Consider the following 103,269-nt stretch of genomic DNA (forward strand, 5'->3'; position numbering starts at 1 on the left):
AAAATGTCCTTTTGGCTATGTGATAGAATGGTGCACACTAAGTGCGCTGGTTTTAACGGCCGAACAAGTGATGACCTAGCTAAAGGCCCTAATCTAAAATACTGTTGTGATACTTGCCTAGGAGTTGCGAATGAAATGCAGCTTTTTATGCGCCAAACTAAAGGTGGCTTAAAAGGACTGATCAGCAGTTTTGGCGTGGCTAGAGATAGTTTTCGTCGAGCTGATGATCTTCTTTCTGCGCTTGATTCACAATTTAATAGCCTCAAACTATTAGAAGAATCTCCAAAGCGCAAGAAAGCCGCTGGTGGAAGACTGCCTAAGGGGAATGCCCGGCAACCTTCGGCAAGTGGTCAACAGGACTCTACAACTGATCAGTTGACGATTGCAGCAAACCCTCAAATGTTGCTTAGAACGGCAGCTAAAAAAGATTCGGAGCAATCCGATCAATCCGTTGTGGAGGGAGTCCAGCCTGGGATTGCTACAGATTCCGTTTTGTCCGCACTGGTTTCTCAACCGGTGATTCCACCCGTCTCGAATTGTTTACCACCACAAAGAAATATTGAGTCCGGACTACCGGCTCAAGTTGGCACTTCAGAAATACAACCTGCAGTGCCAAAACCCCTCTCGGTGGTTCCACTAAAGAAACAAATTTTTGTTTCTCGGCTTTCCCCAGATCAAACATCATCTGATGTACTGTCTTATATACAAGACAAAACAAAAGCCGACAACATAAAAGTGGAAAAATTTAACTTTTCTTATGCTTGGGACATAACTGTCCCAAATGAGCTGTTCTGGTGATTTTTGGCCGGAAAGTATGATTGTGAAAGAGTTAAGCTAAGATTAAAAATAGAAAAAAAGGGCCCGTGGGAATTAAACTTCCCACAAGTGGCCAGATCACTGCCCCATCCTCCTCTACTACTTTTACTTCTTTATCTTCAAAAAACTAAAATCTAGTCTCACTATTTGTTATCAAAATGTAAGAGGCTTGTGTAGTAAGCTAACTATTTTGTATTCTAATAGCCTTTCCTTTGCATCCCATATTATTGTGTTTACAGAGACTTGGTTAAAACCGGAGATACTTAACTCCAAAGTTTTCCCAGGTATGTATACAGTATACAGGCATGATCGTCCCTCCAGGCGGGGAGGGGGAGTCCTAATTGCTGTTAGGTCTACCCTCACGTCAGAGGAGGTACTTTTTGATGAGTTCCGTAACTTAGAATTCTTATGCGTAAAGCTGTAATTTTCTGATAGCTATGTTTTTATTACGTGCTCGTACATTCCGCCGTCTTCTGAATTTCCTGAATATGTTAACCATTTGTCCGCTATCCAATCCGTTTCAAACAGACTGTCCGATAGGGACCAACTAGTTGTTCTAGGTGACTTTAATATACCAGGCACTAAGTGGTCCACTGAAGACAAGTCGAATATTCTCCTGCCTATAGCACAGCATGACTTTATTGACGGCTTGCTTGACATATCGTTGTCGCAAGTTAATTATATTCGAAATTCTCTTGGTCGTTTATTGGATCTATGTTTTGTTACAAGTCCTGAAAGTGTGTTTCTGACTAGAGTAGCACCTCTTAGTCAACCAGAAGATCCATACCATCCAACTTTCGAGGTGACAATCGACACAAGTACCGTAATAAAAGAGAGGCCAGATAAGTCAACCAAACGAATTCATTGTTTTCGTAAGACGTTTGCCTTTGGAGGCTAAATCTTTTTATATCTGGCTTTAATTGGTCCGATCTATATTCTTGCAGCATAATGGCCGATGCCATAGATATTTTTTATACTGCAATTAAATCATTTTTCAACTCTTGTGTTCCGATGTACTATCCGTCTACCTCTAACAAACCTCCTTGGTTTAATAAAGAGTTGACACATCTAAGAAATGTTAGGTCCAGACTTTATATAAAATTTAAAAATACCGGTTCTCAATCTATATTTTCTAAATATGTAAGTGCTCGGTTAAATTTTACCGTGCTTAACGCTCAGTGTTATAAGAATTATTTAAACCGTTGTAAGTTCCAGTTCGCACAGGATCCCAAACAGTTTTATAATTTCGTTAACACTAAGCGCAAAACAACCTGTTACCCTTCCTCGCTATTTTTTGAAAATAGTTCGGTAACATCGGATCAGGCAATAGCCGATCTATTTCAAACCACATATTCTACGTTACCTCATTCTGAACGGCCTTACTCTTACGCGGTATCAAAGTCATATTAAATATTCTATCCCACTTTAAACGATCACTGCTTTATGATCTTCAGCGAGTTAAGCCTGTCTATTCGCCAGGTCCCGACGGAATTCCTGGCTGTGTCCTTAGATTCTGTGCGGAAGCCTTGTGCAAGCCTCTACTAAAACTGTTTAACTTATCTCTAGAATCTACACAGTTCCTCCAAATATGGAAGGAGTCCTTTGTGATCCCTCTCCATAAAAAAGGTAGCAAATCGGATGCAAGCAATTACATAGGAATCTCCAAATTGTCTGCTATCCCTAAGCTTTTTGAAAACGTTATCACTCCTCATTTGCAGCACCTTTGTAGGTCAATTATTTCACCATGTCAGGTTTCATGAAACGCAGATCAACAACTACTAACCTTCTGGAGCTAACTTCTTTCGTAGTACAGGGTTTCAAAAATAATCTTCAAACAGATGTCATTTATACGGATTTTAGTAAAGCATTCGACTCTGTTAATCATTCACTTTTAATAAAAAAAACTTGATTTATTAGGTTTCCCTGTTGATCTAAATTGGATTCTAAGTTATCTGAATGGCAGGACGCGACGGGTCCTCTTTAAAAATTCTCTTTCTTGTATTCTCCGAGTCACATCCGGCGTCCCACAAGGGAGCCACCTAGGTCCGCTCCTTTTTACCTTATTTATCAACGACCTTCCCTTAATAATAAATCATTCGCGTGTACTAATGTACGCTGATGATGTAAAACTATGCTTGCAATATAAGGACATTTCTCGCCATTTGGACTTACAATCCGATCTAGATTGCTTTCAAACATGGTGCCGTGATAACGTATTAAACTTAAATGGCTCTAAGTGTAAAGTTATGACCTTTTGTCGTGCCAACTCAATGCACGCAACTTACACTTTAAGTGGGTGCTCTTTGGACAGAATAACACATGTTGATGATCTTGGTGTTCTTCTGGACCCTAAACTTAAATTTTCAGACCATATTTCGTCTATTGTCAATAAGGCCAGGGGTGTGCTTGGTTTTATAAAACGGTGGTCAAAGGAATTTGATGATCCTTACATGACCAAACCTTATTTATTTCTCTAGTCCATCCTCGAGTATGGATCACCTGTTTGGAGTCCACAATATGAAGTTTACTCGGACCGCATCGAATCGGTTCAAAAGAACTTCTTACTTTTTGCCTTACGGCGCCTTTATTGGGATGAAAACCTTAGATTACCTCCTTATTCAATAAGTTAAATGTTAATTAACTTACCCTCCTTAGCTAACCGTAGAACGATGCTTGGAACAGTTTTTATTTTTAACCTTATACGTGGTGAAGTGGACTTGGTTAGTCGGCTAAGCTTCACTGTTCCGAGCAGATTTACTAGAAATTACGTACCTCTAATTATAAATCATTGTAGATCTAATTATGAGTTGCATGATCCCTACAGAGTATTATGTTCTGACTATAATAGATTGTATCCTATTATCTCTAATTCTGACTCTCTGCCGTTTTTAAAGCGATCAATACTAACATAACGAATTCTTAGATCTTACTTCTATATACATATATTTCCTCGTCCTTTACTGTCTTCCATATCGCGTCTATCTTCCCGCTATTCGAGCCGTACGATACACGGCAGCGCCCCTCGGTCGGTTGGGCTGGAGGTGTGGCCGTGGGACTCGCGCGTAAAAAAAAAATAGTCGGGGAACACGACTATAGCCTTCTCTCTTGTTTTTTATATTATAATAATAGAACTTATTTTCAAAACGTAATTTAAAATTCTGAAGCCAATTCCACATTGCAGATAAAAGTTAAATACGATCAATAGCATCACAAAAGGGAATAGTAGACTCGCTGAAATGTAACAGGTTTTTGAATATTATTATATAAAAATATAATAAATAAAATAATATTATATATATGTTATTGATAAAAAATACTCCGTTTTTTCGTCCGCTTTGGGTGTTAGATGTTAGAAGCTACATTAGCTACATAGATAGTTTAGATTTAATATGTATGTTTTAATAATGCCTACGCACAAACGGCCATTAAGATTTTCTATATTGTAAATTTGCTCAGTTTTAAATTTGTTGACCTCATGTGCTTCTGGCCTAGTTACTCAGATAGCTATGGTCAAATAACATATTAACGACAGGTTGTCGGAGTTAATGGTTAATGAGCTTGTGCTCTTTATTATATGAGTGTCCAAAACGAACTGACTTAAAAGCTAACATAAAAAAGCTTCATAGCGGTCAGCTATGTGTATAATACACCTCCAATAAAAAGCAGACTTTTAAAAAAAGATCCAAAGAACTAAAGGAGCAAGAGATTTGAGATTAAGCCAGAGACATGGACGCAGCTAAAGTTTGTTAATGTTTCCACGCCCACAAACCGCCCAAAACTGCACTTTTCAAAATTTTGTTGTTTAGATTCTTTATTTTATTATGTCTTGTAAGTTTCTATCGATTTGCAGAAATACTTTTTGCCACGCCCACTCTAACGCCCACAAGCCGGTAAAGCTGCCATGCCCACACTTTTGAAAAATGTTTTGATTATTTTTTAATTTTATTCCTTGTTTCGTCGATTTGTACCGATGTGCCGAAAACATACCCACTCTAACTTCTACAAACCCAAAGCTGTTGCGACCTCAATTGTGAAAAATTTGTTCAATCCTATTTATTTATTGCAATTTGTAAAACTAAGCTACAGGATTAAGCTACCCGTTACTTGTAGAATAAATAGGTCTACTATATTTGTTAAAAAGTAGGTAACAGCATTTCTGACCCTATTTTATTTTTTTAATTCCCTCTTATTCCTCTCGGGACTTAGGGCTTCTACGAGACCCTAACTCTCTCGTATTTGTTTCGGTAATCGATTAAGTTTTTCGACCGATCTGGTGATTGGCCAGATGCGGCTTATCCCAGTGGTGGGGCTTGCCACCTAACGTCATCGGGAAGTGGCGTCTATGGAGATGTTGCTAGTCGTAGAAAAGCGAACGGTCTGGTAACGCGCGTCATGCGCAACCCTGCTGGGTCACCCTGCTGGGTGTTGTTGCTGTTCGCAGAACACAGGGTGCACTTGGTAACTATGTGGGGGACCCCGTTTTACTCCATATAGCGTGGAGAGGGGGTGAAGCGGTTGGGCAACAGTAAGCTGCCGAAGATTGTTGCATTAGGCATTATAGATGGAAGAATACTTTTTAAAAGCTAGAAAAGTATTTTTTTGAGAGGAAAGTTTTGTGTGGCCATGCTCTCGTCATGGGTGGTGTTTGAGCCCAAGACCTCGTGCTTAACAGGTAGTTGCGCTATTCACTACACTATGAACCCTATATAGTATGATTATTCTTGATTAGGATCCCTGGCCGAGTGCATCTGGCCATATCAGTCTGTCAGTCAGTCCGTATATCCGTATAATCGACGCATACACTAACGCCCACACACCGCACAAAACTGTCACTTCCACTGTATTTAAAATGTTGGTTTTAATTTAATTTTATTGTTTTTTTTTGCCAATTTTTATCGTTATTTTAAAAAACTTTGGAAATATTTTGTTTAGTTTCCCTCTTTCTGAGTAACGGGTATCTAAAAGTCCTCGACTATAGCGTTCTCTCTTGCTTACATTATTATTTGTTTGGCTAATTTTTAACCAAGCGTCCCGCAAATGAAAATTACAAAAAAATGTAACCCCTCGGGTCCCGCGCTTCAGCGGTTGATATGAAAATAACGTAAACCTTTCACGTATAAACGTCCGAAAGAAAACTGCAAAGTAAACACAACTGTTGTCATAGGGGAAAACAGGTAAAAAACAAGAGAGAACGCTATAGTCGAGTTCCCCGACTATCTGATACCCGTTACTCAGCTAGTGGATGTGCGAAGAAGAAATTTTAACACTGACAGTTTTTGGCGGTTTGTGGGCGTTAGAGTGGGCGTGGCAAAAAGTTTTTTGGAAAATTGATAGAAATTTACAAGACTAATACAAAAATGAAAAAATATCACAACCTTTTTCAAAAGTGTGGGCGTGGCAGTTTTGGGCGGTTTGTGGGCGTTAGAGTGGGCGTGGCAACATGAATCGACAAACTTGGGCTGCTTCTATGTCTCTGGAGTCTGTATGCTTAATCTCAACTTTCTAGCTTTTGTAGTTCCTGAGATCTCAGCGTTCATACGGACGGACAGACGGACGGACAGACGGACGGACAGACGGACGGACAGACGGACATGGCCAGATCGACTCGGCTATTGATCCTGATCAAGAATATATATACTTTATATGGTCGGAAACGTTTCCTTCTGCCTGTTACATACTTTTCAACGAATCTAGTATACCCTTTTACTCTACGAGTAACGCGTATAATAAAGGGATACGCAAGGTAAAAGAGCCACCAATCATGGTAGTATACATATAAATTTTAATATAATTAATGCAATCTTATTTAAAATAATTTGAACAATAAGCCCACGCAAAATGTGAAATAATGGTAGTTTGCTTTATTTATATGGGGTTGAGTAATACAGTCAAATAAACCTTCAAGAAAACAGAATAGGAATGAATCGAAAATTTCAAAAATAGAAAACAATGCATTTTAAAATGTTTAAGGAAATTATAAAAAATCAACTTATCTCCGTTTTACCCAAACGAACCCAATTGAACAGAAGATTTTAGTTCACCACCTATTCTAATAAAAAATAGTAAAATGGTTAATTTTAAACTAGCTTGTCAGAACGATGTATTAAATTCTATTTTTAATTAAAAATATATATAATTTAATAAAAAATTTATTTTTTATAAATAAATTAATAAAATATAATTAATTAACTTATTACATTATATTTTTAAATTTAATACTGTAACAATTTTTAATTTTAAAAATTAATTTTTATGGCTTTATATCACAATATCTTATGAAATATTCAAGGAAGATTTGTATCCGCATAAGTCAACACTGTATGTTCTCATGGTACTTAAAAATAATAAAGTATGTATCAGAGTATTAGCGCGAAAAAATGTGAAATAGAAAGTTAACATTTTAGCAAATAGGAATACAACTATTAAAATGGATTTAAATGTATGAATTTGTTACAAAATAAAGTTGATTTATAACAAAAAACTTTTTTAATTTTACTTTTGTGTTGATGTGTTGTTCTGTCATTAAGGTAAGTAAAATTAATATTTTCTAAAATTATTTTTAATAAATTCCATTACTGTTTTATAAATTCATTTAAAAATATTAAATTTGTATCTTTGTATGTGCACGGATTTTTTATAGCGGAACAAAAATGACTATATATCGCCTGCGTTCTAAAGCTTAAAGTCTTCAATCTAGTAACTGATCAAGGTGGTGAATCGCTTAACTGTAGATTCCAGATCTGGTCTCAACAACAGCGACGTGCACCTTGTCTGTTTCACTAGGAGGGCGATTTCGACTGCTTTGATCAAAAGGCCTTGTATCGAAAGCACAGGGTTAATCCACGAGCATTTACAAGCAGCAGCCATAATGTGAGGCTTCCGACGATTGTTATTTATATGATAAATCGATAACTACTGGAGTTCCAGCTCTACAACTTGTGTCAAGGATAAAAGCATAATATTTCCTAACGCAAGATCGTCCGAAATACAAACTTGGTGCTGTAGAAGCTTACCGTTAGTATTGTCTTTTTAATAACAATCGTGGAGAAGAACATCGTGGACCCCTTACATCAGGGCTTAGCAAAACATATTAAAACCACGTGTGTAGTTTTCGGTATTAGCTTTCTAATTGATGTTGCCTTCATATACAGGGCAGTGATAGCGGCAATTCTGCAAAACTGGTCAAAATGTAAAGTTGGCAATTTCTGCAGCTGATAAAACAGCTGACAGCGCTGTCAACTAATATCAGAGGGCAATCGCGTTGTAAGACCAACGGTTAGATCGGTGAGAATTTTTCATTTAATTTAATACTGCTTACTTGTGAGCGTACCATTCTTTTAAAAAGGGAAATGGTCACGGACAGACTAATAATCAACCTCTTACCGTGCTGATGCCTTAGCAGATGCTCTTTTGTCCGAACTTTGGCGGAACAAACCTCCATCGGTAAAACGCCAGGGGAAAATCCGTGGCCCATGTGGCAACCCTTTATAGAGTTGGTGTTCCCCATAGGTAACCGCAGGAATTCAGTATAGTAGATAGATAGCGCAGAGGCGGGAATGACGGTTTTGGCGGTGGCGAGGGGTGAGCAAGCCGGCCCCCAGCCGGCTGTTTCTGTAGGTTTCCCTACTTTAATCTGGAGCGATGAGATCTCGACGCGTTGTATCCAAAACCTTATATATACTGATGGAATTATACTTAAATATACATTCGTGCACCATTAATTTGTAAACCGAACAGTAATATAATACACACAAACAAATAAAAAGAATATACTCTAAATTAAGATCGCCTATCTAGATATGTATATATATATGTACGTTTGTATGAACGTTTTCCGTGGTACGCTTCTGTCGCTTGTCACTTGTTTGGGAAAGTCACAGCTGTTATTTTGTCTTGGTTGATATCCACATAAAAAAAAACACCGGTTTACTTATTCTTTGTTTATTTGTTTGGCCGGCTTTTATATTATGTTGGGTAGTAGGCAAGTTAGTTTTCATTAACGGATTGTTTTGCCCGATACACTGCTCATATCTGTTGAGCGGACTCCGTTTCCGCGCTATGTACTATTGGTGTTGCAGAATATTGGATACGATCCTTTCCAGGGTATGGTGATAATCCCGGCGCCGCTGCCCTGATCGTTTGTAGATCCTTACTAGTTTCAATGGTGCCAGCAACACTCACTAAGTGAATGTTGCACATCTAATATCTCATCTTTGTGGTCGATGACCTCCACAGTGTTGATCACGTTGGCTGTGTTGTCGGATGCCTTGGACGCCTTACTGCCCACCTTGAGACTTCTTTCCTCTCCTTTCGGTCGATAGGATTGTAGTTCTTCTTCAAAAGTATTCCTTATGTTGGTCCTTGATCCTTCCAGTCTAAGTTCTGGTATCATGGGGGTTGGTTTAGGATTGAGTCCTCGCTCCTCCTGACCGAAGTTCTTGGCGATTTAGATAGTCTTAACTTGACGATGATACCGCCCGACGATAGATTTCCCGAGAATTGAATCATAAGGATGGAATCTCGAGAAGGGAATCTAGAGAATTGAATCTCGAGTATTGAGTTTCGACTACTGACTCCCGTGTATTGTTGTCTTTTAAAAGCTCTACAAACTCATCCAATTTAAAGTACAAGTTGTGCATGCGGTCCTTAAACAGGGCACTGTAACCGTTGGATGGTCAAGGTGTCGCATCACCCAGGACGACCGGCCCACGAGATGCTACAAGTGCCTGGGCTACGGACATCGTGCAGCGACCTGCAAAGCGACCGATCGGGCAGATCGATTTGTCCTCTTCACGATTTGTGCCTCTGGAGTTTTACGCAGTCGCATTTCCACTAATTGCCACCTTTTTCCTCCGTTGATACCAACCATAGGGTTGCTCGGCTTAGGCATTTGAATTTTGGGCACTTGCCCCTTTGGCACCTGCGCATTCTGAGTATCCTACCCGTCTGGGTAGCAATGGACGTCATACTGTGCTCGTTCCGTCAGCACCTAAACAGCAGCGCATGCATGTCTTTTATATATCTCTTTGTCCTTGCTGTGGCAACTTTTTTTTTTGGGTTAACCACGCCCCTGATTGAGGTTTGTTACCCAGTAAAAAATGGGAGAGTAGTCCCGTGCAATGAAACGCTGGATGCAGTAAAATGTCTGTCCGAAATTACGGGAGCACAGGAGACATACGTTTCCTTCCGGGATGACGCCTTGCGCGTTTTCGTCTCAGGACTCAAGCGCAGCCTTAAGGATATGCTATTTGCGGCAAAGTCGGAAGATATGGCGGCAGCTCTTGCCTTGGCACAACAAGTGGAGTCCAACCACGAACTTTACACCTTCGCAACTTAATTTGCAAGAATCAAGGATGATAGGAACCGTAAACAATACCCCAAAATGCAGGAGCGCCAACAGGCCCCTCCGCAATCAAACTTACAGGTAAGTGCCGGGAAGAACCCGCACTAGTCAGCACAGGGCACAGGTACACTCTGCCCCACGTAGCAATAGTGGGAATCGCCCTACAATATCCCAATATGGGTCAAAGATGGTGGTGTGCAACTCCAATCTGATAACGTATTAATCAAACACACAACCAATCACAGGTTGCTACCAACGCTTCTACTTAATTTCCTGGCCGTGACATCGGCACATGTCACTGATTATATCCAAGCGAATTATATTCTCATCGTCGACGGTACAGTCTTGTTATGGGAAGATTTCACGGAGAATAGGCGAGTGGTGGATGAAACCGACAACATGGCACCAATTCCGCATGAAAAAGCTTCTAAGCATTGATATCGCTCATCTACGTGATATGCTCGACTCGTTGAGTGTCCATCACACATCACAGGGTAGCCAGGGGCCTGGACTTCTTGGGATCTGCGTTAAAGGTTGTCGCAGGGACACCTGACGCTGAGGATTTGGAGAAAATTAAATTTACTGAAGCACGACTAGTTGATGCACAGAATAGGCACATCGAAATCAACACCAAAAAACAGATTAGAATTAACGAACTCACCAATATGGTCAATCAAAATTTTAAAGTTTCTAAAAGTACACAAATAGATTAAGGACACTTGTACGAGATGTTGTTAACTCGTAACAGGATTATTATCATGAAATTGCAAAATCTCATTTTGGCTATTACACTCGCAAAAATTAATATAATTATACCTAGTATTTTGTACCATGCAGATCAGGAGAGTGTTTTGGTTGAGGAGCTCACCGGTATTTGGTCTGTTGCGTCTGTAAAAGTCTTACAATCCCCCAACATGCTGCACTTTGTAGTAAAATTCCAAGACTAAAAAAGCCTGTAACAAGATCACCATCCTTCCGGTGGTACACCATGATACGGTGTTAAGGTTAGAGGATAATGTGGTGGCGGAGTGTAACGGAGAAGTCCGCCACGTCAAGAACTGCTTAACTGCCAAAAGATCCGAGTCCCAGTTAAAGGAAGTTATTTCCCAAATAGGGTCGGCCGAGGGCGGCCTTAATCTTGAGGGGGTATAGTTAACTAAGTTAACCGGACTGATCGTCCTTTCAAATTGCTGACCAAGCAGTTGACCTGAAGCTCTCACATAGCCGAAAAAGCTCTGCATGTTGTCAGAGGCCGCTATGAAGCCTTTTATGTTGGACATTCATATAATAAAGAGCACAAGCTTATGTACCAACAACTCTTACAACCTGTCGTTAATATTTTATTTGACCATAGCTATCTAAGTCCCTAGGCAAGAAGCCCAAAGGAAGACAGTCATCTTCCCAACTTAATCGTCCTAAATAATTGAAGATTCATCCACCGGCCAACCGTCTAAACTACCAGTGAATGTTAGCACTCTCCCCCCCTATGCGCGGAAGAATACGAGAGACATCTGGAGATTCATCCGCCGTCCAACCGGCAAACCTACCAGTGACTACAGCGAGTTCCAACTACCGAAACTATAACGACAATCTTATAGGAATATTCCCATAAATCAAAAAATTTAAAACTGAGCAAATTTACAATATAGGAAATCTTAATCTTAAAACATACATATTAAATCTACACTATCTATGTAGCTAAACTTTTTAACTAACCCAAAGCGGTCAAACAAACGGAAATGCCTAGTATTTTTGAACAATAATATATATATTTATATTTTAGGGTGGAAAGCCTGTTACATTTCAGCGAGTCTACTATTCTCTTTTGCGATGCCTTAGATCTTATTTTTATATTCTTTGTTTTTTTTTTTAAATTTATTTTGTTCCCAATTCCCATCGATAAGCTAGGTAAATGAAAAGTAACGGTAATAAGTTTATGGCTTAAAAAAAAGAACACTCGAATGCTAAAATGTAGGCGTCTACACTGCCTACACAACATTTTCGAAACCATTAAGTTATATAAGGAATGTATTGTGTCCCAACATTTAAAATTAAAAACGTTTTAATTAATTTCATTACTAAAAAAGTCAAAATATATTTAATAAAAATGCTTAAAAGAAATAAAAAAAACACATATTAAAGTCTGTTGTGACTGAGCCGTTAAATCGGAAGTCAAAGAAAAGCAAATTCCTGCTTTTAAGGACTTTCTGCAGCGATAATGACAAAACCAGTTTTAATTCACTATTTAATTACGGATCTTTATTTGCACTGAACAGTGAGGCAAAATAATGGTTGGGGATGTTAGTATGAACAGTTTTAAACGCGGCCAGCAAGTATAGATCAATTGCACCCACTGTTAACTGCATCGGGTAAAGGGTACTCCAAAAACGCCTATACATGCCGCTCCCAATGCTGGGTCCAGTATTAAGCCATTGTTCTCGGTACCTGAAAAGAGGAAGTGCTTGCATTGGGATATATGTGAGACCATAGTGCGAGTTTAATTTTCAGCTTCTTCTTAAAGCCACTCTGAGCTCCATCGTTTCCAAAACTGTCGTAAAATACGTTCTCCCTCCATAAACTGTGCGTTGATCGACGTATCCTTGGGATTGGGAGTAGGAGGCGCCAACACTGAATCTCCAATAAGAAAATGTGCCGGAGTTAAGGTTTGCAGATCATTAATATCAGCCGTTAACGGACATAATGGTCGGGAATTCAGGCAAGCTTCTATCTGAACCAGGATGGTTGACAGATGCTCGTATGTCATTGTGTTTCTGTTAAAAGCGCGATGAAGATGGGTTTTAACGGCTTTGACGTTTGCTTCCCATAATCCTTCGAAATTCGGATTGTGTGGTGGGTTGAAGTGCCACTGAATCATACGTTTGGTGAGCTCTGGGATGACCGTCTCGGTAATGTCCTGGCGGAACTTCTTGCTCCAAAACTGTAACGATTTGTCCGCTGCAATAAAATTAGTGCCGTAGTCGCTGTAGATGTGCGTTACCAGCCTACGTCGACCGATAAAGCGTTGGAGTGCTCACAGAAAATGTTGTGCTGTGAGTTCTGTCATCAGTTCCAAATGAATAGCTTTACTCGCGAGGCAGATATTTACCGCAATGTAGGCCTTGTAGGTGGTGTGATTTCGAAACCTGGAGGCCTTGACTTCGATGGCTCCTGTGTAATCCACACCTGTGGCTTCGAAAGCTCGTTTCGTCGGGTTGACCCGACGATCCCATTAGTTGTCGATGCCGGAAGCAGGACACACACTGGCGAAGCACTCTTTTGACTGCTTGCTTGCCGTTGACTATCCAGAACTGCTGCTGAGTGACCGCCCAAGTGAGTTGTGTTCCTCCATGCAGTGCGTTCCTAAGCCAGCCCCGCTCTCTTGATACCGTCGTCGTAAGTAAAGGGAGACAATTTACTGAGCTTATTGTTGTTGGAGAGTGCTTTCAAAGCTTGTAATTTCGCCAATTCATCAGCAAAAGCGTCGCGTTGCACTAAACAAACTATAGTAGATAATGCCTGCGCTAACTCGGTTACACGTGGCGGTCCAATTTGGCGTAGAGTTCCCTTGCATCGAGTATTATGAGCGAATCTGTGAAAGCGATGCAAAATACGAGTCGGTTGTATGAAGAAAACGACTCTATTAGTGATTTTGAAGTAGAGCAGGTGAGCGCCCTGATGATTTTTGTTGCCTGTTCTGCTAATACGTTGCCCGGTTCTGGAGACATGAGTTTAAGAGTGGGCTATTGGTTTTCAGCTTTTTGTAGCCAGTCTGGTCCGTTCCACCATAGCTTATGTTGCGCATGCTGTGCTGGTGCTAAGCCGCGAGTTGCACAATCTGCTGGATTTTCCTGGGTAGGCATATGGTGCCACTGGGAGGAAGAGCTGGCTTCTTGAATGATTCCAATTCGATTTGCCACAAACGTCTTCATCGGCACGGGTCTCCGTGTATCCAGTAGAATCAATCATGGCATCCGACCAGAAGTGTACTGAAACGAGAATCGTTGGAACATGGTGCTGTTTCTGAATCCATACTGCCAGTTTAGTGGAAAGGACGGCACCAGAGACTCTCGTTATTGTGAGCGGTTTGGTTGGAGTGACTCGATTAAGGATGTGGTCGCGGTACCATCCAGGCACACCGCTCTGTTGTACGCACACGATGCATATGCAGATGATGATCCATCGCGGATCATATGCAATTGAAGAGAAACAAATTGTCTTCCCAATCAAGTATACCTTGTGTACCATCGCCTTGTTGTAGGCGAAAGATCCATACATCCTTTAGTAGAATTTTCGACACGACGATAACGGGTGCTAAAAAACCTAATGGGTCGAAAAGACGTGCCACGGTGGATAAAAGCGATCTTTTATTCATTGTAGGATTGATTGCGAAGTTTATTATGAATCTGTAGTCGTTGTGCTGGGTTGCCAGTACAATCCCAATGTTTTAATGGCGTCGTTGTTGTTTATTTCAAAGATAGAGTTGTTGCATAAATCTGCTTCGGGAATATCACGAAGTAGATCTGGGTGGTTGGATGCCCATTTCCGGAGCTCCATGCCAGCAGAACTGAGGGCTGATCTGACATCATTCCGTTTTTGCAGAGCATCGGCAATAGTTTCATGGCCGTTTTGCACGTCATCCACGTAAATCTCCCGTTGCAATACCTTTTCCGCGAGAGGATAGTTGTGGCGTTTGTTTTTGGCGATCTGGTGGATTACACGAATGTATGCTGATGCGGTTCCGAAGGTGACTGTTGTGAGGCAAAATAACTTTAACTCCCCATTGGAATCGCGCCACCAAATCCGCTGATATAGAAAATCATTTGGATGCATTCCAATGCATCTATACATCTTTTGAATATCAGCCAAAAACACGTACCGATAAAAGCGCCAATTGAGAATTACTCCTCCCAAGACGTTCTGCAAGGCTGTACCGATGCATAAGATATCGTTCAGTGACTTTCCATTGGAGCTTCTGCAGGAAGCGTCGAACACTACTCGGAGTTTAGTGGTTAGGTTTTCTTCCTTCAGGACTGCATGATGTGGGATTGTGCTGCAGGAGACAAGTAGTTGTCCATTCGCATTACATTGAGTGTGATATTCTTCACTTAAAGTGATATCCTGTACTTGGCGCAGTTTAAAATAATCTTCGATTGCGCGATTCCGTTACAAGGCGTGGAAACTATTCAACGCCACCTGTCTGGATCGACTCAAAACTTGTGAAGCGTCTAACAATGTTTTGAGAAGCAATCGAACCATGTACTTTCCTGTACAAAATGTTCATCGCACCATTGTTCTTCAGAAGTGAACTGGCTGTTTGTGACACAGGAGACATCACATGCCCGAAGACAATCCAACCTAAGAGGGTATTCTGTGCGATTGGTTCCTCGTGCGTGCCTCAACGAATCTCCGGAAGCATTACCTGTGGAGCATATGTCTATACGTCCGCAACGGGTGAAATTGGGGTCAGCGAGCTGCAATCCTTGCAGGTGTCGATACAAGTTGATGTTGATGTCCCGCTTCGGAAGATGTCCTATCAGGATACGAAGAATAAAAGCGTTGGACACGAAAGTCGTGAAATGCAACCCGGAGCACGAACTTATCATAAATTCTGCGCTGTGTCGACACTTGGTTTGAGAAGAGCCACCGATTCCTGTTATTTCTCCTGACGTAAGGCCCAGACTCTGTACAATATGCTCGGTAATGAGCGTTGCTTCAGAGCTATGATCAATTAATGCCCTCGCCAAGATTGATTGTCCCGTGTTGATGTTGACAATTCGGACTAGAGCGGTAGCAAGAATCGTTGCGGAGGGACTAAGTTGTGTGACAACTGCGCTGAGGAGTTGCGTTTCTGTTGGCGTAGATGAGCCGTAAGCTGCGCTCTGCAGGTTAGATGAAGCAGATGAGGCGTAAGCTGAGCTCTGCAGGTGAGAGGGTGCTTATGAGCCGTAAGCTGCGCTCTGTTGGATGCCCTGCATCGTACGGAGACCGTTGGCAGTTGGTTGTCGTGGGCCGAGCTGAGACAGTTAAGACATGCCTTAATGCGATCGACGATCGTCTTACGAGCAAAACAGTCCTTGGCGAGAAATTCTGGGCATCGTCTCAAGATATGATTCCTTTGGCAAAGCGTACACCGTGTGGTCCCAGAGTCGGAAACTGTGAAAACTGTGGTTTCTGTGAGTGGCGCTGTTAAATGGTCTGCCGGCTGCCCTTGGGAATGATGCCGGTGTCGTGGTAAATCGATTTGAGATTGGCTGAGAGCGACTCTCGATTAAGTCAATGCTGATTAGACGCTCCAGCAAAAATTTCTCTAGCATTGAGAAGGTGGGAATCGCGACGGAGCTTCCCATAGAGTGCTCCCATGCCTGCGTTGTAGTTGTAGGGAGATTTGTGAGTAGGTGGTGCACTAACCAGTGTTCGCAGAAATCAATGTTTATTTTTAAACGGCGAAAATCGCTGATACAGACGTTTGCCAGGTTGAGAACTCGCCGCAGTCCTTCGGCAACCTCCTTATGAACAGGATCGAGGCCGTAAAGTGAAGACATAGGGTGCATGAATTGGTGTCTAGGATTGTCATAGCGCTTGACGACGACATCCCAGGCAACAACATATCCATTTTCTGTCAACGCCATGTGGCTGACATCCTGATCCCGTCCTTCTGGCAAGGCTTGCTTCTGAAAATGGAATTTCTGGATGTTGGAAAGTGATGCATTTTCATGCACCAGCTGAGAGAAACTGTCGAAGAAAAACGGCCAGTCAGTAAAACTGCCTGTGAAACGAGGGACGGGAAGTTTTGACATCGGAATGTTTGGCGCAACGCTGACTGCGGTGTTGAATCCTTGACCTTGAAGCCTTGTTGGACCTTGAAGGAGATGTTGGAAATTTGTTCTCGCAGTCTTCAAGGACACTGCAATAAATCATTGTGTACTCTTCGCCAAACTGGTTGTTAAGTTGTGTCGAAAAATATGGGTGTAGCTGTGGGCAAAACTGTTTCACTAATTTGCTGTGGTTGTATCGACCTGTTTTGAGAAGTCCCCATATAGCTTCGATTTTCTACTTTGGCTATCCTTCTTCATATTGCGCTCGAGCTGCGTTAACCTCTCCATCAAATCCAGTTGCCTCGCATAAAGGCCACCGAAGACATCGGAAACGGAATCCGAAACACCAACTTTATCTTCTTTGTCTGTTGATCTGTTGTTGGACTTCTCAACGCACATGGACTTACATATATAACCTCACAAGCACTCACCCTTTGGCAGAATCGGTAAATAATCCGTGTTCCTTCTGTCAGTCGTTTGCAGAACCGTTGCTCCGTTGTAGAATATGAACGTATCAAAGAGAGGATACGTGGTGTTGCGGTCCACCGAGACCGATCGTTTGCCTCCAGTGCAGTTATAAATAGATTTTATTAAATCGCAGCAGTTCCTCTCATGGGACACCAAAATGTTGTGAGCAAAGCAAATTTCTGCTTTTGGGGCCTTGCTGCAGCGATAATGACAAAACCAGGTTTAATTCACTATTTAAATACTGATCTTTATTTGCACTGAACAGTGAGACAAAACAATGGTTGAGGATGTTATTATGAACAGTTTTGAACGCGGTCAGCAAGTATAATAGTAAATCGTCGCAATCGAGAGATGTCCAAATTCAGATTAACCGTTCAATGTTAATTCTCGAGTCTACTTCAGAGGTGGTCAAAGGCAGAGCGGCTGGGCAATCGATAGATCGATTGCACCCACTGTTAACTGCATTGGGTAAAGGGTACTCTAAAAACGCCTGTACAAATTCTGATATGGGCAACACGAAGTTTCAAAGGCAATTAAAGAAGTTAAGAAAGGTTTAACCTAAAACGTACTCCTCAATCACACGCATCGAGAAAGACATAATTTTTTGATAAAAATATTTTCACGTGTGTTATATACGTTTCCAGTTTTTTGTCAAACATTATAATCATAGTCAAAAGATGGTAAATTGATCAAATACCTTTCCGTTAAAAACAACAACCCGCAAGGTCTTGTCCCCGACATGTCATCCCATATTTAATCGCCTAAAATTTCCTAATTGCCATTATCTGCCAAGAAAAATTAAATTAAATTATTTAGAAACAATCATATGACATCCAAAAATAAATTTAAATATTAAAGCATGATAGTAACATACAAATGACAAAAGCTCAATCAGCATTATTCACCAATTAAAATCAATCCTTATAAAAAATTAAATTTTGAATCTTGCGAAACAAGCAAAATTAAAGCTGGCTCCTCTTCAGTCTTTTCTAAAGTTATAATAATAATAAACGATGCACTTAAAACTGCATTAAAACGATGAAACATGCTATCAACGCCCTAAAATCTCCTTACGAACCACTACACAACATATTAAACTTATCTAGAACTCCCCAATCACATTAGCATATAGGGCAACGAAAACGACGAACAGAGTTCGATAAACGATAAACAGAGTTTATCCATGACACCTTTCAATTGGACACCCCAATTAATGTAGTTTCTTACCCAACAAACGAAAATATCAAGAAAATAATCACCTTTTTCCAAAAATGAAAATCAATACATAATCCATCACCCCAAACGAGTGAAGGGCCTATGTTGCTATTGCTCCTACTTCTTAGTTTTCTTAAAATGTTATACATTAAATAAGCTTAAATTGCTACAGTAAATACCCGACTATCAATTACCCGTTACGCAGCTAGTAAAAGAGCAAACGAGAAATTTAAACATTTCCTGAAATTTCGGTAGAAATTGGGAGAAAAATAATAAACTGAAATCAAAAAAATGACAGTTTTGGGTGGATTGTGGGCAAATAGTGGGCGAAAATATATTCTGAAAATAGATAGAAATTTACAAGTCTAATAGAAAACAAGAGAGAACGCTATAGTCGAGATCGGCGGTTTGTGGGCGTAAGAGTGGGCGTGACAAAAAGTGTTTTGGCAAATCAATATAAATTTACAAGACTACTACAAAAAGGAAAAGATATCTAAACATTTCTCAAAAGTGTGGGCGTGGCAGCTTCGGGTGGTTTGTGGGCGTTAGAGTGGGTGTGGCAGCATGAATCGACAAACTTGCGCTGCGTCTATGTCTCTGGAGTTTGTATGCCTAATCTCAACTTTCTAGCTTTTGTTCCTGAGATCTCAGTGTTCATACGGACGGACAGACGGACAGACGGACAGACAGACAGACGGACAAACAGACGGACGGACAGACGGACATGGCCAGATCGACTCGACTATTGATCCTGATCAAGAATATATATACTTTATATGGTCGGAAACGCTTCCTTCTGCCTGTTACATACTTTTCAACGAATCTAGTATACACTTTTACTCTACGAGTGAGTAACGGGTATAAATAGGGAACACGTATCGAAATGTTAACAAAGATTTTCAAAAGTTGAAAATTAAATGGTGATTACAAAAATGATGTAGATCATTGTTTATTTATTTTAAGGTCACCTGAGAAGGGAACGGTGTTCACAAATGGCGAGAGCAAGACGGAATTAAACATATTTCTAGGAGGGCGTGTGTACACCGGAATAAACCACCATCTAACGCTACAACTACTTTCTGAGCTACCTCATTTCCTAACTACAACTAAAACTTCCTTTTCCGCTCCTTATATTTGTTTGTTTTTATTCGTCTACGTATTATGGGACGACTGTGTCCCAGCCTAGTGTCCCAGCAAGTTAGTTAGACACAGAAGAGTAACGAGCGTAGATTTACAGTTGTGTTCTTTACAATACACAGCGTAATGTTCACCCCAGTCGGGCGGCTGTCTTGTTAACTCAAAAACATGGCGGCCGACGTCTCTTCGGTTTCGAAACGCTCAAGAAAATAATTCCTGGAACTCTTACCAACTCGCACCACTGTGTAAGCCACTGGGATGCGCTTCCCTTCATGCAGTTGCTCAGTTACAGTGGCCGTGATCAATTTACATCCTTGAATGTGGTGCTTCAATAAAATTATATCACTATTTGCACACCACTTTGCTCCCTCTACGCATGCAGCGTCAGGGTTGAATTTTGATAGGATATCATCATGACTGGGCTGCTGACCACGTGCTGGCGTCACTTCCACATCCGTACTAGTTCCGCCAACATTCCGATTCTGCACGCCGTTGCTCCTCAGAAAACGCACATAGAAAATGGGACATAGATCCCACTTTTGATGCTTAGTGGTAAAGGTTTGGATGGTCTTTGGATTTGTCCATATTACCATATTTCATAACTTCTATCTACACTATTATAAGAACGGATGACATAGTAATCAATTTTTCTTATTTCAATGGAATTGGCTGAGTGAGGGTAAAGTCATCTCAGTTCGCTTACATAAATAATTAATCCACTGCAGTGCACGCCCAAGCCTAAGGAGTTGATAGAGGCTCATAAATCCAGCGGACTTGTGCGAAAGGTGAAGTTGTAAAGGGTCAAAGTATGTTGACCTACATATACTAGTGAGTTCAGTCTTTGACAAGCTCTTGTCGTAAACGGTTATCTCAATAACTAATTCGGTAACAACAATTCGATAATTCGGTATTAAACAAAACACTAAAGAAATTCATACAATTATGTCTACCATTGGAATTGAAAAGTATTTTTTACAAACAATTTCCATTGGTATTAAAATATTTGTGGAAAGCATGGACAATTTCGTGCAGCTTTCAACAAAACTCAAGAAACATAAGTTAAAGTTCTTTACCTATGATACAAAAGCCATGAAACCTTACAAGGCCGTCCTATCTGGATTGAAAAGGCTTCCAACAGACAGTGTGAAGACCTTGCTAACTGATCTGGGACTGCAATGCATTAATGTCAAAATAGTTGAAAAGAAAACTAAATCGGATTACGATCTGTAACTCTACATTGTTTGTTTTGTAAATAAAAGTGTAACAGTACAACTACGTAACAACTACAAATATATTAACCATATGAAAGTACTATGGGATCACAAGGTATAATATGAAAATAAAATTACTCAATGCTACAACTGTCAATTATTTGGTCATGGATAAAACAATTGTTCTATTAAAACTTCTTGTGCCCACTGTGCCTGAGCCCACACAACCTTTACATGTACAAACATGAGCAACAAAAAATGTGCGAACTGTAAGGGAGAGCACGCGTCTACACATAAGACTTGTCCATGCCGTTCCATGCCTCAACATGATCTCAAAGCGCTCGGCTATGCGAATGAAGAGAAGCAACATCGAATTACTCAAAACTGTACAGAGCAATAGCAAAGCTCTTAATGATGCGAGCCCCAGAAGCGCGCTCTCTTCACCTACTGAAAGTAAGAGAGTCTTACAATCAATATATGACAGCTTTAGAAATGCACTTGTAAAATCATCTACACCACCAAGCGATTTATCAAATAAACCAGAGCTTTTTTCACCAGACGAAATTAATTCACTATTAATAGATTTAATAAATAACCTTAGTACATGCTCCAATAAAGGAAAACAATTTCAAGTTATCTCAAACTTAGCAATCAAATATGTATATGCTAACAAATAATACTAATAATAATATTTTGAATGTTATGGCATGGAATGCCCGTGCCGTTAAACATAAGCGAGTAGAATTTATAAACTTTTTGGATGATAATAATATTGACGTGGCTGCATTAAGTGTGTTCACACTATAAACTAATGCGTACACTTAATGAGTTCAATTCGGGTGTTTGAATCTAACTGACTCGCTACTGCGAGGGCATCGCCTTTTATTCATTCTTACATAGGTTCTTATCATCTAATTATATAATGCAGCGCTTGTAAGACGCTGCAGTCTGCGTTGGTCAATGCAGCTGAGATTTAATCTTAAATCTATGTTTGAGGCCTATGATCGCGCTAATCTCCTCCGCGTGGTCATATCTCTTGACACTTCGGCAATAGACCACTGCAATCGTACTTAAATGTAGTTGCCACTTATGTTGTCCCGTGACATATTTATTGCAGCCCATAAATAGAACATATTTATAGTTTGTCTACTTATCATGTCTAAACACATGTTTAGACATTCTCCGGGGCTAAAAAATGCACGGTCAGTAGTTGTCTCTCATTTATGCGTTGCCTCCGGATATAAATGACCATTATAATTATGATAATCGTTGTCAACCCTAGAGCTTAGTGCCCGCTATGGAAAATCAAGTCATCAATGTGTACTTTGTTATTTTTCAGAGTCTTGATGCGCATTTCAAGATTTTGCAGTTCATTAGTGTTGTTGACAATCAAGTGCTTCAGCGGGACCGCGTTCCATGTCTCCTTGTCATCTATAATTCGTAAACTGGGGAAGATAGACATTTCAGACGCTGTCGAAATTACTTTTTGAGGAATAATTATTGTTGTATCCCCTAATATTGCTCTGCATCCTGCAAGTAGTTGTATAATGCCTTGATTGGGCAGTCTTATAACTTGATGCTGTTCGTTGCATCTTATATTAGCTGTTGTATTCCGAAACAGTCTAAATAGCCAACGGTTGGATCCACTTATCTCTTTGATGAACGAATTGCCTTGGTATTCCATCATTTCGCATGAGTGTGACTTGCTTGGTTTCAATGGAGATATTTCACAAGAGTGATCATCCGCGTTTTTCCATGCCCAATTACTTTCGCAAAGCCATGTTGTCGAAACCTTTTGTCTGCATTGGTTAATTTCCATTTCAGACATTAGGTAATATGCGTTTATGTCTGTATTGAACGCAAAATATTTAGAATTCAATTTCGGAATAAGCTTTGTTCCGTTTGTCCACAGTGGTATTGGGATTACTTCAAAGAGATCCGTTTCCTGATTGTTGCATATCGGCAATTTTGCTTCAATGAATAGGACAATATCTTTCAACATAGCTTGTGCCTTCATAAATTATAGATCAGTGGTAATTGTATAACTGAATTTCCACCCGGTAGCATTTGTTTTTGTCCTAATTTTTGCTTAACTTTTTCGAGCTCCTCCAGCATTTTGTTAGGCGCAATTAGTGTAGGATGAATTCTTCCTTCACTAATGTCCGTTACCATTGAGATCGCTGTTGCTTGTAGGCTTTCTGCCTCTTCAATCCAGTTTCGCACTTGATTTGATAACATAAGGAATTTAATTGACTCCTTATATACCATAAAGTGCCTTCATGGTTTCTGCAATAATATTGACTTATTGGGTCAGTTTTCCAAAATTCCGGTTTGCTTCTATCGTAGTTGCTCTTACTAATTCCTCCGTGGCATTGATGACCGTAGTCTGATTGCCAACATATTCCATTAGATGTTTTTCGTTTTTTATGATCGTTTGCATATTTTCCTGTATTCTATTTGCATTGCCGATATCAATGAACAGTATAAACCTTTTCTTTCGGTTGGTACGGTGCCGTAGTATTTTGTCTTTTGTCAATTTTTGTCCGTATTGTCGTGCCGAAGAAATCGCAGTAGTCCTTGAAGTCTCCCAATTTTATTGCAAGCCGGCGGGATTTTTTCAGGAAGTCCTCTGATTGTTTTATGACATCAAAATAGGATTGCATGTCATAATAAAACAATAATTGCCAACTGGATGTAGCGACTTCAATTTTACAAATTTTGTTCACCATAACTGCAGCTTTTGCGTCGATATCCTAAATTTTCCCAAGTTCTTTGGGAATTACTTCCAAATTTTTTGGCGCAGTTGTAGCTTGCAACATCAATAAACAGCATAGCACAGTAGCTATGCTTCCAGTGCCATTCCTTTTGGAACTCGCTGCCTAAGCTTCTTGTCCTTACGTAGCTCCATTGACTCCGTTATAGATGGCCTTGCAGCCCCAGCTGGTTTTGCTTCGCTAACAGAAAGTTGACAGATCTTGTTTAGCGATCTTTTTACTTCCCCATCGCTTGTTTTAACCGTTACTACCCGGACTTTATCATCATGTCCTTTAGTCGTACTAATGATTCTTCCCATTGGCCATCTCACGTTTTATAAGAACCAGCTGTCCCTCCTTCAGATTTGGCTTTACTTGGCGCCATTTGGTTCTCTGTTGCAATGACACCAGATACTCCTCTTTCCATTTCTTCCAAAAATCACTTCTGATGCGTTGAATAAGCTTCCATCTATCCAAAGAGCTGATTGTCTTACTTTCGATAAAATGTTCAGAAGCTCCAATTAGAGGTCTTCCCACCAGATAATGGCCCCGCGTTAGTATGTACTCACCATCGTTTTTGATCCTTACAGTGACTAATGGACGCGAGTTTATCATTGCTTGGATTTGACATAGCAGCGATGCAAATTTTTCATATGTAAAGCTGTTTTCACCAATAACTTGTTTAAGGTGATGCTTCACTGATTTTACACCGGCTTTCCATAAACCTCCCATGTGGGGGCTTCCCGGGGGAATGAAGTGCCACTTGATGCCTTCGTTTTTTAGTGTAGGTGCTAACTCATTATTGTTTTTAATGGCAGCTGCAAATTCTTTGTCCAGTACTCTTGAAGCTCCCACGAAGTTTGTTCCATTATCTGAGTATAGGTTCTCAGTCTTGCCTCAGGAATTTGTCTGACGAAAGGTTGCTCCAGATGTATCGCTTTTGTTGCCATAGTAACAAATACACAAATGTGTCCTTTATACGTTTTTTGACCTCTTCCCTTTGAGCAGCGAATCTGGAACGGTACAGCGTAGTCGATTCCAGTATTTTGAAACAAGTAATCAGCCGTTACTCGATAAACTGGTAAATTTCCCATCAGTTGACTGGACATCTCTAGCTTGTATCGTATTCATACAATACATTCCCTTAAATATTTATTTAAGGAATTTTGTATGCCAAATATCCAGAACTCCCTCTGAATATAAGTTTCTTTATGATTATCCTTTGCAATTAAGCAAGTCAAACGTGACTTATCCAGTATAATTGGATGTTTTACATTATAGGGTATCATTGCGTTTTGTAGTCGTTCACCAACTCGAAGTACGCCATCACTATCCAAAAACGGATTAAGCGCCTGTAACTTACTCTTTGGGTCTAATGGTCTTTTGTTTTAGAGCAGTCTGACTTCGTGTCCAAAATCCATCTGTTTTGTATCCTTACCACGGCAATCTTCGCTAGCTTTAATTCCTCCACCGTAAGATGTGACGGCTGTTGCGATTTTCCTCTCAGCTTTGTTATGAAGCGTAATACATACGCCATTACTCTAAGAAGTTTGTCGATCGATGAATACTTTGATAAAAGATGGTTTTGCAGATATTCGGATTTTATCAATGTGGATACCACAACAATTTCCGATTCCTTTTGAGAGGGCCAGTGTTGTGCATCTATAGATAGCCAAGTTCTAGTTCTGACAAATTTATCTTTGCTGCGGTTGTTCTGTATCCAAGCAATAGTAATTTGCGAATCACTCCATGCATGCGTTGTAATCCTGTTGCTCCATATAGCCTGCACTTTCGCTAATAACTTTGCTGGAATAAGCATAAATTCCAACTTGGGAATTGTTTTTCTTTTTTTTATAGGATTTACTATGCTTTTTGCTGCTAGCAAAGTAACTCTGCCGCCTACTTTTGTATACACAGCCGCTGCATATGCCTTCTCTGATGCATCGCAGAATCCATGTAGCTCCATAATACCTTTGGAGCATCCAGTCCAGCGTGAAATGCTAATGTCTTCTAAATATGGTAGACCTTAAGCATATTCCATCCACCAGTTAGCTAAGTTGGATTCCAATACAACGTCCCAAGTCATCGGTAACTTCCACAGTTCCTGAATGAAACATTTGCCTTGAATCGTTACAGGTGCCAACCATCCTAGTGGGTCAAAAATTCTGGACAACTGAGTTAGCATTGGATTTTCCGCCGAAAATGTGAATGTATCCTTCTTCGGATCCCATTGAAGTCCTAAGGTTTTGATCGATTCATTCTCCTCAATGCAGATTTTATCCGTAGCACCGTCGTCCTGAATGTCGGCTAAAATACATTTGTCATTTGCAATCCATTTTCGCAGATGCATGCCGGCCTTCTCCACCACTGGTCTCAATTTCCTTTGAAGTTCATAGCACTCGTTGACTGTGTCTCCACCAGTTATGAGGTCATCCATATAAAAGTCGTCTCTAATTGTCTCTGCTAAGACGCTATCCTCTTGGCAAAAGCGATCTGGCAACTCTCGTAGACATCGGACTGCTAAGAAAGGTGCTGCCGATATGCCATAAGTTACGGTTCTTAACTTAAACACTGATCGGCAATTTTGGATCATCTCTCCATAGGATATATTTGTATTCTTGGTCTTTCTCAGCAACCTTTATTTGGCGATACATTTTTTCAATTTCATCTACCATAACATATTGCCACTTGCGCCATTTAATTAGAATATCGAATATATCCTTTTGAATCTTAGAACAATCTATAAAAACGTCATTTAGGCTTAGTCCATTTGTCGTCTTTGCGGATGCGTCAAATACTACTCGTAGCTTCGTAGTTAAGCTTCCAGGCCTAATGATTGCTTGATGGGGTAAATAGTATTTACCCTGACCCGTTGTCTTTACAGATTCCATATGTCCCATCTTAAGGTATTCTTTCATGAATTCATTGTATGCAGCCCAGTTCTTCGGGTTTCTTTGAAACTTCTTTTCCAATTGCATAAGCCTTGCTACTGCCAGTTTGCGAGAGTCTCCCAGCTTTGCCTCTTTGTGGAATGGAATTGAAACCACAAATCTGCCTTCCTCGTTGATGACAGTTATTTCTTGGAATTTTCTTTCGCATTCTGCATTGTTTCATGAATTCATTGTATGCAGCCCAGTTCTTCGGGTTTCTTTGAAACTTCTTTTCCAATTGCATAAGCCTTGCTACTGCCAGTTTGCGAGAGTCTCCCAGCTTTGCCTCTTTGTGGAATGGAATTGAAACCACAAATCTGCCTTCCTCGTTGATGACAGTTATTTCTTGGAATTTTCTTTCGCATTCTGCATTGTCTGTAATCGTCTCATCGGCTTCATCTTCCAATTCCCAAAAGTGTTCCAGGCCCTTAGATTTATTGTTGTAGTGGCACTTATAATTTTTTGCTTTGCTGCTCGAGTTATATTTCCGGACACAATCCATCCAAATCTGGTTTTTTGTCCCAAGATTCCATTCACGGTTTTTATTTTCTCCATCATAATCAGGGGAAATAGATCCACACCTATCACCATGTCAATTCTGCTTGGTTCGTTGAATCGTGGATCTGCTAGCCTGTAGCCCTTCCACTCTTTGTTGATATCAATATCAAACTTTTTCCTGGGAAGGGCTCTATGGAGCGTTGATGTTTTGAAGCTGCTTGGAATTTTTGGTTTGATCGTCAGGTGGACACTATTTTTTGATAATTGAGTAGTCTGGGAGATACCTTCGACCTCTATAGTACTCCTTACTCTGGGAATCCTTAATATTTGTGCTGCTTCCTCTAAAATCAGCGTCTTCTGGTATCCGTTGTAACCTTCAGCTTTGTTTTTCACTAAAACAACAGCTGTAGCCAATAGTGTGTCTTGGCCTTGTTTGAGGCTATTGCTGTTAATACTGGGTTTTGTGTCTTCATGAAGAAGGCTGTTGTGTCCTTTGGAGCATCGATTGCATCTAATTTTCTTTCTGCAGTCGATACCATTATGCTTTCCAAAGCATCTAAAGCACATGCTGTTCTTTTGAACGATTTCTTTTCTTTTTTCGATTGATTGTGCTCTGAATTTGAGACACTTTATCATATCGTGGCCATCCTTAGAACAAAAGGCACACGATCTAACTTGCACTTTTCTTGTAGCTGAGCGGTATTTTTGGTAAGGGCGTTTACTGAGTTGTATTGTTGCTCAATAAACTCCAGTACATCTTGTAAGGACTGTATATCTCTTGCCTTTTTTACATGTTGTTCATACAGCTGCGAAAATTTCCGCTAAAATTACGTCAGCAGAGCTTCCTATTCAACTTCCTCTGAAGTACCATCTCTAGTGCGGCAACTTAAGATTTCAGAATGTCTGCCTCATCTTGATCAAAGGCAGTTCTGTCATACTTGTTTTCAGCAGTTTCAGTGAGTCCGTCACGTTGGACCAATGACTTTTCATCATTGCCAGCTGCTGGACTAGTTCAATCTCACTTGAACTATCCAGGGCTTCGTATATTAGGCTTATCTGTTGCCTCACCCGCACTGGAGCTCCGAGCTGATGTGGTATCAGATAATTTTGATCCACTTGGTATATTTATCTCTTCAAGTGTTTCTACCTTTAATTGCGACTCCTTGTAGGCCTTGACAGCATCCATAGTTTTAATAAATATTTTATCATTAAAATATTGATGATCGCCAACTCCCAATTTTACCAGCGCATTGTTGCTAGTAGTAAATCGGACTACCAATGCTTCTATTGCTGGTATAAATGGCTTGCAGTACTTTGTTCTGCAGCTCTCCTTGGTCTTGCGTCAATTTCACAGATCTTTCCGACAACATCTTGGGAAAACAATCACTGTGACTTTTTTGTGCTTTCTGCTTGTATTCTTTGGCGTGATCCATTGGAGGATTTTTTGATTGGTCACCCAGTTGACCTAGCTGTGCCTCGACTCACAGCTGATTGATCAGCCAAGGAAAAGCAAGAACACAATGTTTCACCTTATCGTCCTAGTACTTTAAGGCGTGGTCTTATATTCTGTGTTTCTTACCACTGGTGGGGGAAAACAACAGAATTTCTCGAAGGACCTAAATGTTCACACTATAAACTAATGCGTACACTTAATGAGTTCAATTCGGGTGTTTGAATCTAACTGACTCGCTACTGCGAGGGCATCGCCTTTAATCCATTCTTACATAGGTTCTTATCATCTAATTATATAATGCAGCGCTTGTAAGACGCTGCAGTCTGCGTTGGTCAATGCAGCTGAGATTTATTCTTAAATCTATGTTTGAGGCCTATGATCGCGCTAATCTCCTCCGCGTGGTTATATCTCTTGACACTTCGCCAATAGACCACTGCAATCGTACTTAAATGTAGTTGCCACTTATGTTGTCCCGTGACATATTTATTGCAGCCCATAAATAGAACATATTTATAGTTTGTCTACTTATCATGTCTAAACACATGTTTAGACATTCTCCGGGGCTAAAAAATGTACGGTCAGTAGTTGTCTCTCATTTATGCGTTGCCTATGATAATCGTTGTCAACCCTAGAGCTTAGTGCCCGCTTGCCGTATGGAAAATCAAGTCATCAATGTGTACTTTGTTATTTTTCAGAGTCTTGATGCGCATTTCAAGATTTTGCAGTTCATTAGTGTTGTTGACAATCAAGTGCTTCAGCGGGACCGCGTTCCATGTCTCCTTGTCATCTATAATTCGTAAACTGGGGAAGATAGACATTTCAGACGCTGTCGAAATTACTTTTTGAGGAATAATTATTGTTGTATCCCCTAATATTGCTCTGCATCCTGCAAGTAGTTGTATAATGCCTTGATTGGGCAGTCTTATAACTTATAACAGTCTAAATAGCCAACGGTTGGATCCACTTATCTCTTTGATGAACGAATTGCCTTGGTATTCCATCATTTCGCATGAGTGTGACTTGCTTGGTTTCAATGGAGATATTTCGCAAGAGTGATCATCCGCGTTTTTCCATGCCCAATTACTTTCGCAAAGCCATGTTGTCGAAACCTTTTGTCTGCATTGGTTAATTTCCATTTCAGACATTAGGTAATATGCGTTTATGTCTGTATTGAACGCAAAATATTTAGAATTCAATTTCGGAATAAGCTTTGTTCCGTTTGTCCACAGTGGTATTGGGATTACTTCAAAGAGATCCGTATCCTGATTGTTGTATATCGGCAATTTTGCTTCAATGAATAGGACATTATCTTTCAACATAGCTTGTGCCTTCATAAATTATAGATCAGTGGTAATTGTATAACTGAATTTCCACCCGGTAGCATTTGTTTTTGTCCTAATTTTTGCTTAACTTTTTCGAGCTCCTCCAGCATTTTGTTAGGCGCAATTAGTGTAGGATGAATTCTTCCTTCACTAATGTCCGTTACCATTGAGATCGCTGTTGCTTGTAGGCTTTCTGCCTCTTCAATCCAGTTTCGCACTTGATTTGATAACATAAGGAATTTAATTGACTCCTTATATACCATAAAGTGTGCCTTCATGGTTTCTGCAATAATATTGACTTGTTGGGTCAGTTTTCCAAAATTCCGGTTTGCTTCTATCGTAGTTGCTCTTACTAATTCCTCCGTGGCATTGATGACCGTAGTCTGATTGTCAACATATTCCATTAGATGTTTTTCGTTTTTTATGATCGTTTGCATATTTTCCTGTATTCTATTGCCGATATCAATGAACAGTATAAACCTTTTCTTTCGGTTGGTACGGTGCCGTAGTATTTTGTCTTTTGTCTATTTTTGTCCGTATTGTCGTGCCGAAGAAATCGCAGTAGTCCTTGAAGTCTCCCAATTTTATTGCAAGCCAGGCGGGATTTTTCCAGGAAGTCCTCTGATTGTTTTATGACATCAAAATAGGATTGCATGTCATAATAAAACAATAATTGCTAACTGGATGTAGCGACTTCAATTTTACAAATTTTGTTCACCATAACTGCAGCTTTTGCGTCGATATCGTAAATTTTCCCAAGTTCTTTGGGAATTACTTCCAAACTTTTTGTCGCAGTTGTAGCTTGCAACATCAATAAACAGCATAGCACAGTAGCTATGCTTCCAGTGCCATTCCTTTTTCCTTTTGGAACTCGCTGCCTAAGCTTCTTGTCCTTACGTAGCTCCATTGACTCCGTTATAGATGGCCTTGCAGCCCCAGCTGGTTTTGCTTCGCTAACAGAAAGTTGACAGATCTTGTTTAGCGATCTTTTTACTTCCCTATCGCTTGTTTTAACCGTTACTACCCGGACTTTATCATCATGTCCTTTAGTCGTACTAATGATTCTTCCCATTGGCCATCTCACGTTTTATAAGAACCAGCTGTCCCTCCTTCAGATTTGGGTTTACTTGGCGCTATTTGGTTCTCTGTTGCAATGACACCAGATACTCCTCTTTCCATTTCTTCCAAAAATCACTTCTGATGCGTTGAATAAGCTTCCATCTATCCAAAGAGCTGATTGTCTTACTTTCGTTAAAATGTTCAGAAGCTCCAATTAGAGGTCTTCCCACCAGATAATGGCCCCGCGTTAGTATGTCCTCACCATCGTTTTTGATCCTTACAGTAACTAATGGACGCGAGTTTATCATTGCTTGGATTTGACATAGCAGCGATTCAAATTCTTCATATGTAAAGCGGTTTTCACCAATAACTTGTTTAAGGTGATGCTTCACTGATTTTACACCGGCTTTCCATAAACCTCCCATGTGGGGGCTTCCCGGGGGAATGAAGTGCCACTTGATGCCTTCGTTTTTTAGTGTAGGTGCTAACTCATTATTGTTTTTAATGGCAGCTGCAAATTCTTTGTCCAGTACTCTTGAAGCTCCCACGAAGTTTGTTCCATTATCTGAGTATAGGTTCTCAGTCTTGCCTCAGGAATTTGTCTGATGAAAGGTTGCTCCAGATGTATCGCTTTGGTTGCCATAGTAACAAATACACAAATGTGTCCTTTATACGTTTTTTGACCTCTTCCCTTTGAGCAGCGAATCTGGAACGGTACAGCGTAGTCGATTCCAGTATTTTGAAACAAGTAATCAGCCGTTACTCGATAAACTGGTAAATTTCCCATCAGTTGACTGGACATCTCTAGCTTGTATCGTATTCATTTTGCCATTCCTTTTTCCTTTTGGAACTCGCTGCCTAAGCTTCTTGTCCTTACGTAGCTCCATTGACTCCGTTATAGATGGCCTTGCAGCCCCAGCTGGTTTTGCTTCGCTAACAGAAAGTTGACAGATCTTGTTTAGCGATCTTTTTACTTCCCTATCGCTTGTTTTAACCGTTACTACCCGGACTTTATCATCATGTCCTTTAGTCGTACTAATGATTCTTCCCATTGGCCATCTCACGTTTTATAAGAACCAGCTGTCCCTCCTTCAGATTTGGGTTTACTTGGCGCTATTTGGTTCTCTGTTGCAATGACACCAGATACTCCTCTTTCCATTTCTTCCAAAAATCACTTCTGATGCGTTGAATAAGCTTCCATCTATCCAAAGAGCTGATTGTCTTACTTTCGTTAAAATGTTCAGAAGCTCCAATTAGAGGTCTTCCCACCAGATAATGGCCCCGCGTTAGTATGTCCTCACCATCGTTTTTGATCCTTACAGTAACTAATGGACGCGAGTTTATCATTGCTTGGATTTGACATAGCAGCGATTCAAATTCTTCATATGTAAAGCGGTTTTCACCAATAACTTGTTTAAGGTGATGCTTCACTGATTTTACACCGGCTTTCCATAAACCTCCCATGTGGGGGCTTCCCGGGGGAATGAAGTGCCACTTGATGCCTTCGTTTTTTAGTGTAGGTGCTAACTCATTATTGTTTTTAATGGCAGCTGCAAATTCTTTGTCCAGTACTCTTGAAGCTCCCACGAAGTTTGTTCCATTATCTGAGTATAGGTTCTCAGTCTTGCCTCAGGAATTTGTCTGATGAAAGGTTGCTCCAGATGTATCGCTTTGGTTGCCATAGTAACAAATACACAAATGTGTCCTTTATACGTTTTTTGACCTCTTCCCTTTGAGCAGCGAATCTGGAACGGTACAGCGTAGTCGATTCCAGTATTTTGAAACAAGTAATCAGCCGTTACTCGATAAACTGGTAAATTTCCCATCAGTTGACTGGACATCTCTAGCTTGTATCGTATTCATACAATACATTCCCTTAAATATTTATTTAAGGAATTTTGTATGCCAAATATCCAGAACTCCCTCTGAATATAAGTTTCTTTATGATTATCCTTTGCAATTAAGCAAGTCAAACGTGACTTATCCAGTATAATTGGATGTTTTACATTATAGGGTATCATTGCGTTTTGTAGTCGTTCACCAACTCGAAGTACGCCATCACTATCCAAAAACGGATTAAGCGCCTGTAACTTACTCTTTGGGTCTAATGGTCTTTTGTTTTTGAGCAGTCTGACTTCGTGTCCAAAATCCAGCTGTTTTGTATCTTTACCACGGCAATCTTCGCTAGCTTTAATTCCTCCACCGTAAGATGTGACGGCTGTTGCGATTTTCCTCTCAGCTTTGTTATGAAGCGTAATACATACGCCATTACTCTAAGAAGTTTGTCGATCGATGAATACTTCGATAAAAGATGGTTTTGCAGATATTCGGATTTTATCAATGTGGATACCACAACAATTTCCGATTCCTTTTGAGAGGGCCAGTGTTGTGCATCTATAGATACCCAAGTTCTAGTTCTGACAAATTTATCTTTGCTGCGGTTGTTCTGTATCCAAGCAATAGTAATTTGCGCTAATAACTTTGCTGGAATAAGCATAAATTCCAACTTGGGAATTGTTTTTCTTTTTTTTATAGGATTTACTATGCTTTTTGCTGCTAGCAAAGTAACTCTGCCGCCTACTTTTGTATACACAGCCGCTGCATATGCCTTCTCTGATGCATCTCAAAATCCATGTAGCTCCATAATACCTTTGGAGCATCCAGTCCAGTGTGAAATGCTAATGTCTTCTAAATATGGTAGACCTTAAGCATATTCCATCCACCAGTTAGCTAAGTTGGATTCCAATACAACGTCCCAAGTCATCGGTAACTTCCACAGTTCCTGAATGAAACATTTGCCTTGAATCGTTACAGGTGCCAACCATCCTAGTGGGTCAAAAATTCTGGACAACTGAGTTAGCATTGGATTTTCCGCCGAAAATGTGAATGTTTCCTTCTTCGGATCCCATTGAAGTCCTAAGGTTTTGATCGATTCATTCTCCTCAATGCAGATTTTATCCGTAGCACCGTCGTCCTGAATGTCGGCTAAAATACATTTGACATTTGCAATCCATTTTCGCAGATGCATGCCGGCCTTCTCCATCACTTGTCTCAATTTCCTTTGAAGTTCATAGCACTCGTTGACTGTGTCTCCACCAGTTATGAGGTCATCCATATAAAAGTCGTCTCTAATTGTCTCTGCTAAGACGCTATCCTCTTGGCAAAAGCGATCTGGCAATTCTCGTAGACATCGGACTGCTAAGAAAGGTGCTGCCGATATGCCATAAGTTACGGTTCTTAACTTAAACACTGATCGGCAATTTCGGATCATCTCTCCATAGGATATATTTGTATTCTTGGTCTTTCTCAGCAACCTTTATTTGGCGATACATTTTTTCAATTTCATCTACCATAACATATTGCCACTTGCGCCATTTAATTAGAATATCGAATATATCCTTTTGAATCTTAGGACCATCTATAAAAACGTCATTTAGGCTTAGTCCATTTGTCGTCTTTGCGGATGCGTCAAATACTACTCGTAGCTTAAGCTTCCAGGCCTAATGATTGCTTGATGGGGTAAATAGTATTTACCCTGACCCGTTGTCTTTACAGAATCCATATGTCCCATCTTAAGGTATTCTTTCATGAATTCATTGTATGCAGCCCAGTTCTTCGGGTTTCTTTGAAACTTCTTTTCCAATTGCATAAGCCTTGCTACTGCCAGTTTGCGAGAGTCTCCCAGCTTTGCCTCTTTGTGGAATGGAATTGAAACCACAAATCTGCCTTCCTCGTTGATGACAGTTATTTCTTGGAATTTTCTTTCGCATTCTGCATTGTCTGTAATCGTCTCATCGGCTTCATCTTCCAATTCCCAAAAGTGTTCCAGGCCCTTAGATTTATTGTTGTAGTGGCACTTATAATTTTTTGCTTTGCTGCTCGAGTTATATTTCCGGACACAATCCATCCAAATCTGGTTTTTTGTCCCAAGATTCCATTCACGGTTTTTATTTTCTCCATCATAATCAGGGGAAATAGATCCACACCTATCACCATGTCAATTCTGCTTGGTTCGTTGAATCGTGGATCTGCTAGCCTGTAGCCCTTCCACTCTTTGTTGATATCAATATCAAACTTTTTCCTGGGAAGGGCTCTATGGAGCGTTGATGTTTTGAAGCTGCTTGGAATTTTTGGTTTGATCGTCAGGTGGACACTATTTTTTGATAATTGAGTAGTCTGGGAGATACCTTCGACCTCTATAGTACTCCTTACTCTGGGAATCCTTAATATTTGTGCTGCTTCCTCTAAAATCAGCGTCTTCTGGTATCCGTTGTAACCTTCAGATTTGTTTTTCACTAAAACAACAGCTGTAGCCAATAGTGTGTCTTGGCCTTGTTTGAGGCTATTGCTGTTAATACTGGGTTTTGTGTCTTCATGAAGAAGGCTGTTGTGTCCTTTGGAGCATCGATTGCATCTAATTTTCTTTCTGCAGTCGATACCATTATGCTTTCCAAAGCATCTAAAGCACATGCTGTTCTTTTGAACGAATTCTTTTCTTTTTTCGATTGATTGTGCTCTGAATTTGAGACACTTTATCATATCGTGGCCATCCTTAGAACAAAAGGCACACGATCTAACTTGCACTTTTCTTGTAGCTGAGCGGTATTTTTGGTAATGGCGTTTACTGAGTTGTATTGTTGCTCAATAAACTCCAGTACATCTTGTAAGGACTGTATATCTCTTGCCTTTTTTACATGTTGTTCATACAGCTGCGAAAATTTCCGCTAAAATTACGTCAGCAGAGCTTCCTATTCAACTTCCTCTGAAGTACCATCTCTAGTGCGGCAACTTAAGATTTCAGAATGTCTGCCTCATCTTGATCAAAGGCAGTTCTGTCATACTTGTTTTCCAGCAGTTTCAGTGAGTCCGTCACGTTGGACCAATGACTTTTCATCATTGCCAGCTGCTGGACTAGTTCAATCTCACTTGAACTATCCAGGGCTTCGTATATTAGGCTTATCTGTTGCCTCACCCGCACTGGAGCTCCGAGCTGATGTGGTATCAGATAATTTTGATCCACTTTGTATATTTATCTCTTCAAGTGTTTCTACCTTTAATTGCGACTCCTTGTAGGCCTTGACAGCATCCATAGTTTTAAAAAATATTTTATCATTAAAATATTGATGATCGCCAACTCCCAATTTTACCAGCGCATTGTTGCTAGTAGTAAATCGGACTACCAATGCTTCTATTGCTGGTATAGATGGCTTGCAGTATTTTGTTCTGCAGCTCTCCTTGGTCTTGCGTCAATTTCACAGATCTTTCCGACAACACCTTGGGAAAACAATCACTGTGACTTTTTTGTGCTTTCTGCTTGTATTCTTTGGCGTGATCCATTGGAGGATTTTTTGATTGGTCACCCAGTTGACCTAGCTGTGCCTCGACTCACAGCTGATTGATCAGCCAAGGAAAAGCAAGAACACAATGTTTCACCTTATCATCCTAGTACTTTAAGGCGTGGTCTTATATTCTGTGTTTCTTACCACTGGTGGGGGAAAACAACAGAATTTCTCGAAGGACCAAAATGTTCACACTATAAACTAATGCGTACACTTAATGAGTTCAATTCGGGTGTTTGAATCTAACTGACTCGCTACTGCGAGGGCATCGCCTTTTATCCATTCTTACATAGGTTCTTATCATCTAATTATATAATGCAGCGCTTGTAAGACGCTGCAGTCTGCGTTGGTCAATGCAGCTGAGATTTATTATACCCGTTACTCGTAGAGTAAAAGGCTATACTAGATTCGTTGAAAAGTATGTAACAGGCAGAAGGAAGCGTTTCCGACCATATAAAGTATATATATTCTTGATCAGGATCAGTAGCCGAGTCGATCTGGCCATGTCCGTCTGTCCGTCCGCCTGTCTGTCCGTCTGTCCGTATGAACGTCGAGATCTCAGGAACTACAAAAGCTAGAAAGTTGAGATTAGGAATACAGACTCCAGGGACATAGACGCAGCGCAAATTTGTCGAATCATGTTGCCACGCCCACTTTAACGCCCACAAACCGCCCAAAACTGACACGCCCACACTTTTGAAAAATGTTTTGATATTTTTTCATTTTTGTATTGGTCTTGTAAATTTCTATCAATTTGCAAAAAAACTTTTTGCCACGCCCACTCTAACGCCCACAAACCGCCCAAAGCTGCTACGCCCACACTTTTGAAAAATGTTTTGAAATTTTTTCATTTTTGTATTGGTCTTGTAAATTTCTATCGATTTGCCAAAAAACTTTCTGCCACGCCCACTATAACGCCTACAAACCGCCAAAAACTGTGTTTAAGACTCTCCTTCTCCCTTCCACTAGCTGAGTAACGGGTATCAGATAGTCGGGGAACTCGACTATAGCGTTCTCTCTTGTTTTTATATTTTTTCATTTTTGCATAAGTGTAGTAAATTTCTATCGATTTGCCAAAAAACTTTTTGCCACGACCACAAACCGCCCAAAACTGTTACGCCCACACTTTTGAAAAATGTTTTGATATTTTCTCATTGTTTTATTAGTCTTATTGATTTCTATCGATTTGACACGCCCACTGTAACGCCCACAAACCGCCAAAAACTGTCAGTATGAAAATTTCTCCTTTGGACTTCCACCAGCTGAGTAATGGGTATCTGATAGTCGGGGAACTCGACTATAGCGTTCTCTCTTGTTTTTGAATAAATTCCGGATCCATTTCAATTTGATGGAATAATTTAGCTAGATCTAATGTTATAAAATATTGACATAATCCTAACTTGTATAATATTTCGTTCATCTTTGGAATGTGAAATTTATCATTTATAGATATTTCGTTAAATCCTCTGTAATCGATAGGCATACGAAATTAGGGTATGCCCGATGCATCCTGTTTCTTGGGTACCATTACAATTGTACTGCAATAAAGAAATTTGGATTTTATTATGATTCCTGGTTCTAACATCTTTTTATACCCGTTACTCGTAGAGTAAAAGGGTATACTAGATTCGTTGAAAAGTATGTAACAGGCAGAAGGAAGGGTTTCCGACCATTTAAAGTATATATATTCTTGATCAGGATCAATAGCCGAGTCGATTTGGCCATGTCCGTCTGTCCGTCCGTCTGTCCGTCCGTCTGTCCGTCTGTCTGTCCGTATGAACGTCGAGATCTCAGGAACTACAAAAGCTAGAAAGTTGAGATTAAGCATACAGACTCCAGAGACATAGACGCAGCGCAAGTTTGTCGATTCATGTTGCCACGCCCACTCTAACGCCCACAAACCGCCCAAAACTGCCACGCCCACACTTTTGAAAAATGGTTTAATATTTTTTCATTTTTGTATTAGTGTTGTAAATTTGTATCGATTTGTCAAAAAACTTTTTGCCACGCCCACTCTAACGCCCACAAACCGCCCAAGGCTGCAACGCCCACACTTTTGAAAAATGTTTTGAAATTTTTTCATTTTTGTATTGGTCTTGTAAATTTCTATCGATTTGCCAAAAAACTTTTTGCCACGCTCACTCTAACGCCCACAAACCGCCCAAAGCTGCTACTTCCACACTTTTGAAAAATGTTTTGATATGTTTTCATTTTTTTATTAGTCTTGTAAAATTCTATCGGTTTGCCAAAAAACTTTCTGGCACGCCCACTATAACGCCTACAAACCGCCAAAAACTGTGTTTAAGACTCTCCTTCTCCCTTCCACTAGCTGAGTAACGGGTATTAGATAGTCGGGAAACTCGACTATAGCGTTCTCTCTTGTTCTTAAATCTATGTTTGAGGCCTATGATCGCGGTAATCTCCTCCGCGTGGTCATATCTCTTGACACTTCGGCAAAAGACCACTGCAATCGTACTTAAATGTAGTTGCCACTTATGCTGTCCCGTGACATATTTATTGCAGCCCATAAATAGAACATATTTATAGTTTGTCTACTTATCATGTCTAAACACGTGTTTACTCAAGATGATCGATTCAATATACCTAACTATACCGTGTATAGAAATGAAAGAACAAAAAGTAGAGGCGGTGGCGTTGCCATAATCGTGAGTAATAAAATTAAACACGACCAAATTCCAAACTTAAAAACACATCTTATTAAAAATGTGGTATTAAAATTACATCTAACTCTTATAACAATAGCTTAAAAATATACGCTATGTACTTTCCTGGTAACACAGCAAAATGCTTATTAAATTCATGCAATAATTCTAATGATCGAAAACATTTTAAAAGTCAATATAAGTCTGACTTACTAAAAATTTCAAGAATAGAGAGTAGTTTTATAACCTGTGGTGATTTTAATTCTCGTCATAGGGCCTGGAACGGCACTCGAGCTAACTGCTGGGGTAACATTCTTAATGACATATCAGACCAAGTAAAATTAAATATATTATTCCCAAACCAAGCCACATACCTTCCGTTTTGCCACAAAGTAAAAGCCTCTATGATAGACCTTTGTCTCACAAAATCTCCCGAACGGATTACCAAATGTGTTAAAATATTCCATTAATTTCTTGCTTATTGAGAAATCTACACCAATTATCAGCAAAACAAATTGGAGAATGTTTTAAGAAACAGTTAGTGACACATTCCTGGACATAGATTTTTATACCCGATACTTGTAGAGTAAAAGGGTAAACTAGATTCGTTGAAAAGTATGTAACAGGCAGAAGGAAGCGTTTCCGACCATATAAAGTATATATATTCTTGATCAGGATCAATAGCCGAGTCGATTTGGCCATGTCCGTCTGTCCGTCCGTCTGTCCGTCCGTCCGTCTGTCTGTCCGTCTCTCTGTCCGTATGAACGTCGAGATCTCAGGAACTACAAAAGCTAGAAAGTTGAGACTAAGCATACAGACTCCAGGGATATAGACGCAGCGCAAGTTTGTCGAATCATGCTGCCACGCCCACTCTAACGCCCACAAACCGCCCAAAACTGCCACGCCCACACTTTTGAAAAATGGTTTAATATTTTTTCATTTTTGTATTAGTGTTGTAAATTTGTATCGATTTGTCAAAAAACTTTTTGCCACGCCCACTCTAACGCCCACAAACCGCCGAAAACTGTCAGTGTTGAAGACCTCCTTCGCACTTCCACTAGCTAAGTAACGGGTATCATATATCTTGTTTTATATTGATATTAATAGTGCCCATTCCACTCAACGACATATTTTGGCTGGAGTTCCGCAGGGTTCAGTCTTGCCAAATTTTTTATATACACTCGAAAAATATTATTATAAATGGAAAATTAAAATTAACCCTAACAAAACCAGCGCCATCTTTTTCACCAAACGAAGAAAATCTTGTTATATTCCAAATAGTTGTTTGCATATATGTAATACTCCCATTGAATGGGCAAATAATATTAGATATTTAGGGATACACTTTGATAAAATGCTCACTTTTCAATTTCATGTTGGTCATGCAATTGATAAAATAAATAAAACAATTCGCTTATTGTACCCTATTATAAATCGTCTCTCATGTATGGAAGTTCCATCTGGGGTAAATCTGCTCCGGCACACATTAAGAAAATTCAAATATGTCAAAACAAATTACTTAAATTACTATTGAATTTGCCATATTATACAGGCACCTTATATCTACACAGTATAGCTAATGTTCCAACTGTAAAACAACATTTAACTTTATACTCAAATTAGTTTTTAAGTTAGTTTGTTAAGAAAATTCAAATCAAGGGTTTTCTTCCCACCTTTCCTTGAAAATTTAAAATGTAAAAAAATTCCAGGACAATAAATTGTTAAAAAAAAAACATTCAGTTGAAAACCGCATAAATGCTAGGCTCCGAAAATATGTAATATTAGTGACTAAAATAAATTTTAAGGGAATATAAAGCACAATAAATAAAAAAAAAAAAAAAAATTCTAGTGAGTTCGTGGAAATGGATAACTTGTCTGGAACCGGAAAAGAGCTAAACGAGGAGCTTCGAACGGTAGTATTGCTGTCGCATTGCTAAAGAAAAAAACGTGAGTTAAGGAATTGAGTAGAAAGAATTGACAGAACAAAGTCAGGAAACTAATAGACATTGTACGTTTCAATTATAGTAAAAAGACGCATAAAATCACAGTATTCGAGTGATGTCAAAAATATGGCAAGAATATGTTTAAAAACACGCGGTTAATCGTCAAAGGAGCCTGCTGAAGGAGATCAATGTGGTGATTCGACATCACAACGACTCATGATTTGTAAAAAGGAGCTTTTGAACAAAAATGGGAAAACAGACAACACATCGGAATGGCCAATGATGTATTTCTTGGTTTTGAAAACTTGTACGCAGCTTTGTGTACAGCTTTCAAAAATGTTCGGTTCGTACCTAACACGACAGATGCAAAGTAATTTGTTATATATGAAACAAAAGATGGAGAATTCATCGTGAGAGCCATTACGGTTGGAAACCTGTACTTGTTTGAAATTCGGCTTAGTAAGTGTTTGGAGATGACAACTGTAGATTCGGTCACTCAAATTTCTTTGTGATGAAAGGATTGTATTAAATGGAATTATATTTATGTACCAACAAATATTAGCTGCATGACGTGTATGGGCAACAAAATGCATCTTCAGCATTTCCCATATGCGACAAATAACCGCGCTATAGAAATAATTCATGCAGACGTGTGGGAGGTTCCATCTATATTCTGACCTTCTGTCCAATCCAGGAGTTTTTGTATACTTTCTGAGTGGAACAAACGAAGTGCTGTCCAAGCTAATCGATTTTAAGAGGCTGGTTGAGCAAACAGGCTCAAACATTTACATAGTGATGACGGGGGAGAATTTGTCAGTAAGCTGTTCGCCGAATATCTTAAGTATCACGGGATTTCGCGGCCGCTAAAAATACCAAAACGGAGTTTCCGATAGGTCTAATCGGTGGAGCTGATGGAGATCTCTAGGTGCTTTGAGACCACGTGGGAATAGGTAATGCGTTTTGGGGAGAAGCAGTAAACTCTTCGGTTTATTTGTGAAAAAGATCACCTTCCAGCACAGTACAGGTCATGACTCCCATGGCAGCATGAACGGATAGGAAACATTGTGTTTGTCAACGCTATTACCAAAATTGGATACTTTCCTCAAAAGGGGAAGAAATCAGTTATAGTTATGATCCCTAAGCCTGGGAAAGACAAAACACATCCATCATCATACAGGCCAATAAGCCTACTTACTTGTCTCTCCAAGTTATTTGAAAAAGTACTGCTGCTACGAATCAGTCCCCACCTTAAAACACACGACACACTCCCCTCGCACCAATTTGGTTTTCGGGCAAAACATGGAACTATTGAGCAGGTTAACCGCATCACAACGGAAATTCGCACTGCTTTTGAGCATCGGGAATATTGTACAGCTTTATTCTTAAACGTTGCACAAGCATTCGATAGAGTATGGTTGGATGGACTTATGTTTAAAATAACCAAACTGCTGCCTCAAAACTTACATAAGCTTCTAAAGTCTTACTTATACAAAAGAGTGTTCGCGGTTAGATGGAGTTCAAGTACTTCAAGCGATTGTACTATAGAAGCTGGAGTGCCCCAAGGAAGTGTATTAGGTCCAATTCTATACACCCTATACACGGCGGACATCCCAACAGACTACCAATTAACAATATCCACATTCGCTGATGACACTGCAATACTGAGTCGATCCAGATGCCCAGTAAAAGCTTCGATGGAACTAGCACGCTATTTAACATGTGTAGAGAAGTGGCTTGCAAATTGGCGCATACGAGTAAACGAACAAAAATGCAAACAAGTTACGTTTACCCTTAACAAACAAAGCTGCCCGCCCTTGGTTATGAACCACACGCGCATCCCACAAGCCGATGACGTAACATACTTAGGTATTCATCTGGACAAGCGGCTCACCTGGCGGAAACACATAGAGGCCAAGACGACGCACCTGAGACTAAAAGCAAAGGATCTACACTGGCTTATAAACGTTCGGTCTCCCCTAAGCCTGGAGTACAAAGTCCTTTTGTATAACTTCGTTCTTAAAGCCATATGGACCTATGGCTCCGAGCTATGGGGCAATGCATCGAGAAGCAACACCGACATCATGCAGCGAGCACAGTCTAGGATTCTGAGAATCATAACTAGAGCTCCATGGTATCTTCGGAACGAGAATATACACAAAGACCTAGAAATAAAACTTGTCATTGAGACAATAACAGAGAGAAAAGTAAAGTACAAGGAAAAACTAGGCTCACATCCAAATCCCCTTGCAAGAAAACTTCTTCGAGTATGCAGCCAAAGTCGACTGCACCGCAACGATCAACCAGCCCAGCGTTGAATTTGTTAGGCCACATAGCACAAATCATCTCATAAAATGATAATTAGCTAGCTTAGAATAAGATTTGAAAACTTATTGTTAGTTTCTTAAGTAAAAGGGAAGATTCAATAAATAAGAAGATTAAAAAAAAAAAAAAAATATATGAGACACTGCTGCCTACAAATAGAATACTAATGATGGAGTTACAAAATTTTAATATTGGCGAAAAACAATATTGTCAGTCCAAATATCCTAGATCATGCAGACTTAAAATGAGTTTGGCTGGAAGAACACACAGATACCCCCATAAGCGATCTTATGTCCGCATTGTCGGTAAAAATACTACAATCCTCTAACATGATAAACTTCATTATCAAATTCACCAAAATAAAATTATCTTGTAAGAAGGTCACTATTTTCACGGTGGGCAACGGAACAGAAGTCTATCTACGTGGCACACATCACCTTTTTAAATCACGACAAGGCTCCAGGGGTAGCCACCGCCAACAGATTTATTCTGAGTCTCCCCTATCTTTACCAGCTGAGTGAACGTAACTTGGAGTTCATCAAAGAGTTGGGGAGAGAAATTGATACTGATAATTCACATCGCATAATATTTATCGCAGCAGCGATTTGTTGTGCATTGATTTGTATCGGCATCACCTGTCTACGGTTCATCGGAGCGCGGAGATCTGCAATCCAATTAAAGGGGATGATTGCCGAATTAGGACCGGCCGAGGACGGCCGTAATCTTGAAGGGGAGTATTTAACACAAGCCAACAAACTAGAACAGTTGGCTCAGTGTATGAAACATAATATCAAAGTGCTGACCCAATATTCGGCCGAAAACCCGTGCGAAGTCGGCAAACACAGCATATTTGCGTGGCCGCTGCGAGTCTTTGTTAGGTTTAAGAATCATTTTAAGTTTCAGTTTGAATTTGTATTTACCAGAATAATGAGCGGCAGCTCGTCAACTCCGTCTAAACGTCGTAAAACACATTTTTATTAATTACGCTACCAGACCATAAGGCTGGCAGTTAAAAGAGGAAAGTTTCTCTCAACGTAAATAATAAATTTCACCTGTTCCCCGGACCCCCCGGAGCAGCCGGCGAAGGAAGCCCTTTACCTCTGGAGGAAACCTGACGGGTGACAATATCGCAAGACGGTGCGATCCAAGTAATTTGTACACGTAAAAAGATGATGCAATGGTAATATATAGGTTGCGTCAGAAAGCTGTTTTCAGGGAATTCTTGTGTGAATGGATGATGCAAAATTTTGTAGAAATAACAATACATATCATAATAGCTTCTTGTTATTTTTTTAATTATTCTTATTATAATTTTTAGTGTTTGGAAGGTTTCAGGGGCTGATCTCCATCTTGTTTAATTATGTTGCTATCCATTGTTATGTTTCTTATAAAGTTGTAGGAAGGTTTACATAAACTTTTAATTATCTTAATAAGTTTTGGAAGGATTACTAAACGCTCAACTAAAAGGTTTTTCATTGGAGCGCTTGATCTTTGAAACGAAAAAAAAAGCATAAATGTAGAAGAGATATTTGCGAAATATTTTATTTAAAAGGTCCATCGACCCCATTACATATAGAAAATGACATCACTCAAATGACCGCCACGGCTTCGGTTGGTGACACGTAATGTTGGCATGGGCCATTTTCGTGTGCCCAAGACATAATCTTAAAATTTTTGGTTTGTTGGATTCGCGGTAATTTCGAGAACTTTGAGGTATTTATATAATCAGCGATACTAAGTCCGTTTTTATTTGTTTTTTGGTACCAGCTGGAAGCTAAGTTGATCAGTTTAGGGGTAATGTTGTAACGAACTGATTTTGTTCGTCTGCTCGTTACGAGTTACGTGCGGCTAGCACAAAAGATTTTGTGTGTTCGTCCCACTAAATGTATATTAAACGTGATTCCCGTCGGGTTAGTGATTGCTCATCAAGGTACTGCCACGGCCACGCGTGATTGGAGGCGAGGAGGTGGGCTGTAGGCTTAGGGAAGCGTTACTGTTCCCAGACTAGAGTGCTCTTTCCCAGCCGGTCCCGCCAGATGCCTGTTTAGTTCATATAAGTTCAGTTCATCAGTGCAATTGAACGATTTACGCGGCAGACCTTGTAACAAGACGCCTAGTGAAAATCTTTGCCAAAAATCTTTTTGCCACACCCAATGCAAAGCCCTAACTTAAAAATAAATTTAAAACCATTTTTTATATGAATTTTGTCCAATTTCTACCGATATTTCAGAAAATGTTCAAATTTCTGCTTCGCACTTCCACTAGCTGCTTATCGGGTATCTGATAGTCGCGGAACCCGACTAAAGCATTCGCTCTTGGTTTTTATTCAATTCGTATTCTGTGTGTAGATATCTGCAATTTCTAAGGCTGTGTTTAATTTCCTAAAATTCTTTTAGAAGACTTTTCTTGGTAATGTCAATTTTCGGTAGTTGGTTAGTTGCGTATATATTGCTTTGGCTTTGAGATCCCATGGAGGCTTATACTAACATAGTTTTTTAATTTTTTTGTCAATCCTAAGTAAGCGCTGACTTTAATACTTTGAATATTTTCACTTGTTTTTTATTATACCCGTTACTCGTAGAGTAAAAGGGTATACTAGATTCGTTGAAAAGTATGTAACACGCATAAGAAAGCGTTTCCGACAATATAAAGTATATATATTTTTGATCAGGACCAATAACCGAGTCGATATGACCATGTCCGTCTGTCCGTCCGTATGGACGCTGTGATCTCAGGAACTACAAAAGCTAGAAAGTTTAGGTTAAGCATACAGACTCCAGAGACAGACGCAGCGCAAGTTTGTCGATTCATGTTGCAACGCCCACTCTTACGCCCACAAACCGCCCAAAACTGCCACGCCCACACTTTTGAAAAATGTTTTGATATATTTTCATTTTTGTATTAGTCTTGTAATTTTCTATCAATTTACCAAAACACTTTTTGCCACGCCCACAAACCGCCCAAAGCTGCTACGCCCACACTTTTGAAAAATGTTTTGATATTTTTTCATTTTTGTATTAATCTTGTAAATTTCTATCGATTTGCCAAAAAACTTTCTGCCACGCCCACTATAACGCCTACAAACCGCCAAAAACTGTGTTTAAGACTCTCCTTCTCCCTTCCACTAGCTGAGTAACGGGTATCAGATAGTCGGGGAACTCGACTATAGCGTTCTCTCTTGTTAATATTTTCTTTCATGTGGGTTGTCGGAAGAGTGTGTAATTATGTGGTACACTTGGGCTTTTGTGTATTGAATTTGTTCTTCTAATGATAAAAAGTTAGTAGTTTGTGTATTGGCATTGCTTTGTCCTCACTGACTCACTGACTGACTGATATATCACAGCCATGGCCACACCACATGTCTTAGAGACTTAAAGTTTTTTTTTAAAAATTTCGTATGGGTATTTTAATTTTCTAATTCTACCTGCAACCTATTTTAAAAAATAAAAAACATAAATTTAAATTGCATTAAATACAAGCTCGCTAAGCAAGCATTGAAAACGTTCAATGCGTGTGTACGCATACATACACAATTTTAGCGTGGGCAACTGAAAGAGAGCCAGAAAAAAACAGTTAGACTCGACTGCAAAGAGAGCCATGGCATTTATTTTTGTGTTCGCTCCCGTGCGAGCAAAGTCGCGAATGTTGTTGTTGTTTTCTTCCCGTGAACGAAGCAGTAATTTATATTGCGTTCTTTGTCATACATACATACATAATAACGCTCCTTCAATTTACTCAACTCATATTCGTGTTGATACTGAATTGAATGTGTTGGCAACGCGCACATCTGTGCATAAAAGATCTGAATAGAAACCCTTTTTTAAATTTTCATCTTTTATTATTCTTCGATCAATAGCGGGCCCTCTAGTAGTTAAATAAACATTTAACAAATTTAATAACTTGAACAAAGAGTAATTAATAATAATACATGGAATTTATGGAAAGACCAAGCCATTATATATCTCTTGTATTTTTTAGAGGGTGCCGAATGAGTACATTTTAGATAATGAATTTCATTTTCAATTTATTATTTTTCACAAGTAAATGGTATCTGATAGTCAAGGAACTCGACTTTAGTGTTCTCTCCAGTTTCTTTTAATTTTAAAAGAGATAATAACAAACATAAAAGTATTTAAATTTGCATTATTTTCCTAAATGTTGTTCCTCTGTTAGCAACGCTTAACATGCTTGATAGAGCATGCTGATTGTGCGCACTGGGTTGAAAGAAAAAAAATATGTTTTGATTCTTTGATTCCCGGAAATCATTTTATATCTAGAAGTGTGTGCTTGGAGTATGGCGCAGCGTTTTAATATAATAATTTTGGTAATGCAATTAATTGCGTTTTGGCATAGTTCTGTTTGAGAAATAAATACCGAAACACATGTTTATGACATACTAGAAACCCATTTAATGCCCATCGATCTCTTTACGTTATGTGCAAAATGCCGGCTTAGGAACAAAATTTCGTATGAATTTACATTCGTTTTTCAATTAATGGCATATCACAGGTAAATAGTTATCATATAACTTTATATTATGCTGTATGTGTTTGATATGGTGATATGCTTTCAGGAAAATAAATCAGAGCTTTATGATATCTAATTATCTTTCAAAGGAGATTTTGAATTCAATGAACGTAAAAAAAACGCATTGATCAAAAGTGGAATTGAAAGGAGTCGAAGAGATATACATTTCGAAGGGAAATCGGATTTAAAATCCTCTGATGTGTTTATGAAAATGTTCGTATATAACGGATCTTTAAAAAGGTAATGAAATTCTAATATATGTACATATATGCAGCCAAAGTCGACTGCACCGCAACGATCAACCAGCCCAGCGTTGAATTTGTTAGGCCACATAGCACAAATCATCTCATAAAATGATAATTAGCTAGCTTAGAATAAGATTTGAAAACTTATTGTTAGTCTCTTAAGTAAAAGCGAAGATTCAATAAAAAAGAGAAATTAAAAAAAAAAAAAATCTAAAGGTGGTCGGAACTGATGCAGTTGCTCTGGACAAGATTCAATCCAAAACAAGGAAAACATGGTTTTCATAGGCTGCAGAGGGTGCTTGCCAGCAGGACAAACCTTATAGTTCGGTTAAAGTTTTTTAACAGAACAGTCCTTGACAGTATTTCTAGTGCGGGTTTCGAACAGTACAAGAGTGCTAAAGACAAGGATTGCGAAGTGCCGTATTTACGGAGGTGAAGGAAGTTGATGATCTATACAGGGTGGTACAAAGAAACAATTTAATATCCTGAGCGCTCTGGCTAAAAAACAAAAGCGAATGATAACAACGAAGTTCTCCCAGCAGTTTGGCGTTACTTAACTAGAAACTTTTAAGCTTGTTTGTAGACTATAGTGTGCACTTTTGAACGTATGAAGGTCGAGATCACAGAAACTATAAAAGCTCGAAGGTTGAGATTACCAGAGTTGACCAATGTTGCCATGCCTACTCTAACGCTCACAAACCGGAACGCCCAAAACTGCTACGCACACACTTTTGAAAAATGTTTTAATATTTTTTCAATTTTATTTCAGTTTTGTAAATTTCTATCGATTTACAGCAAATCTTTTTGCCACGCCCACTATACCGCCCGCAAAACGCCAAAAACTGTCAGTTATGAATTTGTTTTAATATTTGTAAGCGTGCATGCATTAAGGAAGGGTGTAGAAAATATGAAGTCCTTATCTATCCTCTAGAAGCAATGCACGCTTGTCAATGTACAGTACAGATATCGTCAGCCTATATAGATATACAGGCTATAGGTTTAGAAAATATTCCCTTCCCCTTCACTCACACACGTCGTATTTATTCTTGTCTTGTAATACTTTCTACATAAGTCTACCTGTTACATACTTATCAACGAATCTACAATACCCGTTTACTAGGTATAACTAGACAATTTAAAATTTTCAAATATGTCAAAAGTCCAGTATGTTTATAAATTAAACTTCCTTAAATTAACTTCTCTATTTTTTAAACTACACGAGGTCAAACAAGAGAGAACGCTATAGTCGAGTTCCCCGACTATCTAATACCCGTTACTCAGCTAGTGGAAGGGAGAAGGAGAGTCTTAAACACAGTTTTTGGCGGTTTGTAGGCGTTATAGTGGGCGTGGCAGAAAGTTTTTTGGCAAATCGATAGAATTTTACAAGACTAATAAAAAAAATGAAAACATATCAAAACATTTTTCAAAAGTGTGGGAGTAGCAGCTTTGGGCGGTTTGTGGGCGTTAGAGTGGGCGTGGCAAAAAGTTTTTTGGCAAATCGATAGAAATTTACAAGACCAATACAAAAATGAAAAAATTTCAAAACATTTTTCAAAAGTGTGGGCGTAGCAGCTTTGGGCGGTTTGTGGGCGTTAGAGTGGGCGTGGCAAAAAGTTTTTTGGCAATTCGATAGAAATTCAGAAAACCAATACAAAAATGAAAAAATATCAAAACATTTTTCAAAAGTGTGGGCGTGGCAGTTTTGGGCGGTTTGTGAGCGTTAGAATGGGCGTGGCAACATGAATCGACAAACTTGCGCTGCGTCTATGTCTCTGGAGTCTATGCTTAATCTCAACTTTCTAGCTTTTGTAGTTCCTGAGATCACAGCGTTCATACGGACAGACAGACAGACGGACAGACGGACATGGTCATAACGACTCGGCTATTGGTCCTGATCAAGAATATATATACTTTATATGGTCGGAAACCCTTCCTTCTGCCTGTTACATACTTTTCAACGAATCTAGTATACCCTTTTACTCTACGAGTAACGGGTATAAAAATAACAGATGATCAGAAACGGTTTTTATATGTATTTTTTATTATATTTTATAGGGTCGATTATTGTAATATAAGAATGTAATTGAATAGATTGCAGCATTTAAATACGAGGGCTGCTATATATTTCTGGCCTAGACAATACTAAGGGTTTCCAGGTGCAATCTGAAATTTCCATTGAAGAGTTTGACATTTTGTAGCATAACATCACTCAGAACGTTTTGTTATTTAATTGTGAATTGTTTTATTTACAGGGAATTAAAAAATTCATTTGGGCCAAAAAATGAAATGAACTCGTGAACATTTTCGTGCGATCATTTTTCACAACTTTCGAAGTGGATTATCACGACAAGAGTGTATCGATGAACTAAAATCTTTGTATGGCCGTAAAAAAGGTTTGTTCTCGTTGAATCCCGCACAATCTAACAATCGCTCAAAGAAAGGCTCGTGTGGAGTGGTGTAAAGAAACGCTGAAAAAATACGATCGCGGTGCTTTAAATGACCTTTATAAGATCGTCACAGGAGACGAATCATTGATCTATCCGTATGAGCCCGAAACAAAAAAACAATCGACCGTGTGGGTCTTCCAAGACGAGCCAAATCCAACGAAAGTGGTTCGTGGAAGAAGCACTTCGAAGCAAATGGTCGCCTGTTTTTTTGGCAAAACTGGTCATGTGTGATACTGTTCCGCTTGAGCAAACACCATTTGTTTGCCTGAAGTCTTCGGAGAAATGGGAAAAACGACCATGAGAAGACGAATCATTGTGCACCATAACAATGCGAGCTCTTACACAGCTGCTCAAACCAGCGCCTTTTTGACCGGCCAAAACGTCGAATTGATGGGTCATCCGCCGTACAACCCTGACTTGGCACTCAATGACTTTTTTTATTCCCACAGATTAAGAAAATAATGCGTGGTCAACAATTTTCCTCGCCAGAAGATGCTGTTAAAGCATTCAAGAATGTTTTGGAGGTGCCTCAATCGGAGTGGAAAAAGTGCTTCGAAAATTGGTTTGAGCGCATACAAAATCGTATAGATCTTGATGGAGAATATTTTGAAAAACATTAAAACTATTTTCGTTGATAAATATTCGTATTTCCATTATAAGGCCAGAATTATATATAGCAGCCCTCGTAACCATAGATATGCGCAATGATTTTAATACTACATTGTTTATGGTAATTAATAACTATTGATAGAAAATCAATTTTTAAACAGCGTCAGCAGGACTTTGGAACTCAGATAATGCATGGATAGGGTTTGGAATCTTCTTTTGAGATCCCTTGCGAACTTTGGCTCGTACTTCTTCTGGTTTTTCCGGCCTGACCAAAGGTTTTTTTTCTGGTGCTTTTATTTTCCATACTACAATTGGGGACTATAAAAAAATTTAAACAGTTTAATGCCGTCGATTTTTTTATTAATGAAGAGACTTACAGACACAGTTCCTTGCCTTGTATATTTTGTTGATGCCACATATGAGTACTTTACCGTTAATACAACGGCGTTCATTATATTTTTAGCCGCTTGAATTAACGATGTAGCACTATCCAGCTATAAAAAAAATCTTAAAATGTCAGTTTTCATCAACTTTCAGTCATATAGTCAGTATCATATCTGACCCCGGAAACAATAAGTTCACCGCTTATATTTTGAACATCTGCTTTTACTTTTGAAGTTATTTTAATTTGATGACAATATAGGACAATGCGTTGCAAATACGCCAAGAGGCCCTTTTTTGTACTGCTTTCTGGGCATTGCTCTGCTATTTCCCTGGTTAGTTTATCCAGCTTAGTTTGTGAGCGTTAGGGTGGGCGTGGCAAAAAGTTTTTTGGCAAATCGACAGAAATTTACAAGACCAATAGAAAAATGAAAAAATATCATACTCTTTAACAAATCAAGTAGGCCTATTTACTCTTCGAGTAACGGGTATAAAAAACAGTATTTCCGTTCTTCGTCTGATAAATTTAACCTTACTCTGGCCATTCTTGATCCATGCTAAAGTAATATTGGAATTACTTCAAGCATAAATTTCTACCTTACTGGTTAATGACTCTCTTATTCTTTGGATCAGTAAACTTAACAATGAGCGGCGCACAGTTCTAGTTTAGGGATAGTTTTTCTATTTTTTACAGGATTGACTCTACTTTTGCTAGCTATTATAGTTACAGCATCTCCTACTTTAGCATACACTACTGCAGCATATGCTTTTTCTGAGGCATCAGCAAATCCATGTAGTTGAATACTTATGTCATTTCTAGAATTAATCCATCTTTGGATTCAAATATTTTCTAAATATAATATATTTTCCTTATATGCTTCCCAGTACTTAAAATCTTCTGCTGCTAATTCCTGATCCCATTTACTTTTGCTTATCCAAAGTTTTTGAATAAAAAGCTTTCCTAAAATAGTCACGGGAGCCAACCATCCTAAGGGATCATATATTTAAGATAATAACGATAGTACTTTCCTTTTGTGTGTAAATTTGGATGTCCCGCAGCTTACTTTAAACTTGAATAAATCCTTTTGTGGTTCCCATTGAAGTCCAAGTGTTTCAACATTCTCATTTTCAATAATACTAAGAACCTTGTTATCCCCAGTATCCTCTACTGTTGATATTATTTCTGAATTATTAGACATCCATTTTCTTAATTTTGTCCTACTTTTTGTAATTCGTTTGAAACTAGTTGGACAACATTTTTGGCGTCTTCTACATAAGCGGCTCCAGTCATTAGGACGTCCATGTAAAAATCGTTTCTTATTATTTTACTTACATTTTTATTTTGACATTTATCTGCTATATCCACCAGAACCCTAGTAGCTAAGTATGGTGCAGATGCCGTACCATAAGTGACTGTTGTTAGTTTATAATTTTTAATTTTTTCTTCTGGAGAATTTCTCCATAAAATATATTGATATTTTTGGTCATTTTCATTTATCTTAATCTGACGGTACATTTTTTCAATGTCCGCAGAAACAACAAATTCCCATTTTCTCCATTTAACAATAATGTCAAAAATATCCTTTTGAACTCGTGGTCCAACCCACATTATGTCGTTCAAACTTTTGTTATTAATGGTTTTTGCTGAAGCATCAAAAACTACTCTTAATTTGGTCGTGAGGCTTGAATCTCTAATTACAGCCTGGTGCGACAAGAAATATTTGCCTTCATTATTCACCTCAACCATGTGTCCTAAATCCATGTATTCTTTCATAAATTTAGTGTAGTCAACCTTAAGTTTTTTATTTCTTTGTAGTTTTTTCTCCAGATTCGTGTAACGAGCTATGGCTTGTTTTTTTGAATCTCCTAAGGTGACATCCTCCTTGAATGGAATTGACACAATGAATTGAATGGAATCGCCCATCTGAATCCTTTTTTGTAGTTTTAATAAATTTATTTTCACAGATTTCAGACTCGATATCATTTTGTTCCTTTTCTTCAACTTCCCAGTAGCGATCTAAATCTTTTAATTCTATTGTTGTAGCTGCAATGGTTTCTTTTCCTTTGGATTTTTTACATCCAGTAACTATCCACCCGAAATCAGTTTTTTGTCCAAGGGCTATTTTTTTAACTCCATTTTGCAAAATGTTAGTATATACGTCTGCTCCAATGATTAGATCAATACGACCTGGTTTATTAAATTCGGGGTCGGCTAATTTAAAGCCATTTTTTCTGATCAACATTTGTAACGTATCACATCCAAGAATATCGTCAGGCAGGGTGTTTGATGGGTATCGAGCGCACGCGAGCGATGGTCCGGCTGCTGCTTGTCGGTGGGGGGGTGGTCTTGCTGCGATCCCATATTTGCCTATATCTGATTATAAAACTTATTTTCGCGTGCTAGACAAGCTAACCTGATCCGGAAGTAGGAGAACTCACAATACAAAACATCTAGAAGAGGAAAATATGTTTGAATGGTTTACGCCAAACCGATCTCGGCCAGCCTCCGGTGTTGTTGGAGGCCTTCGCTGACCCGCCCTACCAATGGCCATCTTATCATCATAATGTTCCCTGATGGCCCCTTTGGAAACCTAATCTATTCGCAAGGGCCTCATGCTAGCTGCGGCGAAAACTTAGGGAATTACCACATTATAAATTGGATTTTATTACTAATATATGTAAACATTCTTAAGTCTAGGCAATATGATAAATAGGAATGAAAGTGTAAAAAGATAAATTTTTGCATATAATTAAACTTTTGTTTTTGGAGTTTACGAAAAGTGAGGACTAACAATATATAAAAAAAATTGACAAAAAAAAAATTACAAGACAATAATATGCGTCAATTTAAATAGCGATTGTTTCGGATTTCTCTCAGTGTGATTATGTTTAGTTCTCTTTCATTTCCTTTATGATCTTTACGTTGTTATATATTTGAACGTTTCAAGGGAAATAACATAGGGACATCTACGTTAATGCTTTTAGTGCTGAACTCATTTTAATTTGGTCAATATACATAATCAACGTGGTTTTCTTTGGTGACTCACCCTTTTCTTTTGTAACTTCCATCGGAGAAAGCGCTTTCGGCGACGGCAGCTATTTCATTGGGAGTAAAGTTTTTTTTGGATGTAAAAAATATAAAAATACTGATTATTTCGCACACATTCTTTGGAGGTATCCCTGTTATTTTTTTTTTTCCTCCTTTTAAAGTTGGGACATTTTTTTTTCCGTGTGGCTTACAAATTTAACACCAACATAAAACACAAAACAAAGAAATCGGACACTTCTCCTCACATTAATTTGCACATTATTTTTCCACAATAATAAAAAAAAAATCTTAACCTAATTTACTAAAACATTATTTATCTTTTCTTTTTTCGAAGTTAGGGTTTTTCTCCCCCTTTTTTTTTGGATTTTTTTTCTTTCTTTAAATTTGCCCTAAATGCGGGTCTTATAACAATTATTAGTTTTAAATCGCGTTCAGCGCATTCGCGAGCGGATCGGACTTTTCTTTCGATTTTCAATCTCTATGCATGATGCTGGCGAAGCGCGCGAGTCAACTGATAAAAATCCACTAATCGGCGGCTACTTCTTCCGCGGTCCGTAGGCCTTCCTTGGTCGCAGAAGCTGCAGCCGAAGATTTATTGTCCGCTTTGCCTTTTAATTCCCTTTTTGTGGCCTGACAAAAAAACTGTAATTGCTGGCGCTGCCTGTCTGTAGCACTTCTTCCTTCCGGATCAGTAAGCTGGCTATACTTTGTTCTTTTAAAACCCTGCACGAGAGTTAGGCGATAAAATTCTGGGTCTCTTAGCCCTTTTCTAGCCACTTACCCCAGCTCTCCGCCGGTTCAAACTATTCGCCAATCTGGTTCGCCTGTAGCACTTGTACTTATTTGGCCTAAACTGCCCACAATCACCAAACGAACTTTCTCCGCCGATCTTTAACTTGAGAATGGCTGCTGATGACGCCAGAATACGGCGGCAACCTAGCATCTGCCAGATTTGTAGAAATTTTACTCTCTCTGGGAAATCTGACAATTGGCCCTGTAAGACCCGTGACCCTGCCGCTAACCCCTTCACGCGTTATGCAGGTGGCGCACGCCTCGCAATATGACACCTAGATGGCGTTGCAGTTTTAGCTCTGCCGCAAGTGCCACACATTAATTGTGTTGACTGGAAGTGCTTTCATTAGCTTTGGAAGAACAAGTGCTTCAATTTCTAAATTTTTTGGAGAACTTTTGATCGAAATAATTGCCTTGTGCCTGGAAATGCACGTTCCTGTGGAAGCTACTCCACTTATTTCTGTCTGTGAACGAACTTTTTTCAATTTATGAATCTGTGCAGATTATTCTGAAATGATTGTGATTTAAGAACCACTATCAATCAAAGCTCTTAGTTTTTCAAAACCTCCATTCCTCGACTTCACTTAAACCAAAGCCGTGGCTAACGAGGCTTGACCTGCTGTTCTACACGTATTCACTTTTATGACCTGCAAGGTGAAGCAGCGTGTGATGAGGTCTTTGACAAGTCGAACAAAGCTGTTCGCTTGTACATTTTTTATTAAAAGGATGCCTTAGACAGCTTAGGCAAAACAGATTTTTTCTTACCCAGTCAGACCGTTATGCTGGATTCATTATTTTAAATTTATGGGATTGAATAAAATAATGCCCTGGTAGTCTGCAATATGCACAATTATAATTTTTATTCATGCTAGTGTTACTTATTTTCTTTACAGGTTTAACTTCCTGTGAAAATGACGAAATAGAATTGAGCCTTTGCTCTAACAAGTCCATGACATCAGAAAGTGCCTGGATTTCTTTAGTTTTTTTTACATGGCTTTCAAATAAACTGAGCGACTCTTTGTTAAATTTTCGAAGAATTATGTGAGCAAAAATTGCATCCACTTCTTCTGGCAACTGTGCCTTTAATCTGACAATGTAAATTGACTCGTTAATTGTGTCAAAAAATGTCTTAATTGGTTTATTCGATTCCAAATTTAAGCTTGGCATATCGATTAGCCTACTCATGTGCTCTGAGAAAGTTTTCCTTTTATTTTCAAACCGCTTGGTCAAAAACTCCCAAGTGGCTTCGTAATTCTCTCCAGAGCCAAGCAATAAATGAGTCCCCATATTCCTGGCGGACTAAGATCCTCCCTCGTATGAATGAGCTTTGTGAAGAGCTCATTAAAAAGATCCCATTCTTTGGAATCACCAAAGAAAGTGGGTATCTGGATTTTGGCAGGGTTGGTAACTCCTCTGCCTTTACAACCGTCGACATTTTAGCTTTGTTGTTTGCTCCACTGAGTGGACTATTTATGGCTGTCAAAACATTCTGCCTGTCAAATTCAAGTTCGCTAATTTCTTCATCAAATAGCGAACTTTCAAAATAAGTATTAACCTGTTCTATCAGGTTATATATTTTGTTCCAAAGGAACTCTATTTTGTTTTTCCTTATTTGAAGGAAATCTGGACTACTGTCTATCATTTTTGACGTATCTTCTAGGTATACCCTAAATTGACCAACATTAGTACGGAACGCCTGCTCTATTTTTAACTTGGCTCTTTTGTGATACCCTTTGTTCTTGGAATACCCTTCTTCTCCGGGTTTGAAATGGTGACTGGGAGCTCAACGGAACTACTACTTTTTTTACTTTTTTCATTAGGTCATACTGCTTTGAATTAAATTATTTATGATCGACAACGCCGATCTTTATCAAATTGCTATGATTAGCAATAAAGCATTTTTGAAGCTCCTCTAAGCTTACTAAATCGGAATCTGACAATGTTGGTTTTGCTTCCAACTTCCTAATTTCCAAAATAACTTCGGACTGCTTCTTTAAAAATTGTATGCTTTTTTCCGACATCATTATGAATTTTTAAAAAGATTTTTTTTTTTTTTAATAAGAAAAAAAATTTTTAGAAATAATACAATAAAAAAGAAAGTAATGTTGAGCTTATCTTTTTGCGTCCTTTTCGATGTTGGTGCGTTGCTCTGTTGCTGGTGCTGCTGTCTTAACTGCTGCTGTTGTTGTTGCTGCTGCTGTTGTTGGCGATGATCTTCTCACAGGCTCCGGGTCTTCCTTCTTGTCGATGTTTATCGATGATTTTGTTTTTGGCACTTTTTATACCCGTTACTCAGTGAGAAAAGTATGTAACAGGCAGAAGGAAGCGTTTCCGACCATATAAAGTATATATATTCTTGATCAGGATCAATAGCCGAGTCGATTTGGCCATGTCCGTCTGTCCGTCCATATTAACGTCGAGATCTCAGGAAGTACAAAAGTTACAAAGTTGAGATTAAGCATACAGACTCCGGAGACGTAGAAGCAGCGCAAGTTTATTGATTCAGGTTGCCACGCCCACTCTAACGCCCACAAACCGCCCAAAACTGCCATGCCCACACTTTTGAAAAATGTTTTGATATTTTTTCATTTTTGTATTAGTTTTGTAAATCTCTATCGATTTACAAAAAAATTGTTTGCCCCGCCCACTCTAACGCCCACAAACCGCCCAAAGCTGCTACGACCACACTTTTGAAAAATGTTTTGATAATTTCTCATTTTTGTATTGGTCTTGTAAATTTCTATCGATTTGCCAAAAAACTTTCTGCCACGCCTATTCTAACGCCTACAAACCGCCAAAAACGGTGTTTAAGACTCTCCTTCTCCCTTCCACTAGCTGAGTAACGGGTATCAGATAGTCGGGGAACTCGACTATAGCGTTCTCTCTTGTTTTTTATGCACTTTTTATTTTCACAGTTGCTGATGTATGGCCTCAAGCACGCCTTACCACAAATTATTATGGTAAACACAACAACCTTTAGATATTAAAACACTATAAGGTGTTTCTTTTAATTTAAGACATAAAAGATTCTTTTGTATCTTTTTGCTTTTTTTTTATACTCTGTCCCTTACCATATAGGGGGAAACAAGAGTTAATTATTTTCGCTACCTTTAGCTGCAAGATAAATTTAGCAATGCTTAAAGGAGCTGGCCTTTCTCTGAGTCCCTTACCATATAGGGGGAAACTGAAGAGTTTTACGAAGTTCAATTTCTTCGAAGGCTCGATTGACCAAATGTAAAGGTTCCAAATAAGAAGACTTTACTTGTGAGTTGATAATTTCAAACTGAGTCTTTATATTCAAAGTCCTAGCTGTATCAAGTGCAGGAATTTTCCACTGCAAGATATCCCTTACCTTCAAGGAAATGCTACGTAATCGCTTGCATCTTTATTTAAGGGATGAAACCCACGCAGGAGTTCGTTGCTTATCCCAGATATATATATCCTAACGCTCAGGCGTTGTTTATTTTTAGATAAGGCATTGCTGCAGCGTTTCACTAGCTATACATACATTTCTTATGTAAATCCTTTTATATATTCATGTTCGTCTGAACAATGGGCAACGCGAAGTTTCAAAGGCGATTAAAGAATTAAAAAAAGGCTTAACCTAAAACTTACTCCTCAATCGCAACGCATCGAGAAAGATATTATATAGTATATTAAGTAGTATATTAAACGTCTTTTCGGTCTTTAGTCCATCAATTGTATACATGCAAGTTAACACGAGCCAGCGAGCTAGACCAGTTGGCTCAGTGCACGAAATATAATATCATAACGTAATGCTGACCCAGCATCGGGCCGGAAACCCGTGCGCAGCCGGCAAACACAGCATATTTGCGTGGCCGCTGCGAGTCTTTTGTTAGCTGTAAGATTCATTTTTAAGTTCAGTTTATTTTTGACATTAATAAAGAGCGGCTGCTCGACCTTATTACTCCGACTGAACGTCGTAAAATATATTTGTATTAATTACTCTGCCAGACCACAAGGCTGGCAGTTAAAAGAGGAAAGTTCCTCTCTACATAAAATCTGTGACTGCAGCGAGGGATCCCCCCTGCCACCCCCAACTTTAATTACTGGCGCCCAACCAGTGGTAAAAACCACCACCATCACCAACACCGCCCACACAGCTACTAAAAGCAAAAGACAGCGGCGCAGGAAAAGTGAAGGGAATTAGTGACAAAATAACACACAGACACCAAAAACAAAAAATTATGTGAGTGGAAACCGATGCTAAACGCATTTTAAGTCTGTGAATATTTAAAAAAAACAAGAGAGAACGCTATAGTCGAGTTCCCCGACTATCTGATACCCGTTACTCAGCTAGTGGAAGGGAGAAGGAGAGTCTTAAACACAGTTTTTGGCGGTTTGTAGGCGTGGCGTGGGCGTGGCAGAACGTTTTTTGGCATATCGATAGAAATTTACAAGACCAATATAAAAATGAAAAAATGTCAAAACATTTTTTAAAAGTGTGGGCGTATCAGCTTTGGGCGGTTTGAGGGCGTTAAAGGGGGCGTGGCAAAAAGTTTTTTGGTAAATCGATAGAAAATTACAAGACTAATACAAACATGAAATTTCAAAACATTTTTTAAAAATGTGGGCGTGGCAGTTTTGGGCGGTTTGTGGGCGTTAGAGTGGGCGTGGCAACATGAATCGACAAACTTGCGCTGCTTCTATGTCCCTGGAGTTTGTATGCTTAATCTCAACTTTCTAGCTTTAGTAGTTCCTGAGATCTCGACGTTCATACGGACGGACAGACGGACGGACAGACGGACGGACAGACGGTCATGGCCAGATCGACTCGGCTATTGATCCTGATCAAGAATATATATACTTTATATGGTCGGAAACTCTTCCTTCTGCCTGTTACATACTTTTCAACGAATCTAGTATACCCTTTTACTCTACTAGTAACGGGTATAAATATATAATGATAAAAGAATTATTAATCCGGCAGATACGCTAAAACATGGTCTCGCATCAATGTAAATGAAAACAGAAATCATATAATTGTTTTTTATAACAGCGCATACGTTCGCTTTTCATTTATTGTTGTTGTTTTGTGTTTCCATTCGATTCAAGCGCGACATTCGATGCCGCAGCCTTTGTCTTTAGTTGTTGTTTGTTTGGCTTTGGTCAACTGCTGCCCACACGGACAGCTTTTTCGGACCTAAGCGAATTGGACTGCTCATGCAGCCCAGTTTCTCACAGTATAGAAATAGTACACCATACTCCACGGACTCAGAGTCCGATTGTGAAAATCAACCTTCCCCTCTAAAACGTACAACCGCGAATTCCCCTGCAATGGCGATAGACCCAGAACAACTCAGAGCTGTAATACAGGCAGTGGTGGCCAATACTCGCACAAAATGAAATGTGTCAGAAAATTCAGGAGCTGGCCAGCCAGTTGGCAGCAACACAGGTCGCGCCCACCTCAGCAGTGGCCCCCGCAATTAGAGCTTACGAACCCATAGACATAACTAGTGGTGTACCATGTAACATGACTTTAGACGCCGTTAAATATTTGCCTGAATTCTCGGGGTCACAGGAATCAAGCGGCGGTTGCTGCGTATCGCATATTTAAAGATTACAACGGCACCTCTCGCCATTACGAGGCGGTGATAATTATTAGGAACAAAATTAGGGGCGCGGCCAATAACGTCTTATCCTCGTTTGGCACTGTACTGAATTTCGATGCCATTATAAATCGGCTCGATTTCACTTACAGCGACAAACGCCCAATGCATGTCATTGAGCAGGACATGAGCACTTTAAGACAGGGAAGCAACATGACCCTGTTGGAGTATTATGATGAGGTCGAGAAAAAACTCACCTTACTCACAAATAAAGCCCATATGTCTTACGAGCCATCGGCGGCAAATATATTGTGCGAAAAATTCCGAGAGGACGCCTTGCGTATTTTCATCTCGGGACTTCAACGCAACCTCACTGACGTGCTTTTCGCGGCAAAGCCGAAAGACATGCTGTCAGCCTTGGCCTTAGCGCAAGAAGTAGAATCTAACCATGAGAGGTACGTTTTTGCAGCTAGTTTTGCAAGAAGTCAAGAAGACAAAGATCGCAAACCTACTGTAAAAGCGCAGGGTCGTCAACTTGATAAGTACGACCGCCATGACCCACAGCCTAGTAATACCAAAAACCCGTATTTTAATAGGCAGCAAAGTAACAAAAATTACAAAGACGACGGCCCACCAGAGCCTATGGAGGTCGATCCCTCAGTTTCTAAATTGATGCAGCCGACCCAGGCAAATGCCTACCGGAACAGAAGACCAGCCACCTCCGAGCGCACAGGCGCCGTGAGGAAACAACAAAAAGTTAACTTCATTACGCACAATGCGGAAGAAAAGACATCCTGTATGCGTATGCCGCCGCCGCCTCCAAAGCGGAATCGAAAATAGACGACGATGCCGTTACCGGATATGATTCTGACTACCTAAATTTTTTAGGGGAAAATCCCTGTTACCCGTCATCAGACGAAGAGTAGCAGGGGTACCAATGAAATTCCTTTTAGACACCGGCGCGTCAAAAAATTTCATCCGGCCTCGCAAAGAGCTAAAGGGTGTCCGCCCGGTGGACTCTCCTTTCGAAATTCATTCAATTCACGGCACCACCATCGTTACAAAAAAGTGCTTCGTCTCGATTTTTAATTTGAAAGCGAATTTTTTCATTCTACCAGATTTTACAATATTCGACGGTATAATCGGGGCCGATCTGTTAACACAGGCCGGTGCATCACTTTGCCTCGCTTCCACCCAACTCAAATGGGGTCAGGAAGTTGAGAACATTTCATTCCATAAATGCACTGACGTCAACTTCACTAACGTGGAGTGCGCAGATGCACCACCTTTGGTGAAGAAGGCATTTCTAGGGATGATAAGGAGCCGAAAAAACGCCTTCGCAGATCCCAACAAGGCCCTGCCATATCGGTAGTGGCCACGATTAGGACTACTAGCGAAGAGCCCATTTACGCTAAATTATATCCATACCCCATGGGGGCAGCAGATTTCGTCAACAACGAAATCCAAGACCTGCCTAAAAATGGTATAATTCAAAAGTCGGTGTCACCTTATAACAACCCAATATGGGTGGTTGATAAAAAAGGAACCGACGAGGCCGGCAATCAAAATAGACGATTAGTCATAGACTTTCGTAAGCTAAACGAAAGAACTATCCCAGACAAATACCCTATGCCAGATATCTCCATGATACTGGGCAACTTGGGCACACGCTAGCAACGGTGCAGGACGACTTAGTCCGGAGATTGTGAAGCAGGTTCTCACAGAATACTACATCCCAAAAATGGCCAAACTGGCCAATGAAATTGTCCAAAACTGCAAAACATGCGCTAAGGCCAAATATGATAGGCATCCTAAGAAGCAAGAAATTGGCGAGTCTCCGATTCCCTCTCATGTAGGAGAAATGCTACACGTAGACATTTTCTCAACAGACAAAAAATATTTTCTCACTTGCATCGACAAGTTTTCGAAATTCGCCGTCGTACAGCATGTACCGTCAAGAACAATTGAGGAATTGAAACCGGCCTTGTTACAGGTCATGAATTTCTTCCCAAAGGCCAAAGTGATTTACTGCGATAACGAGCCATCGTTAAAATCGCACACGATCACGGCCATGCTAGACAACCATTTTGGCGTCAGCATCACGAATGCGCCGCCTCTTCACAGTGTCTCAAACGGGCAAGTAAAACGTTTTCACAGAACCCTACTAGAGCTCGCCAGGTGCCTAAAAATTGACAAGGGCATGAGCGATACCGTGGAGATAATCTTGTTAGCCACGACCATATATAACAAAACAATCCATTCGGTCATCGATAAGAGGCGAGTCGACGCAATACAAGAATGCACGGACGACACACAAAAACGGATTGCTGACAAAATTAAGAGTGCCCAAGACGCGCTAAGGTCTAGAGAGAATGCTTCTCGGCAAAATAGACTCTTCGAAGTGGGCGAAAATCTTTTGGTCAAAACTAATAGAAGACTTGGCAATAAACTCACTCCCTTGTGTGAGGAAAAAGCCATACAAGCAGACCTGGGGACCACGGTCCTCATTGAAGGGAGGGTGGTCCACAAAGACAATTTAAAACAAGAGAGAACGCTATAGTCGAGTTCCCCGACTATCTGATTCCCGTTACTCAGCTAGTGGAAGTGTGAAGGAGAGTCTTCAACACTGACAGTTTTTGGCAGTTTGTGGGCGTGAGAGTGGGCGTGGCAAAAAGTTTTTTGGCAAATCGATAGAAATTTACAAGACCAATTCAAAAATGAAAAAATATCAAAACATTTTTCAAAAGTGTGGGCGTGGCAGCTTTGCGCGGTTTGTAGGCGTTAGAGTGGGCGTGGCAACATGAATCGACAAACTTGCGCTGCGTCTATGTCTCTGGAGTCTGTATCCCTAATCTAAATTTCTAGCTTTTGTAGTTCCTGAGATCTCGACGTTCATACGGACAGACAGACGGACAGACGGACATGGCCAAATCGACTCGGCTATTGATCCTGATCAAGAATATATATACTTTATATGGTCGGAAACGCTTCCTTCTGCCTGTTACATACTTTTCAACGAATCTAGTATACCCTATTACTCTACGAGTAACGGGTATAATGACTCTCTCCCTTAATTTTTAATTTTTTATTATCACTACCTATCATCAGCCGTTTGGCAAACTTCCATTTAATGGACATTAAGTACGTTGCAAAAGGCGTGATGTTTTAGTTTTAATTGGTATTAATTTAGTATTAATTGGTGATGGGATAAACCTCAGCGAACAAGAAAAAGCGACTAAAAAATACATTTCCACAGGTGCAGAATTTTCATCCTCCCCTCACTGGCATTAGTGTCAGCGCACGTCACTAACTATTCGCAAACAAAGTATATCCCCATCATAGATGGAGAGATCCTGGTATGGGAGGAGCTCGCATATGTGACCCACTCGGCAAATCTCTCGGAATACATGCGCGTAATAGAAGAAACAAGCAGCATGAACGAGATGTTTCCGCAGTCTCATATGAGGAAATTGCTAGAAGTGGATACCTTGCACCTTCGAGACACGCTAGATTCGTTAAAAGTCCACCACAGAATAGCAAGGAGTTTAGATTTTCTAGGCTCAGTGCTAAAGGTAGTAGCGGGGACGACGGATGCCGGCGATCTAGAAAGAATTAGGTTCACAGAGTGGCAGTTGATACAATCAAACAATAGGCAAATCAAAATTAATACTAGGATACAAAGTCGAATCAACCAATTAACAACAACAGTAAATCAAATCCTGCAAACACATAAAAATACCCAAATTGACACCGGCCATTTATACGAGACACTGCTGGCTAGGAATAGAATACTAATGATGGAGTTACAGAATTTAATGTTGGCTGTAACGCTGGCAAAAAACAATATTGTCAGTCCAAATATCCTAGATCATGCAGACTTAAAATCAGTTTGGCTGAAAGAACCCACCGATACCCCCATAGGGGATCTTATGTCCGCATCGTCTATAAAAATACTGCAATCCTCTAACATGATGCACTTTATTATCAAATTTCCCAAAATAAAATTATCTTGTAAGAAGGTCACTATTTTCCCAGTCGCTTGCAAAGGAGTTATGCTGCGGATAATCGACAACATGGTAGCAAAGTGTGGTGAAGTAGTCCACACAATCAAAAATTGCATCCCAACACCGGGGGCTACCTGTTGCTATCAACGGAAAGCTCATGCGCCAGGGAACTACACGCAGGCGTCCTAGCGCATTGCGAGTCGCAACCAAGCGACCTACACCCGCTCACCCGCGTGGATGAGGGTATCATCATCATCAATGACCGGCCAGCCAGGGTCACGGTAGACAACGAAACAGAAGTCTACCTACGCGGCACACATCTCATCACCTTCAGCGATCGCGTCGTGATAAATGTCACCACCTTTGTAAATCATGACAAGGCCCAAACAAGAGCTCCAGGGGTAGCGAATTCCCCATCATTGAATATCACCGCCAACAGAGATATTCTGAGCCTCCCCTACCTTCACCAGCTAAGTGAACGTAACTTGGAGTTCATAAAAGAGTTCGGGAGAGAAATTGATACTAATCATTCTCATCGCATAATATTTGTCGCAGCAGCGATTTGTTGTGCATTGGTTTGTATCGGCATCACCTGTCTACGGTTCATCGGAGCGCGGAGATCTGCAATCCAGTTAAACGGGATGATCGCCAAATAGGACCAACCGAGGACGGCCGCAATCTTGAAGGGGGAGTAGTTAACACGAGCCAACGAGCTAGACCAGTTGGCTCAGTGCATAAAATATAATATCATAACGTTAAAGTGCTGACCCAGCATCGGGCCGGAAACCCGTGCGCAGCCGGCAAACACAGCATATTTGCGTGGCCGCTGCGAGTCTTTTGTTAGCTGTAAGATTCATTTTTAAGTTCAGTTTATTTTTGACATTAATAAAGAGCGGCTGCTCGACCTTATTACTCCGACTGAACGTCGTAAAATATATTTGTATTAATTACTCTGCCAGACCACAAGGCTGGCAGTTAAAAGAGGAAAGTTCCTCTCAACATAAAATCTGTGACTGCAGCGAGGGATCCCCCCTGCCACCCCCAACTTTAATTACTTGCATACATAACCCCCTTACCTAAAAAAGTACCACATACCCATCTGAAATACCTAACACATTCCGTGCTGACGAGAACAATTTTAACAGTAACTTCAGAACCAACAATATTTTTAGCAACAACACACCACAAGGTCTTGTTCCCTACATGTCATCCCATATTTAATCGCCTAAAATTTCCTAATCGCCATAACCTGCCTCCCAAGAAAAATTAAATAAATTTATTTAGAAACAATCATATGACATCCAAAAAGAAATTTAAATATTAAAGCATGATAGTAACATACAAATGACAAAAGCTCAATCAGCATTATTCACCAATTAAAATCAATCCTTATAAAAAATTAAATTTTGAATCTTGCGAAACAAGCAAAATAAAAGCTGGCTACTCTTCAGTCTTTTCTAAAGTTATAATAATAATAAACGATGCACTTAAAACTGCATTAAAACGGTGGAACATGCTATCAACGCCCTAAAAGGAGAAAAATAATAAAATGAAATCAAAAAAATTAAATTAAATTAAAATCAAAAGTGTGGGCGTGACAGTTTTGGGTGGATTGTGGGCGTTAGAGTAGGCGAAAATCTATTCTGAAAATAGATAGAAATTTACAAGTCTAATAGAAAAAAATCAAAACATTCGACGTTCATACGGAGAGACGGACATGGCCAGATCGACTAGGCTATTGATCCTGATCAAGAATATATATATTCTTTATATGGTGGGAAACGCTTTCTTCTGCCTGTTACATACTCTTCAACAAATCAAGTAGACCTATTTATTCTTCGAGTAACGGGTATAAAAAACAAATAGGAAATTCATTGTACTTACTGGAGGACCTAAACGGGAGAGAGCTTGCCACCTTTCTATACCATGGATATTTCGGAATGCAGAAACTTATCACCCGTATATCAGTGCCTAGCGAAATATCTATAGGCTGCGTGTAAGTCAATATCACTTGGAAATCGTGATTGCGGCTTCCGCCTCAGCAGGAGCCCCGATTTAGCTAGAGTCTGGTGATACTTAGTTTCAAGTTATTTTGGTATATGGATCCTGTGGTATTACAGGATACCACATGGTTTTGGGTATCAGCCTTGTAATTGAAGTTACCCTCAGACACAGGCCGCCATACCGGAAACCAGTCACGCACGCTTCCTAACGCGGCCTAACCAAGTCATGCCTTTTAATTTATTCTATCTCCTTCGGATTAGAGTTAGAATAAGTATAAGTAACTTATGACATTAACGTGTAATCTACCTATGTCTTGTCTGAAATTGAGTGTGTAGGATGACCAGGTTTATAGTGTATTTTTCCATGAATTTTTTAAGATTACCTCGGATTAAGTCATCAAGCCTTTAGACTAAGTGAGAATCTCAGTAAGTACAGCATTGCCGCTCGCTCTAAGCATTATTGTTTATGTTGCCCCAAGAAGCTCTCGTCCCAATAAGAAATAAGTTCAAGATTTGTAGTTTGAAGTTAGAAATAAGAGTTGTGCAGTGATTATTCAGAGATAATAGGATGATATTGGGAGTTAGATTGTAGGGGAATAGATACATGTAGCTTGAATTTAAATCGAAATTTTAATGAAGAACATATAATGAAACAAAAAAAAAATAGGAAACACGTATCGAAATGTTAACAGGGATTTTCAAAAGTTTATAATTAAATCACAAAAATGATGTAGATCACTGTTGATTTATTTTAAGGTCACCTGAGGATGGAACGGTGTTCACAAATGGCGAAAGCAAGACGGAATTAAACATTTTTCTAGGAGGGCGTGTATAGACCGGAAGAAACCACCATCTAATGCTACAACTGCTTTCTGAGCTACCTTCATTTCCTAACTACAACTAAAACTTCCTTTTCCGCTCCTTTTATTTGTTTTATCGCTATTTGCACACCACTTTGCTCCCTCTACGCATGCAGCGTCAAAGTTGAATTTTGGTACAATATCATTATGACTGGGCTGCTAACCACGTGCTGGCGTCACTTCCACATCCATACTAGTTCCGCCAAAATTCCGACTCTGCACGCCGTTGCTCCTCAGAAAACGCATGATGCGACATAGATCCCACTTTTGATGCTTAGTGGTCACGGTTTGGATGGTCGTTGTGTGCCGATTTTTCCATATTATCATAACTCATAACTTCTATCGACACTATTATAAGAACGGATGACGTAGTAATCAATTTTTCTTATTTCAATGGAATTGGCTGAGTGACTGAGTGAGTGTAAAGTCATCTCAGTTCGCTTACATAAATAATTAATCCACTGCAGTGCACGCCCAAGCCTAAGGAGTTAATAGTGTTTTATCAATCCAACGGACTTGTACGAAAGGTGAAGTTGTAAAGGGTCAAAAAATGTTGACCTATACTAGTGAGTTCGTGGAAATGGATCACTTGTCTGGTACCGGAAAAGAGCTAAACGAGGAGCTTCGAACCGTAGTATTGCTGTCGAACTTTCCAGGACAGGTTAGAAGTTGTCTTCTTTCGATGTTCTCACCGTATTTTTAAAGGAAAAAAGCGATAGTAAAGGAATTGAGTAGAGAGAATTGACAAAACAAAGTCAGGAAACTAAAAGACATTGTACGTTTCAATTATGGTAAAAAGACGCATAAAATCACAGTATTCGAGTGATGCCAAAAATATGGCAAGAATATGTTTAAAAAAACGCGGTTAATCGTCAAAGGAGCCTGCTAAAGGAGGTCAGTGTTATGATTAGACATCACAACGACTCATAATTTGTAAAGAGGAGCTTTTGAAAAAAAATGGGGAAAACAGACAACACATCGGATGGCCAATGATGCATTTCTTGATTTTAAAAGGACGTCAAGATATAATCAGCTTTGTGTACAGCTTGCAAAAATGTTCTGTTCGTACCTAACACGACAAGAATCTAATCTAATTTCTCCCAGCAGTTTGGCGTTACTTAACTAAAAACTTTTTTGCGTGTTTGTAGACTATAGTGTGCACTTTTGAACGTATGAAGGTCGAGATCACAGGAACTATAAAAGCTCAAAGGTTGAGATTACCAGAGTTGACCAATGTTGCCATGCCTACTGTAACGCTTACAAACCGGAACGCCCATAACTGCTACGCCCACACTTTTGAAAAATGTTTTAACAGTTTTGTAAATTTCTATCGATTTGCAGAAAATCTTTTTGCCACGCCCACAAACCGCCAAAAACTTTCAGTTATGAATTTGTTTTAATATTTGTAGGCGTGCATGCATTAAGGAAGGGTGTAGAAAATATGAAGTCCGTATCTATCTATCCTCTAAAAGCAATTATTTTAGTTTTGTAAATTTCTATCGATTTGCAGAAAATCTTTTTGCCACGCCCACTATAACGCTCACAAGACGCCAAAAACTGTCAGTTATGAATTTGTTTTAATATTTGTAAGCGTGCATGCATTAAGGAAGGGTGTAGAAAATATGAAGTCCTTATCTATCCTCTAAAAGCAATGCACGCTTGTCAAGCTATAGGTTTAGAAAATATTTCCTTCCCCTTTACTCACACACGGTGTATTTATTCTTGTCTTGTAATACTTTCTACATAAGTCTACCTGTTACATACTTATCAACGAATCTACAATACCCGTTTACTAGGTATAACTAGACAATTTAAAATTTTCAAATATGTCAAAAGTCCAGTATGTTTATAAATTAAACTTCCTTAAATTAACTTCTCTATTTTTTAAACTACACGAGGTCAAAAAATAACAGATGATCAGAAACGGTTTTTATATGTATTTTTTATTATATTTTATAGGGTCGATTATTGTAATATAAGAATGTAATTGAATAGATTGCAGCATTTAAATACGAGGGCTGCTATATATTTCTGGCCTAGACAATACTAAGGGTTGCCAGGTGCAATCTGAAATTTCCATTGGAAAGTTTGACATTTTGTAGCATAACATCACCCAGAACGTTTTGTTATTTAATTGTGAATTGTTTTATTTACAGGGAATTAAAAAATTCATTTGGGCCAAAAAATGAAATGAACTCGTGAACATTTTCGTGCGATCATTTTTCACAACTTTCGACGTGGATTATCACGACAAGAGTGTATCGATGAACTAAAATCTTTGTATGGCCGTAAAAAAGGTTTGTTCTCGTTGAATCCCGCACAATCTAACAATCGCTCAAAGAAAGGCTCGTGTGGATTGGTGTAAAGAAACGCTGAAAAAATACGATCGCGGTGCTTTAAATGATCTTTATAAGATCGTCACAGGTGACGAATCATTGATCTATCCGTATGAGCCCGAAACAAAAAAACAATCGACCGTGTGGGTCTTCCAAGACGAGCCAAATCCAACGAAAGTTGTTCGTGGAAGAAGCACTTCGAGGCAAATGGTCGCCTGTTTTTTTGGCAAAACTGGTCATGTGTGATACTGTTCCGCTTGAGCAAACACCATTTGTTTGCCTGAAGTCTTCGGAGAAATGGGAAAAACGACCATGAGAAGACGAATCATTGTGCACCATAACAATGCGAGCTCTTACACAGCTGCTCAAACCAGCGCCTTCTTGACCGGCCAAAACGTCGAGTTGATGGGTCATCCGCCGTACAACCCTGACTTGGCACTCAATGACTTTTTTTATTCCCACAGATTAAGAAAATAATGCGTGGTCAACAATTTTCCTCGCCAGAAGATGCTGTTGAAGCATTCAAAAATGTTTTGGAGGTGCCTCAATCGGAGTGGAAAAAGTGCTTCGAAAATTGGTTTGAGCGCATACAAAATCGTATAGATCTTGATGGAGAATATTTTGAAAAACATTAAAACTATTTTCGTTGATAAATATTCGTATTTCCATTATAAGGCCAGAATTATATATAGCAGCCCTCGTAACCATAGATAAGCGCAATGATTTAAATACTACTTTGTTTATGGTAATTAATAGATATTGATAGAAAATCATTTTTTAAACAGCGTCAGCAGGACTTTGGAACTCTGATAATGCATGGATAGGGTTTTGAATCTTCTTTTGAGATCCCTTGCGAACTTTGGCTCGTACTTCTTCTGGTTTTTCCGGCCTGACCAAAGGTTTTTTTTCTGGTGCTTTCATTTTCCATACTACAATTGGGGACTATAAAAAAATTTAAACAGTTTAATGCCGTCGATTTTTTTTTTAATGAAGAGACTTACAGACACAGTTCCTTGCCTTGTATATTTTGTTGATGCCACATATGAGTACTTTACCGTTAATACAACGGCGTTCATTAAATTTTTAGCCGCTTGAATTAACGATGTAGCACTATCCAGCTATAAAAAAAATCTTAAAATGTCAGTTTTCATCAACTTTAATATGATACTGACCCCGGAAACAATAAGTTCACCGCTTATATTTTGAACATCTGCTTTTACTTTCGAAGTTATTTGAATTTGATGACAATATAGGGCAATGCGTTGCAAATATGCCAAGAGGTCCTTTTTTGTACTGCTTTCTGGGCATTGCTCTGCTATTTCCCTGGTTAGTTTATCCAGCTTAGTACCAGCTTCAGAAATTTTTTTAGCTGCGTTAATAACATCCATGGTAGTTTTTAAAGGACCTCGTCCTCTGAAATAAAAAGTTCTCAATTAGATAAAATCAAATACAATTTTAGAAAGTCTTCCCTTAGTGTCTTCCCGAGAGATCTCGGGAACATTTCATTTTTGGCCTGCACGTTGTCACACCCACAAGCCACCGACAAATGCCACGTTATTTGCTATGCTTAATGTTACATAAAAATTCCTTCCAAAATCTTTGGGAAAGTTTCAAGCGGATATATGTATAACCCACACAAATTTCTATCGGTATGCCCAAAAATTTGATTGCCACGCAAACTTTAACGCCCACAAACCGCCCAAAGCTGCCGCGCTCAGTTTAAATAAATGTGTTGAAGTTGGTTCTTTTCATTAGGTCTTGTAAATTTCTATCGATTTGCCAAACAACTTTTTGCCACGCCTACTCTTACACAAAGCTGCAAAAAAAATCATTTGTTAGGGCTGGCCGCAAACGAATTGCGTATAATGGAAAAAACACCAAGGCACTACGGTCCAGATTTCGATTTTTTTGGCATAAAGTCGAGTTTTTGATCTAAATATATAGTTGTTTTCTTATTTTAAATTTAAAGTAAATACATCATACATTAAAAAATGTTAATTTAAAGCTTTAAAAGCGGCACCTAAACTTTAGTTACATTCATAAATATCTTCTCAAATGTAACTACATGCTTGAACGGTTCATGTCTGTATGGCTGGCGTCTTACACTTGATGAAACCTGCTAGACACTACAGCAAATGGGACGTCCAAACTTATCGTATACAAATGCGGGTACAAGATTAAAAAGGAAATTGGCATCTGAGCTTGCAAATGAAAATAATTGTGACGAAAATCTTCTTGCACATGCTGCAGCACTCTCTGCAAAGAATCAAAGCAAATGGGCCATGGCTTTTAAACCATAACAACACCCGAATACTCAACTGAATCGAGAAAGCAATTTGATTTACAAAAACCCATTCCACTTACACCCGAACCCGATGAAGCTTTGGCTTTTCTTCTAGAAAATTATTTTACAAACAAAGTCGGCATAGTAACATTTATCAAACCAATAGTGTGGATAATGGAATCTAAATTACAATGCCGTCCTGTAAATATAATATAAACGTAACGGAAACCTCTGCCCAAGTATCATTACAAATCCTTTTGGATTATACTGAAATGAAACTAATATGCAGCTATGGATTTGATGGTTAAACGGGTCCTTTAATACACATGCAGAAGTTCACTACCGAAACACCTGGCCAACAGCTTTCAGATCACTCCAGTTTTATTACTTCTGTTATATGCTTAAAAAATGATCTTTTTTGAAAACAACATATGGAATAAAAGAACCCCGCAATCTATACGATTTTGCAGACCCCTAAAAATATAACTAGTAAAAGAAACTACGGTCCACATAATGATGGAAAAGAACCTTTTAGATTCGCAAATAAATAATCTCAAACCTTCTGGTAATAAATTGTATGAAAATCGTAACATTACATAAACGTATCAAATGCATATGACTCTTATTGATGCCAAAGTGCTACTAAATCTACTCAATTTTGTCAATTTTGTGGTGTTACTCCAACAAAAATATTAGAAGCAAGAGAGAACGCTATAGTCGAGTTCCCCAACTATCTGATACCCGTTACTCAGCTAGTGAAAGTGCGAAGGAGAGTCTTGGCAGTTTGTGGGCGTTAGAGTAGGCGTGGCAAAAAGTTATTTGGCAAATCGATCGAAATTTACAAGACCAATAGAAAAATTAAAACATATCAAAGCGTTTTTCAAAAGTGTGGGCGTGGCAGCTTTGGGGGGTTTGTGAGCTTTAGAGTGGGCGTGGCAAAAAGTTTTTTGGCAAATCGATATCAATTTATTTCTCAAAACTGTGGGAGTGTCAGTTTTGGGCCGTTTGTGGGCGTTAGAGTGGGCGTGGCAACATGAATCGACAAGCTTGCGCTGCTTCTATGTCTCTGGAGTCTGTATGCTTAATCTCAATTTTCTAGCTTTTGTAGTTCCTGAGATCTCGACGTTCATACGGACGGACAGTCGGACGGACATGGCCAGATAGACTCGGTTATTGATCCTGATCAAGAATATATATTCTTTATATGGTCGGAAACGTTTCCTTCTGCCTGTTACATACTTTTCAACGAATCTAGTATACCCTTTTACTCTTCGAATAACGGGTATAATAAAGGATTTTAGTCTTGTAATTAAATAGAACAGGAAATAATAAATATTTATTCTAAATCGATTATAAATTAGTTTGCAGGGGGGCAAGCACTGTTTGTCACAAATTATCAATGCCATAACAATAAAATGTGTAAAGTTTGAACTATGTAACTCAAGTGCAGGGGTAAAGCAAAAATTGAAATTTAAGCTGACCAAAGAAACACTAAATTCGTGTTGCTTAAGGCTTCAGTGTCTGCAAAAATTCCAACTAGACAAATTTGCTTTTTTAATAAGAAATGGTTTGAAAAGCGAAAACCTAGCTGGCACTATGGAAAAAGTCTGAGCAGATTTAGATCTGCGATCGCGAAATAATTCTTATTCTGAAACAAAGGTAGATACATATTTGCTAAGTTCTGTTTAGCTCAACAAATGCAAACTAAATGCGGTAAATAAATTACTAAAATCCATTACATATTTAATGGGTTAGCAGGACCATATATTTATAAAAAGCTTTTTTATATTGATATATTTGAATGACTCTTTTAGAAAGACTTAAAGATTACTTTATCAGCCGAGTTTTTTAGAACTTTGGATTTTTTTACCCTATACTTGTAGACGCAGGACAAGTACATATGCTTCCAAATGTTGCACTTAACGCCCACAAACCCTCAAAATCTGCCTCTGCCACACATTTTAAAAATGTTTTGATCATGTTTTTTATTTATATTATTTGTCTTCCCAATTTCCAACAGTAATCCAAAAACATTTAGGCCACGATCACTCTAACGTCCACAAACCGCGCAAAACTTCCACGCTTATATTGTGAAGAAATTAAAAATTTGTTTTTATTTATTTTGTTTCCAATTCCTATCCAGAAAAATGTTAAAATTTTTTTATATATATAGCTTTTAGCTTTAAAAAAAAAAAAAGTAACGGTTATCTTATGTTCGGAGAACTCTACTACGTGGTTCTCTCTCAGTAGCTTTAAAAAAAGAACACTCAAAAACAAAAATAGCTAAAATGGAGGCAGTGGGGACAAAAATAAAATTTTCGAAACCATTAAATTGTATAAAGAATGTTGGGACGAAAAATATATAGTTGGTCTTAACGTATGGTGTTACAAGATTTTAAATTACAAACGTTTTAATTACTTTCATTACTAAAAAAGTCAAAATATATTTAATAAAAATGCTTAAAAAAAATAAAAAAAAACATATCAAAGTCTAATATGGGCAACGCGAAGTTTCAAAGGCAATTAAAGAAGTTAAAAAAGGCTTAACCTATTAAAACTTACTCCTCAATCGCAACGCATCGAGAAAGACATTATTATAGTATATTAAACGTCTTTTCGGTCTTTAGCCCACCAATTGTATACATGCATACACAACCCCCTTACCTAAAGAAATACCACATACCCATCTGAAATACCTAACACATTCCGTGCTGACGAGAACAATTTTAACAGTAACTTCAGAACCAACAATATTTTTAGCATCAACACACCACAAGGTCTTGTTCCCTACATGTCATCCCATATTTAATCGCCTAAAATTTCCTAATCGCCATTATCTGCCTCCCAAGAAAAATTAAATAAATTTATTTAGAAACAATCATATGACATCCAAAAAGAAATTTAAATATTAAAGCATGTTACTATCATACAAATGACAAAAGCTCAATCAGCATTATTCAGCAATTAAAATCAATCCTTATAAAAAATTAAATTTTGAATCTTGCGAAACAAGCAAAATAAAAGCTGGCTACTCTTCAGTCTTTTCTAAAGTTATAATAATAATAAACGATGCACTTAAAACTGCATTAAAACGGTGAAACATGCTATCAACGACCTAAAATCTCCTTACGAGCCACTACACAACATATTAAACTTATCTAGAACTCCCCAATCACATTAGCATATAGGGCAACAAAAACGACGAACAGAGTTCGATAAACGATAAACAGAGTTTATCCATGAAACCTTTCAATTGGACACACCAATTAATGTAGTTGCTTACCCAACAAACGAAAATATCAAGAAAATAATCACCTTTTTCCAAAAATGAAAATTAATACATAATCCATCACCCCAAACGAGTGAAGGGCCTATGTTGCTATTACTTCTTAGTTTTCTTAAAATGTTATACTTTAAATAAGCTTCAATTGCTACAGGAAATACCCTACTATCAAATATCCGTTACGCAGCTAGTGAAAGAGCAAACGAGAAATTTAAACATTTCCTGAAATTTCGGTAGAAATTGGGAGAAAAATAATAAAATGAAATCAAAAAAATTAAATTAAATTAAAATCAAAAGTGTGGGCGTGACAGTTTTGGGTGGATTGTGGGCGTTAGAGTAGGCGAAAAGCTATTCTGAAAATAGATAGATATTTACAAGTCTAATAGAAAAATATCAAAACATTCGACGTTCATACGGAGAGACGGACATGGCCAGATCGACTAGGCTATTGATCCTGATCAAGAATATATATTCTTTATATGGTCGGAAACGCTTCCTTCTGCCTGTTACATACTCTTCAACAAATCAGGTAGACCTATTTACTCTTCGAGTACCGGGTATAAAAAACAAATAGGAAATTCATTGTACTTACTGGAGGACCTAAACGGGAGAGAGCTTGGCACCTTTCTACACCATGGATATTTCGGAATGCAGAAACTTATCACCCGTATATTAGTGCCTAGCAAAATGTCTATAGAACGCGTGTAAGTCAATATCACTTGGAAATCGTGATTGCGGCTTCCGCCTCAGCAGGAGCCTCGATTTAGCTAGAGTCTGGTGATACTTAGTTTCAAGTTATTTTGGTATATGGATCCTGTGGTATTACAGGATACCACATGGTTTTGGGTATCAGCCTTGTAATTGAAGTTACCCTCAGACACAGGCCGCCATACCGGGAACCAGTCACGCACGCTTCCTAACGCGGCCTAACCAAGTCATGCCTTTTAATTTATTCTATCTCCTTCAGATTAGAGTTAGAATAAGTATAGGTAACTTATGACATTAACGTGTAATCTACCTATGTCTTGTTTGAAATTGAGTGTGTAGAATGACTAGGTTTATAGTGTTGTAAGTCGCTACGAGTTGCAACGGCTAGCTCAGAGAGTTTGTTTGTTCGTCCCACCAAATTTATTATTTGTGTGATTGCCCGACCAAGAAGAAGACAGAGTCTCAGGTTTAAACCTACTTTATTTAGCGTCACTTGCTGAACAGAATTCGGTGATTCTCGCCGTCGGGTGCGCGTCGTTGCTCCTTCGTCGTCCTTCCTTCGTATGCCTGCGTCGCTTCCGTTGGGGAATCCGCACCGGCTCGCCTGGGGCTTAGGATGTTATGGCGACGGATGACCTGCGGGCTCGACCAGGGCTTAGGATGTTATGTGGCAGGGTGTATCGTCCGTGAGTTAAGCTAGCGCTCCTCTCCGAACCACCGTTGCTGCCACTGACTCCACCGTCCCTTTCTGGCCACGGTAGGTCCTGGTGTTTGCTCGTCCTTCGCTGATCTTTACCTGCGGAGATCCACTCGGGATGCTCGCTTGACGCACTTGTGTTTCCGCTGCTTCACTGTCACTCGGTATTGACTGACCGCCCGTGTGGCGTACTTTCGCTGACTTCCGTGCACTTCGCGTAACTTTTCCGACCGACTGTGTGGCTGTATGGCCCTTCGCGTACTTCTTCTTGACTGTCCCGAGCTGCGCCGGCGCCGTCCCTTATATCGGCTGCGGGAATCCCGTTATTTCCCCTTTTGCACACGGCTCGCTCGGGTCCAAGGTCCAAACATGTCCCGTTAGTTCACGGTGCGTTCTCTTTGTGCCTGTCAAAAGTCCGCACCGTTACCGTATGACCTCTACGCCCTTGGCGGGTTTGAGTCCAAGCTCCAGCGCGGTACCGTTAATTCACGGTCTCTTCGCTTTGCCGGGGTCCAAGGTCCATTATTTCCCGTTTGACCTGACCGCCCTTGACTCCTCTCGCATTCCAGCCGTCTTCGCTGTTGCTACGCCAATCTACTGCACCAGGATTTGTGGGGAGTTTTAAGACTCCTCACAGTGTATTTTTCCATGCATAATTTAAGATCACCACGGATTAAGTCTTCAAGCCTTTAGACTAAGTGAGAATTTCAGTAAGTACGGCATTGCCGCTCGCTCTAAGCATTATTGCCCGTTACTCAGTAAAAGTGCGAAGGAGGGTCTTCAACACTGACAGTTTTTGGCGGTTTGTGGGCGTTAGAGTGGGCGTGGCGAAAAGTTTTTTGGCAAAATCGATAGAAATTTACAAGACCAATACAAAACTTAAAAAATATCAAAACAGCGGTTTGTGGGCGTTAAGCAAATCGATAGAAATTTACAAGACCAATTCAAAAATGAAAAAATATTAAATTATTTTTCAAAAAATTGGGCGTGGCAGTTTTGGGCGGTTTGTGGGCGTTATAGTGGGCGTTGCATCAAGAATCGACAAACTTGCGCTGCGTCTACGTCTCTGGAGTCTGTATGCTTAATCTCAATTTTCTAGCTTTTGTAGTTCCTGAGATCTCGACGTTCATACGGACAGACAGACGGACGGACAGACGGACATGGCCAAATAGACTCGGCTATTGATCCTGATCAAGAATATATATACCTTATATGGTCGGAAACGCTTCCTTCTGCCTGTTGAATACTTTACCCTTACCCTCTAGTATATCCTTTTACTCTACGAGTAACGGGTATAAATAGGAAACACGTATCGAAATGTTAACAGAGATTTTCAAAAGTTGATAATTAAATCACAAAAATGATGTAGATCACTGTTGATTTATTTTAAGGTCACCTGAGGAAGGAACGGTGTTCACAAATGGCGAAAGCAAGACGGAATTAAACATTTTTCTAGGAGGGCGTGTATAGACCGGAAGAAACCACCATCTAATGCTACAACTGCTTTCTGAGCTACCTTCATTTCCTAACTACAACTAAAACTTCCTTTTCCGCTCCTTATATTTGTTTGTTTTTATTTGTCTACGTATTGGGAATGGTACGACTGTGTGACGACTGCGATCCAAGACTCTCCAAACCGACCCCAGCTGTAAACCTAGTCGGCAAGTTAGTGTTCTGTGTCTAGAAGAGTAACGAGCGTAGATTTACAGTTGTGTTCGTTACAATACACAGCGTAATGTTCACCCCAGTCGGGCGCCTGTCTAGTTAACTCAAAAACATGGCGGCCGACGTCTCTTCGGTTTCGAAGCGCTCAAGAAAATAATTCCTGGAACTCTTACCAACTTGCACCACTGCGTAAGCCACTGGGATGCGCTTCCCTCCATGCAGTTGCTCAGTTACAGTGGCCGTGATCAATTTACTTCCCTGAATGTGGTGCTCCAATAAAATTATATCGCTATTTGCACACCACTTTGCTCCCTCTACGCATGCAGCGTCAGAGTTGAATTTCGGTACAATATCATTATGACTGGGCTGATAACCACGTGCTGGCGTCACTTCCACATCCATACTAGTTCCGCCAAAATTCCGACTCTGCACGCCGTTGCTCCTCAGAAAACGCATGATGCGACATAGATCCCACTTTTGATGCTTAGTGGTCACGGTTTGGATGGTCGTTGTGTGCCGATTTTTCCATATTATCATAACTCATAACTTCTATCGACACTATTATAAGAACGGATGACGTAGTAATCAATTTTTCTTATTTCAATGGAATTGGCTGAGTGAGTGTAAAGTCATCTAAGTTCGCTTACATAAATAATTAATCCACTGCAGTGCACGCCCAAGCCTAAGGAGTTAATAGAGGTTCATCAATCCAACGGACGGTGAAGTTGTAAAGGGTCAAAAAATGTTGACCTATACTAGTGAGTTCGTGGAAATGGATCACTTGTCTGGAACCGGAAAAGAGCTAAACGAGGAGCTTCGAACCGTAGTATTGCTGTCGAACTTTCCAGGACAGGTTAGAAGTTGTCTTCTTTCGATGTTCTCACCGTATTTTTAAAGGAAAAAAGCGATAGTAAAGGAATTGAGTAGAGAGAATTGACAAAACAAAGTCAGGAAACTAAAAGACATTGTACGTTTCAATTATGGTAAAAAGACACATAAAATCACAGTATTCGAGTGATGCCAAAAATATGGCAAGAATATGTTTAAAAAAACGCGGTTAATCGTCAAAGGAGCCTGCTAAAGGAGGTCAGTGTTATGATTAGACATCACAACGACTCATGATTTGTAAAGAGGAGCTTTTGAAAAAAAATGGGGAAAACAGACAACACATCGGATGGCCAATGATGCATTTCTTGATTTTAAAAGGACGTCAAGATATAAACAGCTTTGTGTACAGCTTGCAAAAATGTTCTGTTCGTACCTAACACGACAAGAATCTTTATGTCAGTAAACAGTGCTTTGCAGAACAGATGCAAAGTAATTTGTGATATATGAAACACAAGATGGAGAATTCATCGTGAGAGCCATTACTGCTGGAAACCGGTACTTTTTTGATATCGGGCGTAGTAAGTGTTTGGCGATGACAACTGTAGATTCGGTCACTTAAATTTCTTTGTGATGAAAGGATTGTATTAAATGGAATTGTATTTATGTACCAACAAATATTAGCTGCATGACGTGTATGGGCAGCAAAATGCATCTTCAGCATTTCCCAAAGGCGACAAATAATCGCGCTATAGAAATAATTTATGCAGACGTGTGGGAGATTGCACCTATTTTCTGACCTTCTGTCCAACCCACAAGAATTTTTGTATACTTTCTGAGTGGAACGAACGAAAGAGACTGGTTGAGCAAACAGGCTCAGACATCTACAGAGTGTTGACGGAGGAGAATTTGTCAGTAAGCTGTTCGTCACGGGATCGGTTTATTTGGGAAACAGATCACCTACCAGCGCAGTGGGGTCACGACTCCCATGGCAGCATGAATGGGTAAGAAACATTGTGTTTGTCATCTGAAGGTGGTCGGATATCTAGAAATTTACAAGACCAATTCAGAAATGGAAAAATATTAAATTATATTTCAAAAGTTTGGGCGTGGCAGTTTTGGGCGGTTTGTGGGCGTTATAGTGAGCGTGGCAACAAGAATCGACAAACTTGCGCTGCGTCTACGTCTCTGGAGTCTGTATGCCTAATCTCACCTTTCTAACTTTTATAGTTCCTGAGATCTCGACAGACGGTCATGGTCAGATCGACTCGGCTATTGATCCTGATCAAGAATATATATACTTTATATGGTCGGAAACGCTTCCTTCTGCCTGTTACATACTTTTCAACGAATCTAGTATACCCCTTTACTCTACGAGTAACGGGTTTAAAAAGTATAAAAACTAGTTTTCATTGAACAATCAACAAAGTGTGACTGACAGATATCAAATGCAGTGTGTTATATTCGTTGGCGATAGTGTCCTCAAAAGCCCGCGGCAATAAATTCCGCGTCGCTCACGGAACTCGGTCTCTCGCAGACGACAACTTGGCAAATTTTCCGTCGGGACATGGACCTGCACCTGTAAAATATCTAGCTGACCCAGGAGCATAAGGTTAATGACCATAGACAGCGCCGTGTTCGCTGACTGGGCATTACAGCAGTTGGAAGTTGACGCCGTTTCGTCTTCAGAGACGAGGCGTTTTTTTTGACGAATGGTGAACGAGCCGTATTGGGACGACACCAATCCACACGAGGTTCACCAAGTGGCAATGCATCTGCAGAAAATGACTGTTCGGATGGAGGCGTGATTGGTCCGTATTTTTTCGAAAGCGATAATGGTGTGGCCGTCCCCGCCAAAGGTGAGCGAAACCGGTCGATGATAACGAACTTATTTTGGCCTAAAAACGAGAACATGGATCTAGACAACATAAGCCATAAGACAGAAGCCGTGGCGGTCATTTGAATAATGTCATATTCCATACATCATGTAATCAATAAACCTTTCAAATAAAAAAAAAATTTTGCAAATCTCTCTTCTACGCGTATTTTACCTACTATTAACTACTTTCAGTGTTTTTGCCAGTGCCATGTTGTATGTATGTATCTTGGTTGCACTAATAAGTTATTCAAACCGAGTACAATTTTAATGCCTAAAGATATGTACATATGTATGTTATTTCATAATAAATCCAAAATATGTAAGAGACAATTTGCCCGTACAAGATTTGTTTTGAGAAATGCCACAAAAAAGGAAAATACGTTTATGATGGAACTTACCTAGTAAAATCCGTCATTTCCATCATAATCATACACATATGTTTGGCAAGAAAAATAATGTCATTTCCAGTGTCATCCCATTTAGCAACTTCTGAATCAAAGGTTAGTTTTTCCCTACGGAATAACTCGACTTGCTGAGCAATTTTTTGTTTGTCTTCTTCCGTCATTTTTCGCATAGCTTCCTGAAATACATACTTTGTTGTAACATATTTCTCGGTTTTATTGATATGAATGGTTAGCAATGACTTACCCGAGCTGTACATATGCCACTAATATCCGGATATTCGTCAACGGTTTGATCGCCGGTATGAGCACTTGCTAATAATATAACACAAAAAAAAATTTTTGATTAATTTTATTATTTGTCTGGTATCGATATACAAAATAAGTTTGACCAAAAAGTTTGAGCTCAAAAAATTGGTTTTTGATGTTTTCAAACTAAGCCAGCTGTTTTTCCATAATGTCTTACTACAAATATTTTCAAAATGAGCTGTTGGTTTATACAGAACGACAAACAAATCGTAAAAATCTTATTTTTTAATATATTTTGACGAGTATGAAGCGCGTATTAATTAGTTTGTGCATTATGTTCAACCAGCCCCAACGGCTCCAATTTGGAAAATTTTAAATTCCGCAATATTATTCTATTCATTCGAAATATTTATGCAGAGTTTACTCACATCGACTTCGAGTTTCCAAGGTTAAGTCTTCAACTGGTTCAAATTCCGTATCAGTATCAAGATCTTCCGAGCTCTAAAAATAAAAATAAATTATTATTAGCAATTGGAATATAGTTTTCAAAACCTATGCTTATGTCGTATATTATTAATTTGTACTATATTCTAGTCGGAAATTTATGAGGTAACTGATTATTGAGATAACTGGTTCTTATAGAGGAATAGGGTAAACTAGATTCGTTGAAAAGTATGTAACAGTTAGAGGTAAGCGTTTCGGACCCTGTAAAGTGTATAGTTTTGATCAGACGGTGATTAAAAGGATGAGTAAAAGGGTATACTCGATTCGTTTAAAAGTATGTAACAGGCAGAAGACAGCGTTTCCAACCATATAAAGTATACAAGGGTAGTCCGATAAGTACTTAGCCGCACCGTAATTTATTATCGTGTAGTACATTATCTTAGGCCGTTCTCTGAAGCGCGTATGATAGCGGGAGTGTCCGCAGGTTTTAGAAAAATAAAGAAAAAGCAATATCGGTCGGTGATTCGGTGTTTATGGAAGCGAAATCGCGTATAAAATAAAAGATCGTTTGCATGCTGTGTACGGTGACTCTTCTTCTTAAATGGCGGCTATCAAAAATTGACTTAACAAGTTTTAAAGTGGTGGCACGCCCGTTTTTGATGATCCACGTCAGGGTGCCCCAAAAACGGCGGATAATGTAAGAAATCCCACGTTCTCGTATTGGCAGATCGCCGATTAGGACTAAGAGATGGAAGAAAACTTGGGAAAAATGAAAATTTCGAAACAGACTTTATTGCTCTCTTGGGCTGGATTTTGTAGAAATCTAAGTGAATGATGATCAGGTCTGGGTCTGGTCAGGGTCTGTTGTATCCGTAATATCAAATAATATCCAGGCAGGGCATGGTGAGTATTGGGGGAATCCAGTTGTAGGTGGACACAGTTTTCATTAACTAGTTTTCACAAGACTTAAATCAGTTGTTAGAGGAACTTGAAGAGTGTGCAATTACGGTAGAATGGAGACATTTGCAAATCTTTATATAAGTTAACACAAGGCAGTCAGAGGGGTGCAACGACCGCCGAAGTGCCATCCAAGACCGGATGCGCCAACAATAACATCGACAACGCTGAGTAACGCATTTCGCTTTAGCGAAAGCGATGTGCAAAGGTAAGCGTAATGCGAGACGGGCATGTGTGTGGGTGACCGTCGAAGGCATGAAACTCCAGACGGCACGAGGCGCTGACTAAGGTCTCTGCTGGGTCCGCTGCCTCCAACCGAAGACTTAATAAATTTGATTTGTATTTTAGTTCGTAATTGACCAGAATTCAGAGCAGTTGGCTCTAATAAAAGAACAATTTAATAATACAAACGTATTTGGTTTAATTTTTATGCAAAGCAAGTACAAGAGCGGCGAAGTTTTTTATTTCTAGTCAGAGTGATGTCGTGATTGGAGAATTCAACAGCAATGCGTTTGCTTGATGAATTCACTGTGAGGGTGTCATCGGCAGATTTTCATCGTAGACTTGAAGAACTACAACAGAAGAAGACCGAATCATCACGGGTACCTGTATGCTTTAATGGAATTGCCATAGCCAATTGATTTAGATGATTAGAGATGTTAAAAATAACGAAAGATGGTACCTAGTTCATTCAAACAGGACTCAAAAAGCAGGTCCAATATTCCAAGGAATTGCAGATTTTGAGCATGGTATCTTTACAGCAAACACGGAGCATGCTTGGCGTAGAGTTTTGGCATTTGCCACAAAGTGTTGTAAAACGTATGATAAAAAAATATAAGCCGAAAGGAAACGTTCATTGTCCGGTCGAGACAATGCTTACTGACTAGACTCCAGTGTTTCACGCATTTGTTTCGACGCATTTCTTACACTGAGCAGAATATAAAAGATAAGCATGTCCAGTATCAAGTACAGTACTGCAGAATACACTTCGCCAATAGTACTTGTATCGAAAAATAATGGACAGAAACGTATTTTCTGCGAGTATCGCCAGTTGAACATGAAAATTGTTACTGAGTTACAAACAGGGACAATTTTCAAAATTCACAATTTTAAAAAGTACAGCGGTGTTATAAGAACTTATTAAATCCAAAGTCTATATGAACGACATTATAATCCCAAGTAAAGACATATAGACAGTCATAGCTAAGCCTTTGTCAAACCTATTGAAGAAAGATATGAAATTCGAATTTAGAGAGTTGCAGAAGGTTGCTTTCAAACAGCTAAAAGCAGCTTTGATCATTAAACCAGTTTTAAAACTGTAATATCCGAAGTTGGCGAAGTTGGCCATGAGGGATACTCATGGACGCGTCTGGGTTTGTTTTCGGCGCAGTCATGTTGTAAAAGGATGGGATTTACATCCCATCATGTACATGAGTCAAAAGAAAAAGCCGTGGTGGAGAAATCCTTTTTTGTTTCAAAGTTGAAAGAGAAAGTGCTGAAAGGCAGCAGGAAGGTCAACATACCTTGCTTTTTAATAAACGAAAAGCAGGTAGACAGGAAGAATATCTCAATACATTTGATAAGGGAGACCACTCATACCTTATCATATAGATCACGTAGGGCCGATGGAAATCCCCAAAAAAAAGGGGGATTTTGTGGATGTATTTATACCCGTTACTCGTAGAGTAAATGGGTATACTAAATTCGTTGAAAAGTATGTAACAGGCAGAAGGAAGCGTTTCCGACCATATAAAGTATATATATTCTTGATCAGGATCAGTAGCCGAGTCGATCTGGCCATGTCCGTCTGTCCGTCCGTCTGTCTGTCCGTCTGTCCGTATGAACGTCGAGATCTCAGGAACTACAAAAGCTAGAAAGTTGAGACTAAGCATACAGACTCCAGAGACATAGACGCAGCGCAAGTTTGTCGAATCATGTTGCCACGCCCACTCTAACGCCCACAAACCGCCCACAAACCGCCCAAAACTGCTACGCCCACACTTTTGAAAAATGTTTTGATATTTTTTCATTTTTGTATTAGTCTTGTAAATTTCTATCGATTTGCCAAAAAACTTTCTGCCACGCCCACTATAACGCCTACAAACCGCCAAAAACTGTGTTTAAGACTCTCCTTCACCCTTCCACTAGCTGAGTAACGGGTATCAGATAGTCGGGGAACTCGACTATAGCGTTCTCTCTTGTTTACAATTACATTTTAGGTGATTGAAAATAAATTAATATACAACTAAACAAATTAGATCCTATTTTAAGCATTAATGCTTAGACTTTTCTATAAAAAACATATGATCCCTATGAGGATATGTTTCTCTTGGCTTTAGGCTATCGTAGGAGTCGAATCATAATTCTAACGAAATGGACATCTTATACTACTTACTCGGTTCATTAAAACGGCTCTTCGAATTTCACGAACTCCGTCGTACACCAAACGAGAAGCATCAATAAAGTCATTTTCGTCAACATCCTTATTGGAATTATTTGAAAGGGCTCCAACGGCTGCTCCTACACGTTGGTCGAATTTCATCATAACTAAAACCAAACATTTATTTAACGGCTTTGCGTAACAAGGTTTTACTTAAATACTAGAGAAAACAATGTGATATTTACAAGCCGAATTGATCTTGGCATGCACACTCGTCAGTGCTTAAAACGACTATCCACAAGCATTATAAATAGTTATTTTTTTATATTCATTCTTTTTTTTTGAGCCTAACAAACATTTTATTACACTTACATTTTTCAAAACGAAATAAATAAATAAAAGATTTATTTTTCAAAAATAAAAGTTATTACACAACGAACAAATCAGAAAGTAATAGGAACAAGTCTTTATAAGAAATGAAAATTAACACATACCTTGATCTCGGAGAACCTTGACTGCTTCTAGAACTCGTTTGGTGTAAATACATGGTTCATAATTGTCCATTTCAGCTTCAACAACGTTACACACTCGTGATGATCGGCCTTGAATAGCACCAGCAGTTGCACGCAAATCCCTGGCATCACCAACTTGTAAAGCCATTACACATTTGTTTACATCTTCAAGAATGTGATTCTCTGATACTGCTAAGAAGTCGTCAATTGTTGTAATATCATCCACTGCTTCGGTTAAAATACGAACTTGCACCTCCCAGGCTTGCCGATAAGTAGTCATATTTTCTTGAGCTACTTTAGAATTCGGTCTAACAGTTAATATAGATGCTGCATTTATTACTTGCGGGCAAAGACTTTCAATTTGGGCAGCAGCATATCGAACCATTTTAACACCATCTTCATTGTTTGACATGCTACATACTAAATTTGCTACTTCAACTAGTTTTTCAGCGTGCTTAGTAAATATTTCGGACTTCTCGCGAACTTTTTTTTCATTACCCGACTTTGCAGCTTCAATTAAATCTAGCAAAGGAGTTGTAGTCTCCAAAAATGAGTCCGAAACATGATCCACAACCGCTTTTCGCAATTGCCTTCTTAGGTCACGAGTCTTGCGACACATTTGATCAATCGCTCGAGAGAGTCCTGGGCTGTTATCTTTTTGACTCATCTAAACACAAAACATGATTAAAAAAAAATCATTTAAAGCAAGTTACTTACGTTTGACATATACTCAGATAGCAAATCCTGTAAAGCTTGCCGCACAGCATTGCATTCGGCAACAATTCTCTCCCGTCGCTCGTCTCGAGTACAGTCTGCATCAGCCATCAATGCAGCTGCACTAATAATACTTTCCAACCGCTCTTCGAGCAATTGGCGTGAACGCTTCTCGCTGTAAGTCATCGGATCCATTACAATTCCCTCCTGCAGTGTCAAACACCGAAAAGTATCGGATAAGAAAAAACAATGGCAATAAAACAAGAAAGAACGCTATAGACAAATTTTCCGACTATCTGATACCCATTACTCAGCTAGTGGAAGCGTGAAGGAGAAATTTCAGCACTGACAGTTTTTAGCGGTTTGTGGGCGTTAGAGTGGGCGATTTTGCCAATTGATAGAAATTTATAAATCTAATAATAAAATAAAATAACATCAATGTATTTTGTAAAAGTCTGCGTAGCAGTGTTGGGTGGTTTGTGGGCGTGGCAATAATGGTCAACAAACTTGCGCTGCGTCTCTCCAGTCTCTATGTCATTTGTATGCATAATCTCAACCATCTAGCTTTTATAGTTCCTGTGATCTCGACGTTCATACGGACGGATCGACTATTGATCCTGAACAATAATATATACTTTAAATGGTCGGAAACGCTTTCTTCTGCCAGTAACACACTTTTCAACGAATTTAGTATACCCCATTAATCTACGAGTAATAATAAAAAAATATATATATTTATGTACCGAATTTAAGCGATACCGAATTTAATGAGACACGCACGTTAAACAAGAAGATATAGAATTTATAGTTCACATTTATAACAGAGAATGCTATAGTCGAGTTCCCCGATTCTCTGATACCTGTTGCTCAGCTATAGAAAGTGCGAAGAGACTTTAACACTGCCAATTTTTTTTCAGGTTGGCGGGCTTTAGAGTGGGCGTGGCAACATGGGTCAGAAAACTTGCGCTGCGTCTGTCTCTGGGATCTATATGCTTAGTTGAGAAACTTCTGCCTGTTACATACTTTTCAACGAATCTAGTATACCGTTTTACTCTACGAGTAACGGGTGTAAAAATTATTCCTATTATTATTAGACTTAACAGAGTTCAAACTGCGATTTTACGCAAACGTTTCTGATTTTAATTCTGCATGAAACTTTCTTAAAAGTCTACTTTATATTGCAGTTATCATATAAGTTGAGATTAAGAGCGGTATTGTACACTATATTATATAGCTGCAACTGCAATCGGAATAATCGAAAAATAAATGTGTTTTTTTATAATTTTGATCGAGAAGGCTTTATCTTGCCCACCTTCCTTACATATTTTAACAATTTCTGATGAATTGTACTACTATGTATTTATTAAATACCTTTTCCCTTATATTGATAAAAATACCGATATAAACCAAAATTTTTGATGGTAATAGATTAGTTGATCTTACGTCAAAGTCGTCTAAAGCTGCAGCCAACTCTCCCGCTCCGCTGTATATATCTGTCGGTTGGGATGACTTTCCTTGGGCAACATCGCTGATAGTATTTACAGCATCACAAACTTGTTTTAGAATAAAATCGCGATTTACTTTTGCCAGATCTAGTTCCGGATGGCGAACGTATACTTTTGATGCAGTTAACAGCATTGTTGAATGCTTTTTAAGCATCGCCCGAGCAGCTGCTAAGTCGTCCCTTAATTGGGGATCCTTAAGTTCTTGTTGACGTTTTGCTGCTTGTTTTATAAGTTCTCCTGCATTGCGTCCGAATTGCTAAAAATAAAAAGTTGTTAGTAATTTGTTGTGTTACGCTTTAATTTATATTTTTAAATGAGTTATATAAATTATTATAAAAACAAGAGAGAACGCTATAGTCGAGTTCCCCGACTATCTGATACCCGTTACTCAGCTAGTGTAAGTGCGAAGGACAGGTTTTGGCGGTTTGTGGGCGTTAGAGTGGGCGTGGCCAAAAGTTTTTTGGCGAATAGATAGAAATTTACAAGACTAATACAAAAATGAAAAAATATCAAAACATTTTTCACAAGTTTGGGCGTGGCAGTTTTGGGCGGTTTGAGGGCGTTAGAGTGGGCGTGGCAAAAAGTTTTTTTGCAAATCGATAGAAATTTTCAAGACTAATACAAAAATGAAAAAATATTAAAACATTTTTCAAAAGTGTGGGCGTGGCAGTTTTGGGCGGTTTGTGGGCGTGGCAAAAAGTTTTTTTGCAAATCGATAGAAATTTTCAAGACCAATACAAAAATGAAAAAATATTAAAACATTTTTCAAAAGTGTGGGCGTCGCAGTTTTGGGCGGTTTGTGGGCGTTAGAGTGGGCGTGGCAGCATGATTCGACAAACTTGCGCTGCGTCTATGTCTCTGGAGTCTGTATGCTTAGTCTCAACTTTCTAGCTTTTGTAGTTCCTGAGATCTCGACGTTCATACGGACAGACAGACGGACAGACGGACGGACAGACGGACGGACAGACGGACGGACAGACGGACATGGCCAAATCGACTCGGCTATTGATCCTGATCAAGAATATATACTGTCTGCAACAAAACGTTACATTTTAAACAGCTCGATATAGTTTCCTATATCTAAACGCTGTTTTACAATAATCAGGAATGCTCCGGTAATCGTAACATCGCAACATTTTGTTTGTCAAATATAAGGTGTGGTCAGAAATTATATTTTTATACCCGTTACTCGTAGAGTAAAAGGGTATACTAGATTCGTTGAAAAGTATGTAACAGGCAGAAGGAAGCGTTTCCGACCATATAAAGTATATATATTCTTGATCAGGATCAATAGCCGAGTCGATCTGGCCATGTCCGTCTGTCCTTCCGTATGAACGCTGAGATCTCAGGAACTACAAAAGCTAGAAAGTTGAGATTAAGCATACAGACTCCTGAGACATAGAAGCAGCGCAAGTTTGTCGATTCTTGTTGCCACGCTCACTATAACGCCCACAAACCGCCCAAAACTGCCACGCCCAAACTTTTGAAAAATAATTTAATATTTTTCCATTTTTGAATTAGTCTTGTAAATTTCTATCGATTTGCCTAACGCCCACAAACCGCTCAAAGCTGCCACGCCCACACTTTTGAAAAATGTTTTGATATTTTTACATTTTTGTATTAGTCTTGTAAATTTCTATCAATTTGCCAGTGTTGAAAACTCTTTCCCGCACTTCCACTAGCTGAGTAATGGGTATCAGATGGTCGGGGAACTCGACTATAGCGTTCTCTCTTGTTATAAAATAACTTAGTAGCAGATTGATTTTGTGGCGATAAGGAATAAACATCAATAGACCACTGAGTAAACTATTTTTTTCCCTAAGTAAATAAGATCTGATTTGATATAAAACAAGAGAAAACGCTATAGTCGAGTTCCCCGACTATCTGATACCCGTTACTCAGATAGTGGAAGTCCGAAGGAGAGTCTTCAACACGGACAGTTTTTGGCGGTTTGTGGGCGTTAGAGTGGGCGTGGCAAAAAGTCTTTTGGCAAATCGATAGAAATTTACAAGACTAATACAAAAATGAAAAAATATCAAAACATTTTTCAAAAGTGTGGGCGTGGCAGTTTTGGGCGGTTTGTGGGCGGTTTGTGGGCGTTAGAGTGGGCGTGGCAGCATGATTCGACAAACTTGCGCTGCGTCTATGTCTCTGGAGTCTGTATGCTTAGTCTCAACTTTCTAGCTTTTGTAGTTCCTGAGATCTCGACGTTCATACGGACAGACAGACGGACAGACGGACGGACAGACGGACGGACAGACGGACGGACAGACGGACATGGCCAAATCGACTCGGCTATTGATCCTGATCAAGAATATATATACTTTATATGGTCGGAAACGCTTCCTTCTGCCTGTTACATACTTTTCAACGAATCTAGTATACCCTTTTACTCTACGAGTAAAAATCGAAATCGTAAAAATCTTACGAATTCGATTACCGGAGCATGCCTGAATAGAACCACCTGAATTATGGAAAACAGGTTAATCTAAAATACTTTTATGGCAGACGGACATGGCCAGATCGACTCGGCTATTGCTCCTGATCAAGAATACATATACTTTATATGGTCGGAAACCGTTCTTTCTGCCTGTTATATACTTTTCAACGAATATAGTCTCTACAAGTAACGGGTATATAACAAGAGAGATATTACCGTTACTCGGCTAGTTTAGAATTTGTTAGCTAGCTGCGGTTTAGTTTATAGTAATTATAATTAATAGTAATTAATTTATAGTAATTATAATTATAATTATAATTATTTAGACATCCATTGAATTTATTGGGGAGAGAAATGATAAAATCAAAAAGTCATCAACCTGTATAATATTTCCGTCGGAAATATGCATGCTTAATATTAATATTATTACATTATATTCTTCTTATATATCGAGATCTCGACGTTATACAGCTAATAAACCGAATCAGAATATACGCTTTTTTCTACCTGTATTATACTTGTAATCGAAACTAGTATATCATATTTTTATCAGCTAAAATATATAAGGTTTTTACTCTCTGCAAATGGGAACTTAGGGGCATTTGTCCATTGTATTAAAATATACTAGTACTGTAACAATTGACTTTTGGACGGTATTTATTATAAAATACTACTGTCTAAAGATTCAGAAGTTTTTGTTTTGGAATACTAAGCCTACGTTGAAAACCTTATTCACCGTAATTTTGTTTTTTAGTGGTTTATCGGGAATTAATGAAATAAAATGTAAAGTGATGAGCATTAAAAATTATTTCTGCTAAACCCAAAACGCAAAAACTTTTGCTTGAGGTGCACTCATATGTATACGTATTTTTATTCTGACGTACCCTCATATTATCCATAAGCTCGTCCTGACTCGAAGCGTTTTTTAGTTTGTTTAAATCGTCCTCGACAATATGGAGCGATTTCAAAAGCAAATGCACATCTACCATATCAGCTAAAATTAGCAAGCGGGTTACAGCTGACAACAAATTCCTAGCAGCGCGCACCATATTTCCTCTCTTCAGGGAACTGCACGGATCTTCAGAAAATTCTCTTGCTGCAATGCTCATAGCATCTCCAGTTTTTCTTACTTCATCCACAGCTGTTAACATTTCTTGTGTGATGTCTGGATTCTCGTATGCAATCTGTTCACCTTTTTGAATAAAATTTTCTGTAGCCTTTTCAACAGCTGCAACTAATGCGCTGGCCCGCTTTGATTTTCCTAAAAATATATAACAAATTGGAAACCATTAAACATAAGATTAATATAAGTAATATAATAATTATAATACAATAACAAACTAGAGATTTTGTTATAGAAGTTCATTCAAATTGGTTATTTGACGATACTGCTGAACCAATTTTCCAGCAACCAGCACGCTGACCATAACTTAAAAAAAAAATAGAGAACGCTATAATAAATTCCCACGACTGTCAGATATCCTTATTTTGCTAGTGGGAGTGCGAACGAGAAAGTTCAACATTCTTTTTGACATATTGAGAAATGGGCAAGAAAAATATAAAAATGGAACAAATCCAAGAAATTATAAAAAGTGGGGGAGTGGGAGTATTGCGTCTCTGTGTCTCTAGTCTGCAAGCCCAATCCTAACTTTCTAGCTTTTATTGTTTCTGAGAACGAGGCGTTCATAAGGACGGACAGACAGACATAATCAGATCGACTCTATTGATCCAAATCAATAATGTACTTATATGGTCGAATATGCTTTCTTTTATCTTTTACATACTTTTACTCTACGAGTAACGGAAATAACAACAAAAATGTTGATTTCAGAACATTTTTTAAAAGTGTGGCCGTGGCAGCTTTGGGCGGTTTGTGGGCGTTAGAGTGGGCGTGGCCAAAAGTTTTTTGGCAAATTGATAGAAATTAACAAGACTAATACAAAAATGAAAAAAATATCAAAACATTTTTCAAAAGTGTGGGCGTGGCAGTTTTGGGCGGTTTGTGGGCGTTAAAGTGGGCGTGGCAACATGAATCGACAAACTTGCGCTGCGTCTATGTCTCTGGAGTCTGTATGCCGAATCTCTACTTTCTAGCTTTTGTAGTTCCTGAGATCTCTGCGTTCATACGGACGGACAGACATACGGACGGACAGACGGACATGGCCAGATCGACTCGGCAATTGATCCTGATCAAAAATATATATACTTTATATGGTCGGAAACGCTTCCTTCTGCCTGTTACATACTTTTCAACGAATCTATTATACACTTTTACTCTACGAGTAACGTGTATAAAAATTTTAAACTATGAGTAACGGTCATTGCAAATAATTTAAATGTGAAAAAATGTCAACCATTAACATAAAATCCAAAGGTTATCGAGACAAAATGGATCCTTCAAGCTAATTATTAATCAACCGTACAGATCAACTCAAACTAGAATTTCGTCAATTGATTCTATTAACGGACTTTTCAGACTAATAGATAAGACTGTTCCATAAAATGCCACCTAGATATTTTCGTTTCAGTCCTGACTTCAAAATCAGATGAGTACAAAAAGGACGACGCCGTGCAATGCCATCGGTGCCAATCCTTTAACCATACAAAAAAAACAGTCATAAGGACGTTATCTATGTAATAAGTGGTCAGCAAAATGCTAATGAGGACTGCTTTCGATAAGTTCATCCAGTAAAATGACTCGTTTACCAAAAAACAGTCGACGTAGAGGAGCTACAACCCATTGTAGCCCCTCTCTACAAACAGCTTTTGCGTCAGCTGTACCCATAGGCATTGCGCTTTCATACGGGAGCGTTATCACCTGCAGCAGCAAGAATTTTCTTCATTTGGAAGTAGGAATCGGAATCAGCAAAACCAACAAATTGATCGCAACCGGCAGACGCAACAATGCATGACACAAACCCAAGGCCACAGCAACATCAAGGTCCGCCAGCTGCAGCAACCAAATTCATCTCAGTAACTGTGAAGTTTTCATAACGATACGCAATGGCCGCAACAAAAACCAATATGATGAAAAAATATCCTTCCTCGTAACTCAGCTTGACAAAATGTTCCAAATGATGATGTCCATGATGACACTCATCACTGGCCTAATATCTCAACACACTGCACAAGCAATCTCTGGCCTTCTTCCCAACCGGTTCATCAAACCCAACCTTGAGTCAAATTGGACTCAAAATCGGGGTGTAAAACGCAGATGTGCTGGCCAATAAGGCACTTGAGCTTGAGCCTTTTGTTCAAAATCATCATCAAAACTGTACAACTAGTGGAAGAGTATTGACAGACTGTATCCAACTGGAGGGTCCACGCATTACCGTCTTTAGCACTCGATTTGGCCATTTATGGAGGGATTCGCTCTGAGCTTATCTCCACCCCGGAGAGCATGGATCATGGTTCAATAAACACATCAGTGCTTTTTTAAAACATGAAGTCTCCAATCTGGTGAAGTTGAAAAGAATCTTGCGTCGCAGGTTCATGCGTTCGAGGGATCCGACCAATAAAAGAAGTACTAAAGACGACCAAAAGAAATTCCCGCACAATACAAAAAACGACATGCTGATTTTTTACGCAATGCTGATCCTACAAAAGCGCATGGATTATTCCTATGAAAAGCTACAAGATCACTAAAACGGCAGCCCCACACTGCATACCTATAAAGCGTGCTGATTATCCCACAATATCTCCAGGCGCAGTACGTGGGATTGATCCTGGGAGCTTAGAAAGCTGAACTGGATACTAAAACCAGCGAACAAGCTAAGCATTAGCTTTATTCAGAGCGATTCAATGACCTACTGCGTCCATATATGGGGTCCAAACCGAGCGTTGCGTACATTCACTAACGCGCCCTTGTATGCGAGAAATGCTGATATCGTAAACGACACATCCCCACAGTTAGAGAGCAGATCAATCGCCATTTAGAAAGTAAATATTTTCGAATTTAATTCATTAATTATTCCAGGGAATGGATGCAACTTGTAAGCAACAACTTGTACAATTGACGATGTGATCATTTGTGGTAAATTGGTTTTATACATTTTTGTAATATTTTTACTTTAAGGTTAGGTTAATTGGACCAAATTCCAACTCAAGTAAAAAGAAGCTGGTCCTAACTCCGTGGGACAACAAAACGGCCAAGACACCGAAATTTTATTTATTAAAATTTGCCCGTTAAAAAGCACATAAACTGCGGTGGTTAACAGCGATGATTATGTATGTATGTGTTGTTTTGTGATGAATTGTCTTAGCGATGAATACCTAGGACATGCCAATGTTAAAATCATTTGGTTTTAATACAAATAGAGGGTTAATAAAGCCCTAGAGATTAATACTGAGTTAAGGTGGTGAATGCAACCGCAAGATCTATTGCAACGTGTATACTACCTGCAACAGAAAAACTTTTGGAAAAGGTTCATGTAGATAGGTCATATACGGACGAACGAACATTGATATATGGACTCAGCTGTTGATACTGACTAAGAATAAATATATTTCTTTAGCATATATCACTAATTTGAAAACTGAATTAAATGAATTTAAACACTGAAAGGGTATAAAATATATACATATATCATCAATACTCAAATTTGTACATATTTTCGCAATATTGATTCGCCGAGCATACTTTTACTTTAAAATATTTTTTGTGTTAAGCCTCTTGCATAAAAAGAGTATGAATTCAATTGCTTTCTATCCTACAAATTTAAGTTGTCCCAATACGTACATATGTAAAAAACCATTCTAAAAACATTTCTTCCGGAAAATTTCTCATGTACACTGCTCTTATAAATCATCAAAAAAATCAGGATACATGCACACATAGCAAATATGCACGACTCGGATTAAGTTGCTTTCACACTTATTGCCCTATATTTATCTTAATTGCACTATAACCAATAGACACTTTACCTTTTTTCTTTTTGCTTGGGCCCTTAGTATTTACAAGAGTAGTAACTTGTAAAACAAGAGGTTCAAGAGTTTTTTCAACTGACATTGTGCGAATTTCCAAATTTTTGGGATCCCATTTCAAAGCTATCTGTCCGAAATCGGTTAATGTGCCCATTTTATCAGGTTTTAACATTTAATACTATTTTCCAATAATTAAACGACGACGCCTTTTTCAATAAGTGGTCCACTGATTAGTAGTAGTAAAAGTATTGTACGGTTACAGTGCTGTAAAGAACGCGGTCATAAAAATATATCACAATCCCACTGAGCCGCATAAAAAACGATATATATTTGCTTTAGTAAACCATCAACACCGATAATGTTGTATTATAGTTCACTTTATTTATTGATAACGGTTATTATCAACAGAAATTAGAATATATGGAACATAATATCCATTTCAATATTTTGTCTGGTTTCGTACCTTAATACTAAAAACTTAAGCTAATAGATAATCTGTTATGTTTTATTAATAAATAATATTAAAAATATTTCGCTGTATTCGGAAATGTTCCTATCGGAAAAACAATATCCATTTCTTAAAAATGGCTTTATATAAGAAAATTGATCAATCAATCTGTTTTAAAACTCTTCGTAATCTAAATATTATTTTATTCTACGTTCCAGCAGTAGTTCTTCCATAATTGCATAAGTTATTTCTCAGATAAGTGAGCACATGAACGCACACAATAAAATGTTGTTTATATCTAAACACGAGCAATAGAACCTTTCAAAGATTTTCATTGGTTTTTTTGATTTTTATAAAACTAAAACATAATAAATACAGAGTAAAAATATTTATAAAATAAATAAAAATATGTGAACCGTTTATTGCAAAATTGATCTTTTAAGGCACAAAAAATCACTCTCTTCTTATATTTTTCGTAGGTCGCAAGCTGAATAATTGATTGACAATTTTTAATTCTATGCTGTATTCCAATAATTGTTGTTTTAAGGACCAAACTAAAGTAATATAGATTCGAAATCAAAAAACTTGGTAAACAGAAGGGTATATTTTGTCAAATTTGCAATGCATAAGCATACATATGCACACATACAGTAGTCTGCTTTTTGCCACGCCCACTCTTACGCCCACAAACCGCCCAAAGCTGCCACGCCCACACTTTTAAAAAATGTTTTGATATTTCTTCATTTTTGTATTAGTCTTGTAAATTTCTATCGATCTGCCAAAAAACTTTTTGCCACGCCCTCTCTAACGCCCACAAACCGTGCAATGCTGCCACGCCCACACTTTTGAAAAATGTTTTGATATTTTTTAATTTTTGTATTAGTCTTGTAAATTTCTATCGATTTGCCAAAAAACTTTCTGCCACGCCCACTCTAACGCCCACAAACCACCAAAAACTGTCAGTGTGGAAGACTCTCCTTCGCACTTCCTCTAGCTGAGTAACGGGTATCAGATTGTCGGGGAGCTCGACTATAGCGTTCTCTCTTGTTTTTTTAAAAATATTGATTTTTTAGCGATGTATGAAAATAAATAATCCATTTTATATTTAACAACATATAACTAGTATTATATATCTTTGGTTAGAATACAAAAAATTAAAAAAATTAAAATTTCTTAATTTCTGAGCCTCTAATATATTATAGTACCGGTTTTCACCGGCGTGTTGTTTCCTCGTAACATTATCTGGAAAGTATTATGATATCTGAATATTTAGTTTTTCTTTTGCATATTTATTTTTAATATTGAGCTTCACATATATATTGCCGATGTTTACAAAACATCGATGACATTGTTTTTGGCATCGTCATATGCCCATCACTAATATATAGTCCCCTTCTGTTTCATTGGAGTAAAGTTAGGTAATTTCTTATTAAAGTGTTTTATTCGTAACATATTAAATAAATTACTTTTACAACTCAGACAAAATGCAAGGTCTTGGTCTGCAAAGTCTCAAAAAAAATCCTGCTGTGAGTTTGATGTGTAAATTAAGATTTAGGTTTATTGCATAACCAAAATTTTTCAGTTAATTCCACTTTATGTGTGCGTTGGTGCGGGAGCTATTGGAGCCGTCTACTACATGGCTCGACTTGCTACTCGTAACCCCGATGTTACTTGGAATCGTACATCAAATCCCGAACCATGGCAAGAGTATAAGGAAAAACAATACAAGGTTAACTTTTCTCCCTAATAGTTACATATATACGATATGCATATTCATATTTTTAAGGGTCAGGAAATGGCCGTCAATCATTGTGTTTTATACAAAACTTGGTATTCAATTTTTGAACTTATACACTTTATATATGTATATGTATGTTGTGTAGAATTTAAAAACGTTTTAACCACAAGTTTTCGAGTCAGAATACCTTCGGCAATCTTTGGAAAAAGTAGTTTGCGGTGAAACAAAATCCGCTTTTGTACTTAAAAGGTCATTATTTTCACTGGTAATTTCTTTTTTTTATTTGGCTGAACGTAAAATGTGATCAGGTATGTGTAAAGAATTTGATATTCACCTTATAAAGAAAATACATTCGTGAGAAAATAAGTGAACATTATTTCTTTTTATCTAATTATGTACTCTAAACCGATTGCCAAGACATTTGATGATACATCTACATATGTATATCGGAAAAATCCAAAAGTTTAAGGTTCTTGTTCTTGGGGCGCCCATTAATCGAGCTTACTTTTGACGATCTCGATCCACTATTTACATTAACATGGTTTGTTCAAAGACATTAGAATATTAAGATATGTAACACCATACGATTTTTTTGTGCTGGTTCTAGAGCTGGCTTCAGACTTTATTTTTAAAAGGTGAGCAAACAAAATGAATTATATTTGAGGGTGGAAAAAATTTTTTTTGTGAAAATGAATAGTTTTAAAAGGTTGGGAAACGAAATGAATTTTTGTTAAGGTGGGCAAGCGATAAAAACTATTTTTAAAGGGTGGGAAAACGTTTTTTATAAATAATAATATTTAGTTATAAGATATGGCCAAAGGCTTATTTCTTTAATAAACCGAGCTTCTTTATGTTGTTTTAAACTTTTAAAGCCATATAGAAAAATTATGTATACTCTTTAAAATGAATGTCAGATGATGAAATCGGTTCAGTAGTTATATCATAGAGTAAAAGGGTATACTAAATTCGTTGAAAAGTATGTAAGAGGCAGAAGGAAGCGTTTCCGAGCATATAAATATATACATATATATATATATACATATATATATTCTTGATCAAGATCAATAGCCGAGTCGATCTGGCCATGTCCGTCCTTACTTGTTTTAAATTTCCCTTTTAAAAATCTAACGCTAGGTACACAATAGTGTGCGTAAGTAATGTAAAACAGATTGCTTCTGAAGTCACACAATCGTTGAAGTGTCGAGTGTGCTCGATTCGTTATATTTTACTAAAATCGAAAAGTAAATAAATCTCTTCAAAAAATATAAAATAATATATGAAATGATATTTTCTTTTCAGTTTTACTCACCTGTGAGGGATTATTCCAAAACTAAGAGTGCTGCCCCCAACTTTGAAGAATAATAGCAGTTGTAATTAAAAAAAATTAAAATGTAATTTGAAATAACTTCAAATTATAAATAAACATAGTGGATTTTAAAAGCTTATGCTTTTATAGATCTTCATACATATATATATACATAAAGATATATAAATAAATGATAAAATGTTGTGTAATTTTGGCCTTTCAATGTGTGTTGAGCTAATAAGCCTTTTTTTTTTAGCCTTTTTTAAAAGATGATTTTTATGGTAGCAAATTAAAGCGATTTAATTTATTTTTCTTCAAGAAATTTGGCAGCGATATGCATGTTTGGGGTACGAAACAAGAGAATTAAATGCAAACCGAATTAATTGTAGAGTGAACAGTAAGCCAAAAGTGTAGGCGTGAGAGTAATAAACAAGATAGGAAGCACGAGAGGGAAGAGCTTAGAAGAGCTCTCGCAGCTGATCTGCATAGATAACAAAGATAATGCAGTTGAAATGTGTCTCCAAATGTGGCATGTTTACACATACGAAATTTAGGAATTTCTGGCAGCCGCGAGACCCGTGAGATCTAAGCGACTGCAGCCTCCAGAAACAACCCAGCCTGAGTCTGGTGAATTAGCGCAGGAGGTTGACTTGACCGACGCACAGCAGTTCGTAGAAGAGACTGGCACCAATCAGTAAGGCTATGCGTTGAGAACGATGAAAATCCGGGTCCTCGAGCTAAAGATTTTTGCAAGTTGCAAATGTCCATGTGTATGCAGGGCTGACTTTTAATAATATTGGAGGTGAAGTTTTAAATTAGTTTATTAAAAAAACTAACCGAACGAACTTTGGTGGCAAGAATAATTAATATGTATTTTCGCAACGACGAGAACAAAAAGAAATGCGTGTGCTCGGGGTGAATTCAATTTTCGACTTGATCTTCTATTTTACATATATGTTCTTAGGCCTAGCTTAACAGAGGTTGGCGAAGGCGGAGCGAATTCGCATAGAGCGAGAGAGAGCTTTATTATGCTCCCGTCTTCGCCCTAAGCTAACTTACACTAGACTTCAAATATTTTTTTTTCCTCATGCCAACAATAAACAATGACCTACAATATGGGCTCAGCCAACACCGGCCCCGTTGAACGCCTCCACGGCTTCAACAAATCGGCAGCGGCGACAGCTTGTGGATCCGCCCTCCGGAAGATAGCTCCATCATCAGGGTCGACGACCCTGACCTTGCCGTCCTCTCCTGCGTGCGTCCATGACGATCCTTCCCAGGAGCCATTGTTGAGGCAGCAGGTTGTCCTCTGCCATGACGACGAGTTGGCCCTCCTCGACGTTCTCCTCGTGCCACTTGCCCCGAACCTGAAGGCCCAGGACATATTCCCGTGACTATCGCCGCCAGAACATTTGCCTGACTGACGAGACAAGCCGCCATCGCCGCAAGCAACTGAGACCCGCCTGGTCCGGGGTCCGGAGTGCTGGTGCTGCGATGAGCGGCCCGCCTGACGGCAGGTGCCCGGGAGTTAGCGCCTCTCCGTCGCTTGGGTCCTGGCTGAGCGCTCCGAGGGGCCGCGAGTTCTTTACGGCCTCGATCCCGACGAGGACTGTTGCCAGCTCTTCGGCGTTGAGGAGTGCGCTTCCCACCGCTCGTAGGAGTAGGTGTTTTGCAGTTTTCACACCTGCCTCCCATAGTCCGCCCATGTGCGGAGCGCGAGGGGGTGTGAACGCAAATTCGCATCCGCTTTTTGATGCGAACTCGCGAATTGCGTCCGCCTGCTCCTCGATCCGATCGCGAAGAGCCAGGAAGTGGCGACGAAGTTCGTCGCGTTGTCGCAATGCACCGTCTGCGGACATCCTCGTCGACCAATGAATCTTTGAAAAGCCAATAGAAAAGAATCAGCACTTAGATCTAAAACAATCTCTAAGCCTTGGACGCAAAACAAACAAATAAGGCAACGTAGGACTTATACGGGGGCCTATCTCGAATTTTTAATGTCGTATAGACAGGGCCACAAAAATCAACGCCACATATCGCAAATGGGCGGAGAGCACGGACTCTATGTGCAGGTAGATTTCCCATAATTTGTGTCATCAGTCGAGGCTTGCATTTAAAGCACCCACACGTGATCGAACTGTCTGACTGCAGAGTTCCTGAGCGTTTACAGTCCAAATACGCTGTCGTAGGATGCTCACAGGTGCTCGAGGGCCGACGTGAAAATTGGAATGGTGCAAATGCAGGACGTAGCTCTGCACAAGCTGCGAGCGTTTCGTCAACAGCAAGGGAATCTTGGCATCATATGTTGTAGGAGCGTTAGCTAGTCGCCCTCCAACTCGCAACAACAAAAAGTTGCACCAAGTGCCGTATCCTCATGGAATTAATGGGTTCAATCGCTGAAGACTTGTGCCGACCTTGGAGCCTTTACGAACCTTTTTAATTTCTACTTGATACTCGTGCTTTTGTACTATTTCGATAATCTTATGAAACGCTTCATTATATTCAGTCGGTGACAGAGTTTTATCGAAAACTATACTCCTGTCTTTGCATTTTCTTATAAAGCGGAACATATAAGCGAACACTCTAAGCAGTTTGAGGTGTGACGAAAATCTCTCAATGACATCCAGCAAATCGGAAGTTTGCACAGCAGCGGTCATTCCGTCCACAGTCTTTTTGGCTTCCTGACGCAAGACTTCCTCATCCGGCTCGAAATGCGCATTTTTGGGCCAGTTTCCTTCTTCGTCCTTAAGAAATGGTGGGCCAGTGAACCAGATCGACTGCCCTATCTCGTCGACGTCACAACCTCTCGAAACGATATCTGCTGGGTTCTGCTTTGTGGGAACATGCCGCCATGTAGCTTTTCCTGACCATTCTTGAATCTCCGCTACCCTGTTCGAAACGAATGTCGACAGCGAAGATAGATGAGATCGAATTCAGTGAAGAGTAACTTCAGAGTCCGATCAGTATACAATTCGTTCGATATGGACTTTTAATAAGGGTTTGATTCTATGGCAGAGATCTGCGAGAAGGTGAGCGGCACATAACTCAAGCCTTGGGAGCGTTAAGCGGCGCTACTTTTGACTTTGAAGTCAACAACGATAATTTAAAACCTTCGTCAGTTTTGCTACGAATATAGACACAAGCTCCACAAGCTCTCATGGAGGCGTCGGCATAGGCATGTAGCTGTACCGGTGATAATGGGTCGGTATGCACGAACCGAGGAATCGATATCTCATCCAGTTGAGACAGAGTGCTTTTTAGCATATCCCAAGCTGTTTCCAAATGCATCGGAATTGACTCATCGCAATTTAACTTATTAAGCCAGAGTTCCTGTAATAGGATCTTTCCTTTAATCACAATGGGACTTAACAAGCCGAGGGGGTCAAACAGCTTCGATGTCACCGATAGTATGTTCCGTTTTGTCGCTCGGAGACCCATGACAGAAGTGCCAATTTTGAACTTGAAGGCATCCACGATATTCCTAACGTCTTAGTTGACTCTGAATCCGAGATAGGTATCGACTTAACTGTGCTCTCAGATGCAGTGACCTCAGGTGACCTCAATTACGTCGGCAGCTCTAGGGAATGAAAATTTAGCAGATTCACTCAACCTCTTTAAAAACCGAATAGCCAGGAATGGGGCTGGTCCAGTACCATATGTGACGGTGTTGAGCTTGTATAATCTCAAGGATTCAGAGGGGTCTCTCACCCACACTATGAGTTAAAACTTCCTATCCGCTTCATTAACCATTACTTGGCGATACATCATTTTTACATCGGCTGTCAGGGCATACCTGTGCAG

The 103,269-nt window shown here is 39.1% G+C and overlaps 3 protein-coding genes across 7 annotated transcripts; 1 reads left to right on the plus strand and 2 right to left on the minus strand.

The window, feature by feature from the left end:
- Nucleotides 1–50,077: 50,077 nt before the first annotated feature.
- LOC6535223 (catenin alpha) lies at nucleotides 50,078–96,217 on the minus strand. Of its 5 annotated transcripts, none has more exons than XM_039373548.2 (13): nucleotides 95,977–96,217; nucleotides 91,938–92,314; nucleotides 88,552–88,869; nucleotides 87,112–87,315; nucleotides 86,377–87,061; nucleotides 85,898–86,049; nucleotides 82,530–82,602; nucleotides 82,100–82,167; nucleotides 81,850–82,031; nucleotides 71,430–71,523; nucleotides 51,678–51,824; nucleotides 51,493–51,609; nucleotides 50,078–51,433 (listed from the first exon to the last, which is right to left on the minus strand). In XM_039373548.2, exons 1-13 carry the CDS (start codon nucleotides 96,146–96,148, stop codon nucleotides 51,269–51,271), a joined length of 2,754 nt encoding a protein of 917 aa, XP_039229482.1. In that variant the 5' UTR covers nucleotides 96,149–96,217; the 3' UTR covers nucleotides 50,078–51,268. The 5 variants fall into 5 exon arrangements, 3 of the variants coding, with proteins under 3 accessions (XP_039229482.1, XP_039229481.1, XP_039229484.1); XR_005560992.2 differs by lacking the exons at nucleotides 50,078–51,433; nucleotides 51,493–51,609; nucleotides 51,678–51,824 and adding exons at nucleotides 78,921–79,305; nucleotides 79,395–80,456; nucleotides 80,537–80,617 and having other exon boundaries at nucleotides 71,309–71,523; nucleotides 95,977–96,215; XM_039373547.2 differs by lacking the exons at nucleotides 50,078–51,433; nucleotides 51,493–51,609; nucleotides 51,678–51,824 and adding exons at nucleotides 69,697–71,052; nucleotides 71,112–71,228 and having other exon boundaries at nucleotides 71,283–71,523; nucleotides 95,977–96,214.
- A 1,501-nt stretch (nucleotides 96,218–97,718) lies between these two features.
- Nucleotides 97,719–99,677, plus strand: LOC6535224 (cytochrome c oxidase subunit NDUFA4). The gene is made up of 4 exons (XM_002095847.4): nucleotides 97,719–97,842; nucleotides 97,904–97,950; nucleotides 98,007–98,153; nucleotides 99,462–99,677. The coding sequence occupies exons 2-4, from the start codon at nucleotides 97,909–97,911 to the stop codon at nucleotides 99,522–99,524; spliced, it is 252 nt and encodes an 83-aa protein (XP_002095883.1). The 5' UTR covers nucleotides 97,719–97,842; nucleotides 97,904–97,908; the 3' UTR covers nucleotides 99,525–99,677.
- Nucleotides 99,678–100,862: 1,185 nt separating this feature from the next.
- On the minus strand, nucleotides 100,863–101,327 carry LOC122319580. Its single transcript, XM_043207037.1, has one exon. The coding sequence runs from the start codon at nucleotides 101,325–101,327 to the stop codon at nucleotides 100,863–100,865; it is 465 nt and encodes a 154-aa protein (XP_043062972.1).
- Nucleotides 101,328–103,269: the final 1,942 nt, after the last annotated feature.

Source organism: Drosophila yakuba, chromosome 3L, assembly GCF_016746365.2.
Source record: "Drosophila yakuba strain Tai18E2 chromosome 3L, Prin_Dyak_Tai18E2_2.1, whole genome shotgun sequence".
NCBI classification, from domain to species: Eukaryota; Metazoa; Arthropoda; class Insecta; order Diptera; family Drosophilidae; genus Drosophila; species Drosophila yakuba.

What these genes read in the sequence shown, in the direction of transcription:
- LOC6535223 (XM_039373548.2), bottom strand. Translation starts at nt 96,148, where the DNA reads ATGTTAAAACCTGATAAAATGGGCACATTAACCGATTTCGGACAGATA. An exon ending in AGCTTATGGATAATATGAGG is followed by an intron (nt 88,870 to 91,937) that starts GTACGTCAGAAT and finishes TTTTATTTTTAG; the next exon opens with CAATTCGGACGCAATGCAGG. An exon ending in GAGCCGTTTTAATGAACCGA is followed by an intron (nt 82,603 to 85,897) that starts GTAAGTAGTATA and finishes TTTTATTTTTAG; the next exon opens with AGCTCGGAAGATCTTGATAC.
- LOC6535224 (XM_002095847.4), top strand. Translation starts at nt 97,909, where the DNA reads ATGCAAGGTCTTGGTCTGCAAAGTCTCAAAAAAAATCCTGCT. An exon ending in GTCTCAAAAAAAATCCTGCT is followed by an intron (nt 97,951 to 98,006) that starts GTGAGTTTGATG and finishes AAAATTTTTCAG; the next exon opens with TTAATTCCACTTTATGTGTG. An exon ending in ATAAGGAAAAACAATACAAG is followed by an intron (nt 98,154 to 99,461) that starts GTTAACTTTTCT and finishes TTTTCTTTTCAG; the next exon opens with TTTTACTCACCTGTGAGGGA.
- LOC122319580 (XM_043207037.1), bottom strand. Translation starts at nt 101,327, where the DNA reads ATGTCCGCAGACGGTGCATTGCGACAACGCGACGAACTTCGTCGCCAC.